At 34.1% G+C, this 121,896-nt stretch overlaps 2 protein-coding genes across 2 annotated transcripts; both read left to right on the top strand.

Annotated features, from left to right (window-relative positions):
• The first annotated feature begins 3,966 nt into the window (after positions 1-3,966).
• LOC123547554 (uncharacterized) lies at positions 3,967-22,309 on the top strand. The gene is made up of 6 exons (XM_045334744.2): positions 3,967-4,379; positions 14,796-14,917; positions 15,292-15,976; positions 17,351-17,596; positions 18,018-18,275; positions 20,049-22,309. The coding sequence occupies exons 1-6, from the start codon at positions 4,187-4,189 to the stop codon at positions 20,417-20,419; spliced, it is 1,875 nt and encodes a 624-aa protein (XP_045190679.2). The 5' UTR covers positions 3,967-4,186; the 3' UTR covers positions 20,420-22,309.
• A 6,537-nt stretch (positions 22,310-28,846) lies between these two features.
• On the top strand, positions 28,847-67,907 carry LOC123547548 (protein FAM184A-like). The gene is given in 18 exon segments (XM_053551822.1): positions 28,847-29,184; positions 40,169-41,020; positions 41,022-41,042; positions 41,417-41,537; positions 41,956-42,137; positions 44,037-44,243; positions 44,976-45,098; positions 45,553-45,714; positions 47,830-47,951; positions 49,783-49,933; positions 50,852-51,064; positions 53,894-54,047; positions 55,484-55,611; positions 56,124-56,308; positions 59,637-59,783; positions 60,666-60,783; positions 61,237-61,344; positions 62,965-67,907. Coding segments are annotated over 18 exon segments (3,282 nt in total). The 5' UTR covers positions 28,847-29,043; the 3' UTR covers positions 63,112-67,907.
• The last annotated feature ends 53,989 nt before the right edge of the window (positions 67,908-121,896 follow it).

Genomic DNA, 121,896 nt, shown 5'->3' with positions numbered 1-121,896 from the left:
ACCACCACAGGCTTCTAGACAAGCATCAGAAGAAAACACTGAATCTGGTTCCAACCAAAAACCAAGTGACAACAATGACACCCCATTATATAATGGTAAATACGTGTCCCACCAAAGAATGTCGTTGTGGACCTCAACCGGAATGTTATAAAAAACTTGACGAGGAGAGCCATGTAAAACTCTTAACCAGTTCAACATACGATTGACGAAAACACGACTAGGTTTAACACATGCACCTACAAAATTCAACTTGTCTAATAAAGACCGCACCTGTTTTATAGTTGCACTTTTCTTTTCTAACCAATGTTTTACCAGCATAGAAATTTCCTGCAGTCTTTCTCCATGGTCATTTTGAAAGTGTTGAACCAAACCCCTAAGAAAGACATTACATGGGAAGGTGGGTAACTCTTGTCTACTGATTCTTCAATGCCACTACATTCCAGGACCTTACCTAGAGTCAAAAAAGCCATTTCAGCTTTATTTGGTTTTTCAACTCCAGCGAAATCATCAAGATAGTTGAGAATAACAATACCAACACTGAATAACATAAAAGCTATGGCGTTAGTCACCCTCTGACAAATGGCAGATGCACTGCGCAATCCCATTGATATAACAGTATCACAAAAAATGTGTTTATTCCACACAAAGGATACTAGATTATATTGGGGTGGACAAATACTTATTTGCCTATATGCCCTTTTTAAATCTCTTTTAAACATCAAGGCAACTTGACCCTTTGCTATAATAAGATTAACAAAATCATCTATTTTGGGAAATGTTAACGATAATTGATCACCTAAGTAAAAATCTTTATCAATGTTATCATTAACTGCACTCGATGTGGAACTACTAAGATCCAAAATGACCCATCTTTCATTTACTGATCTTTTTGGTACAGAATTCAATGGAGATATCAATAAATTATGATCAAACGGGTTGTCCTTAAAAGTCCTATCACTGCTTCATATTTCTTTTCTTTGACCAAATATTTTTCTATTTCTTGTGGAAAATCTGTAGCACCTTTATAGTTTTTATACTGCCAGGATGGTCTAGTTTATGGGGACAAATCTTCATTACCCTCATAACCTATTGGAAAACCAAATTCTAGAAGATCGCACACTACTAAATCTCTGTACTGAAAAAGATTTAACCAAGATCTCATAAATGTAGTGTTGATTTTATTGTTGACCTTGATGCGACAAACTTCAAAATTATATTTTCCTGAATCTTTAACAGTTTTATGTAATTTTACCTTGTCCGAAATATTGAAATACCCCGGTCAACTTTTGATTTCTTTGCATATTTTGCAAGTCCCTTTATGGTTGTATAAGTGTGCGTCTAAAGTTGACACACTTTCTTCAGAACCATTTTCATCTGACGTTAACAGAAAGTTTGGAATAAAGATATCTTCTACCCTTTTCTCATCTGGCCATTTTCAGTTTCAGTTGTCAAGCTAATGTATGAGGGCAAGATGTGGAACTTTCAGGATGTTGCAATTTAACCTTATCTTTGATCCAACAAGTTGCTTAAAATGTCCGGCTAAACGAAGTTTACCTTTAGCTACGATTGTGTGATTACCTTTATGTTCACATCGATTACGTTGATACAAAGAACAGAGCCATATGTTTGAATCTTCTGTTTCTTCGGACTGGGACTGTTTTTCTGTTTGACCAGGATTTAAATTTTTTTGGGTCTGGCACTCTGATGTGAAAAACTCTTGTTAAAAGAGTTGTTTCTATTCAAAAGAACTAATTCTAAATACGTGAAATCGTCTGACCAAGTTTTAGATCCTAATTCAATATTTCTTAAAACTGCCGCATAGTAAGACTTCCAATCTGACTAAAGTACTTGATCTTCTAAACGAAGATCTGAGAACGACCCATTCACATTCGTCTTCTGTACATTTTGGATTTCCAGTATTGCTATTTTTATTTTATCCAATCAGACGACATGTTCGAATGTCAAAGAGTAAGAAAAATGTGCAGTTATTCCAGGGCTCGAACCCAGGACCCCTCGCTTACAAAGCAAGTGGCCTACCAACTGAGCTAACCGGCTATCTGATACATTATGATATAAGAATTGTAAATATCAAAAGTCAAGGCTAGAGGTAGTTTTGCAAGATGTTGTAAGTTAGGCTCTGATTGGCTAGCGAAAGGGTCGTCAGAACGAGGCAATGAATAGGTCGTTCTCAGATCCTATGCGTAGCGTAATAGGATATGTACTTTAGTCAGATTGTAAGACTTCAAAATTTGAAGTTATACGTTGAATTCAGATACATGATTCTTTTTAGCAAGGCTAATCTACCAGTTTGTTCTGTTTGTTTAGTTTTTGAGTCTGTAATACTTTCTAGCTCTCCTGCTGCAAAGAGATTTAAATCTAAATTTTGAAACGAAATTTGACGACTAGCAAATTCATACCGCAGCTGTGAATGCGAATACTTTTGTTTGTTTTTGACTTTGTCCGACGATTTCATTGCTTTTCCTGACTTTTTACTAGATTTTTGTGTTTGTGCTTGTGCTTTTTCTTCTTAGATTTGTTTGAAATACTTTGCGAATTATCTACATAACCCTTATTTTCACTACTACCGTCTTCAGTATCACTGTCCGAAGTACTACTGCTGTCCGAATCTGTGTCAGATTCACTTGAACTAAATAAACCTAAACTTTTGAATTCTTTTTCTGCTCTAGCTTTAAGGGTCTAGGATTTTCTCAGATCATCTATCGTGATTTTAGAAGTGGCTATTTCTGTTAAAATGTCTGATTTGACTGGTTTAGAATTTGATTTTGAAAATTCTGTTTTACCTTTCAGAGCATTGACCTTCGCCCGTTTCTCCCCCAGTTTCTGACGCAATTCTTCCTTCTCTCGAAGTTTGAGTAACCCGGCTTCTTCGTGGCCTAATTGCTTGATTTCTGCCTTTATCGCCTCTATGTCATCTTCGCTTTCTGTCGAAATTTCCTCTATCAAACTCGACGAATTTTTCGGCCTTTGAAGATACATTTGGTAGTGCGATGCCTACTGTACTAGACGACTCTCCCTCAGATTCTGCGCCTCCTTCGTACATCGTTTTGTAATCTTTCTTGATGCCGTCTCGTAATTTCGGCATAACAATCTGTTGTCTTCCGCGATAATTACAGATCTGACTATGGGCTCGGGAAAAACACCAACTGTTTAGTTTCAAAACGGAACAAATGTCTCAGATGGGTAAAACGTATCTGTTCTCGTATCCTCTGATTAACACTTCACTTTAGTTCACATGCGAAACACTGTTTTTTTCTCTTTAATCATAGTTTTTTGTTCCACATTTTTGGAGCGAGTACTCTCAAACACTTCAAAACATAGTCTAATGTTCGAAAATTTTAAAAGCAAGCCCAATGGGCCTACTTGAACAAAAATACCTTCTGCTGTCTCTCTAACTGTGTGCTGTAATAACTATTCAAATCCAAATAATTTTTTCCTCTTTTTTGTTTTAAAACTACTACCAATTTTAGTCTTGTAGACATGTAACACGTAAAGTAGAAATTTCAATAAGTGGCGCCAAAATTGTGTGAGCGTCGTTATATAAACTAGTCAATCAATAATAATAATTTTAACAAAGAACCAATCAGCGAGAGATATTCATGAGGTTGGCTAAACACTTCAAAATAACATGTAACTCGTCTGACACTCATACAGTTGCTTTTACTCAGAATCTGAACACAAATTTGATCACAAGAAACTTATCAAATCTTATGAATAGTGTTACTATCCAAAAAGGATAAATACCCAGATCCAAACAATACCATATTTGTGCACAACAGTCTGCTCTTAAGGTGAAAACTTCCAAAAGACAGCAGAACTCTTATCTGTTAGGAAAAGAGGTACACAAAAAGAAAGTTATAGACCATAGTAAAATCCAATTTCACATAGATTCCGAATATGTTAACAAATTTTCCGATTACTCCCCCTTAGTTCACATACGCCATTGAATTGTTAAGCCTATGCAGAGCTGAGAAGTAATCATAATAAGACGTGGAAAAAGTTGACATTTGCCGTTCAACATTCAATATTCTGACATTTTACGTTTTTACTAATCAATGTTTTTTTTCGACATGACATGGAAAATATGTGAAATATCAATTAAAGTGAACGTATTTATAAAGTGGTATGAGTTACTAAGGACTAAGAAGCAACGTTTAGAGTTGATAAAATGTCATCCTTAGAGACGATTAGTGAAAGGTGTTTAGCTGTTTGCCAAGTTCCTACTGAATTAACCAGAGACATCGTATGCAGTCATGTACAAAGACATTTTAAATATGGGCGGATACTGGATTTGGACCAAGTCTGCGGAATCGAAAGTAGGCCTTTTACGAGAATAGTGCTTTTATGTTCGTCAGCAGAAGGTAACACGTACTTTATTGAATACATTTGAATAAATTGTGCCTGAAAAAATGTGTAGATCTATTCTTTGTTTAGTTCAAAAAAGTCTACTTTCGTTTTGGCCTAGATTTTTATTTTCGGAAAACTGAATGGTGTAATTTTCAAGAAAAAAAAACATCGGATTTTTCAGAAATTCTAATTATTTGTTTTTACACAATTATTATTGCTTCTGTGTGTATTTGGATGGTTATCATTTAGGGAATCACTATTTCTGTCATATACATTTCATATATCAGGTCTAAGAAAGTGTGATATCTAAATCCATCTGTACATCTACAAGGAAGTGGCAATTTAATGTCATGTGCCTGTCCCGAATATTTACAGATTCAGTATAAAAATTGCTGAAATTGAATTACATTCCACTTGGTCTCAAAATCACACCTTAAAATTGATTAATAAAGGTCATTTATATATGGTCCATTACAAGTTCCTTTTTCGTTAATTTGTGTGACACCAAATATGTCAGTTGATAGGGGTAAGTCTACTGAGTAGATCTTTCTACTGAACGGAACATATAACATACAGTTGTTTGACAATGTTTGGGGATACCAGACTTATTTGTTTTAGTAACATGGATTTATTGTATAAACATGCGATCAAATAAAATAATAAATCAGAAAGATCAAATTTCTGTTTAGTAATTTACATGTTTTCAGAGAAATGACACAGTTGGACAACAAAAACCACCATGCTGTCCAACCAATGAAAACAAATATATTACTAGTGATAAACAATAGAATATTTACAAACACCCGTGTTTATAAATACTAAAAGTAGCTCGTTAAAGAAAGATTACGGGTTATGATCAATACTTCTCCAGCACGATAATTTAAACGACAGCATGTTTATATTATTGTTTGATTGTCACGGTTCTTATGCATCGTTGAACTCAAAAAGTTTATAACAACGATAGAAGTTAAGTGCATACTGTTATACAAAAAGTATTTCCTTATTGAAACGTTTTAATGAAAAAAAATCATAATTATCAAACATATTAACGTTTGTGTTATCGTGCGGGATTTATACATGGTAATAACAGTAACAAAAGAAACATAAATAAAGAAGTATTTGACTTGACTTGACTTGTCATAATAACAAAAAATCTGGTATTTTTGAGATGTTATAAAAACCATAACATATTTCAAATAACAAACACCTCGATATGTTATCTGAACTGAATTGCACATACTACATACATCATAGCTGTATCACAAATGTGTAATAAACATTCAGATGAGCTCACTGAATTACAATTGCATATCGTATTACAGCTACACCCCGATATGTTATTCATAACTGAAGTACATTACACACATTTTGATCTGTGTAGTACTGTGTAGTATGTATATATACAATCCAATATGATATCTTCATTCTACTTGTATACGCAAATCCGAATGTACATTCAAACTTGTTATCTTGGTTTATATTGTATCCCATACAAATTTTATGTTCACCTTGAACATTTTATTTCATCTGTATAAACACATCAGGTCTTATGCTATACCGTATTTTAAATACAGAAAACAGCAGTTAAGGTATATTATATAAATATTCGGAATTGAATTAAATTCATATCTTAAGACTAAACATTGAAACCACAATAGCATATATTATTCTGTATCTATTTTATTTATCCAATCGTGAACGTTTGTTTGCAGCACTTGACCGTATAATATACATATGTATAACCATATAGACCTTTTAACACAAACTATTGGTTGCTGCGCTATTTGACGGATGTTTTGATTTTAACGAGTATGCGCTCATTACGTGTGTCATAAGAACGCTCAACGGGAAGAAAACCTACATAAAATTATCATTATATTACGAATTGTTTTGCAACTAAAAAGATTTCAGTCAAGTAATTTATTATACAGTATGCTTTGATTAAAGACATGTATGTTATTAATTATATCTTACCTGAAAAGCCAGCTTTATACTTACTTTCGTCAGAAAAGAACAAACATTTCCAGTCTATTTCATCACATCACAAATATAAAACTTGTTCCCTACATTTAGAAATGTCATATCCGGTATTTTCTTTCATTTTATCTATTTTAAGTATTTTTTCCACAACTTCAAATAGTTGTTGTACATATTTTTCTCCGAGATTTACATACTTAGGGACCGCGGTTAGGTAATATACCGGAAATTATTACGTAACTATTTTGCAAATGAGATGGTAAAACATACGTCACCTAGGTAATCAAGACCCTTACTTAATTTTGATGGTGTCCCCTAATTAGAGCGGATCAAAAAAGTTACTGAAGCATATAAGATGGCCTCTAATGCTTTCGGTTATCAATGTCATAATAAGAACGCACTCTGACTAATATATCACGTGGCGGAGCTGTTTTGTGAATCAAAACTAAACACTTCACATGATATCTAGTACTTTAAAATCTAACAGAATATGCTTTGGAACTTTAATGGACATTTCCTTTTTATAACGATGGAAGTGTAGTTATAAAAAATCTAAATTCGTAAGATATAATCAAATCAAGGACTATAACTACATACTGAAGGGAAATACCTAATATTAATTTTTATTTTATTTTTTATCTCTTATGTTTAGATGCTGGATCATTTTCATATCGAAAATGTATCGTGCGCACTCATTACCAGTAAATTAATAGCAAATTACGATAAACTTGAATTCCGCAAAGAATATAGGAACATCGTTTAACAACAGATAAAGAACACCTCTCCCCGCTAACCGCCGCCCTCTCTATTAAATCTGACCGCTGCATTCACCATCCATCCGAACCACTAACTTTGATATTGCCAAATAAAATAAAAAATCTTCAAATTCAAAGAATCGATAGAAATAGAAAATAACAATTTTAAGATGATTATCATTTTTTGAACACGGAATAAATTGATTTGGATATAGATGGATACAGAATAAGGCTGAATTTTGTTAATTGAACATTTTATTTTGAACTTCCTTAGTTAAAGTTATGAGCTGCGGGTTTGCAAAGATCTACATATAGTTTCCCTTGTCTTGCAGTGGATATTTACTATATAAAACAAAATAATTATTGATCCAATAGCATGAAATGCAATATGACTTAAACGTAATTCGACGCCGCCAGGAGGCGGTGTCGAGTATATGGGATACACTTTTATTTTGGACCCTGTAAAGATGGTAATGAATAGTTTCGGAATGATAAACTGAACACAGTGAATAGTTTGTAAAAGGACCCTCGATATTGCACGATAGATTTTAGTGAATAAACAAAAAAATGGCAAAAAGAAAACATAAGAAATGTACGTAATGCAACTTATTATGTGATATAAAACAATGTTATCTGTCTTTCCTCTCCTTATTTGTAGAGCAGAAAATATTTTTTTATTTACAATTTCGTCAAAATGTTGATCCGATTTATTGATAAGGGAGGTTACTCTGTAAGTCAAGTTTTCTATTTCTGACCTTAGCATGACCTACTTACCTATCTAATTTTCTATAAATAGAACACACCGCAGATATACCATACTGCAACGCGTGAATTGCGGACAAGGGAGCGTTCATGCATTTTACAATAACCTTTCAGTAAACTTCGAAGAGAATATTAAAAAATAAAAATACGGAAAATTACACTTTGCCTGCATAAAATTCCTTGAAAAAACGTATTAACAAATTAAATAAAGGAATCAATAAGCATATATATGTTAACTTATTTTTAATCTTTTGTCTTATTTTCTTTTTTGATTACAGTGATGTAATGTCAGAATGCGCACATTTTTGCAGATTCATTTTACAGTTGTATATTTATATAATTGTTATGGTTACCTTAACTTTGAAGCATAGAGTTTCCCAATTGTGACCACATGTAAACAGGTCAGAATATTTCTAAATATTTTTAAACTCATCTTGATTCTAACCTTTGACTTTTTTTTTTTGCTTATGTGTCATATACTTATTGTTTACAGATATTCACTGTCAACTAAGGTGTGCAATAAATGGCCATCATTTGGATGAATTTGTCAGTGACAAGTTAATACTTCTTTAAAATGTGGTTTGATCGAAATATCTAAAGCCATTGGACCATAACTTATCAAAGCATCAGTGATTTTCAAATAGATTTCCTTGTTGAATTAATATTTTCATTAATTTTATATGACTAGTCAGCTGCTCTGGTTGTATTATATCTTGTTACTTGTTTCTTTTTTTACTTTTATAGATAGTTTGTTTTTGTATCTGTCCATTCCTGTCTAACTTAAAAAAAAGATTTTTATTAAAACATTTTCTACACTTTGGCAGAGGATTATTATGCTTGCTAAATTTCTTGTTATTTTAGATTTGAATCAAGTTTACCGTTGGTAAAAAAAAATCAATTCTATGATATTCCAAAAGTATATAAGAAAGATTTTTGCTTTGTGACTAGGGGCAATTTAGAGATTATTCATGTTATATCATTCTTTTCTTGGACAAAATGTTTGGTTGTTTTGGCAACGGAAATTGTATTCTGAAATCTATAATGTAGGTGACTAAGGACCATGAAATTTCATCAGTGAATAGAAAACACTTATTACATTATATGATAATAAAAATAATGGTTTCTGTGAACCACAACTTTGAAATAATTATCTTTCAACATTTCCTCATTTCCAAACAAACTGCATTTCTGTGAAACTTCATACACATACTCCTGTATATAAGAACTTTTCACAGGTGCTGACCTTAGTTGGTGAAATAATTACTTTAGTTTTGTATGTAAAGGGACCACCTACTCGCAAAGTCGGTGTCATTGCAGGTAGAGGATTTGTATTGCATGGTAATACTTTTCTATCATGCTTGTTTTTCATGCTTTTAACATATATTGTATTATGTGCCAATGTTGTTAATTTGTAACCAGCCGGACTAACAACACTAATAATTAGGTGATTTCTCATATTGCAAAAAGTATACTTCGGACACAACACTTGGCGGCGTCTTTGATGCTTGAATCAATGAATTTCCTTGTTTATATTGTGTGGTCATGTCTTTTTGCACTACGGAGAGTGCGCATGCGCGAAAATTATCTCCCGTTGCTAAGGAAATAGCTCTCTGTAAAAAGGCCTATTAAAAAAACACCTGTATATTTTCCGTTTTACTTTTACCCTACCGCGTTTCAGTATGTATCACTTTGCATTTTATTGAAATCGGCATGCTCGTATCTCATGCTAGGTAAAAATGGCGGCGTAAGAATTTAATGTCTCAAAAAGAGAAATTGAAAGAAGCGAAAAGTAGTAAATTCAGCGGGTTGTATTTAACGAACTGTAGTTATCTTATATAAGAGTTAACACCGCCTTTTCGTTTTGTTTTTTTCTAAAGTAGTGATCTAGTCTTTATGGGAATATAACTCTCTGAAAATCTGATATGCTAGAAAATGCCGAAAAACCGTTATGAAGTAAGTGGATTTCATATGAAAGAAAGAACAGCTGGATTTAGTGGTGTTCAGCCTGAAATGTTCCGAATATAAATCTGGTGAAGTAGGGGCTTTATGTACAGAGTTTGATTATGCGTCTGTATAATATATATTTGCACTCGTAGGTCAAGCTAGAGGCAGAAATACAACATTTAGTGAATCATTTTAAACTAAAATAAAATAGATCTAGAATAAAAAAGTTACTTAACATTGCACTGTACAATACGAGATATATTTGGACTCGTACCCAGCTGGGAAAACCATATTGGACTCGCCTAGCGGCTCGTCCAATGTAGATTTCTCAGCTGGGTACTCGTCCAAATATATCTCAGTATTGTACAGAACAATGTAAAATGACCTAATAGTATACAAATAAATGCAAGCTACGTTAACACACATGTTAGCAGCCTAACACGCACACGCACACGCAAACACACACTCACACACATACACATGTGTCAGGCAACAGTCCTGCTAGTGTACACCCCCTATGTTCAGATGCAATGAATTTTAATTTATAGCACATCAATGCAAATTTCAGTCCCAAGTACATGTGAACATCAGGGTTGGCATGGTATTTACCGGTGCGGTAATTACCGGTGGTAATTCCCGGTAATTCCCGTACCGGGAAATACTCCTAAAAATTGCAAAAGTGGGAAATACTGGGAAATACTCAAATTTTCAGCAAAAAACAGTTTATTTTGACAAAAAACCCCACAAAATATCTGTTAAATAACTAGCATTTGCATGCACACATACACTATGGCAAAAATCATATTATATTCCACTGTCAGACCCCTTGTGACCATGAAAGTTCCTTCATCACCAGTCCAATTCCTCTTTGGACCTTAACATGCGGAAGCAAAACACCAGTTTTGCTGCTTTTTTCACTCCAAGTCTATTTCTAAGTTTTGTTTGAATGACAGCAAAATTAGAAAACACTCTCTCAATGCCACCAGAGCTAGCTGGCATAACCAGAAGTTTTTTTGCTAGTTCACAAAGTTCCAGACACACAGTTTGTGATCGTTCCACAGCACGCCACCACACTACTGGCTTTGTGTTGTTGATAGTGGCTTCATGGAGTAGAGCTTGTGGTATCTCTGAGCTTTGGGTCATGTAGTTCAACAGATCTGGTAGAAGGTTTGGGTTCAGCTGAAGTACAACATCCTGGGCTTTATTCACATGTACTGGAAGTAGCTTTCTCCCTTTATACTTAGGGTGCAATGAAGTACTTTTGAAAAATAAAAAGCAGTTACATGTATTTTGAGAAAGTGAATAAATGCTCAGAGGTTTGACTGATGAATTTCTTTCACTGTTTTGTGAAATCACAATGGTGGGAATTATTTTACAGCAAAGTATTGTTACTTTATTTGCAACAAACATGTGCAGTAGGATAGTTAAATATAGTGCTTGGGGCTATACTGTATATTCTGTATCATTATAGAATCTGCCAATAATCCACCAATTAGCAGTAACACCTCCCCTGTATTTTGGAGTGTATAATTGGACTATTTGAAAGGAGTGTAATCTTGTCTGAAGTTAGTATGATAAAATTTTTGGGTCAAATTTACAACGAATGTAAGGCCTGAAGAGTATTCCCCAGTATTTCCCGGGAAATACCAGTATTTCCCGGGAATTGCCAGTATTTCCCGCCGTCCCGGGAAATACGAGTATTTCCCGTCTTTTTGCCAACCCTGGTGAACATACACACGAATTGTTAAGGTGCTCTTAAATACGTGAAAATATAACTATATCATCTCTTTTCAAAAATTGAATACTGGATCTGTTTGAGAACATCTATTGTTGTGGAATGTATCTTATACATAACCTGTTTTTGACAGAAGGTATCATTAAAGTAACAACACAGGCTCATTTTATATGTAATGATAACGGATGTTTTCTTCGATAATATATTTTTTTTTAAATTGAAGAATTGAAGAACTTTTTGCATTTGCTTTCTTTATTTTGGATTTCTTAGCAGAAGTACCGATGAAATGTTACCACTTTAATTGAATGAAATGAAAAAGTAAGTGTTATAACCTTGTCCATAGTGACTGGCAGTCAGTTATCATCATTTAGGGTTGATGTTTAAGTACTGGATGTCTTGTTTCCTTTTGATCTGTCAATTTCCTTTGACAATGTGGTAAACTTGATTAGTGTGATTTACTTTTTAACATAGTTTTACTTTGTAATGGAAATGTTACAGAAATATAACAAATAGGGGGATCTTTCAAGTAAAACACAAGTTACATATGGATGCCACAGGCAAAATAACAAACATAAGATATTATATGGATCATCAGGTATAGTTGTAAGTGTTAGTTTTAAAACAAAGTTTTACAACCCAGGCAAAATGCAAATAAATTCCATATGAACGGCATAAAGTCCATCTTTGTATAGACAATGCACTGCACAATTATTAAGTTATGCATGTCTATTACGGGCATTATTAGTAACATATCCAACCAAATAACCAGTTAAAAATCGAACATCAAGTTACAATGAAAAATAATTGAATAAATATTAAACATCCTGTCAAGGGCTGTACAAACCGGTCTTTACAATTATAGTCTGCCATTAAAGTGATGCAGAAATATTTCAAGTGGTGAGGTATTACAGACTTGTAAACACAATAATATGTATAAATTGTAGCATTGAATAAATGCGTACATTTATACAACAAATTTACAATCTAGACATATAAAGACAAGCCCAAGATGACTAAGATAATTAATGCTTTTGCATTTTTGGGCATTTCATGTAGATTTCTCCAGCAAGTAACAATATTGTAAAATAGAATTTATTTATTTTGTTGGGTTTAACTAAGATAATTAACGTTATTGCATTTTTAGGCATTTCGTGTAGATTTCTTCACCAGGTAACAATATTGTAAAATAAAATTTATTTATTTTGTTGGGTTTAAGGTTTAGCAGAATATCACAAAACAACAATTTTTTTAGCGAATGAACGGCATCTTGACACACAACTTATATGACCAATATATGTTTTACTAGTCTGTCCCACAGAGTTGGATACTTAAAATATTCTAAATGAGTTGTCCCCCTTTAAATAAGAATGCACTTTGTAAAAAAATAAATGTAAACATTTGTCAATGTTTTACCTACTGTAGTTACGTAAAGTTTGTACACTCGCACGATGTTGCAAATGCAATGTAAAGTAACAAACTTTAACAGTCAAGTGATACACATGTATGTGCCTTTCATTTTCACATGTGTGCAAAATGTGCCTGCTAAGCCGTTAAGTAATGTTCTGGTATTCTTTTAACTGTTTGTTCAAACACAAACTTTGCAAACCCAGGCAGTTTAATGTGGAAATAAGTTTGTAATTAATGCTACCTTTTAAAGATTGATGTTTTATATTACATTGCTACTTTTTTCTGCAATCAAATAATCTGTTTAATGCAAACCAACATTTGGGTATAAATTTACATTTTTTATCAATTCTGTGAATGTCGGTCAAAGTTCCAGTCAAATGAAAACTTATAGATCTTGCTATTTTAGGCACATTTAATTTTTTGAATTTTTTAAATTGAAAAGTAAGAGTTTGTCTTTAGAGAAGAATCTCTATAAAAACAGATTGTAAATTAGTTGTTCTGTTCTTGCTTTTTTTGAAAACAATTCAATTAGATCCTTATATCAATATGACCTCCATCTTTTGAAATAAATTCTAAAAAGAAATGTAAATTAAGTACATCTGTTTAAAGGCCGAAAATTAAATTTACTTATATATTGATAAATGACTTTGCATGAACTTTGAGGTCATTTACTTAGTTCGAGTATTTTGTTGTCAGTTAAATTCAGAGTCACAGATTTGTCAGACGAAGTTTTAGAATATCTTTTATATTCTAGAATAAAACTTTAAGGTTGATGAGAGCCCCTCTGTTGTCACAGACTGTGATTTTTCGAGGAGCGAGTAAAGTCGTTAAAGCTGCAGTTTCAATCTCTTAAGAAATAATAATCCTTGATGAAAATGCATATGTACTAATATTCCTTGTTATGCAAACAGCTGTTGCCCGTGGACATGCTTTATCAGTGTATAAATCATTCTAGTTAAGGAATAGATGCAAATAAAAACACCGTGCTTATATCGGATTTTTAGTTAAACTATTACGTCTTACATCCAAGCTTCGGCACAAACTTTCTTTTTTATTTTGCTTTGCATTCAAGCAGTGGTCCTATAAATAAAACCTGTCATCATATCAGTTACAATACACATTAAAATTAGTATCATGTAATACAAAAATGAATGTTGAAGGTAAAATAAGCAAACATGTACACTTCTATTATTGTTGAATACTCAAGCAACTGATCAAATCTTGCAATAGATAAAGCGACAACCATTTGTAATCAGTCTTAAAGCAATGAATGATATTATCCATAAAATTTAATAATAATAATCAGTCGTCCACTGAGAGCCACACGGGCTCATCAACGTTCTTTATCCATATGCTGATAAGCCCGTCTGGCTCTCAATGGACGTTATAAGATAGAAAATATTAAAATTAAAATGATACAAAATCCAAATCCAAATGAACAAATAAACAAAATATTCAAATTCTTTTTCCGCCAGCGCTTTTTGAATTGCATTCCGGCTTATTTGACCACTGCAGTTCCACTTTATCAGAACTGAATTGAGCTATTTTATTGATTGTACTAGGGTACTGTCTTTTATGATGGTACACAGGGATCAAGAAATTGTTATTTACATCTGGGTAAGTTGGTAATAAACATCTACCCTCTTCCACCTATGAGTGCAGAAATCGTACCTTTTCAGGACATTCTCTGGAACCTTTCTCTACGGACATAATTTTTTTAAATTTTACAAATGTCTTCCTTCAGTACTTTAAAGTCAGAGTAGCACTCGATCTTTTAAGTCTGACTGTATATAATAACAATTAATTCTAGTATTTTGATTTGAACTATGGTGTTTTCTTATTTTTAACAGATGTAGATCATATGTGTAAAGATGTGAGTGAGGAAGAAATCTGCATAGAAAACAGGTCTGTCCTGTTGAAATATCAGAAAGCAATAGTTTGTGAACTTCCGGACCGATGGAAAAATTTTGAGGTAATCGAAACTCCATAGTAGAGTGTTGAAATCAGTTTGATTAGAATGTAAATAGAATGCGTCTATCAATGTTTAAGACTTCACAGTTTCAGATCAGGCGAAATAAATATGTATTATATTTGATCTTGGTACCATCCAATTTCCGTCACATACAATACTTCAAATGACACCCTCTACTGAGGGCCTCTCTGGCCGAGGCATTGAAGTCACCAGCTTACACTCAAATTAAGGGTTTAAATATAATTATGTAGTTGATGCAGGTGTAGATCTCTTTCATGTTCATGAGCGGGTACTTCTGAAATTTATTCAAAAGTAAAACTAATATTTGAGGCTAGTAATACTATTATATGTATAATATTTACTGTCATTGACAGATACCAGAGCCAGATAATAATCAAACTCCTACCCTTGTTGGTTCTAAGCAAAGACACCAGCAGGCAGATACAGGACCAGAACTACCTCGCAGTAGACCAGAGCAACAAGAACCTGCGGGAATATACCAACAACAAATACCACAGTATGCATGGCCTCCAGGAGTCCATGGTGCTATGTCAGGATTTTATCAAAACATACCAAGTCACATGCATGGAGGTGGTGATCAGAACATGAATCGAGGTGGTATGCATCATCAGATGCCAGCGTATGGACATGCACAAGGTCAAGATAATAAAGGATATGGGCGTTCTCCAACAGGATTCTCGGGGCATGACCATGGTAACAGTTTGGGTTCCCAGCAAACAGGTCAAAATCAGAATTTTCCATTTGGACAAATGGGATTACGATTTCCTTATCGGGGTCTCGGACAGTTCCCACCTGATAACTTTCCTGTCTGGGGAATGCCTCGAATGCCACCGAATGTCGATTCTGATCAACAGGATATTCTAGGACAAAATGTACCATTTCAGCCTATGTATATTTGTGCTAAAACAGGTCAGATGCTCCCAGTCCATGGACAAGGATTCCTTGGTATGGCGCACCAGCAAGTAGAAGCAGTAAGTGAACCTCATCGTCAGCAGCCTCCTAGACCATCTCCACCTTACAATGATAAAGAGTTCAAAGGTCAAGTATATTCTACTTAGGTCAAGCTACCGACAGAAATGTCTGGTAAATAACATTTTATACTAAATGCATGTATCATGCAAAATAAGGTCAGTATGGAAAACGAGTTTAGAGGTCGCAAGTTTTATCTTTTAGAGAATCAGATGTTCTCTGATATTTTGACAGAATTTAATGTTAATCCTACATCTCTGGTTCATTTCGAGACGCCCGTCCGCTTAGCACAGTAAGGAGAGCGTTGGTCTACGGATAGCGGGGTTGCGAGTTCGATCCCCGGGCGGGCCTTATGTTCTCCGTGACGATTTGATAAAAGACATTGTGTCTGAAATCATTCGTCCTCCACCTCTTATAATTCATGTGGTGAATTCGGCAGTTACTTGCGGAGAACAGGTTTGTACTGGTACAGAATCCAGGAACACTAGTTAGCTAACTTAGGGTAACTGCCCGTCGTTACATGACTAAAATACTGTTGTAAAACGGCGTTAAACTAAAAAACTAACACAGAAACAAACATTTCGAGGCGTTGTCAGACACGTGCAGGCAGTTAGTCAGGACACGCTGTATATGATAACCAACTGCCATTATAAACATACGGTTTAAATTTTGCAACTCGCCTTTTATGTAGTGCTTATGATTATGCTTTTATTAGATCAAACAAGGCAAAGCATTAAGATGTCATGGTATAGAACTTCATTCTTAAAACGGGATGGGCATGTGTAGGTACGGATACCTCGGCCGGTAGTGCATCGGAACGGTATTCGAGGCCTCGGGTTGGAAGCCCGGTCTCATTTATCTCACCCTGTAATTTAAACATAGTTATCATAAATTTAGCTGACCAGTAGCCAAAGGGTTATAGTGAGTTATTGTAACAATATTTTATATACTGTCCGCCTGGAAACATTTGCTTTAAAAGTCATTTCTGAAGTTTTATGGAGTACATTAGAATTATTTTACAGTCGGTCAGTACGTCGATTGCAAAATAATTGTTGTCTGTATTCCACACTTTTAAAGCAATTCCAGTGAAACTACTTACACATAATAACCATGAGGTGTAGATATGCATGACGTTGGTATATATTTCAGAGTTAAATGTCCTTTGATTTAGATACATGTATGTTTACACTCATTACCTTTTTGAAGTGCTTTTCTGAGCGACATATTTTAGACAGTTTAGAAATGAGTTATTAGGCCCGTTTATACTTAATGTAGTGCAGAGTTAAAATTGTATCTAGGTTGCTTAATTACATTTACATTCATTCAAACTTCACTAATGCATTGAGTGAACTTTTGATATGCGTTTTTTCCACTTTTTTATTCTAACTTTTTAAAAGACAGTGGAATAGCATTAACATTTGGCAATGTTTTTTTTCACATCAGAAGATAAGCGACCGCATGAAACTGTGCATGAGGAACCAGCATATAAAAGACCAGAGGAACCAGAAATGCAAGGTGCTGGAGAGAAATCAACAAAAATTGTGGTCAGCAACCTGCCTGCAACTGCTCATGACGAATATTTGGAAATGTTCTTCGAGAACAAAAAGAAATATGGGGGTGGCACCGTATTGAATGTTGACATTGACGAAGATAATGCTACTGCTGTTGTAGAGTTTGAGGAACTAGAAGGTAAATTATTTAGGATTCCTTAATCCATATATTGACTGTAAGTTATTAATAATTCCATGTAGATGACCTCTTTTGTTTTTGCTAGATAAGTAGGTCCAATGTAGGTTCGAAACTGTCTTAGAGGCTGAAAGCGTTTGATAACGCTTCGGCCTACACTTAATATGATGATTGTCTGTGGTGGGTAAGTAATCCCTATTGTGCTTGGGGTCAGTTTGTCATAGGTCACAGACACTTCGAGACTGAAAACAGTTTGCTATGTATAACAGTTTGCTATATATAAATTAAATTATTTTATTGAAGGTCAAAGTTCAAATCAAAATGGTGTAGAATGTATAGCATGAGAAGGCTAAAGCCTCTGGTAGTCAGACAAAATTGTCTAGGGACAGATGATTGTTTAAATATATATTTTCAACATTTGCAGCTGTCAATATTGTCCTTGGTAAATGTCCATTGATAATGATGGGACAGGAAGTAGAAGTGAGCATATACAAGCCAGAACCACCTGTTCCGCTGTGTACTATTGAAGTAACTGGTCCTTGCAGTGTTGTGTGCCAAGAGCAACTTGAGACTTTGGAAATGTACTTCGAGAGTGAAAAACGTTCAGGTGGTGACGACATAGTTGACTGCAAATTCGACTCTGGAATGAAAATGGCCCTAATATCATTTGAACGTGAAGAAGGTATAGTTTTAAATGTATCGTCTTGTAATATGATTATGACATACATTGGAGAGCCAATGCTTTGTGAGGCTTCTACAAATTAGATAGTAGCAAATAGAATCTACAACGTCCTTTCGAAGCATAGAATGTAACCAAGCAAACTAATAGTTAGACACGGTTTGAAGGAGTCCGTTCATGAGTGGTAATGAAAAGCGCAAAACCTCGCACGCGAACTGACATTGAATGGACTCCATGATCCCAAAATACTAGAAAATACAATTCCAAGTATGGGGTGGAAATGGAGTCAATATTTCAACATTCCTGTTTTATTTATATACTGTAAAAAATAAATAAACGCACGAAATTACGTTTTACTATACTTTGCTTTAAATATGATTTAGAGATCAGAGAAAATCAAACTTACACAAAATTATGCAAAATAAAAACAATATTGGACAGATGAAAACTTTAGTAAACTACTTTGATTATTTTGAAGTATGTTGTTTAAGATTTTGTAAGACTTCTTATTTAGTTTCCACGTGGCCGCTCCTACCTATCACGTCATTTATAAAATGATATCCCCAATTATAACGGTATTACTGTGAGAATAACTGATTTCAATTAAAAAAAAGTTATCAAGTGCATAATGTTTGAATTCAGATCAACTATTTATGCTGAAATTTAAATTTAATATTATTTGTTCCATATCGCATACCATATGCAAAAACAAGAAAAAGGACTTCAGCATTTACCATAAAAATTAAAATTACAATGAAATGACTTATCATTAAGTTTTTAACCATACATTTACTTCGTTGTTTATTTTAATTTGTGTCATACAGGTGTATGGATAAATGCAAGTTTGGATTATTATTACTGTGATTGATTTGTCTCTAGGACCATATCTATACAAAATGATCATGTTTCATTCCACTCGTCCCCTCCGGCAGCAAGCTAGTTGATATAACGTTGTATATATGTTGTCCTAAACGACAATACTACTGCTTATTTATTTTCATACTGCTAAACATGACAAAAACAGCTCTAATACTGTGCAGTACTTATATACGTATGTTTTCAGAAGAAACATAGTAATAAAAAAAGATTAAAGGGTGTTAGAGGTCGCAATCCTTTACTTTGTTCGACTGCCTACACAAGCTTGCATGACCTAGTCGTTAGGATCGCTCACTTCGAATCAATTGTTTCTCACCAATGTGAGTTCAAAACCTTGCTTAGAGTGTAGAATTCTTTCATTTAAGGAATCCATCCAGATAGCTTACGGAAGGCCGGTTCTTCGTCCCAGGTTTCCGCGCTTGCCTGTAATAACCCGCGTGGCCACCTGGTATCTTCCTCCACCATCATAACTGGAAAGTCGCCATTTGACATTACCCTTTTTCAGTGACGTTAAAGAAACTAAATAAATAAAGTACCTGCAGTTAAAGGGTCCTATCCACCGGAACTGCTTTATAAATTATAGTTGTTAACAAGGAACAACACTTGCTTTTATTCGATTGAAACCGTATTTCGTTTTTATATATACATTTGGATTCCGTTTTTCTGCGTCATTTCTGTTTGAGATAATAACTCACTAGCTTTGAGCGGATGAAACTGTTAACGTCATACCGACACATTATTATAAGTCATATGGTGGCTTCCAAGCTCTGATAGTGGAGGAACATTCCAGCATTTCTTGTATTTCCAAACAGATGCTTTCATTGTTCTTTTAGGTGTTTCTCTACAAAACATAGAGCTGCATCACCACAACTAATTTTTTTCTTCATTTTTAATATCTAGTTGCAAAGAGGGTGGAAGAAAGGGGGAATCATGTTGTAAATAAAGAAACACTTACAGTAAAGCTTCATACTCCAAACAATAAGTCAAAAAGGTCAGACAAACCAGAAGAAACGGTAGAAGATAAACCGGAGACTTCAGGAACAATTAAAGTGAAAGGAGTGGACAAGTCCGTATCGAGAGATACGGTGGAGTTATACTTTGAAAACACAAAACGTTCTGGAGGCGGCGATATTGATAACGTCCAAAGTGATGAAGAGGAAGAGGATGTTCTCTATATCACATTTAAAGACAAACATGGTAAATCTATATTGTGTTTAGTTTTAGAAAATCCCCAATTTTTCTTTTTTTTCTATAAATTGAATAACCAATAAACTTGCTTATTATGGCCTCCTTTAAAGTAAGGGTAAGCATAGTATTTAAAGTGGTATGTCCTTCAGCTAGCATATGATCTGGTAATGCGAATTTGATCTGTAACTGAGGTGATTAAGATCGCTGTTGCCCCTAATCTATTTAGGTTTGGTCCCAGCTCTGGTCGTAATGTTTGGAAGTTATCCAGCCGGCTTTCAGAAGGTCGAGGACTCGCGGGGTTCTCCTGTACTGCTTTAAGATGGAAAATACCCGTATGGCATAAACTCTGTCGTCAGTGTAGTTTAAAATCCAAATAAAACAAATTAATATATAGCCATTATACAGCATATGCTAATTTCTACAGTTATATAATATAGTAGTGCCGAATGATTGACATAGGTTCATAACTCGTACTACCATTTTCATGAACTTATGCCCCTTTTTGTAGTTGTGCATACAGGGATGCCCCTGTATGTATTTGTGCGTGCGTTCATGCGCCTGTGTCTATATATTATGTGTCTGCACCGTGCCCTATGGATACATTTCTTGTTAGTAAATAGATGTAAACCTGGTTAGCATACCGATATAGGAGAATTACATGCGGCTAAAAAGGTTCAAATTGAATGTTCCAGTCATGACAGCAGTCAGTTTTATGTAAACAACAAGAAAATCCGAAATATGGAGTAATTATTGCTAAGGAAGTCTCTGTAATGTAAGAACTGTGAAATAAAGTGATATTTCTGTCAAGTATTGACTTGTTCCATCAAAACTACTTCTACTGTACTGTCTGTTTTGAAGATAATTTTCTCCTGATTGAATTTACCATGTGAAAATCGTGAAAAATGTAAATAGAGACCTCCCCTGCCTGAAATATTTTTTCAACTATACTGAGCATAAAAAGATTGAAACCAGTAAATAACACACTAACAATATAATCAGTATGAACTACTTAGACTGTTTCGCGTCTGAAACTCCAATATCGTTAAATATGGAAAGAGAACTATCTACACATATTGATGACACTGAACTTAGACACTGAACTTAGTGTTACAAGCACGTGTAGATCAGCTTGAACAGAAAATAATAATAATAAAATAATAATAATAAAAAAAAAAATAAAAAAAAAAAAGAAAAACAGAAAGCTGAAAACGCTGAGCTATATTGCCATAGGAGCTGTCTGCGAATCAGAGGTGTTCCCGAAAAGGGATTGTCTAACATTAGATTCTATACAAGGGAAACTCGATGTTACCAATGATCAATTGTCATAGGAGAACGGTGATGACTTGAATGTCACAAACAAAGGTGAAAAGAGGTCGACTAATAGCAAAGTCAGACAACTTGTTCTTGAAATTATCGGTCAGATGTCAGATATAGATCGATTCATCAAATCGGTCAAAAGAATCCCGGTAAAACCTAGGAACATATTAGTCACTCCATTCGGAGACCGAGCTAATGAAGATAAAAAGCCCAACGCCTATTACTCAAGACCCAATTGTCAATTAATATAGTTGGGGTCAATAAATATTGACCATTTATTATAACACTGATTTTTGTTGAACAGTATACAGATATACTAAAGTACAGAACATATTGATGTATACAGATACTGTTACGCATGGCGGCATGAATGAACAATGACTTTACCTGTATATCTATTTTTTACTGCATACAACCGGACACAGGTGAACATTACTGCTACTTTGATGTACACAAACATACGGCAAAGCATATTAACAGTTTTTTTTCTATTTTAACAAAATATGTGCAGTCCGCCTAGATTGATAATGAAACCGTATATTATGATCAACATTTATCAATTATCATTGAATTGCGTACTCAATACCTTCTACAGTTTCCATCAAATTCAGTTTAAACTTTGAATACGTCTTCTTCATGAACAGGACATGCTCATAAAGTTGAAACTTTCATGGTCATATTCTTATGTCTAGAATCATGCCCCTCTTGACTTCACAATACTAACAACTACATTTGTACCTTGTATACTTCTGCAGTTTCTATAAAAATTCAGATTAAAGTTAGAATAGTTTACATAATGTATCTGAAGAAGAAATTCGGAGTTTATTGATGGAATTACTTTTTTGTGAGTTATATCCCCTTTTTGACTTTCTGCAATATTTCAGCTATGTATGGATTTCCTTAAACTTGATATACACCGTGAGAATTAAGTGAACATACGCATATTAACGGGACTTTCATGTCCAGTTTTGAGTTTTGCCTGTGTTTAGACTTAAAGAAAGTACATTTGTACTTTTTGTACTCGCCTCTTTCTACAGTTCCCCCTCCCATTTCAAAAGATTCTTGGTAAAAACCATGAGCATAAGGAAGATTTCCATATTCGATTTCTTTTATTTATGGTCTTTTAGTACTTCATTTTAGTACAATTAAATCCTTGTGTACACAACTTCTCATACACTTTCCGCGAATTCAAATCAAAGTTGGTTTACACCAACATTAAGTGAACATGTACATATCGGAACGACTGTCGTGTCACAATACTTTTTATGCTCCCAAAAGGAGGAGGCATTTAGTCGCTTCGTACATTCGTTCGTTCTTCTGTCAGTCTGTCTATCCCGCATTTGCTGTCTGGAGTATTTCTCAGCTGTCAATAGGAAGCTTAACCCAAAAGAGGTGATGCACATATTCTCTTCGTGTGCCAGTCGGATGGTTTTTCAATGTAATTGCCCTTGATGTTTCATCATCAGCACTATAGAACCATTTCTTGTCAGCAGCATTCCTCAGTTTTATTCCTAGGAAGCTTTGGCGATATTCATATCATTTTCATTTTCCGGTCAAATTATTTTTCCTTTGATTATTCAGCATTATAGTATACCATAGCACCATTTCTTGTCCGAAATATTCTTCAGCAACCCTTGGCTAGAATTCGGTTAAACTGCATAGAAAGCTTTACACTCAAAAGGAATTGCGCATATAATCTTCAAGTTTCAGTCAGATGATTTTTCACTGGAGTTACTTTTGAGAAGTAAACCTGTGTATACTATAGTACAATTTTCTGTCCGAAGTAATTTATAGCAACTACTCTTTGGGTTTCATCGAAACTTCATAGAAAGTTTTACTCCCAATAAGAGATTCCGATATCATCTTCATGTTCCGGTCGGACGAATGTTCTTTTAGTATTTGGCCTTTGATTATTCAACATGCCATTTCTTTTTCGGAGTATTTCTCAGCAACTCTAATGAATTCTTTGAAACTGCATAAGAATTTTCATTTTCTCAAAGAGATATCTGCATATTTCTTCATGCTTCGGTCGGAGGAGATGCGCTTTTCTTGCATACCAGACGGGGATTTCCGGTATTTTTACCGGTGCTGGAAAAATCCATCTTACACCCCGGGGTGTAAGATGACTCTCGTGCTTTAAATGACGTATTACGAACTACATATATGTAGAAGATTTATGTAGTTATTTATATTTTATTTCGAAAAACGGAATAAAAATCCAGTACCTTGACAGTTCCTCTTTATTCCTGATAGTATATTTCTCGATTCAAAACACGTTATTTTATCAAAAATCCATAACGTTACTCTGCAACAGATCAAACAAACCAGAACTAAACATTGTTATTTGTCTTTGAAACGTCATGACGTCTTTCCTGTTTACGGACGTTGCTTTCCCGCGCTTTGTTAAAATACGCTGCTATAAGAAATAGTTCTAAAAAGAAAGCCGTTCGACTGATTTTATTTTTATTATTATTTCTTGATATCGGTATGCAAGAAAAAGATTCTGTCACTGGTTATAGGTGCAGATGGGAATATCCGGCTCTCGGGTAACTGTTTAGGCGGTAACTCGGTAGGAACCTCGTTACCGCCTAAACAGTTACCCTCGAGGCCGGAAATTCCCATCTGCACCTACAACCAGTGAAAGAATCCCTATGCCTTTCGCTTTCGACATAGATTTTTCTGTATTAGAATAATTGCTAGGGTTATGCGTAAAACTCAACAGGCCTTATATAATAGATTCCCTATACTTTTCGCTTTCCCACATAGGGTGTCTGTGTAGGGCCATATGTTTAGAGAAAATTGTAAAATAACTGTGAAATTAGTATTATTATTTTTTGTTTATATTTGTGCAGTATGCATGTGTTCTTATTTGTGTTTATATATGTATTTGTTCATGGTATGCAAATCGTATTTATATTTCTCATCTTACGGTGGAATAAAAGTTCGATCGACTGACTGACCGATCGACCGACCGACGGACCTACCGACCTACCTACCTACCTACCTATCTAATGTGTAGGTTGAAGCATATCATAGTTTAAATCACCAATTAGTACACAATTTTCGTATTTATCATACCATTTATCCACAGTACTGCAGAAGTCTTTCTGAAAAAGATCATCACAAAGCGTTGGAGGTATTTGTCCCACATATTAACCATTTTTGTCCTTGAATATTTATCTCGATAGATATTGATTCAGTGTTGTAAAATTCTAGGCCACACTTCCTGTCCCCCGCAATACCTGATTACACCCCCTCCATATTCTGTCCTATCAGTTCTCCCAAAAGATAGATGTCTACCATGAATTGCGCATTTACAAAACTTTCATCTAGTTTTGTTTCTGCAATAAACAGAAGATCTACAATATTTTTACAGAGAAGGTTCTGGATTGAGTCAAATTTATTTCTTATAATTATAGACTTTATAATTATTTAGATAGGCACATACAAATCTGTTTGGATGTTGACTTTTTAATAAAAATAAATCATCAAACAAGAGCTGTCACTAATGGTGACAAATGCCCCCGCAGCGCCTTGGCCTTTGACCTGATGACCTTGACCTTTGACCTGGTGACCCCAAAGTCAGTAGGGGTCGTGCACTCAATAAGTACTATTAGCATGTGAAGTCTGAAGGTCCTGGGTGCAGTGGTTCGCAAGTAAAGTGCATTCATGCAAAAAGTTAACGTTGTGACGAACGAACAAACTAACGAACGGACGGACAGTTGAAAAATAATATGCCTCCCTTCGGGGGTATAAAAAGTTGTGGTCATTTGATTCAAAAGAACTGTTTGCTTCATTTATCTCGCTAAAAAAGGAGTCTGAAAAGAGAAATTTGGAACAGCTTTGGCATATCCATGGCAAGTAAGGCTTAGCAAGTGTGGTGTATTCGCCTGGAGATATATTCGCACATTTGATGTGGTACCAGTAGTAGCACCATTCGCAGTAGACAGCCCAATGTGTCTTGGCTGCCACTTGAAAACAGGAGCCGCATGGGTACTTCCCTGGACCTGGGTTGATTGCAATATCCCCACTCCCTATCAGTAGCAAGTAAACAAAACAGCGGCTATGATACCGGATAGACACGGATGTGGGTAGTTTCCTAGAGTGTTTTATTATTTATTTCATTAGCAGTATAACATATACGTCGTATCTTTTTCCTGTTTGACAAGTCCATTGTGTTGTGTACAGCATGTAGATCTAAGTGATTTTATAAATAAATTTTACTATCACTTTGAAACATATATTCAACCTTCAAATTACGCTTACAAAATAGATTTTGATAAAAGTGGTGAAACATGTTTGCCTTTCATGTAGTTCATGTAATTGTAGAAACTGTACAGCGAGAGCTGTATAAACAGTTGTTTCTTAGGTCCTTTTGGCATGTGTTTTCCCGAAATGGTATTTGGCACTTCCAGTTCATAATATATATATGTGTATATATATGTATTTCTTCTTGTAGTTTACAACATAGTATTTTGTTATTTTCCTTTTATATTATAGTTTCTTTACTTTTATTACATGTGGATCACGTCATACTATTATGTATCTTTTTCATTTATATTATAGTTATAGTTATTATATCAACACAATTCTCAACAGTTTAAAAGTATGTACACTGCTTCATACTGTCTATATTTCTTAAAACAACACTGTTCATATAGTTTAAAACTACTTACGCTGTTACGCTGTCTTATATTGAGGCTTATAGTACCCAGTTAACCCCTTTAACTATAACAGTTAGGCGAAAATTTATTTGCCACAACCCAAAACTGGTTAAGTCTAGACTTAAAGGAATTTAGAGTGGGTGCACTTACCACTTGGTCTGGTAAGTTGTTCCATGTATCAACCACCCTTAGACTGAAACATTTTAACCGAGTTTCTGTACGAGCCCTTTTTTTGTATAATTTCTTATTATGACCTCTAGTATTCTTGGAGACGACTTGAATAAACATTTCATTATTTTCAACATGATCTATTTTATTTAAGATTTTGTACAATTGTATCATATCGGCTCTTACCCTTCTGTACTCTAGTATGGGTAGACCTAAGGTTCGTAATCTTTCGGTGTAATTTTAGCCCACTAATGATTTCACCATTGTACATTTTCCATGCTAGTGATATCCTTTTTCAGTCTTGGGGACCAGACTGGGGAAGCATACTCTAGATGTGGCCGTATGAGTGCTTTATGCAAGTTCATAAACATAACTCGAGACATGTATGTGAAGAATTTCATAATCAAACCTAAATTTCTGTTAGCTATTTTCACTTTGTTATGGATGTGATGATCAATTTCAGATTTTTGTCAAATGTTACATCAAGATCTTTCTCTGTACAGACTGGCTGGATTTTCGTAACTGTACCTTGATTATCTTTCATAAAGAATTCTGTTCTCTGTTCGTTTCCAATTGTTAAGACCTTACATTTTTTAGTATTGAAGACCATCTGCAATTTCTTTGCCCACTCACATGCATTAAAAATGTTATCTTGCAGCACGTTCTCATCTTCAAGACCATTATCAATGAGTATAGTTTTGTATCGTCAGCAAACAGCTTCACCGTACAAGTCATTGCCTCAGGAAGATCGTTGATGTGGATTAGAAAAAGGACAAGACCAAGCACACTACCTTGTGGTACCCCACTATGTACTGGTTTCCACGGCGAACTTTTACCATTCACTATCACTCTCTGTTGTCGGCCACATAAGAAATTGTCAATCCATTTGTATATGTTACCTCTAATACCACAGTTCTAAACTTTTAAAAGAAGTCTTTTGTGAGGCACTTTATCAAACGCAGCTTTAAAATCTAAGTATGTTATATTTACATTCCTTTTTTCATCGATGGCTCTACTCCAATCTTCATTGCACTCCAAGAGTTGTGTGGTACAAGAATTATTTTTCCTAAAACCATGTTGTTGTTTGGTAAGAATCCCATTGTTTTCCAAGTGCTCCACAACAGCGTTTCGGATTATCCTTTCCATAGCCCGACAGCAGATAGAAGTGACGCTAATAGGACGATAATTTTCTGGTTTATTTCTTGACCCAGATTTGAATATGGCAGAGACATTGGCTGTCTTCCACGAAGCTGGTAATTTACCTTCCTGTAGTGATGAATTAAATATCATTTTTAGTGGTTTAATTACAGTCATCTTACATTCATTTAATATTTTGGGGTGAATTCCATCAGGCCCCTGGGCTTTTGTTGGATTTATTTCCTTTAAGGATTTGAGCACCATATATATCAGACAGTGTGTTTTCAATATTTTTTTCTTCCATAACTGACATATCATTTATATTTTCAGTGGTAAAGACACTAATAATGTGGTTATTTAATGTATTTGCTATTTCTTGGTCGTCTGTTGATAAGTTATTATCTTCCTTTATGATACTATTTACTTGGGCACTGGTTTTGGTATTGGATCTAACATATTTCCAGAACATCTTAGTGCTATTGCCAACGTTTTGTGCTATGTTTTTCTCATATTCATACTTAGACCTCCTTAACTCATACACCACTTTATTTCTTGCTAGTTTATATTCATTATATCTATTTTGGTTTTTACAGTTCATATATTTTGTCCATTTCTGTCTTTTTACTTTTATTGCTTCAGCTGCGCCTCTGTCTACATATGGGTTGCGATGATCTGAGTTCGAAATGCGTCTTGGTATATGTTTTTCAATTAATTGGGATATGTTTTCAGCAAATCCTCCCCACAACATCTCAACCCCCGTGTCTCCAGTTGCAGTCCAGTCCAGTCAAGTCAATATTCTTTAAATCTTCATTCATAGCGATATAATCCCCTTTGTGATATAGATATCTTGGTAAGTTATTTACTTTGGTTTGGTAATAACATACAAAGTTGAAGGACAGTAGCACGTGATCGCTTTTGCCTAGACCAGGCAAATAATCTACATTTTCAACCATATTTTCTTCATTTGTGAATATGAGATCTAATACTGATGGTTCATTGCCGTCTCTGTATCTTGTTGGCTTTATAACGTGTTGGAATAAAAACAAGTCCTTGATACCTTCAAGGAAAATACTGTTTATATTCATCATTATTCGTCCATTTTCTTGTAAATAAAAGAATTATTTGAATTTGAAACCTTCATATGTACGGTACGGTACGGAAATTGAGTCGATAACGTTTTTCTGCAACTATTCGTGTTGGGTTTACAAGAGTTAGTGTCCGTCGCGTCAAGGAAACATGTAAACTTACCGAGATTTTTTTGTTATTGACATTTCAAAAATGTGTTTTGAAAAGATTTTGGAGTAGTCATAATATATATTTATCATTTTTATGTCGGTTATGTTGAAATAATATGTATACTATATGGTTTTTTAACTGTACATCTGAAATAACGTGCACCATAAAACAGAACCAAAACAAACATGGCGGCCAGTGCCAAAATGTCATTTAATTATTATCAGAATGGGAAGTATGGTACATTGCCACAGAACCCAAGCAACGACATGGAAGTCACGCAAGATATGCATCTTAAGATGTCAAAGAAGATAGCACAGCTGACAAAGGTATACAAGACCATAGCCTTACTTTTGGCTTATCCAAAGTTATCGGGATGACTTATTTTACAGGCCTCCTAGTGAAACCTTTAAAACCTTTAAAAACCTTTAATTTCAGAGCAAACCTTTAAAACCTTTAAATCTTCTGAAAAAACCTTTAAAACGGCCAAATAGCCTGTAATTTTCACTCAAAACCTATATTTTTGTTCAGACTGCTTGCCGTGCCAGTTGAAAGCAAGTAATAGTTATACTGCTGTATTTCCCTCCCTTTTAAGTGTTGTTATTAGGATACTGCTTGTGTATCTTTCATCTTGAGTTTTTCAGAATGCTGTTGTGTTCACCAGACCACATACATGTAGATGTTTGCAGTAGTGTTCACCAGACCATAGGTGTTCCATGTATTCAGCATAAGGTACCATGGAGCTGAATGCTTGAAATGGTCTGGTGACATGATGTTTACACTATGGTAACACTGGACAAGGTCTGGTGAAGATACAGCATTCTGAGCAAAGTTGATGTAGACACTACAAATTCAGGCTTTCAAGTGGCCCTAAAATTCCTAAAAATTCTTAATTTTTTTTAGGTCTCCCTAAAATCCTAAAACAATGCTCAAAAGGGCCAAATTCCTAAAAAAAAGCCCTTATTTTTTTTTTCAATTGTCCCTAATTTTTTGTAATATCTGTCTGAACTTAAATTTGTCTTTGCACAAAGTCATGCATATAATGATCCAATTAATTTATTGAAGTTTATTTTCTTCAAGCTTCATTTTCAGAGATTGCTTCTATCAGTTTCCATGAGTTCCTAGGCATCTTCATGAAACATAGATTTATTTCATTGAGTGATCAGGCCTAGATCCATGGCTGGGCCCAGGAGGCCTGTGCCCCCATTTGGCTCATCAAAGTTTGTCTCAACTATTTTGGCAAGGAATAAATATTTTCTCAAAATTAGGCCCAAAAACGCACCAGAAGCCACCATTCCATTTCTCTATTACAAAATTTTCCAGGGGGAGGACCCCCTGACCCCCCTTCCAATGAGGGGATTGCCTCTTCAGTACCTCAAAATTTATATAAGTTACCCAGAGGCCACCATTGATATCTACATTTCAAAACATTTCCAGAGGAGGACTCCCTTGACCCTCCTAAAACTACAGGGATACCCTCTACCACACATCCAAAATTAGACCAAAACATGCACTACAATCAAGCATTTTATACCTGTATTTTAAATTTTTTCAGAGGGTGGCAGCATCCTTACCTCCCTAAAATTTGGGGGCTACACCCTCCTATGCCTCAAAATTTAGAACAAAAAATACACAAATTGTCACAAGCACCCACTATTTCATACCTGTATTTTAAAATTTTCCAGGGGAGAGCCCCTAACCCCCTCCCGCCAATTGTGAGAAGTACCCCTCCAGTACCTCAATATGTAAACAAATAAAGGTACCAGTGTCCACCATTTCATACCTGTATATCAAAAACTTATGTTGGAGACACATTTGTTCTAGAATGGTGCACCTGCAAAAAGCAACAATATATAAAAGGACGGGCTTGACATGTTGACCTGTGGGCATTTAGTCCTAATTTAGCCCTTATTTTTTGGCAAAAATAGCCCTAATTTTTGGCAAAAACAGCCCTAATTTTAGCCCTAATGTTTTGCCAAATAGTGTTTGAAAGCCTGTACAATGTATAAAAAACAGGAACCATATACAAAAAAGGTGATATAAATGTGCCGTGAAAGTAGGTATACCCATTAAGTTAGGTATGTATATCAATCATAATGTATAATTCAAACAGTATGAAATAATATCAAACATGCCTATTTCTGATATCTGGTTTTAGAGTGTGGGTTTCCATATATAAATTAACTTTTTTTAGTAAATACCTATAATTATATATTATGTGTTTTCAATGAGAATTCCAACAAAAATAGCCTTTATTTACTCTTTATTTTTTAATATTTTACACTAAAAGGCCTGTATTTCCATAGATTGGAGCCTTTATAAAAACCTTTATTTTTGTTCAGGCCTGCTAGGAGGCCTGATTTTATGATCTGATATTTTACATCTACATCTAATATGTACTGCCCATCAACAATCTATTCTGATTATAACTGGGATGCACTTTGTCTGGGACAGACTGTTAAAAGATGAACAAGCTCATTAGGTGCAAAGTTTAAAAGAACTACGTACAATTAATCTAAGATAAAAACATATCCTCGAGTGTCCATCATTCGTTACCCAAAGCATTTACAGATGAATAGAAAAATGATAATTGAACTTTAAGGTAAATTAAGCACTTACAAGTAGTTAATAGCAGGGATCACTTTTGGCAGATACTATTATGAGATTAATTCCCATTTGCCTTGAGTCAATGAGATTTTTGACAAAATGAATGGGATTTTTTCTTTTTATTGATCAGGTCGGCGTGACGTCACTTCCTAGCAACCGATAAATCCGAGATACAGCAAGGTGAAAGTATCACGTAGCAACCCGTAGCGATTATAGTAGCGGTACGGGTCGCGATGTTGTTTTCGAATAAAATATATCATAATACATTTTTATTTCTTAATTTTTATTTTTCCCTGTCCATTTATAATGTATTCCTGAAAGGTTTTTCTAGTTTTACGGGAAATTATTGATTTATTAGCGTGTCAATAATGGTCTAGTAGAAGTGACATATGTTATGTATTGTCAAGTTTTCGGCGATGTTGTTTTTCAATAAAATAGATCATAATATAGTTTTATTTGTGTTTTTTTTATTCCCTGTTCATTTTTTTCTCTAATTTTACTGGAAATTATCGATTTATTAACGTGTCTAAACTCTGGTGGCAGAAGTGACATGTTGTGTACTGCCAGTTCTTCGGCCCTTCGGATGGCAAGATTCCATTTTGCGTAATATATAAGTTATATCTATGTACATATACATTGTGTGAGAATCCTAAAAATGAATGTGACATTTATATTTTATATCTATTTTCTTTTGTATATATTCCAAAAATATTGTCCCTTTAAAAAAACAGATTCTATTTGAATGAAATATTTTGGAACTCAATTTTTTACATAAAACAATGGATGGATTATACAATTTTTGTATTATGTAATAAGGGGTTTATCACTATGGTGTCATTAATCTCTTTAAGGTATTTTGTTATGCAAATAACAAAAAATGTGCATCCACCTGCCAAGTGTCCAAATAACATAAGTCCCTGGAGGCATAGTGTACATCAAAGGGATAGGAACAGGAAATCAGTCTCTTTGATTAGTGATGGGCATCCAGGATCTGGACAGAACCGGTCAGAACTGGATTTTACCAACCTGCCACATACTTACTACTCGTCTCCATAGTGATCCCTGTGACTTATGATTTTTATACTGTGAATGTCTAATATAATTTGAAAAGTAGATCCCCCGGAAGCACCGAGAACAATGCAAACAGTGAAAATTGCAGACTGGGTTTGATTGAATCTGTTCATGAGCATTAATGGAAAATGCAACACTGCCCGCGCTCCCTAGCACCGGCTTTTAAAGCGGTGTTCAAATTCAAATGAGTTGAAATCAATGATCCCAAATTTAAAGGACCAGAAAATATAACAAAACTGAGATGAAGTCGGAACGACTTTTTCAAGACTCTTCACTTATGAATTAAGACAAACTAGCTGTTCATGTTGTAGAGATATATGTATACTTTATATTTTCATATCTAGATCTATATTTTTTTTTAAGATTGTCACATTGAAAAAAAAAACTGATTTTATAATAAATGAAATTTATATACATAATTGTTTTGTTTTATCCTATGAAATGCTGAAGAAATTATTAGAATAATCCTCTCTCCATTATTCATCACACATTTTTCTGGTTAAATATAGGTGTTAATATTACGATACCTGCTAATTAAATCCCACATTGAAGGTGTTGATAGAATGACAGTTAATGTTAATGAATCAACCTTTACAATTATTATCTAGTAACACATTTCACAAGTCCAAATTAGACCTAGTCCAGAGTTGACAGGGAGTGTTTAGAAATAATTTTATCAAAAATGAATTAAGTGAAAGAAGAAAAATATTGACAAACAATAGGCCTATTTATTAAAAAACAAACATGAAATTGCTGGAAATGTATTTAAGACAAAAAGGTTTATGAAAAAATATTAATTGAGATTTTATAATTGGAGGCCATCTACAGAACGACTGGAATGGAGAGAGAGACCCATTTACCCAGTTTATTTTCACGTCCTTAAACTGTAAGGGGCTCGGATTTCTTGCGATTATTACGGCATGAATTAAATAAATTTATAATAAAAACTACGGAAGTGCTGACTGCAAATGTAAATATACTTTGCAGTTGGTATCCATTCAGAGCCGTCAGGATTTTGTCTGCCGCATGCACGACTCCATTTAAATCGGCGATGCATTGTTCAATTTCACGTCAGGAAACTAAAAGAACGATAGGTTTCTCTCTCACAAATGATTATAGGTGCATTCTGTAACATTGTAAATTTTTGGCATCTTTTTATTTTTCCATTCAATCACTTTAAATTAATAAAAACAATGATCACCCGTGATACACACAATGCTTTCACTTTACAAAATGGCGTCTACTTTCACCTCGCTCTTGTTGCTACGCAACGTTATCGGTGAAGTGCCCGGATATCCGACCTGATCAATAATGGGATTTTACATCGGCGGACAGCTTTTATTACACTCACTTCTCTGAAAAGCAAACATCTGTTCATTTGTAAGAACAATTATCTTGTAAATAAACAAAACAGTTCCTTTCAGAGACACCTTTTACAACTCTAAAATTCAGTGCCAGGAATTGCTGAATAGTTTGATGAAAAGTTGATGAAAGTTGTAACCAAGTCTTGGGTCCACATGCATTTTTCCCCTAATGATTTTACTTCAAAGCTGCTTTGTCAAAGTTGAAGTTCAGTTATGTTTTAATCTTTCTGGACTTGATACACTTCCATTAGGTCAAAACAATTTTAAAGTCAAACTTATTTATAACCCTACCCTCAACCATTTCGTTTGGAAATTCGGGCGTTCAGCGTTTTTTATGAAGGGACTTCACCGGGGGTTTCTCCACCATCTTGTTATTTTCATCGCTATTCATCCGCACGAATGGAGGCAGAAAGTTTGGCCTTCCAAATGCTTAAATTTCTGTTTCAGTGGTATTTTGAAACATCGCGAAAACAGATTATTTTTGTCTGGTAGTCATAATCATCGGACGCTCTATGGTGATAAAAGCGAAATTCAAGCGCCTAAATGAACGTCATACGAAAATTAAGTAACGGCAAGACTGCATTGCAGCGAAAAGTTGCAATTTCGGCAAAAGATCTACGGCCACGCGGATGCGATTTTTAAACGCATTTGAGCAAAATTTATGCGATTTTCACCAAAATAATGCGAGAATATCGCGAAATCGCTGCCAAAAGTGATCCCTGTAATAGCCTTTAATAAATAAATCTAGCAAGTTTTAGCTGCAAACCATCTAAAATAAATTGTCCCCATTCCGTTAAAAAACAACACTCTTCAGAAAATATCTGTCACATTTTGGTCGCAAGGTCGTTACCCCACCACTTCCTGTGACGTCACACCACAGGACTCAGGAGACAGAAATTTTCGGTCACATGGCTTTCTAAATTTGTAAACAAAAGCAGACGAACTGTCAAATTTATTTTTAGGACAAAACTTCCATAAAAATTGGATTTAAATAGAAAAAGCTGTCGGCAGACAGGTAAAATATTACTTTTCTACATTTTCTGAGAAGGTAGAGAAAACTTTACCTGTTATTTGCACATTTTGATGCTGTTGTTTCATTTTACATTTACTTTTACGGTTGTAAAATATTTTCCCATGAATGGTCACGTGTACCTGTAAAATCTCGCGAGACTACATGAAAAACAATGAAGGCCAGTGACGAATGATGGACACTCAACGATATATAATAAATTAGGAGCTAGGTTACAGTTGCCAGCCTCTCAGTGAATATAACCAAACTGGGCCTGGACTGTATGTGTAGGGGGAGATCATTCCAGGAACAAATAATATTGTTCTTGGCAAAAAAGAGTTAGAATGTTATTGCGTGTGTGATCAAGTAGTTCAGGTTCCTTGTAGGTGTGAGGTGGTTATGGTCAACTGCAATAAGACTGTACCTTATTTTAAAAAATATAATAAGCGAATTTTTAATACGGTGTTGTTCAAGGGATTGCAAGTTGAGATCATTTTTTATCCCTCAAAGCCTTACCGGTATCTGTATTTTACTGTTAGGAAAACTAAGACATTAAAAAATCCAAAAAAGTCGTATTTATATACTGGTCAGACTTACTCAACGCATTATAAAATAAATTAAACATTAATATTTATGTAGAAACTTCAAATGGGTTGAATTTAATTCATAATTTTAAATAAGAGACTTAAATCTTCGTAAATATAATTTGACACGGGTGCGAGGAGATATCTACCCTAACACCGGTTTCAATAAACAGCAGACTGCTGATTTCACTTAATTGCAGAAACAAAACACAAAATATACATTCATAAAATGTCAGCAAGGCAAGTTTATGCTTTAATGTCAACATAAATTCATTTTCAGAGATGCAATCATTACAAATACTTTGTACAATACATGTATCAGAAAACGTTCTTAATGGATATCATTTGGGATTTCCTAACAGAAATAAGTTTGGATGGTACAGAGACAGCGACAGTCAAAAGTTATCACTCTGTCCCGAAACATCCTATTATTTGGACTAACAGCAGTCAGTGGTGTAACTGTTTCAAGTTATCGCAGTTTATAACCCATTTGAGTTATTGCTTATACTTTCATAACTTGTTTCAGTTATCATAAATTATCGCATAGTGCGGCAATTTTCCTTTGATCTTTGCAGCATGTTATACATAGTAACACACATTATTACTACAAAACTGTGCTGATAACTTGCAAAACTGTTGCGATATATATCAACACGGAAATCTCTATGGAGTTTCATAAGAAAAAAAGTGTTCCGATATATATCAGCACAGTAAAACTGTTCCGATATATATCGGAACACTTTTTCTCTATTGAGGTCCTATCAAGGGAGTATAATTTTTTCCTTTCAAAGAAAAGATGATTTTAGCTCCAATTTACAGTTCACAGAGAAAGAATTGTCACAAACACCTACATTTATAAAGTAAAAGAATAAATAAACTAGAATATTTCAAAAACTTGATAGTTATTGCCAAATTCAGAAATACATGAAATATATGAAATTCTGAGATTTCTCAAATGTTTCTTTTTCTCTGATCTTTTTTACAAACAAAACAACAAGTTTTACAATATGTCTGGCCAATGAAATGCAATTTTTAAAAACCAATGCAGAAATTTGTTGGGTACTTTTATCTGGGGAACACATTTTCTAAAACAGAAGTTTTAGTGTTTCAGTCAGCGAGGCGCGGAAAGGGAATCAAAATAGTAAAAATAATAATAAACAAATTTAAATGAAAATAATATATAAATTTTAATGATAAACTATGCGATAAAACAGTTATAATATGTAGTGCTCGTGTGTTACCAGGATATATCAGAGCTAGGGGTACATCTCGTTATTTTTCTCTTCACATATCTGTCTCGGCCTACCGGCCTCGACGATATGTGCAGAGAAAAATACCCTCGATGTACCCCTAGCTCTGATATATCCTGGTAACACACTCTCACACATACTATAACTATTACATATTACAAAGCCCTCCTGTGCCAATTCCTCATTTTGAATGAGACTAATGCAATTATTTCCTGAATCCTTGAACTTTTATCTTTCCAGCTATGCAGTAAAAAATTTTACGCAAGGCTGATAAAGTTTTACGCAAAAGTTTTAAAGCTATAAAACTCTTAACATCCCATTATGCTTATCAGGTCATGATCAGATTAAAAGAGAATTGGATTAACCACAGTTTGCTACTAATTTCACTTTAAAGGTCACTTTGTGAGAACAGCAAAAAGACTTTTTTTAATAACTTACCTGAGTTAACTATATTTTATAACTAATACAGGTTATAAAATGCTTGAATTATGTTGAAAAAGTAACTGAAATAGGTTACACCCCTGACTGAACAAGATCAACACTCGTGACTAGTTTTGGCAGTCACACTTTCAAGTGGTCGGTTACCCTATTTTTCTCGAGACAGAATTTAGATGATAAACTTAATGCTTTCTTTTGTATTTAAGACATGAATTGTGCTCATGAATTGTTGAATTCATTTTACTGCTTTTAAAAGTAAATAAATAATGGTGACTAATGGTCCGGAAATCGCTGTTAAAATTTCATATTCAATATAATTATGCCTCAAACCCGAGTGAGTGCTAATAATAAGTAAAATATTTACAAAAAAACCCGCAAAAACAGCAACTTAGGGACAACTATAATCATAACTTTTACCAGCAATTACCTTATACACTGGTATTACAGTACATAATAGTACATGTATATTCATTACCGGACTTTCAGTCTCTTTCTTTGTTTTTTGTTTTTGTTTTTTCTTATTTTTGAATTGTACCACATACTATAAGAATCTGATCCTAGATCTATGGATCAGAACCTCTAGATAAGCCTGTTAGGAATTGTCTAGAAGTACGGACATCCTTTTACCAGGTGTGGGTTACTTACATCTTAAATGTTGTTGGAAATGAAGTATCAAGTAAGATTTAATCAGTATTCATGCACCTTATTGAATTTTAATGGTTCAAAGATACTGTCAGCTCTCACTTGATTGTATTCAGTTCTTGTGAAATCTAAATAATATATCACAAGGAATTGAACTGGCACAAATTGATTACATATTATGTTATGACAAATCTTTTTTTTAGATGATTTTATTTAGGGTTGTATTTTAGACTGAAAGATTGGGGTATTTATGTTTTCCACACAGTAGTTGATTGACCCACGCAAGATGCAACAGAAGATATCACAAACAGTTCCTTCAACTCATGTCTGTTAATTGATTATATAGCAAATTGTTCCGTGCTGATTAGTTTATTGTTCAATATTAACAACATAAAATGAATAAATGGGTGCTGGTGCTGCAATTTTATACAGTAAAGTTTCTTTTTATCAATTTATTTAGGTTTTTGTTTCTTCTACTGTTTACTCTACCTAAGTTTTCAAAACGATTGTGTTCGGATATAATATGGCCGTTTTTGTGTCAATTCGCCGTAAAATCTAACTTACTCACTTGAACTCTACTGAATTGCAGATATATAATTTATTTAAGAGTTTGATACTCGTGTTAATCATTAATTCTATCAATGGTTTATTTTACAGTAAACTAAATCACAGGTGGCAGTAACGTACCTAGGATACAGTATGGGTCCATGAGCCATATGCACTTAAATTTATTACAATTATAATGTTTTCTTTGGAAAAAAATGACAAAAAAGTTATAATGTTTTCCTAAGAAAACATTATAATTGTAATAAATTTAAGTGCATATGGCTCATGGACCCATACTGTGTCCTAGGTACGTTACTGCCACCTGTGAACTAAATGGGCACGGAATAGTATATTTATTTGATGTCACACGTTTTTTTTTACATTTTGAAAGAAAATATAAACAATCGAGTGAATGTTGGTATCTTTGAACCATTAAGATTAAAGTTTCATGTTACTATTTATTAGATCTTATTTGTCATTTCATTTGCAACAAGATTAAATATGCATTAAATACTAAATAACCCACAATATCTGGAAAAATGAGGTTCTTGCTCCTAGACATCGACAATTTCTAACGGGCCTTCTAGAGGTAAAGATCTATGCCTGAAGAATCAGATTCTAAAAATATTGGTCCATACCCCTAGACACATTCTTTGATTTATTAGATTTATCACTTCCATGCATGGACACATGGACAACACACATGCTGGGGGGACTAAATGGACCATGAAAAGGACGATCTATCTAGACCATGTTTTAGGATGACTCAGACCATATTTTAGAAAATTCTATGCCGCAGATTAAATAAAAACATAATTATCTGTATCGTAATCTTGCAATTATTTAAATTCTTAGAATGTTTAAGAATGATCAGTGAGTGTGTAGACAAACTCTTTGAAAATTAAAAACAAATTAAAATGTTTAAAAAGCAGTTTAAGTAACTGTTTGTTTATAAAATTCACTATGAAAAAAAAGAGATGAAAAATCCCCCTCTACCCTCCAAAAATCTTTGTCTTTGGAAGTATATTTTTCAGTTTTGAACCATTTTCAGAAACTTGGTAGAAAAAGTATGATCACACAGATTTCTAATGTATAAAATGACCAGAAAATGTGCCTTGTTTTTTCTAACTTAATTAAATTCACAAATGAATTCCACAAAACATTATAAGTCTTACATGTCCAACTGTAACTTACATGTTTTAAAAGTGTAGACTTAATTGTACCAAGCAATTCAATTAAAAGTTATAGGGCAGTTTTGGCAGACAGTAATAGTTATGTATCTGGATTTACTATGCAAGCACATAAACATATAAAGTTACAACCTCTGTAACTAGCAGTTAAGACACAGTCATGGACTGGTTTAATAAATTGGTGTGTTATTTTTAATAAGTTTTCCTGCCTTAATTTATTGACTATCATAAAATGTAATTAAAGGGACATGTCTCTAGATCAACATTAACATTATCCTTTCTTTTCTTAACTATAGCTGTTGATATTAGATATTGAAATAGACATACCAGTTTTGTTTAAATAGATATTTTAATGTGTATGATGCAATATCACGTTTCAGTTTGAAATTTTTCTAAATATTCTATTGACTAAAATTTTTTTTATTGTAAAATAAAACGTTCATAAAACAAAGAAAAAACACTTTAAATTTCTTTTTATTGCAATTTCAAACTAAAGAAAGACTTAAAAGTTAAATTTAGAAAAAAATGTTTAATTTATAGGTCTCAGGCTTAGTAACTGTATATGAAGTATTTGATAAGAATTTTTAGAAGTTTATTGCTGTTTACTTGCAGGTAATCTATGCACTAAATACTAAAAATGATGAGCACGAAGCAGTGGTCCAACAGATCAAAGAGCAGCATGAGGAGGAGATGCAGCAGCTGCTCAGAGAAACGAAGGAAAAGATCACCCAATATAAGGAAAAGATAAATGCGGAGATGTCACAGAACAACAGGCTAGAGCAGCTAGAGACCAGTTTACGTGAGCATGAATCTCTAAAGAGCAGGCATTTAAACCAGTTTGATTCATTTAAAAGAGAGGCTGAAGAAAGAGAAATGAGACTTAAAGCAGAACATGCTCAAAAAATGCTCGAACTTTCTCAAGATGTCCTTCATACGAAAAAAGATTTTGAGGAAAAATTAAGACAGTTTGAAGCTTGGAAAGATGGTGTAAGTGAAGAAAATGAAAGGAAAATAAGAGAACTTAAAATTAGTCATGAAAGTGAGATTGAAGAAGTCCGAAATCTTAGTAGAGATCAAAGCAACGACTGGTTAAATGAAGTTAAAAAAGTAGAAGACAAATATAAAGCAGAGTTAGAATCATTGCATGCAAAGTTTAAAGAAATGGAAGAGCAAAAAACTCAAATGAAAGAGGAGTATGAAGCCAAGCTAGAAAAGGCTAGGTTATTCTATGAAAAGGAATTAGAAGCAGTTATGAAAATGAATAATATTTCCTCAGAGGAGGCAAACAGAATGTTACAGGCAGAGAAAGAAAAACTTAGCAAAGACTTTGCAGCCCAGGAGGCTGAACTTAAAAAACAAATTAACAGTGTACTTAGTCAGTTAACAGATAAAGAAGATGAAGTAGAAAAATTGAAAGAAACACTTACAGGATTAGAAAGAAATCTACAAGAAAAGGATGGTAGTTTCACATGATTTGTTGAAACAGGTAAGGTTTGTGCACTGTCAACTCTGTTAAATATAGAAAACATGTTTAGCAGCTAATTTTTTACAATGTGGCTAGAGCTATGTTTGTTCTGACTATGTTCAGTGATTCTAATAGTTCTATTTCCTTTATGAAAAATTATTTTAATGCTATTTACCTTTTGACTGTCTGATTAAAAACTTAGTGCATGGAAGTGGATACATTTTTTTTTCTACACGTATCAGAAAATTAAACAGTCTTGGAGAATATATAATGTGGGTACAGTGTTGTCAGTTAGCTGCCTTTTATGATAGTAAATTTTAAACTTAATAAATGTTTGCAATTAAAAGTGATACATATATTCCCTATTTTCACTAACAAGTTGTTTTAATATTCAGTTACAAAGTGCCCAGGATGAAAACAATGCCAATCTTGCTAAACTGAGAAATACCGAGAATGAGCTCTCTGTGATGAAAGAACGCTGTAGTAGACAAGAAGAAGAAATGGTGAAGAAATCTGGTAGGTAGCTTAATTAAACAATAATATGTTTTATATTTCATTTTTGTTAACTGAAATGAAAAGTAGCTAGAATGCTGTCTATCAGTGGAGAGGTTGACCGTATGATATGCTGGTAAGGGGAATGTTTTCTGTGACAAAATGACAAAAAAAAAACAATTTGTTTGAAGTCATTTGTTCTCCACAACAGATTCATGTGGAGAAATTGTCAGTATTTACAGAGACTGGATCAGTAATGGTAGAGAGTTCTGGAACTTTTGTTATCTGTTAACTGGCTGGTACTACATAACTAGAAAATTGTCTGTCTTAATATCTAACTAAAATAATGTTGAAAACTGATGTTAACCAAAATAAAACAAAATAATGAAATTGATACTTATTAACCATATATCAAATGAATTAACAAATGTACCTATTTCAGCAACCATAGGGAATCTTGAAGCAACAAAACTTCAGAATGAATCCACAATACAAGATTTAGAAGGGGAGATTAACAAACTGAAAGACAAACTAGCATGGTTAGAGAAAGAACGAACAAATCTTGAGCGGCAAAAGTCAAGTCTGACTCAGAACCAGATGTCGCAGTTGAAGTCATTAGAAAAGGTATGTTTTATACAGATAGATGGTTGTCAGCATGGCAATAAAATCTGTAAAAAGATCCTTTGGAAGCAAAGAATGCAACCAAGAAGAATAATAGCAGACTCGGTTTCATGTATAATCATGTATTCAAAATGCAAAGTTGTATAAGCCACTATAAATCAGTATAAAGACTTTATATTTCAGTTTCCAAGAGGATCTGTCAGTAGAGAAGCAGATTATAGATTTTATTTCGGTCATTTAGAGAAATAGACTATGAAATGTGTAATATTTAAGTCATAACATGATCTTTTTTAGAGAAACAGTTTATTAAATTTATAATTTTCAATCATAAGATGATCTGTTATTAATAGAGAAACAGACTATAAAATTTGTAATTTTTAGCTCGACTATTCGAAGAATAAGTAGAGCTATCCTACTCACCACGGCGTCGGCGTCGGCGTCGGCGTCACACCTTGGTTAAGTTTTTCGTACCAGTCCACATTTTGACAAAGTCTTTTGAGATAAAGCTTTGAAACTTTCAACACTGGTTTACCATCATCATGGCCAGTTATAGGCAAGAGCACGTAACTCCATCAAGGATTTTGGCTGAATTATGGCCCCTTTTGACTTAGAAATCATGGTTAAGTTTTTCGTACCAGTTCATATTTTGACAAAGTCTTTTGAGATAAAGCTTTGAAACTTTCAACACTTGTTTACCATCATCATGGCCAGTTATAGGCAAGAGTACATAACTCCATCAGGGATTTTGGCTGAATTATGGCCCCTTTCGATTTAGAAATCTTGGTTAATATTTCGTACCAGTTCATATTTTGACAAAGTCTTTTGAGATAAAGCTTTGAAACTTTCAACACCTGTTTACCATCACCATGTCCAGTTATAGGCAGGAGTACATAACTCCATCAGGGATTTTGGCTGAATTATGGCCCCTTTTGACTTAGAAATCTTGGTTAAGTTTTTCGTACCAGTTCATATTTTGACAAAGTCTTTTGAGATAAAGCTTTGAAACTTTCAACACCTGTTTACCATCACCATGTCCAGTTATAGGCAGGAGTACATAACTCCATCAAGGATTTTGGCTGAATTATGGCCCCTTTTGACTTAGAAATCTTGGTTAAGTTTTTCGTACCAGTTTATATTTTTTTGTAAAGTGTTTGACATATGGCTTTGAAACTTTTATCACTTGTTTAGTATAATAGTCTCTATCTGTAGGAAAGAGAAAATAACTCTGTCATCTATTTTGGCTGAATTATGGCCCTTTTTGGACTTTGAAATTAGTTCTGTTTTCATACAAGTCCATGTATTGTCAAAACTATTTGACATATGGCTTTTAAACTTTGAACACTTGTTTATCATTATGATTTCCATCTGTAGGCAACAGTACATAACTATTTTGACTGAATTATGGCCATTTTTGGACTTTGAAATTGGCTCATATATTGCCATTTAGTGCAAGACTTGTCGAAATCATAGTAATACAGGAACATTGTTTGTCTAATCTATTTATTTCTTTTGTCTGAATATCCTTGGAAATATTTTGACCCCATTTCTAAATCAATTCTTCGAATAGTCGAGCGCGCTGTCATCAGACAGCTCTTGTTTCAACAGTATTTCAGTCATGTAACGGCGGGCAGTTAACCTAACCAGTGTTCCTGGATTCTGTACCAGTACAAACCTGTTCTCCGCAAGTAACTGCCAACTTCCCCACATGAATTATCAGAGGTGGAGGACGAATGATTTGAGACACAATGTCTTCAGTCTATCAAATCGTCACGGAAAACATACGCCCCGCCCGAGGATCGAACTCGCGACCCTGCGATCCGTAGACCAACGCTCTCCCTACTGAGCTAAGCGGGCGGGCTTAGTCATATAGAAATACAGGCTATAAAAATATTTTTATTTCAGTCACTAGAGGATCTGTCAATAGAAAAACAGACTATGAAGGAAAGATATGAGCGTGAGCTAGAGTCATTACGCAACAATTCTAGTAAATCAGAGAAGGAACTTCATTCTCAACATTCACAAGAACTGGAGAAATTACGAGAAAAATTACTTTCTGAACTTGCTTCACAGAAGATGCAAGCTGAAGAATTGTTAGAGCAAACTAAACAGGTTTGTTGTGTAATATAGTACTTAATATTAAATATTTTTAATGCAAAATATACTTTACTGTTCTAGAATAAATAAAGTGATGAGTTGAATGGACAAACTAAACAGTTTAAGTGAAGTGCTTATGTGTACACAATGTTTGGGGCCATGCCTTTTATAGCTCGACTTTTCGGAGAAAAAGTAAAGCTATTGCACTCGCCCCAGCGTCATCAGCGTCTCTGTTTGATAAAGTTTTTGGTGCAGTCAAATATCTCTGTTACTATCAAAGCTATTGACTTGAGGCTTTAACTGATTATTTACTATCAAAGTCTACACCAGGAGAAACAATCCCCATAACTCTGTTTGAATTTTGACAGAGTTCTGCCCCTTTTTAACTTTTTGGTTAAAGTTTCGTAAAGTTTTTATTCGTAAAGCTCTAATTCAGAGTCAAGCACTAAGAAAAGTCGAGTGTGCTGTCATCAGACAGTTGTTGTGTGGTAATCAGTTTTAAAGGGATGTAACCCAAGCTTACAGAAATGAATCACTATGAAATGAAGTGACATATTTTGTCCTCATGAGTATAATTTTCTAGTACATAAATATAATATTAAAGCAGTTTCTTAAATGAAATGATTGTGAATTTTGCAATTAATTTCAAAACCTGTATCATATTGGAAATAGGTTTAATGTTTACAGATGATGAAAACTCTTTGTAGTACGATGTATCAGTTTTACTTGAACTTTTTCACTTTTCAGGAATTGAATCAACAGCGTGAAACAGAGGTCACTGACATGACACAGAAACGTGACAATGTTCAGACAGAGTTGGACAATGTAAGGTCAGAATTAGCAAGTCGCCTCAAAGCAGCAGAAGACGAGGTATCATTTTGTCAAGTTTTAGTTCCTAACCTAGACATGTGAATGCGCGATGACTAATATTTTGACATAAAATGTATAAAGGTTTCAATTTTCATAAACTATAAGACTGAACATTCAGTTACTGTAACAGAACAACTTATGATTGTATGTATACAATTTCAAATTAATTAATTGCCTGGCTTGTTAATTAAATTAATCTCTTGTGTCTAGTAACGCATTAGTATGCACATAGTAAATATATTTTCACAAACATTTTTATAAGGTTTGGCTCAACACTAGCAAAATAGCAATAGTGATAGATTTTGACAACTCATAGTCTCAGATACATAATCCATCTCATACCCATAGCTATACTGGTTCAAATGTTTAATCTCAGACTCTTTATGTATAGCATATTTCCCTGCATTTTGTCTACATAAGTTGCAAGTGCATGTAAATGTTTAACTGACTACAGGTAGCAAGGGTAAACGGTATTCTGCAGAACAAGGAGCAGGGTCTGGGTTCGGCCACGGGTATGATAAACAGTCTGAGAGAAGCAAATAATCAACTACAGCAACAGTTAGAGAAATCTAGGTTGGAACACAAGGCCGAGAAAACTAGAGCTAGCACACTTCAGGTACTTGTAGTTAAGTCTTACAGTCTTTGTAATTCATAAGTTTGCATTTCTTAAAACTACTGACCAGACACTCTCTCAAGAAAACTTTATAGCAGAACCTTCTATTGCTAGTCAGGCTAGTAGCTTCAGAGAAGTAAGTACTACTGACATGTACAAATAAAGTCTGAATAATTTCCATCATCATTAAATAACATTGAAAAACATAGTTACAAAGCATATATAATTACTTTTATTTCAGAGTAGTGAAATCACATTAATAGATTCCAAGTTCACAAAAGTGAGTCTTGGAACCAGTCTCCCAAGTGCTTCTTTGTGATTGGTCAATTTTAGGATTATGCTTAGAGAAACCAATGTGATGATGAGGTTTTGAGACTGGTCTCCAAACTTTAGCATATCAAATTACTGTTAGTAAACCTCTACAAGTACACACTGTGTCTTCATTTTCAAAAGTTCACTGCTTTATATGCATTTGTGTTTTGTTGTTGTACTTTTGAAAGGGTTTTAGAATGAATATGTTTAAACTGAATTGAATGATTATATTTTATTAATTATAAATTTATACCACTTTAAAACAATATTAGGATTGTCTGAAATCATTAATAATTTACATTGTAAAAGAATTATTACGAGGAATGGGGTAAAATCAATGTTATTCAGACAATGCATTCCAATGATTTATAAGCACATACATCCTGTAGCTTAGCAGCATGTGTAACGTGACATCACATTGGTTATTATTTTATTTTAAAAGTGGAAGGGCACTGCAATAAAAATTATGTAAAACTGGTGTTGCAAGTGTATGAAAAAACCGGATTTTATCAATTACAGTTTCAGATATCTTGAACTTGAAGGATATTCAGTGGAATCATATAATTTAGTCTATTACAGATGTCAAATATCACAACAAAAATCTCAATGGAGTATGAAACAGAGGATATTACATGAGTGTCTTTTCATATTGAATTTATTAAACGAGTTAAATAAAATAATAAAATGTGAGGCTCTGCCGAGCATTTTATCAATTTTATTCAACGAGTTTAATAAATTCAATGTGGAAAGTCACAAATGTAATATTCTTTTTATTACAAGTTAGACTTTCTTGTCAGACATAAAATAATCAACTTTCTTTTACTATATAAACAAGACAATTTGACTGACGTCGCCTATACTATAAATGACGTCGACGTCAAAGCTTTATTACACTAGTGTATTATCATTTTTATTTAATGGCTTTATTACACTCTCGTGACATCAAACATGTGATAATGTATTTTATTTCACAGGCTTCTGTGTGTAACTGAAACATAATGACAGAAATTACCTGATAAACCTACTGTTTCAGACAGTGACAAATCAAAACATAGTTTTCACTGTCGCAGATCTTTTTTTTTGAAAATGAAAACAAAAGTTATGAAGTATAATTAGACATTTTTATTAAAACATTAGTAAAGTCATATCTGTACATAAAAACCTCCAAAACATTGTATTTTTATATCTAGATTGACTATGTATCTTCTGTTGAAAAAAGAAATATATGTTTAATTTTGAACAGAAGTGCACACTAGAACTGACATCATTTACAAATACATACAACTATGCATTTTGTTTTATTTAAAGATATTTTGAATTAAGATTAGAAACTGTACTTTTATCAGAAGACAAAGTACAATTTAACATGGATTATTCTTTTTGGTTGTTCTGCCTAGATTTTTAAAATGTCAATAGCTTGGCATTTGCTTTGATTTTTTGATACTCATAGAAAGAAAACTCGTTCTATAGAAGCTACTACGAAGATGTAAGTATAAGGATTGAATGTTATTTCTTGTTACATGAGCTGCGCCATGAGAAAACCAACATAGTGGGTTTGCGACCAGCATGGATCCAGACCAGCCTGCGCATCCGTGCAGTCTGGTCAGGATCCATGCTGTTCGCTTTCAAAGCCTATTGGTCCAATTAGAGAAACTGTTAGCGAACAGCATGGATCCTGACCAGACTGCGCGGATGGGCAGGCTGGTCTGGATCCATGCTGGTTGCAAACCCACTATGTTGGTTTTCTCATGGCGCGTCTCATTTCTTGTTACATAATGATTCGTACTTAGCATTTTTATGTTGTAGGCTGAATTAGACAAATTGCGGTTGCAGCATGAGGCTGATATGAAACAGGCAAAGGTAGAATTCCAACAGAAGATGGAACAGACTACAGCAGAACTTGACGTCAAATGGCAGGACTATCTCAGGTATACTTACATTTTACACTTACTAGTTCTCTTTAAGACTTAAATAGTCATATAGTGCGGGAGGTTGTCAGTTCGCTCCCTGGTCATGTATTACCAAAGACATGAAAAATGGAACTAGTAGCTTCCTCTCTTGACACTCAGCATTAATAAGAGGATAGTTATAGGACTGCTTTGTTCAGTGTTGGTGTGTGACTGGCTGGGATATTATGTCAAATGTCAGTAGAAGTCAGCACTATAAAGCTGTACATTAATTGTTGTCACTGGTTCAAGTAGACACCTTCATTTATATAACTTAAAAATTGTTGAAAAGATTCTAAACCTGAACACACAAATGAATATATAGTGTCTGATTTATACTGGACCAAAAATTGCAATTGAAGTTGAAAAATGGAAGCAGCTTCATGAAAATGCAAAAGCGAGTTATGGAATCTTTGCATTGCATGTGGGATCACCACAGTGAACTTCAGATTACTTGATTAAAATTTATTGGGTAAGTAATCTGGTAAATCTTTTTTTGTTTTTTTAGTTCACCTGTCACATAGTGACAAGGTGAGCTTTTGTGATCACCCGTCGTCTGTGCGTCCGTGCATGCGTCAGTGCGTCAATAATTTCTTGTCTGCACAATAGTGCTTTCATTTATGATTTTATTTTAATCAAACTTGCACACAACTTGTATCACTATAAGATCTTAGTTCCTTTCTTGAACTGGCCAGATCCCTTCATGGGTTCCAGAGTTGTGGCCCCTGAAAGGGCCAAAATTAGCTATTTTGACCTTGTCTGCACAATAGCAGCTTCATTTATGATTTTATTTTAACCAAACTTGCACACAACGTGTATCACTACAAGAACTTGGTTCCTTTCTTGAACTGGCCAGATTCCTTTATGGGTTCCAGAGTTATGGCCCCTGATAGAGCCATAATTAGCTATTTTAACCTTGTCTGCACAACAGCAGCTTCATTTATGATTTGAATTTAATCAAACTTGCACAAAACTTGTGTCACCATAAGATCTTGGTTCCTTTCTTGAACCGGCCAGATCCGATAATGGGTTCCAGAGTCATGGCCCCTTGAAAGGGCCAAAATAAGTTATTTTGACATTGTCTGCACAATAGCAGCTTCATTTATGATTTGATTTTAACCAAACCTGCACACAACTTGTATCACCATAAGATCTCGATTCCCTTGCAAAGCGCTTAGCACTGATGTTCTTGGACTTGAGGGGGGAATTTTTTGAAATAGGGGGAAAAAAACATACCATTTTAAGGGGGGAATGGGGCCGATATTCGGCCCCAAATTTTGCCAAACGAGAGCCCTGGTGTATATTGCTCTGCATTTGCGTTGCATTGCAGTGCTCTTGTTTTTATTTGGCAGATCCTTCTTTTGTTCACTTACAATATTTTTTTTTTAATTACTTCCCTTTTACATTACTATAAATAGCTTATTTAGTAACTTTTTTATTATTGGTCGTAGGGAAAAAACGAGACCACTTGTCTGTGGTACAACATGGATGGTATCTCCAATGTTTAGGTGTATTTTGACATATCTGTACCTTGAAAGAATTTTTTTTTCTTTCTGGTTAAATTTCTTCCCTTTGTTGTTTGACCTTCTTGTCCTTCAGTGCAATGATAACAGGTGAGCGATATAGGGCCATTATGGCCCTCTTGTTTTATTTTACATTTTTTTTGCTTTTTTTACTCATAGAAATAACGTAAGATAATTTTGGCTTGTTAAAAAACATTTTTATATTGAAATTTGTTTTTTGTGCAGAGGTTGTTGCTCTGAAGAGTAAATTTTGTTAGAACTTGGTCAGATATGCAGTAACATTTTTGCAGACGTGAATGTGGTAAGCTTCGTGAAGAGATAACGGAGCAGAAAGACAGTGAGATGAGAGCAGCATTAGAACAGCTGTCAAAGATGAAAGACGAAGAAATCATGGCAACACGCTCAGGATGGGAAAATAAAGTTCAGGACCTTATGCAGCAGGTATATACTGCATGATTTCACAGAAATAACAATTTAAGTGGCAGAGTAGTTGTTATTTAATAGATTGAGGTTATGGGCCCTTAATGACTATCAGCAATTTCTGTTTGATTATGGATTCTACAAATATGATTTTGGTATAAATTTCCCAACAGGTACGGAAATTCATATGTTTGTCACTGTCGAGGGAAGATGAATTAGGGAGCGGAGAAAACATACATTTGTAATCACATGAAAATTGCCTAGTGTCATTATAGATCCACAACCTTAAATCTATTATTTCATTTAAAGCAGTGAAAGTATGATTGTGATACCTTTCATGTTACCTAAATATGTAAAGCACGAAACTAAAAACAGAGTTATCTCACTTTTAGCCCCCAGACAATGATCCTTGGAAGAGAATGTGTGAATGGCTACAGTCACTTACTAAATGAGAATAAGTCATTCACTTGTACAGAGCCAAGAAGCTTAAGTTACTGATGGCTGTTAAAATACTGAAATGCTGTTGTAAAATGGTGTTTAACCTGTTAAACGAAATGAAAACCTTTTCAACTGTAGGTATTGATTAACTTGAATAATATCTGTACCCATATCCTGAAAATAGGTAGGTATGCCCCTATTAAATGTAGAAATGCACAATTATGATATTCTTTTTATCACATGTTAGCTTTTCCTGCTGAAGCATCAAACTGTTCTTTCTTTACCTATTATAAACTGAGTCAGTTTGAACATCGTCTCCATTTAATACTTATAACTATATCAGCATCGAAGCTATATTATTGTGAATTTACTGCAGTGTAATACAAAAACTATGTAATGGCTTTATTTCGCTCCTACGATGTCAAACTTGTGATAAATACATGTATATAATGTCTACATCTGCTGTGTCTTCAATGAAGTCTTGACACACTTAATTTGCAGATTGCATCACTCAAAGAAAGTATGGCATCAAATAATTCCAAGGTGTTGGAAGAGCAAGAGAAGATGAGACTAGAAGCAGAAGAGGAACGTAAACGCTTGGAGCAAGATTTACTCAAAGCTGCTGATGAATATATGGCTAAAATTGAGGCCATGGAAGCAATGCATGAAGATAACATGAGGAAATTGAAAGAAGAAAGCCAAAGGGAGCAAGAGGTATTTTTATACGCCCGAAGGGACGTATTATGTTATGACGCTGGTGTCCGTCTGTCCGTCCGTCCATCCGTCTGTCCGTTAGCAATTTCGTGTCCGCTCTGTAACTCTTGAACCCCTTGAAGGATTTCAAGGAAACTTTACACAAATGTTCACCACACCGAGACGATGTGCATAGCGTATGTTTTGGATGTCTTGCTTCAAGGTCAAGGTCACACTTAGGGGTCAAAGGTCATATCACTTTGTTTCGTGTCCGCTCTGTAACTCTTGAACCCCTTGAAGGATTTCAAAGAAACTTGACACAAATGTTCACCACACCAAGACGACGTGCAGAGCGCATGTTCCGGATGACTTGCTTCAAGGTCAAGGTCACACTTAGGGGTCAAATGTCATGTCAGTTTGTTTCGTGTCCGCTCTGTAACTCTTGAACTGCTAGAAGGATTTCAAAGAAACTTGGCAGAAATGTTCACCACATTGTAACGATGTGCAGAGCGCATGTTCCGGATGACTCGCTTTAAGGTCAAGGTCACACTTAAGGGTCAAAGGTCATATATGACTTTGCTTTGTGTATATTGCTCTGCATTGCAGTGCTCTTGTTTTTATTTGGCAGATCCCTTTTTAGCTCATCTGATTTTTTGAAAAAAAAATGATGAGTTATTGTCATCACTTGAGCGGTTGTCAGCGTCGGCGTCTGCGTCGGCGTTGCCTGGTTAAGTTTTATGTTTAGGTCAGCTTTTCTCCTAAACTATCAAAGCTATTGCTTTGAAACTTGGAATACTTGTTCACCATCATAAGCTGACCCTGTATAGCAAGAAACATAACTCCATCTTGCTTTTTGCAAGATTTATGGCCCCTTTTGTACTTAGAAAATATCAGATTTCTTGGTTAAGTTTTATGTTTAGGTCAACTTTTCTCCTAAACTATCAAAGCTATTGCTTTGAAACTTGGAATACTTGTTCACCATCATAAGCAGACCCTGTACATCAAGAAACATAACTCCATCTTGCTTTTTGCAAGAATTATTGCCCCTTTCGGACTTAGAAAATCAGTTTTCTTGGTTAAGTTTTATGTTTAGGTCAGTTTTTATCCTAAACTATCAAAGCTATTGCTTTAAAACTTGCAACTCTTGTTCACCATCATAAGCTGACCCTGTACAGCAAGAAACATAACTCCATCCTGCTTTTTGCAAGATTTATGGCCCCTTTTGGACTTAAAAAATATCAGATTTCTTGGTTAAGTTTTATGTTTAGATCAACTTTTTCTCTTAAACTATCTAAGCTATTGCTTTGAAACTTGCAACACTTGTTCACCATCATAAGCTGACCCTGTACAGCAAGCAACATAACTCCATCCTGCTTTTTGCAATAATTATTGCCCCTTTTGGACTTAGAAAATCATTTTCTTGGTTGAGTATTATGTTTAAGGCAACTTTGCTCATAAACTATCAAAGCTATTGCTTTAAAACTTGCAACAGTTTTTCACCATCATAAGTGGACACTGTACATCAAGAAACATAACTCTATCCTGCTTTTTGCAAGAATGATGGCCCTTTTTAGACTTAGAAAATCATTGGTAGGACAATATTTCTATTATACAAAAAAAATCAGATGAGCGTCAGCACCCGCAAGGCGGTGCTCTTGTTTGTACTTACAATAATTTTTTTTTTGAATTACTTCCCTTTTATGTTACTATAAATAGCTTATTTTGAAACTTTTTTATTATTGGCCGTAGGGAAAAACCGAGACCACTTTTCTGTAGTACAACATGGATGGTACCTCCAATTCTAAGGTGTATTTTTACATACCTGTACCTGATAAGGATTTTTTTGTAGACTTTGAATATTTTTTTTGTGGACTTGTTTGTTTTTTGAAGTTTTCCTTTTGTTGTTCCAGTCCTTTGGGGCTACAACAGTCAAGTTCTTAAAATTTTGCTCCCATCCTATGATGTAAGCCTTCGGGCGTATATTGCCCCACTTGGCGGCGCTCTTGTTTACTTGTTCACTGATAACATAAAATAGCCAGATTTTGACTTTAAGGAGTTACTGATGGTTTCATTTCTACAAGAATTTCACAGAATATACAGCAGGGTCCTTTTACATGCTTCTTTCCATTAAATGTCTATAAATTGTACATTTCCTCTGAAATTGACTTTAAATCAAGTATTTCATTCCCCTTTGACCAAATACCAAGATATTTCCTCTACCCTTTGAGTAGAAAGGAAGGGCCTGCACTAAGCACATGTGTATAGCTCAGTAGGGAGAGTACAGATCTATGGATTTCAGGTTTGTGAGTTTGATTCCCAGGCAAGGATGATATTTTTCATGATTATTTGACATTGAAATCATTTGCCTTCCACCTGTGATTAATGTTGAGGAGTTGGCAGCTGCTAACAGGTTAGAGCTACTAACAGGTTAGTACTAGTACAGTATACATCCAGGAACACTTAGATGAACTGCCCACAATTACATGACAGAAATACTGCTGAAAAATTACACTATTCCCAAAATAGAAAAAGAAAACCTGCACAAACATGCTTGTTACATGTTATGAAGACCACTGTATAGACATAATTACAGTTGTAACATGTAGTCTGAATACTTTGTAGTAAGCACAGTCTTAAGATGCAGTATTACCAGTCTGTGTTGCAGCACCTTAAAAACAACTTAATTTCCTTTACATTAAAATGATTTATATGAGAGCATTGTAGATGGTGAATCTCCTTAAGCCTGATTCCTGGGAAACACCAGTACTGGTGTAATATGAGGAGGTTTTGAAACACATAACCTCCAAAGTGAGTTACTGAAACCTTAACCATTATCCTGAATTTTATCAGGAATTAAAGCAAAAGTTAAAAGACAAGCATATAGAAGACATGCAGGCACAGATGTCAGCACATAAAGCAACTATAGAGAGTCTTAAAGACCAAGCTAATAGAGACAAACAGACAGATTTAGATGCTCTTAGAGCTAAACTGGATAAAGAAAAAGGTAAATTTTAAATATATATAAGTAGAAAATTTAATTACTCTTACAATACCTGTCCTGTTATATTTTAAGCAGCTTATCACTCAAATAGAATGTGTTACTGTAAGCTGTACTAGGTTGTTGTTTTTTTACATCATTTATATTTGTTGATGTGAAAAACAGTTACCATATTGGCATTGTTAAATTCATATGCTACAGTGAAACCCCCTTTAAACCCAAACCTCTAAATACCTGAAACCCCTCCAAACTGAACAGAAGTTTGGCCTTCATATTTCATTAGAAAAATCTCCCTGTAAACCAAAACCCCTCTATTCCAGAAACCAAACAATTTTTTAAGACCAAACTACTGTGTATTAACATAACAGTACCTCTGAAAACAGTTTTGAAGGTAGTCAGAATTTTGGTATGCCTATTATCATGATTACCACAGTTTACTCTGTTTGGTAGCATATATCCATAAAAACTTTAGCTGATCAGGATCTAAAATATAGCAGGTTGCTTGATAATTGTATGACCATTTATACTTTATGGTACACAGTTTACCCACAAAACCCATCTAAACCGAAAACTCTTCCAAACTGAACTTTTACTCTGGTCAAACGGTCGTTCAGTTTAGATTGGTTCCTCTGTACTATGATAAAGCATTTTGTCTTATTATTTGAAGACCCTGTCATGCAGGGAAAAAAATCTATCACTCCTTATAGGCATGGCTAACATTTTTTGCAGTAACTCTGTTACCCTCAAGCTCTTTAATGCATAAACAGTTACCCTTGAGCGTGAAAGATTCTTATCTGCTTAGCAACTGGTTATGCTTTTAAAGTTAATGCTGCTAAATTATTCTCTTGGCTGTTTTGAATTTGCTGTTCAGCTCTGTTTTTGAATCTTAACAACAATATAACAATTGCCACATATTGTCTAAAATGTGGAAACTTGCCACACTTAGTAGTTCAAGATCGGTTTGGACCTTTAGCTTTTTGATAATGTCAGAAAACATTTTTAGTCACTTTTGCCAACAGCTAGACATTTCACTTGTATATCTGTCTCAGTTAAAAATTAATCAGTTATTATTTGTCCATAATTATATGCTTTCTTTAAACAAAGTTCTGAGGATAGACAAAACTAAGACAAATTGTTCTTTTATATTTTCATATTTTGTCATTATATGAGTCAATTTTGTATAAGTGGTCTGTGCTTGCAGACATTTCAGAGTTTTCATTTGTATTGATCAGATGCTTACAGGAAAAGGCAATGTTCATATTTGGAAAGATCCAATAAAAATCACTTCTGTAAAAAAAATCAGAACCGGCTAAGTAATTAAAAGATAATGAAGATTTAAATGTTTTTGTAAAATGTCTGCCATTTTTGTAAAATGTCATGAAATTAAGTTTTTTAGATATTTTGATAGATTTTTGTGTATAAACAAGCGTGATTCATTGTAGATGACCTGCGCAATGACATGTACCAGCGGCACATGGAGGAACTGGAGAGAAAAGCAAAAGAGCATGAGGCCCATATGCAGGCAGCAAGAATGGAGCTAGAACGAGCAGTAGAAATCTCCAGACAAAAAGTAAACTTGCATGAATTTTGTAATTATACACAATGAATTTTGTGATTGTCATACTTTGTGTACCAAATGTTTAAAGCAAAAAAACTGTTAGTTTTCCTTACCTGGCATTAGAATTATAATTTAAAGTTTCTCTACATTAATTGGTATGTACATTTTTGTATTTATTTCAAAACAAATGTTCCACTTTCATAAAGGATAAGTTTCAAGTTTATTTATATAAAATAATTTTGCAGCTTGTGGGGAATGCTTTACCCACTTCAGTTTAATATGTGTAAGTGTATGATGTCAATAGAAAATGCATGGTCTACAGTAAATAAAAAATTTTGTACAGCCATATTGTCGTTGCAGTAGTGGTATACACAGTTATGTATATTGTCAGACAGAAAATATTGATTTTCGGATAACTATACATGAAATTCTTTTCATATGAAGGACAGCACCTAATGTTAAATAACTTGTATATATATTCAGGAAAAGTATGTCATATTTGTAAGTGTTTTTATGCTTTTCAGGAGAAGGATCATGCACTCCGTGTAGAAGATCTTCAAGGGGAGATCACTCAAAGAGAAAGGCATATCACAAATTTGAAAGAAGACTCTACCAAGTTCCAGACAAGTATCAATCATTTAAACAAAGAAATAGACTTTAAGCGTCAAGAAATTCAGAAAATAAAGATGGAAACTCAGAATCAGATGAGGTACAAAATGTTGAAATTTAACGTCAATAAATGCAGTTGTAGTTTTTAGCTTGACTATAATAAGTATATGGAGAGCTATCCTACTCACCTCAGCGTCGGCGTCTTTCCGCGTCCCCACCTTGGTTAAAGTTGTTTTTACTCTTTCTCTTTTTACTCTTTATCTCTGTAATTATGTCTCCCCCAGGAGACATATTGTTTTTGCCCTGTCCGTCCGTCCGTCCATCCGTACGTCACACTTCATTTCCGAGCAATAACTGGAGAACCATTTGACCTAGAACCTTCAAACTTCATAGGGTTGTAGGGCTGCTGGAGTAGACGACCCCTATTGTTTTTGGGGTCACTCCGTCAAAGGTCAAGGTCACAGGGGCCTTAACATTGAAAACCATTTCCGATCAATAACTAGAGAACCACTTGACCCAGAATGTTGAAACTTCATAGGATGATTGGCCATGAAGAGTAGATGACCCCTATTGATTTTGGGGTCACTCTGTCAAAGGTCAAGGTCACGGGGTCCTGAACATTGAAAACCATTTCCGATCGATAACTAGAGAACCACTTGACCCAGAATGTTGAAACTTCATAGGATGATTTGTCATGAAGAGTAGATGAACCCTATTGATTTTGGGGCCACTCCGTCAAAGGTCAAGGTCACAGGGGCCTGAACATTGAAAACCATTTCCGATCAATAGCTAGAGAACCACTTGACCCAGAATGTTGAAACTTCATAGGATGATTGGTCATAAAGAGTAGATGACCCCTATTGATTTTGGGGTCACTCCATCAAAGGTCAAGGTCACAGGGGCCTGAACATGGAAAACCATTTCCGATCAATAACTAGAGAACCACTTGACCCAGAATGTTGAAACTTCATAGGATGATTGTACATGCAAAGTAGATGACCCCTATCGATTTTGGGGTCACTCCATTAAAGGTCACGGTCACAGGGGCCTGACCATTGAAAACCATTTCCGGTCAGTAACTTGAGAACCACTTGACCCAGAATGTTGAAACTTAATAGGATGATTGGTCATGCAGAGTAGATGACCCCTAATGATTTTGGGGTCACTCTGTGAAAGGTCAAGGTCACAGGGACCTGAACATTGAAAACCATTTCCGGTCAGTAACTTGAGAACCACTTGACCCAGAATGATGAAACTTCATAGGATGATTGGTCATGCAGAGTAGATGACCCCTAACGATTTTAGGGTCACTCTGTTAAAGGTCAAGGCCACAGGGGCCTGAACATGGAAAACCGTTTCCAATCAATAACTTGAAAACCTCTCGACCCAGAATGTTGAAACTTCAAAGGATGATTGTTCATGCAGAGTAAATGACCCCTATTGTTTTTGGGGTCACTCCGTTAAAAGTCAAGGTCACAGGGGCCTGAACATTGATAACCAGTTCCGATCAATAACTTGAGAACCACTTGACCCAGAATGTTGAAACTTGAGTAGATGACCCCTATTGATTTTGGGGTCAGTCTATTAAAGGTCAAGGTCACAGTGGCCTGTTCATGTAAAATCATTTTATGGAAATAACTTGAGAACCACTTGACCTACAATGTTGAAACTTAATAGGATGATTGGACATGCAGAGTAGATGACCCCTATTTATTTTGAGGTCACTTGACCAAAGATCAAGGTCACAGGAGCCTGAACAGTGACTTGAGAACCATTAGGCCAAGAGTGTTGAAATTTAGCGGGATGACTGGACATGCCAAGTAAGTAATCCCTATTGCAGCCAACCATCAGTGCCTCTTTGACTTTCGCTCCTGACCCCTATTGACTTCTTGCCTATAGGACTTTGCATTGGGGGAGACATGCGCTTTTTTACAAAAGCATTTTCTAGTTACTTTATGGATTTACTTTAAACTTAAAATAGTTATTCCTCATCATCACCCACATCATATGGCACAAGGGCCATAACTCTCACACCAATATTTCATGAATTATCCCCCCTTTTACTTAGAATTTCAGGTTAAAGTTTTGATGCACTTTCACTCTATCTCAATTATTCCTAAATGGATTTGATTCAAACTGAAATTAGTTGTTCCACATCATCTCCCACATCATATGACACAAGGCCAATAACCCTGGTTCCAATATTTAATGAATTATCCCCCCACCTTTTACTTAGAATTTCAGGTTAAAGTTTTGATGCACTTTCACTATATCTCAGTTATTACTAAATGGATTTAATTCAAACTTAAAATAGTTGTTCAACATCATCACTCACATCATATGACACAAGGGCCATAACTCTTGCACCATTATTTTATGAATTATTCCCCTTTTTACTTAGAATTTCAGGTTAAAGTTTTGATACACTTACACTCTATCTCAGTTATTACTAAATGGATTTGATTCAAACTTAAAAGAGTTGTTTCACCTTATCACCCACATCATATGACACAAGGTGCATAACTCTGGCACCAATTTGTCATGAATTATGCCCCCTTTTACTTAGAATTTAAGGTTAATTTTGATGCATTTTCACTGTATCTCAGTTATCACAAAATGGATTTGATTCAAACTTGAAGTAGTTGTTCCACATCACCACCCACATCATATGACACAAGGTGCATAACTCTTGCACCAATATTTTATGAATTATGCACCCTTTTTGCTTAGAATTATACTTATATAGTGTTTTGATACACTTTATCTTTACCTCTCTTATTACTTAATATTTTTGACACAGACTCAAGCTATTGTGCAATATCTTCATCCACCATTGGAGTCATTAAACACTCCAGTGACAGCTCCAGTTTCCTCAGATGTGCCCAATTTCACTATCCAGCATCAAAATAGTCAAGCGTGCTGTCTCCTGTGACAGCTCTTGTTAGAATATAGTTAAGGACCTACTGCTTCAGTATTTCTGACATTTATGATTTTGCAGATTCGTTAAAAAAATGTTACCTTTTCTTTTTTAGAACAATGTCTTTGTAAGTTTTCTAATTATTCATATGAAGTAAACATGTAGTGAGGACAGCAAATTAAAGTGTGTTCAAGTAAGGATATAAAGGATATTTGAACAGCAGTTCTCAAGAAAATATCTTTGTAGATGGACTGTTTTTGCATGAAAGCAAAGAAGAAAAAGAAAAAACAAATAGGAAAGCAAGTTGTAATATTTTTTGTTGCACCTTGTGAGCAGAAGAAGATAAATTAAAAAAAAACGTGATTTTGATTTTCAAAGAATATATTTTCAATAACTGCAATGATTTTGAATAGTTTTATCTGACAAGAAGATTGCTTCAAAGTTTAGTAAAATTTTCAGTTATGACGATAGATTATGTTTTAGTTTTGAATATGATCTGGTTTCTTTGCAGATTGGTAGAGAAGAAGATGTTGGAGAAGATGGAGAGAAAGATTGAGAACCTGCAGGCTGATCACCTCAGGGAATCTCAGGAGCTTGTTAGACAGTTTAACGAGGCACAGGAAATTCTCAAAGATAAAATCTCTGAACTTCAAATCGCGTAAGCCTACTTCCTCATCTCTCATTTTCTTGTCTGGTTGTGTTTATTTGAGAATTTTCTTTTCCAATATTTGTTTCATTTTTTACACTGTTTATTGTTACGTTTTTTAAGGGGTCATTTTTTGGTTGTTGAGCAGTTGCAGTGATAATGTAGCTTTTTAGCTAAATATTCCAGTTTTTTTTTCATGAATATTGTTTTTATTTTCATTGAATGGTATAAAAATGAAATAGGGTATTTTTTATACCATGAGATGAAAATAAAAATATTTTTAATGAAAAAAAAAAAAGAAAGAATTTTCTGTTTATTATAAATGAAAAATCATTTGTTTACATTTAAAACTTAAGTCTTATTTTCAAAATAAATGAAAAACAAGGCTTTCTTTAGATAGTGATTGCAATAGAAAGAAATTTTAGAAGTGATTCTGTTTTAAGTATTTTTTTCTGCAATAACTCTGTTTTAGTCAGTAATATGTGTAGAAAACTCACAAAAGCCTATTCAAATTTGTTGTGAAATATAAGATAAATTATTTAGCTGTGCTTTATATCATACACATAAAAAAATCTGAATAAACAATACTGGTTTATCATTTTTTATATCTAATATTAGTTGCTCTCTTCTTTAAAACATTAAAAAAAATGTCACTTTAAATGTGTAATATTTAAAAACACAATTGAAACTTAATACCTCAAACTCGCTAATCTCAAAATATCGGCTATCTCGTCCGGGAAACACTTGGACAAATTATCATTTTAGGTTGAATTTTGGTTTTTTCGAAGTAAACGGTTGATGCCTCGAAAAATTGAGATACCCAGATTCAACTGTTTTGTGAAAACTTTGCTTTGTTCAAGATTTTTAAAAAAAAATTCTATATGTTTTGTTTAGGTTACAAGAGGCAGAGGATCGTTATGACAATCGTGACTCCAGACCTGAAGATCTAGAGCTGATCCACCAGCTCAGAGAAAATGTTCGGGAAAAGGAAGAGAAAGTGCTAGCTCTCATAGTATGTACCATAATATTTGATGTACTTTCTATAATGTATTTGCAAGCTTAACTTTGTGAATAGTTGAAATTCAGTTAGAATAGTAATTAAAATATATGCTAATATTTAGCAATTTAAACATGATACGTGCGTCTGCAATTCTTTTAGATTTTGATAATTACAGATTGAAATACAACCCTTTAAAGATAGAAACTGTGAAATATTTCACTTTTAAAATATACATTCTGTATATGTTATATTAATGACAGATTTCATTTTATCATGAATTTGATTTCGTTTCATTGATACAGTTGCATACTGAGTAGTATTGTTTAACCTGTTTGCATCACCTCATATTGATATACTTGGTATGTACATGTACTGAATGCGTGAAAAAGCTAGATTGGCAGCTACATTATAACCATAGTAATCACATTTATTATAGCTGCTTATCCTGTTTGATTTATATTTCAGGAAGAAAAGAAGTTTTTTCAGATGGAGCTTGTTAATAGAGAAACAAACTTTAATAAAGTATTCAGTGCTAGTCCCAATGTTGGAGTCCTGAATCCTCTAGATGCCAAGGTAATTTAAAGTAATCTATATCTGTTAGGAAAGATTGCTGTTGCATGGGTTATTTATGGAGTCTGCCTTTGTCACAGGCTGAGAAAAATGTGCAGCCAGACCGGGACTCGAACACGGGGCCGGGACTCGAACACGGGGCCTCGAAATACCGTTCCGATGCTCTACCGACTGAGCTACCCGACCGCCTACACATTTTCTCCCCATTTTAATATTCAAGTTCTATACCGTGACACATTTCGCCACCGTTTTGAAATTCGTCCTCGAATTTCAGCGGGTACCTTATATATAAGCAATTACAGGCGTCGGAGACTAACCAGTGTAATGCCGTCACGGTCCCATGTTGGGCACCAAATGTCACAGGGTGAGAAAAATGTGCAGCCAGACCGGGACTCGAACCCGGGGCCTCGAAATACCGTTCCGATGCTCTACTGACTGAGCTACCTGACCGCCTACACACTTTCTCCCCATTTTAATATTCAAGTTCTATACCGTGACACCTTCCTGGATAGCTCAGTAGGTAGAGCACAAGAATATGAATCGAGGGGTCTTGCATTCCATCCCGGGCAAGGTTAATGTCATATGGACAACTTTTAATGAAAATGTGTGATATCATTCATCCTCAACCACTGATTCATATTGGGTAGTTGTAAGTTACTTGTGGAGATCAAGACAGTATTGGTTCAGAATCCAGGACACTGCTTTTATAGGTTAACTCACAGTTGTAACATAACAGAAATACTAAAAATTACTGTAAATCAAAAGAACATCGAGTTCAGTAGTATAACCAACACATTTTTCTTCCACAAAGTTTCTCTTGATATATGGTGTTCCATTTCAAAATGATTTAGTAGGAAAATTGTGTTGGTCACATTTACTCTCATGTCTTGGGAGGGGAGCCCTAGGTTGAGGAAAATATTAAGTCTTTAAGAAAGATTATTTGATGATTGATTCTCCTAATCTATAATAAAATTATTTTAGTGAATTTCTATTTGATTATACATCATTTTAAAAGGGTTATAGCTGGATTTTTTTAAATTTCAAAGATATTTTGAATAGTGTCAATTTTACAGCAAAAAAAATGCATTTTTCCCTGTGTAAAGTGGACCAACAGCATTTTGAAAGTTTGTAGAATATTTACTTTGAAATGTTTCTTTTATGCTAACCAAGATATCCGTTTTTTATCAATCTGTCAACAAATAAAGCCTAAATTCAAGTTTTAGAACATAACAAAAATATTAATGTCTGAACTTTACAATGGGAAATACTATACCAAGTTCTATTGAATGATGAAGAAAGCTTATGAAAATATTTTGATAATTTAAAAATCCCCTATTACCACCTTCAAAGAATGATGTACATTGTGTAATTTAAATGGTATTGTTTTGTTTTTGTAAAGAAGTTGAAGAAAAACCTTGATATGGAAAAGGTGGCTCAAACAGTAACCATTGTTTATGGGTATTTCTGATAGTTAATTATAAAACAAGCAATATATATTCATTTAAGAAAAATATTTTAAAAATCTTAGAAATGTCGTAAATCTGACTAACTTCACGTACAGTGGTCCAGAATTTAGCAAGCTTTTAAAATCTTAAACTATACAACAGCTTATTATGTTTTCAGAAACGAAGGGATTCTAAAGGGAAGGGGAACAACTCTGCACCAAACTTAACTGGGAGACTTGACCCTTTGCCAAACTCACCTATCCATCATGGTCAGCTGAACCCTTCAAGACCGTTGCCATCCTTCACCAAAAAGTTTGTGAAATGATGAAAAACTTACCTTTAGTCACTGAACTATTTGATGCTCAGGAATTCAGAATGCAGTACAACCTCTGTAGAACAAACACCTCTGGAAGGACTTGAGATTAATGTATTGTTTGGAAGTTATTATGAAATCATTAATATTTGTAGTGGACAAATTTTCGTGGATTTTATGGTTTTGTGAATTCATGAAACAAAATTCCAATGAACACATACATTTCCATTCATTTCATCTTCAAAAGTTGAAATCTACAAATTCATAGCCCTACAAACTATCCATTTTGGGGACAGAACCACAAAATATTATGCCCTCGAATTTTAATGATTTCACTGTAATTTAATGAAATGGTGTGTTTGGCAAGAAGAGTTGAAAGATCTGCCATATTAGGTATTTTTACTCTTATATAACCAAAAGGGTATGCTGTATGTGTTACTGAGGAGTCAGTCTTCAGTACATTCAGTATTTACAATTTCACAAGCTCTTATGCCATATGTGTGTTTGTGAACTGTGTATTCAAACAAGAAGACTGATAGAGCGTTATTGTCCATAAGTGCTGTTATTACAGATATTGAATTATATGCAGACTTTTTATGGATTTAATATGCATTATGTTCTTCTTTAAATGCTATACTTAAAATCATTTAAATAGTCAGAGAAGATTGAACTGTATGTCTGCAGTATTTATAATAAACTTTAGTCTCATATAAAGTCATGGTTAATGCTATTTACTGAAATACCACCTATGATCATGATTTAAGTTTTAATACTGTAGAAGATGAAATGGATGAAAGTTTGGCCTTTTGTTTCCTACTAAATTTATAAAATGGTCATATTCTCTGAATTTCCATGGGAATAGGCCACCTGCAGACTGTACAACACAATCATTTAGAAAAACAAACTGTTTTGTTTTGCATTATAGAGCTTGCACACATTTATTTAGGGTTTGACATAAGATGTGGGAGTTAAGTGAAACTGTATTTTTAAAAAAATAATGGGTTCTGGATTTAGTATGTCAAAAGAAGCTAGTAAATTTACTCATTGAAATGTTCTCAAATTAACTAAATTTCTGTAATATGTCATGTTATCACTTTATTTGTGTGACAAATTATACATATCTTACTTTTCATGTTTTTGCTACACTGGTTTCCAGTAGGAAAAAACTTTTTACACACCCTTTATATCATCAAAAAAGTTTGGAGGCAACATTAAGTTTTGTTGCATCAAGCACCCAGGCATGCATTTATGTCAGTTTTATAATGGTGTAATGTAATCTCATATACATATTTATCACTAGGCTTCGAGGTTTAACATTCAGTTTGGAGACCAGTCTTGGTATCTAAAGCTGTCATTGGTCAGTTTAAAGATCTTTCTTGGAAACAACTAATCAATTGCTGAAAATTTTAGACTGGTCCGCAGACTTACTTTTAGAACCCCAAACACTGTTTAATCACTCAAATCAAGGACTCCAGTAAGAAATGAGAAGAGTTGGATAAAATTTAAGTCTAAAATACTTATGACACATCCTCATTCAGAAACTAAGTGTTTTATTTTACGTCTAATGCAAGATACCACAATCACTTTTTTTTTTTTTAAATGAAACAGAGATTGCTGAAAGTTTATTCAAAAGAACACCCATTTCTCATCATTAAGGTAGCTCTGCACATTTGAAAAAAATACTGTTCTACAATGTAGAATTTTATTCAGCCATATTTTTTCAAAGCATCAGTGTATCCCAGTTAAAAAGATTGGGTCATCTACTAGTGTTTTTTTTTTGTTAGACTGGTTTGAAAACATTTGTTCTCTGGTCAATTTTCACAGTGGGCTTCTATGGGAAGTTTGCACTTCTGATGACACTTCCATGTATAGGAAAAGTTCCAAAATGTATATTTAATAAGACTTCTCATAGTTGTTGGTTTGACTATTTTTGATCATAATTAATAGCCAAATGAAATATGTAGGCCAGTGTGCTTTTTTTTTAATGGATCGCCAGATATGAATTTAAACCCTTATATTGCTGCTTATTATGTTTTTACTTGAAAATATTTTACATCTAAACCCATCTATTTTCAAAATTAACTTTAATAAAGATAGTAGTACTAACTGCTGAACACTTTATACAGAGTATATAATAGATTCTTTAGCAACATTTATACTACCCTGAAAATGGCTGCCAGACATTATTTAAGGTTTTCTGGATAAATAATGTTACGCCCATCTCTTCTGGGAAATCAGATGTGCAGAACTCCCTTAATTGTTTTACAACATTTGATTTGATGTATTTTTATCTGTGTTTGAAATAATGGTCTAAATAGAAGTTCTATGTTTGGCTACATTTCATTTATAATGAAAGTTATTCAAATTTTGTTCTAGTAGACAAAATATAGAAATTGTAGGACTGATACAAAGTTTTCTGTTTTAGAGTTTATAAAACAGCAATGTGTTAATGTTACAGCTGATTTGTATTTATGTTTTTCCAAAAAATGAATATTATTTTCATAAATGATGAAACCTAAGGTTGTTAAAATTGTTTTTTTTTTTACCTTCAGATATTTTGGTTACATTTTATAAAAAGTAATGAAAGACGGATTAAAAGTTGACTTTTTAATTTCTGTAGATAGATTTCATGAATATTTTCCTGTTGCAGTGTCATGCTTATGTTATCTTTGCAACTAGCCAAAATTCTGTGACACATAAACACAGCATTTAGAATTCAGTTTTCCGAAGACAGATTTGAAAAACTTGAGTTAAGTGAGTACTTAAATGTGTTTTGGTATGTATATTTTTCTATGATTGTCTGAGTAAATTTTTGTTTCTGCTGTGAGAGAGAGATATCAGTTAGAGCATTTAAATATTATTTACTTGTTTTTGGATTTACTAATTTAATTAATGTGAAAATTTACCATGATTGTCTTTATTTTAACATTTTGTATATGAAAATGTTTAGCATTACTGTGATAAAACTAAACGTTATTAATATGTTAAAATGCTTTAACAGATGAAAGTTTAACTTTTTAAAATGGGGAATTTTAATTCTTGATAATAAGGTATGGTGCAATCACTTTATAGTCTTTCCACCTAAAGAGAAAAGTTTGGGCACAGTCCCCTTTGTTTGAAACTAAGTTTCGAGATCAGTCTTGGAATACAGCTTTGCCATTGGTCAGTTTATGATAGTATGAAATAACAACCATTCACATGCCAGAATTTTAGACTGGTCTCCAAACGTGGGCCTGACAACAATAAACCATATTGGTAAATTGTTAAACACACTGTTTGTTTTTTTTTGTCCCATGTGGTTCTGGGACAACTTGTGTATGAAAAGATTTGAAACCACTATCTTACACTTGCATAATCATAAGAGGTGACATATGGTTTGAACACTTGGTTTTGGTGTATCTGTGTGATTCAAGTAGGTATAAAAGTTCTGATTCCATACCTTATATTTTTATTTAGGTGTAAGTGAGATGTGAAACCAAATATTTTTAGACCTGTGCAGCACCATGCAGCCTGACCTGTATTGGTGTACCATAAGACCCAGCTCAGTGACAAATTGTAATTGAAAGCAATCACATGATCAGATTTTAAATACTTCACATAATGACACTAAAACATTCTTTAAAAACTAGAAACTGTGATGGAACAGTGTATTTTATCCACCGCAAGCTTAAATGTACATAGATCTATCTGGAGAGTAAGCTTGATTCAGTACAGAAGCTTTTTCCTAAATAGTGTAATGATTTTAAAATGGACAGGGGTGGGGGGGGGGGGCGGGGGTGAGAGTGGGGTTATACAAATACTGCTGAGATTTAGGAATGTAAAGTATTATGAAACTGCTGAACAAACTTTATGCCTGCATTACTGTTGAATTATTGTTCTTAATTTTAAGTTTGGTTTATATTACGTTAAGTATTATACATTGTTTATTGTACTCGCATGAGTTGTGTATGTACAAAGCTACAGCAGTACCAAAACTTTTCTAGAAATATATTGATTAAGATGTCGTAGTTTTAACCCTTATCATGCTGGTCAAGATTGATTCTGCCTTTGCGACCAGTGTAGATTATAATCAGCATACACATCCATGCAGTCTGATCAAGATCTGCACTGTTCGCCATTCAGTCAGTATCTTTTTGGTAAGCACCCCTTTTAACAGGTAATGGTATGGTCCAAATTACAGAAAAAGTGTTAATACATCAAGTATGACTTTAATTTAGCTTTAGGTAATATGAAAAGATAATGCAACTGATCTTCTTAAGTGTTTAAAGGGGCAGAACTCCAGATTTGTGCTATTTTTTACTTCCAAAAATTAATAAAGTTCTGCTGTCTTAGTGACTATAATATGTGTTCCAGTAAAACAAGGTGACAGAGCAGTTTTTTCATCTTGTGTGGTTTTTAAGATGTGTATGCTATCAATTGTGCTAGCTATCCAGTAACTATTTGATGTAAGATAGGTGGATGATTTATGATTTTGATATTTTATAGAATTTCTGTATTTTTAAAAGCGATATTGTGATATACAATGGCAGATTGGCCTCTATAAGATACTTATTTGCAGATATAATGGTCACCTACATGCATATATAAGGATAGACCCCTTAAATCATTGATCGTAAGCAACTAATTAAGATTTCAAACTACTAGTAAGCATAGTTTCATAAAATGAATAACTTTGCCTTGTTTATAGTTGCTGAATGTATGTTGAAATATTACATAATATGTAAGGTATTATGTTTTAAGTTTTGTTCTGTGATAATTAGCTGCTAGACACTGCTGATTTTATTATTGAAATAAATATTTAAAATATTCGCTGTTGTTACTGTAATTATATGATGTTTTAGCTCACCTGAGCACGAAGTGCTCAAGCTGAGCTATTTTGACTGGTCAGTGTCCGGCGGCGTCCTGCGTGCGTCATCCGTTACGCGTTGCCTCGTTAAACTCTAGAGGCCACAGTTTTGACCCAATCTTATGAAACTTGGACAGAATGTTTGTCTTGATAATTTATAGATCAAGTTTAAAACTTGATCCTGTGTAGTCAAAAACTAGGTCAGTAGCCCAGATCAAAGGAAAATCTTGTTAACACTCTCCACAGTTTAAGTTTGAAACTCATGAGAATTAGTCAGAATGTTTGGCTTGATGACCTCTAGGTAAAGTTCAAATCTTGGTCATGTGGGGTAAAAAACTAGGTCACTAGGCCAGATCAAAGGAAATCTTGTTAACACTCTAGAGACCACATTTTAAGTTTGAAACTCATGTTCCATACCTCGTTTTTATTTCTATGTAAATGAGATGTGAAACCAAAATTTGTAGTCCTGTTTGGTGCCATATAACCTATACTATGTTGGTGCGCTGTAAAACCCAAATAAATAAATAAATTGAAACTCATGAGAATTAGTCAGAATTTGTCTTGATGACCTCTAGGTCAGGTTCAAATCTGGGTCGTGTGGGGTCAAAAACTAGGTCACCCAATCAAACATCAAAGAAAATCCTTGTGTATGCAATAGGGGCTGCATTTTCACTGAATCTTCATGAAATTTGATCAGAATGTTGTCTTGATGAAATCTAGGTAAAGTTTGAATATGGGTCATCTGTGGTCAAAAACTAGGTCACCTGGTCAAATTAAAGAAAAACCTTGACTATGCAATATTGGCTGCATTTTTCACTGGATATTCATGGAATTTGAACAGATTGATTGTCTTGATCAAATCTGGACCAAGTCTGAATATAGGTCATCTGGGGTCAAAATCTAGGTCATTGTCAAATCAAAGAAAAAGCTTTGTGTGTGCAATAAGGGCTGCATTTTTCATCTGATGTGAATGAAACTTGGTCAGAATATTTGCCTCCATGAAATCTTGGATGAATTTTTGTCTGGGTCGCGTGATTTGAAAAATTAGGTCACCAGTTCAAATAAAAGAAAAAGCTTGTTTGCACTGTAGGGGCCACACATTTTTTATTCAATCTTCATAAAACTTGGCCAGAATGTTTTTTATCACGAAATCTTGGATGATTTTGAATCTGGGTAATGTGAGGTAAAAAACTAGGTGACTAGGTCAAATCAAAGGAAAAGCTTGTTTACACTCTAGAGGCCACGTTTTTGCTCTAATCTTACTGAAAATTGGTCAGAATATTTGTCTCCATGAAATCTCAGACAGGTTAAGAATCGGGTCAGGTTGGGTCAGAAACTAGGTCACTAGGCCAGATCGAAGAAAAATGTTGTTTACACGCTAGATGCCACATTTTTGCTCCAATCTTCATGAAACTTGGTCAGAATATTTATCTCTTAGAAAACTCGGACAAGTTTGAAACTGGGTCATGTGGTGTCTAAAATTGGGTCACTAGGTCAAAGATGTTTACACTGTTATGGTGTGTTACTCAGGTGAGCGACCTAGGGCCATTTTGGCCCTCTTGATTTATTTTATTTTTGTATTGCCTTAGAGCCATTTTTAACAAAGTTTCAGTTATGTTACGACATTCAACCAGCCTTCGAAATGAAGGGGACGGGCCCGTGATTAAAGTAGAACTTTACTTTTATTTTAGAGTCAAAGAAACAGTTTTGGAGTCAAAGAAACAATTTTGAGAAAAGTAGCAAAGATCTGTACTAAAATTATTTTTTAAAACAAGGCCAGTTTTACAATTTACTGAATATAAAAATGATCGAGGACTGGTAAAATGTAGGAAGGTCAAGGTACGCTATTTACTTTATTGTTCAGGAATGGAAATATTTTGTACTAGCCTTTTTGTCATGATCATCTGTCAAAAACATTTATAGTTAATGGAACGATCTCCGGTTTAAAAGGCAGTAACTGTTTCTATAAAATAGCACGGAAATGCCTACGAAAAAATTGAAAATACATGAATTCTTGAAATAACACTGCCGTGGGGGCGATTTCAAGGTTGTTAATGAGGCTTATATTCGAAAACCAAAAACTAGTCCTTATAAATAGACATCATATAAAATGTCTTCTCAAACAGACCCTTATTTTCGTGTAAAAATCAAATTTTTTACTAAAAGTTAAGAGGCGGTGGGGGAGTGGCCAATGCGTATGCAGGATCCTAGCTATCGAAGTTTAGGAGGCCGGTCTCCCAGCAACCCCGCATCACCTATTTGCTCCTACGCCTATGGATAAAGATTTGTTGCACAAGTTGTGGCATATTTTATACTAATGATTAAATATTATGAACACTGAATTCAGCAAAAACATTTTACGCGTCATAAAGAACGTGATAATAGATAAATTAACCATTGCAAAATTGCTAAAATTGAAGAAAAAGAGGCATGAAGGTGATGGAAATTACACATTAAATGCTTTATAATAGTTATTCCATTGCAGGCTCAAAAATTAAATTAATAGTGATTTTCATTTGTAACAAAATACTTCCTTTTGCATTTTTTTCTGTAAAAGCCTATGGAAGGGTTCATCGTAATCTATGGCATGAATTTTCTTGAAAGTGTAGAAATGTTCAAGGATATAGTGTCTCAAAATATAAAATGAAATCATAAGGAACTATTTTCTGCATGTTTACAAGTGTATTAGTCTGGAGTTTATTAACCAACATATATTAATTGAACATGCAAATGAATAACAAACAGTAACAACGTTGACGCGTAGGAGCAATTTCAAAGCCGGGGTGGAGGGCAGCGGGTAGCCGGCCAGCTTAACCTACCATATTTTCCTTGAAATTTGTTTGACAACCACCCAAAAAATAACACTAAAATTGACAATAGACATCACATTAATTCCTTAACGGCATATATAAATGCTCTCTCAAATTGGCATTTTTTTCCTTTTTAAACTTTTCTTTCTGATAAAAAAAAGCTTTAGAATCAAGTTAGGTGCCCCCCCCCCCTCTATGAACAAGGTTAAGCTATATAATTTTTAGGTGTATAATCAATGTATATATGCATACACTACACATACACTTATTTTTTACAATGTAACCATTTACACATTTACAGGTTGGAAAAACTCAGTAACGCGGTTCATGTTACATTCTGTAAGTAGCTATTAATCTAGCCTTAAAGATCTTAAACCTGACGCTTTTTAGCTCGACTATTCATAGAATAGTAGAGCTATTGGACTCGCCCATGCGTCCGCGTCCGCGTCCCGATTTTGGTTAAGGTTTTGTATGTAAGCTGGTATCTCAGTAACCACTTGTGGGAATGGATTGAAACTTCACACACTTATTCACTGTGACAAACTGACTTACATTGCACAGGTTCCATAACTCTATTTTGCTTTTTTACAAAATTATGCCCCTTTTTCGACTTAGAAATTTTTGGTTAAGGTTTTGTATGTAAGCTGGTAACTCAGTATCCACTAATTGGAATGGATTGAAACTTCACACACTTGTTCACTATCATGATCTAACATGCACTGTGAAGGTCCCATAACTCTACTTGGCATTTTTACATAATTAGGCCCCTTTGACTTATCAGTTTTTGGTTAAGTTTTGGTATGTAAGCTGGTATCTCAGTATCCACAAATTGGAAAGGATTGAAACTTCACACACTTGTTCACTGTCATGATATGACATGCAGTACAGAGGTTCAATACCTCTACTTTGCATTTTACAAAATTATGCCCCTTTTTCAACTTTTGTATTCATTCAATTGACAAGGCTGTTGAATAGTCGAGCGTTGCTGTCCTCCGACAGCTCTTGTTTAGATATCGGTGTACAGATTTATCGATTAAAATAGGAATATAAGATTTCTGTTGCCAAGACAATAGAATGTTGATTAACAGCTAATTTTAACTGCAGGAAGACACTTGGCACCAGCACACAACCGTTTGATTTTGCTTATGAACAAAACAATATTTTAGTGAATTTGTGGACGAATAACTATAACTTGGTTAATGCACAAAGATAAATCTGTTCACGTCTGGAGATGGCGTTTTTCCCTGTCCGTAAGCTTATTTGTTACATCTTTGTATTCATTAAATAATCTTAACTGCAAAGCAGTTAGCGGTTCCTCCAGCAGAATGACATTTCGAGTTTAAAAAATCTGTACGTTTTTATAACGTGATTAGTGACTGCATTTGTCCATATCAAATGTCAGAGTGCTAGAAGCGGAATGAAGTGGCTTTTCATTATGACTATAATTGTTTTCGAGACGGCGTCATTTGGTACACATATTTTCTCAGGTTTGAAAGCCATTAGTGAGGTTGTAACTCTATTATATACGGGTACGCACACGCCTACGCTTCATGTGATTTCAAAGTTCAGTAAAGGCACTGACCTACAGGTCGTACGATAACAAACAAAAATTTGGATATCAGGAAAACGTTGCTATATTTCTTAAGAAGGCTATGGAACTTAGTTACTGACATTATATGTAATGGAAACACAAGAAAATTATTTGTTTTTACTAATTTCTCCATTCAAAATCGAAAAGCGTTTGTAACGGGGTACGGAGGTAAACTGCTTTAACATACATCTTTTTATCTATTTTTGCTTTATTGTTAAGTACGTATTCCTCCGTGGTGTATTGGTCAAGAACAAGGGAAAGTTTTGTTGTTTTTTTGCAGAGGCGGCCAGGGTTCGACTCAAGACTCGGGCATGTTTTTCTTTATTTGACATTATTAAGATAGTTTAGAAACAAAAACTAATGTTTTAATGTTTATAATATGACCGAACTTCAATTTGAAAGAAAAATCAGTTTTAGCCCAAATCTGGAGGTCAGTGCCTTAAACATAATTTAGCTTTACACGTTCAAACTTCAATTTAAAGTATTAGGTAAACGTGTAGATTTGCACATAGTACCGGGGTAGGCAACTCGATGAAATGTAATGGTAAAATTTTAGCATACGCTAGTCACTAAAACAGAGATTTAAAGTTAGTACACTACACGTACGCGTACATGTTTATGTATGAAATCGCAACCTCTCTAATATCCATCTGTCACGTACAAGATAAATTTGAGTTCGTTCAGCAACGGAAGAAGATGTCTTGCAGAATTCATTTCATTTAGAATACTAGAGTCTACATATAAAATCATTCGTATCCATTTCACGTATATAATTATGTCTTGATGTTTTGTCATCAGGTATGCCCAGTTAAAGGCCTTTGCCTTTGCCACATTTTCAGTTATATTTGTCAAACAATGTCAGCAATGAAAATTTCATCCAAAAGGAGTCAAGGTCAAACATGATGTTAAATGTTAAATGTCGAATTTGAGTAAATATTGCAAAACGAAAAAATCCTACGATATTTAATTGTTCAGAATCTCTGTACAACAAATACATTTCTGTCTCGCTTTACAGACGTTGAACACTTAAAACAGAGAGAGAGAAAAAACTGTGCGGGAATGATCGTTTTCATATTTTCTGAGGTTGCATCAAATAAGAACTTTTGTATGTTAACGTGTAAATAAGTAATTGATGGTAACTACATTTCACGAAATGGTTTGACAGTTTGTCATCTGCCTTTGATAAACAACTAATGAATTACGAAAATTTAGTAGGCCCCATTTCAAAAAATGAGCCATGTCATGGGAAAACCAACATAGTGGCTTTGCGACAGCCTGTGCATCCGCGCAGTCTGGTCAGGATCCATGCTGTTCGCTAACGGTTTTTCTAATTGCAGTAGACTTTAAAAGCGAACAGCATGGATCCTGACCAGACTGCGCGGATGCGCAGGCTGGTCTGGATCCTTGCTGGTCGCAACCCACTATGTTGGTTTTCTCATGGCGCGGCTCAAATATTATATAAGTTCAGGTTACACTACACATTTAACTCCTTTTATACAGCAGTATTTATCATAGACTGACTGCCACATGTTTTTCTCCAAAACAGACTTTGTTAAATAACTATTGCATTTAAACTCACAATTTTTGCCAGAAAAAAAAAGAAAGTTGGCAAATTATATGAAGATTGACATATTATATGAAACAGCGAAGCCGTGTTAGTGAATTGTCTTTACACAGTCCAACGCAATTTCAGCGGAATATCTAACCCCGTCTTGTATATTTCAGGCTAAACTATGTTAAGACAATGATATTCTGAACCTTGAAATCTCAAACGCTTTTTGATATAATTAAAGAATAAAGTTCTACTCGAAGGTGAGTTCGTACGCGTCTATAAAATAGAGTATATAACCTCGCTAATGGTTTTCAATTCGTCTCGAAAATAATAGAAGTCATAATGAAATCATTCCGCTTCTAGCACTCTGACATTTGATATGGACAAATGCAGCCACTAATCACGTTATAAAACGTACAGATTTTTTAAACTCGAAATGTCATTCTGCTGGAGGAACCGCATTAAGATTCTTTGATGAATACAAATATGTAACAAATAAGCTATTTTAGCGGATGAAGGAAATATGAATTATCACTCTGTATATCAGCATGAGAGGATATCAAAATTTGATTTCCATATATGGTACAGCTAATGAGGTATATTTAGAATGCTGTTACAGGTCGATGTTTTAAAGGTAGTGAACCCGTATTGACAATCGGCTATTTTCGTGCGATTACGTATCACCTTATCCCATTTCCGATTCCTTCGGCTATAACAGATAACAACCGGGGAATGCCGAAATCGCGTGTGGTGAATACGTAATCGAACGGAAAATGACGAATGACATTATGGATCTACTACCTTAAACACTTACTTTTGTCAATCCCTTTTATTATTTTCCAGCTTTATTAAAAGGACCAGCAATAATAAGTACGACACTCAAAAACATCTCCCAAAAGCCTTGAAATATTAACGTTACTCTAACCCTTACGAAAATATCAGGCTTCCGGCGAACGTTGCGGCAAATTTGCCGCAAACGTTTTGGTGAATTTGCCGCAAACTTTCTTTTGGCAAACTTTTACCATGCAAATTAGTTTGCGGTAAATTTGCCGCAAACAATTTATGCAAATGAAGTTTGCAGCAAATTTGCGGCAAACCTAATTTGCATGGTAAAAGTTTGCCGCAAATTCGCCAAAACCTTTCTGGCGAACTTCTGGCAATGTTCTGGCGAGCTTTTGGCAAACTATTTATGCAAATTTGTTTGTCGCAAATTTGCTGCAAACGTTTGGCGCAAAAGTAACAGACCTTTTGTTTTTGAAGAACAAATGATATGTTTTTAAGAAAGGTAAGAAAGGTCTATTCAATTAGCAAAATATCATCTGCTAATAATGATTTATCTTTTCTAAATAATTATAACGAAAAGATACAAACGCACGAGATCAGTATGATAAAGTATGTCGTTAGTAAATATATTTTATGCTTACATGGGTTTGAGACTCTTTAAATATTTTAAAGGAACCGTTGTGAAAGCTGATAACTGATTATAAAATCATTCTGTTTTTGCATGAGTATTAATGTGAAAACTAATCTTATATCGCAACATTTATCCACGGAATTAAACACAGTATACTTCGGTGATTTATCCATCTTTTTGTGGAAGTTTTTGTTTAGTAAAGAAACATAAATATTTCATGTTAATACATCGATGTTCAACTACTGTTTGGCAGTTTGAAAATGGAGCCGAACTGTATGCAGCCAATAAAAACAAAGAAGAAGTCATGTGATACTGTTCTGGCAATCCTCTGGCGAAATTTCACATCTGGTCAGATAATTAAAAGATCATATGGCGAATGTTTTGGAGTAGAAAATATAGATAAAAGATTCTGGTGACGTTTTGGTGAACACAATGATGTGATAAAGTTTCTGGCGATGTTATGGCAAACTCTTAATTCAGTAAAGTCTGTGGTGAGTTTGCAGCAAAGTCACCGAAACGTTTGCCGAAAGATCGCCGCTACCGGCGAACTCCTGCAAACATTTATTACTCTGTTCTGGTGAACTAAAATGTTTGCGGCACCGCAACTTTGCGGCAAATTTGCCGCAAACTTTTCATTTTGGTAAGGGAAGATACACAATTCAATCGTTGACATTATTTGTTTATTCGTAATCTAATATTCTTTGACCTTGTCTGTGAATGTACTTTTAACTGCCAAAGTTGCATGCACATCCTGTGTATAATTGCATATTGTTGCATGGAAACAATGAGGACATGAAAAGCTATTGTGTTTACTCCTATAATCAATTCACATTAGAAGATTATGGCGTATCATTAAAGTAATTACAGGAACAGCTTGTCTCTGGTAAATTTCAGCAAAATGATTATCACCAGAAATGGTGGAGTTGTCGGATGTAAAGCTGCTGGTTTGTCAAACCGGACGGGGTTCGTCATATAAGAAGCTCAACTATTGTTTAATCCCTCTGCTATGATTTGTGTTTTTTTTTCATGTAGAATCTTTATCATTATGTAACACATATAAATGGGTATTAAAATTAATTTCTCATGCCTCTCTGTTGACAACGTACTTTTCTATATTATACTCAAGCATATAGAGGGTGATTGGTTGATCGAAATATTTTTCACCGAGAGAACCGAGAGAACCGAGAGAGATTAAGCATTCATGAACCAAATGATCCACCGACTGACAGACAGACAGACATAAGAAAAATAATATACTCACTCCTTCTTCGAGGGGAACACAATAACTTTAAATGATACTATTCACACTTAAACAGGAAAATTTAAGTTAACTGCTCACCAAGCAGTAGTGTAAACTAAGAAACATACAAGGATATAGCAAGTTAGCAGAGAAGATTATATGACGTAGCGGAAGTTATCATTACTGATGAGTTTGATAAGAGACCTGAAACAACTACTTAACGATAGATCGGCTGATTAATTGCGAAACGATCATTTTTGGGTTTGGCGGTGAGCAAAAGAAAAAATAGAAACATGGAAAAGGTTTTAAACATTTTTACTTAGAAAAGCCTGTACATTGAGTTTAGTAGAGAAAAATATATTGTCAATGGTGAAGTATACTTTGCAGCAGTAAAAACTCATTTATATTTCATACATTATTAAACTTCTATATGAATTACTATGCGCATCAGGTGATACAGTTTAGCTTAGTTTAGTTTATTGTTTATTTCAGTCTCATCCATTTACATGTTTACAGTATAAAAACATGACATATACATAATAAAACACAAGTAAATGGCCACTCAAATTTGAATTACAAGAGACTATATATATATAAAATTTCTACATATCACATATTTCACATTATTCAATATATGTTTCTAATGATAATATAATGAGTATCACCGTGTGACAGCCAATGCAAGTGGTCCAACAAGCGATATAGCCAGCAAATCCAAGCCATCAGAACCACAGCATCCTCCCATCCACCACACCGCAATTGTTGTAGTTGATAAGAGAACACTGCAGTCCCCTAACTGGCCATACAGAGACACCAGACGACCAAATCCACATCACCCACCACACGGCATTACTCTTTAATTTATCACCATATTTATCAATTTAATCAATTCTCATAAATTACAGTAAAAAGCAAGACATGTCTGCTAATCATAACACAAAGATGTGTCCTAAAATTTAATTAAAAAAGGGTTATAAGACACTGAACCAGATTAGACAGGTGCACTAAACGTGCGCTAGTAAAAAACGGCTTAAAAAATCAAGTATCCCCACCAATCAGATTGGTAGAGAACAGATTAGCAGATATCTCTTACTTAACACTAAAATACTGTAATTATTTAAAAGAATCTACATACAATTTAGTAAAAAAATTATAAATAAATAAAAGCCTATCTATACAGGTGCATTAAACTGTATTTATGTTATATAAAGTATTACCTCTTTTTTAAGTATATCATAACAGGTTTTTGCAACTATTCTTATCAAATTTGGATGTGTGAATAACAGAACCAGTTTATCATTGTCATTTAGACTCTCAAAGTTTACAAATATAGAAGTAACCTTTTCTAATAGAAGTCTTCGTTCAACAGTATAAAGCGGACAGCATAGAATAACATGTATCTCTGATTCTACAGCATTACAACCAAATGGGCGCAATCGTTGATTTTCTGTTAAACATTCGTAACGACCCGTTTCGATTCTTATGGGTGCAACACCTCACCTGAATCTAGACAATGCAGATCTATGAGAGAAAGGCATAGGTAACTTACAATAAGGTTCTACATTACAATCATTCTTAAACATTCTGTAGGTTCGTAACTTATTTTGACCAGCACCACATGTATTAACAGTGGGTGAGCTGTGTAATTATATATTTCATTATTGATAATGAAACAGCCGTTCCGACATCTGTAAATACGCCTTAGGGGTGTTGGAGTAAATTCAGTTGTACTATTATATAAATTCCGCCTAAGCCGGTGTAAGGAGGCCTGAGGGGTATCTAATATTTCATTACCTCTCATGAACAGGAACAGAGTCAATGAATAATAAAATGTGTAGATAAGAAGATACCTTGGAAGCATAGAATGCAACCAAGCAAAATAACAGCAGACTTGGTTTGATTGAGTTTGTTCATGAGAGGTTAAAGTGGTAAGTGCAACACCCCTCATGCCCTCTATCACCGGCTTAAGCGGAACTCTATTACCCATGAACATTGGGTGGACTCCATGATCCCAAAGAACCAGAATATATAACTAAATTTACACTGGGCTTTTCATCTAGTTATTATTTTTTACTTTGAAAAGAAAAATAATCAGTGACAAACGCCAATGATATTGCAACAGTCTATTAACCCTCCACCCCACTTCCGCCCCAACCCTCACGTTTTACATGTATACATGTTCCTCTGGTAAAATCATAGTTCATTCAAAAATAATAGAATGATAATTTGTATTTCCTATTGCTGCTGTTTGAAAATAGCAAATTGGATTGGTAATTGTATTTATCTGAATATATATAACACACCTGCTGGTGGTATGACATTTCGATGTAAAATCTTCGCTTTTTATAATGTAATTAGTGGCTGATTTCGTCACAATATGTATCAAATTGCTAAGAGCGAAAAAACACATTTATTCCATTATTGTCACAATTATATTCGAGGCGACCCTCTTAGATGTAGAGTTTCAGTGTAAGATCGAAATAGTTTTCACTGAATGAACCCAAGATACAATATTTTCATGAGTGACACAGCCACGAATAAAAATGTAAACTATAATGTTATATTGTGAATGATATTCAATCTTACATGAAAAGTAAACCAATGTTCCTTTTACTTAACACATGTATTTTCAACAATGGTTTTTTAAGCAAAATGACATGCATTTTCAACAATGTTTTTTAGGCAAAATATACTCATCTTACCCGCGCAACGTCCCGTGCAGAAGAAATATTTCATAACAATACAAAAACGATACTGAGACGAGGAGTGCAATATTTTTCCATATGAAACAAAACTGCATTTTAAACGTTGACATAAATGCAGTCAAAAATAGGAGTGGAGTGGAGAAAAATGAGATTTATTTTAATTTGTGCCGAGAATTTAGATAAATATGATCGTGTATCATATGCTAAAACCACCAATTGTACCATAAGCAACATGTCCCGTTTAAGTCAGGTGAAACCCATAGAGTCATCAAGACACTTTAGGTTTTAAAACAGTCCTAAATATATTGACTTTTGTGTTAATACATAGTTTACGATGACTATATTAACCTTTGTATGTTTCAGATTAAAATTTGATACAAACAGTAGCATGCATTCTGTGCTTAATTTCACTTTTGCCTGATTGAAGGAAACAAGCAGGACATGAAGAGCAATTATGTTACAATTTCGCTTCTAAAATCCATGTCTTTACTAATGAATGTATCTCATTAAAGTAATTACAAGTCTATTTTTTATTTTTCTAATTTTGCAGCAAAAAGAATATCACACAAACGCTGTGATACCAATACTTGTAGACAGTTAAACAAGGGTGAAACGGTTTGGAATACGAAAAATACGAAAAGGAGGCACGCGAACGAATAGGTTTATGGTCGTATTTTTTTGTCTTAATATGTATATTTTTTTCGTTACGTAAACAGTCACTTGGTATGAAATCAAAAGAGAACAACATAATCAAACACTCGAAATCCGAGAGCAACCAACCAATACATACAGAATACCTTCAGAACTTAAGGAAGTGAAATATTTCAATTAAAGGCATGTTATTCATGCTATTAATAAAATAATCAGAATTGCTTAACAATTCTCAAGGCTTGTAATGACAAAGGTTTGTTGAGAATTGAACGAAGAAAGGTGTTTTATAAGATTAATGTGTTCAGTAACAAGTTAAAATGATTTCTGGTTTTCGATTTTTCGACTTCAGAAAGAAATCATAATGACTTTTGCAAACATTAAGACAGTTTTTTTGTGATTTTCATTGTGTAAAGGATGTAATCAGATAGTCGGTTATTAATTTGCTTGGTGGCCTGCTATGCTGCAAAACGATCTTTTTCTCTACATTTTAGAATCACAACTGCAGTATTTAATTAAGTGTCATGTGGAGAGCGCAAAATGTCTCCCCATACTTTCACTCAGTTTTGTAATATTTTAAGTCATTCAGGATAATGGTGTGCATTCAGTTTATCTGTCTTAATCTGTGGCTAGAGGGAATGAGAGACTTTGCATATTTCATTACCTCTCATAAACGGACTCGTCCATTATATCTTATATGATTTTCAGTACTTGTGCGAAGGTAGACTGTTAAATGCATAAGGTACAACCAAGCAGACATATAGTAGACACGGTTTGACTGAGTTTGTCCATGAGAAATAATGACACGCACAAACCCATCAAGCCCTTAGCACCGTTCTTTAATATCTATCAATATTGAATCAGTCCTTGATCCCAAACGACTAGAAAAATAACCACAGCGAGTCCAAATCCAAAACCATTTTTTATTATCCAATGTTTCAACTTTTATGACATTTTTGCTTCGTACCAATTTTTTTCATGTTTAGGTCTTTTTGTACAGGCTTTAAGCATCGACAGCAGTATGACTAAAACAGTCAAATCGCAGAATAGCAGAAAACAAGAAAACAATTAACTAGGTCATTGCACACATTAATTTTATTTTCCTTTCTGACATACCTCTTAACAAGCAAACAACAGCGTTTGAAAGGTCTATCGATATTGACACATGAAGTTGCATTTTTACTAAAGTTGGTATTGACTGTAAGCGTGAAAGAAAGAAGAAATTTTGAAATTACATAATATTACATTTGTGTCTTTCAACAGTGAATTTATTAAACGCGTTAAACAAAATTAATAAAATGCTCAGAAGAACCTCGCATTTGAATATATCAAATTCAAATTTTGAGGTATCCTCTACATTACCAAAAATTTCTTTCTACAAATAGGCCGAAAAAATTGTAAGACGTTTAACTAGGATCTGTTTGTTTAGATATACGGAAGAGGTGTGGTAATATGATCAGAAGAAATAAAAGCATACAGACTTTGCTCCGATGAAATAAATGTTTGTATATAAAACAATATGATTCATTTTTATATATTTCTCTCCCTCCTTCGAAGGATAATGTATTATTGTTTCCTGTGAAATATACCCCAGTGAACAGACACCATTTACATGAAATAAAAACGATCTTGCAAATAATTACAAAGTTGTCTTATTAATCCATTTTGGGGCATTAACTGACATGTAAATAGATTTTGGGAGAAGAATCCTGTTATCCGTTGAAAATGGTCTTATTTAGACCAATAATATCAATTTGACCTGTAAACATGTATACAAATTTCATAGGAAAATAACCTGAAACTTTAGTATCATTTTATCATTGTTTATTTAACAGTGCAGTTTGTTCTGTTAATAAGAATTAGCCTGCTTTGATTACTACTTAAAGTACAACAAAAATGCTGTTGCGATTGAACTACAGTTCCCCATTTCACTTGAAATCAAAATGAACTAGTTATGAAATATGAAATGCAAACTATGCAAAGAGATTTTAGTTGGGTTGTATAAAAATACTGAATATTTGAACTTATTACATGTATCCGACGTTTATCAAATGTTGAAATTAACGACAGTTTTGAAAACAATGAACCATTTCGAATGTCATGCCAGACAAAAAAAATGTACATTAAAGTTGTCTTTTAAGACCTATACTTATTTTACTTTATTTCTGAGCATACTGTTTATGTAGTTTCGTGTAAATACACTAGAAGGTTTGCAAAATAAAAATAGGTGCTGTGTCTATGTGAGGGTCCGGAGAGGTATACTCCTTTATTATATAATGGCTATTTTATATTTAGATTTTTCTGGGCAGAGTTTTGAATGTGACACAGTATTTTCAGAAACCTGAATTTCGCGACTTCTATAAGATGACATTGCTTCGGCATAAGAGAAGTGCGTACAAAAAGTAAAATGTCTCTAAGTGGGTAAAACTTCTTAGATATGAGGTGGGGTTGCAATGTCAAGAAAACACGCCTTTTATTTTATGATCTACTGTGAAATACTGAAATTTATCGGTGAAATAAAATTGATATTTTCACTGTTTCAAACAGTGAAAATATCAATTTTATTTTTCACTGGCCTACGGAACTACATTTGAATGTGAAATGATATGAATTAAAAATGATAGGAATTTCCTTGCGAAATATTCTTCAGTAAAAGTAAAGATGTATAAAAATAATAAAAGGATCATAAATATTTACATTTTATCATAATGAAATGTAAAATAAATCAGCTAACGTAATAGAACTATTTATAGTTTTTTCTACAAGACCATCCTGACGTCACCACATTATGACGTTATGATGCGATGCACGTGACGTTGCGCGGACAAACTGAATATAATTTAGTTAAAAACATTAAAAATGCATAAAATAAATTAAAAAAATTGTGTGTTTCAGTGTAAGATCGAAATATATTTCACTCGTGAACACAATACTGAAAATTAGCAGTGGAATAAAATTGATGTTTTCACTGTTTCAAACAGTGAAAATATCATTTTTATTTTTCACTGGTACGGAACTACATTTGAATGCGAAATGATATGAATTATAAATGATAGGAAATTCCTTGCAAAATATACTTCAATAAAGGTAATGATGTATAGGAATTATAAAAGAATCATAAATATTTACATTTTATCATAATAAAATGTAAAAGAAATGAAACGTAATAGAACTATTTATAGTTTTTCTACAAAGACATCCTGACGTCACGACATTATGATGCGATGCACGTGACGTTGCGCGGAGAAACTGAATATAATTTGGTTAAAACCTTTTTAAATGCATAAAATAAAAAGAAAATTTATTTGTTTCAGTGTAAGATCGAAATATATTTCACTCGTGAACACCATAATTTACATTTTCACTCGTGGCTGCGCCACTCGTGAAAATATTGCATTATAGTGTTCACTCGGTGAAATATATTTCGATCTTACACTAAAACAAACAAATATCCTCTATGTATATGCTTGCTTTGAACGTCACAGCAGTTAAATAACCATTGAAGAGTCGCTATAATTGCAGAAAATAAATTTAAATCAAAGGCCTGAAGGGCATGAGAGTCGGCTAATGATTGATGTACTGGTAGTATAGTCTACCAGTTTCAGTTTGGTTTTAGTTTTTTTCCCCAACTGAACAGAGATTTTGTTACAATAGATGAAATGGACATTCAATCGATGCCTAGTAAAACTTTGATTGACATTATACAAGTATTTAAACCCAATATATTTCTCTAAAATTGAAGAGTGGTTCGCAAAAATAAAAATGTTGAAAGTACAAACTACAATTTGACAGGTGACACTAAGATACTGCCCATGACTATAAATATTTTTCCAGTAAACATTTGCCTCCGGCATTACCAAAACAGGCAATTATCGGCTGGTATATATTCGCACAGGATAAAATTTGAATATGAAAATTTATATATTGAAATTTTATAGCGCGGATTGCCACATACAATTTGTAACGGATGGACGAAAGAACTGTTCAGATATTTTACAGATAAGGGGCCTGGCAATAACCGTGTCACACGCTAGGTATTGTTCAATCATATTATAAGGGATGTGAATTTAAAGTATACTTACTTTTGCGTTTAAAGATATGTAAATGTTGCTGAGTGTCAATATATAGTGTCATGAATGTTTACACTGACAGGAAAATTGCGCATTCGAAACTAAGAGAAGTTACTCGGACTAGCTACCAATTTCGGAAAAGATAACCAATATTAATAAATGCAGTTCTGTTCTTTTTTAGTTAAAACCATCATTTATTCTATTTCAGACCTGTTAACCCCTTCAAAACCATGTAAGTAGTCCCCAAGTCTATGTACTTTCAATTATCCGTTTTGATTCTTGTAGACAGACAGGCCCAGACTGGGCTGAAAAAATGTTTGAGCCATTTTTACGTGGTCGGTAGCAGGGTGGGTTTGGGGAGGGGTGTTCCTTCCCGCTTTGAACTGCAGTCAGATTTTGAAATGGGCATTGTGGCAGGTGGTAAAAGGGCAAATGTATCAAACTGTAAAGTGGCAATATGGGGGGAGGGTGTGGGAGGATACCCCCTGCTGCAATTAGGGTTTGGGTATCACCACAAGGAAATTTTGAAAATGTAGACCCTTGATAGCCTTTGGTGCGATTTCAAACTGAAAATTTTATGTTTCAATTTCTAAATATTACCTCTAGATTCTTTTTAGTATTACAATATTCAAAGTATGAATGACTGTCACTTCATATTTTTACTTTCAGGTCATGCCTCAGCACTAGAATATAAGTCTGATATTGATTCTATGTATGTATTATAAAAATAAATTCTAGAATCATTTCTGTTACAATAATATCTATCATGTCTGTTACTTTAATGTTTAAATTTCATAACACAGCTCGATATTTACCCAAAATATTATATCCGGATATGATTACACTTTCTTTTATACCGCCAAAATCTCCAGTTTCAACAATATGTTTTACAAATTGTGATGATATGAAGACAGTTTAGCAGCAATTGGCAGTATCTGACATTGAAGTTTACGGTGAAATTATTTAAATCATTTCATAAAAAAATTGTTTCGTTTCGTCAAAGCACTCTAACATAGACGATCTACTTTCGATTTCAAAAACTACAAGAAAATACAATTTAATGTTTCGCCGATTTGTTTATTTCTCGAAAAATAAGAAATAAAATCATTTTTAAAATCAATAGTAATTAAACAAATCAGTAAGAGCTCTTTCTCGGGATAATTTATCCGCTTACTGACTGCAAAAAATCAAGCCATGTGTCATCATGAAAAGCAGAATGGATGACGGTTTCTTTTTTTTGCGAACCTGAATCGTAAGCAAATTATCCAAACCAGTCAAAATTCCAGAAAGGTTACGATCTAGATTCTTTCTAGTATTACAATATCCAAAGTATGACTGTCACTTCATCTTTTTACTTTCAGATCATGCCTCAGGACTAGAATACCAGTCTGACATAGATTATATGTAGGTGTAATAACAATAAATTCTAGAATCATTTCTGTTACAATAATATCTATCATGTATGTTACATGAATGTTAAAATTTCATAACACAGCTCGATATTTACCCAAAATATTATATCCGGATACGATTACACTTTTATTCCATTTTCAACAATATATTTTACAAATTGTGATGATACGAAGACATTTAGCAGCAATTGGCAGTATCTGACATTGAAGTTTACGGTTAAATTACCTCTTATTTAAATCTTTTCATAAAAAAGTTGTTTCGTTTCGTGAAAGCAGCCAAACATAGACGATCTACTTTCGATTTCAAAAACTACAAGAAAATACAATTTAATGTTTCGCCGATTTGTTTATTTCTCGAAAAATAAGAATTAAAATCATTTTTAATATCTGTAGTAACTAAACAAACCAGTAAGAGCTTCTTCTTCCGATAATTTATCCGTTTACTGACTGCAAAATTCATGTGTGTGTGTAGAAACCCACGCAAAGTTTATAGAAATCATACGATGCGTGTATACGTTCAATGTGGGAGACTTAAGGCTGATCGGGATCGGCTATGTTACCTAACGCATCCAAACGATTCAGATTTTGTTTTTAAAAAAGCATGGTGTGCATTTCTGTAATTTTATATACATTTTTATACGCTTAGAAATTATTAGACATGCGTATTTGCATTATTTCTATACGTAATTTACGCTAATACGCATCTTATCTGGAGCCCTGTGGAACTATTTTTGTCTTTCGCTGGATGTTACGCAAGCTTTGTAAGCCTGCGCAATTCATAAAATGCACATTTATGCTTAATGAGTTACATTCGAGTATTGCACAATTACAAGTGATAAATATGACAGATTACATCGTATATTGGTCATAGCAAAGGGAATTCACACAATTTAACTTCATTCATGCAGTGAACTGTTTGAAGTTTGAGAAATCTAATGGAACTACATCCCTTCACTGTGTTATTTGGTCCATTTAGACTTAGAGAATCGCTGGATAGCAAGGACTCGTCAAAACGATTTCATCGTTTAGCCGACTCAAAAATACACTTCAGATGCATTTTAGTCGGAGATAATTGCTACAATTGTAGAAAATAAAAAGGATGAAATTCTGGATTGATGATAATTACACTTCTGATGCATTTTTAACGAAATTAAAATGCTTATTTTGCTTTTTGGTTACATTTTTTTAAGACACACAATGCAGTTGTGAACAAAAAGCAGTTCCGCCTCTTACACAACAGCAATAATTTATAGAAAGTACTTCCTTTTTAAGTTTAATCTTCGCGGTTAAGATGCATTTACTCAGTAAGGACATTAAGAAGAGTTCCTCAAAAACTGACGTGCTTTATTGAAATCAGAACACTAAATCAAATGTAATAGCTATCAACACGTTATTTAGGTTGCACTTTATTATTGAAACTACTGTATCCATACTCCAAAGCTCTAATTTTGTTTGTTTGTTTGTTTTGTGTTTAACGTTTCCAGCAGTATTTCAGTTAAGTAACGGCTGGCAGTTTACCTAACAGTGGTCTAGGGTTCTGTACCAGTACAAACCTGTTCTCCACAAGTAACCGCCAACTTCCCCATCAGAGGTTGAGGAAGAATGATTTTACTGACAGACACAATTTCTTTTATCAAAACGTCATGGAGAACATGCGCCCCGCCTGAGGATCGAACTCACGACCCCGTGGTCCGTAAATCTGCGCTCTTCTTATTGAGCTAAGCGGGTGGACTCCAAATAGTAAGTTGTAACCACTGATAACGACACATCCAAAAGCAAACACAAACTGAAAGCAAACATAAACCGAATTCAAACACAAAGATAGATATTTTCTTTGGTTTTATAACTTTCTGATCAAATTTTAGATCACAGGGCAAAAAGTTTTGCTCAACACTCCTGTGAAGTGTTCACCCTACAGAAGTTATATTATAGCTAAGAAAGAAAAAGTACGTCAACAAGTAATATATCCTTTCTGACTGATTTCATATTTTCTTAGTTGCATTACGTTAGGACGCATTAATACATAATAAAAACATAAATAATACATTTTTTTTTGTAACATAATTGAATTGAATCTTTTTACGCTGAGCAACCGCAGCATAAATTATAAAATCCTTTAATTTTCACCATTTTATGACTATTAATGCCAGTCATAACAAAATATATTTTAGACTGACTTCTATACTTTTTTTCGCGATGATATAAAGATTTGGTTTGAAAATGGAATATAAGATTCCTTTTGGTTGGACACGTACGCACCAAATCTAGCAAGTAAACTGAGCGAAATATACTGTGGGTTATTTGTGCATTTCCGGTGTGGTACTTCCTGAAGCATCTGATAATTTTACAGAATCTCACAGTCTGAGAGCTTTTCTTTGAAAATTATTAAAGATGATAATATCACGTAAGTAAAGTTTCTTGTATTTGCAGACGAGTTTTTAACAGAGGAAGAAACATAACTTATACCTTGCTGTTTTAGGTGCAGGATTACACAACCTGTCCTAATTAGCGTCGCTACTACACTTCCTTGGGAGATCGATAGCTTTCGCGACATGGTTACAATATTAACGGTTAGCGATACATGCACGTTTGGTTTTATCAAATAAAAGGATATTTGTCTCTTTTCGAGCTAAATGTTTAGTCATGTTTACTACATATTTGAGTTAAGTGCAGCAGGTTTCTCGTTTCTCGAATATGGTCAAGCTGTGTTTCAATAGGTTTTCCCAACAGGTTGTGAATAGGCCGCTCCAACTGTAAGTTATTATGGATACATTTCGCTACTATTCGAATTATAGCATTTTGGAAATAATCTTTTCGCTGAAAGGGGATAATCTTTTTGTTACAATTGCAATTGTTTGAATGACATGTGCTAACCAGTAGGAAAATGGATTTTTGAATCTGTTATACCACATAAATTTATATGTATTCTTTGTCTATTTCTCAAAGCTGTTTGTCAGTTAAACGTGAAAAAAAGACAAGTTCGATGAACTCCTAATGATTCGCAAACAATAATGTCAACGGCTGACTTTTTTGTCTAAGGACTAATTTAAATAACACTGTAAGGCTTTTACTATCAGAGCAAAAATGCCAAGTCAGAGGACAATAGTTGAAGTTTGAAAGGACAAATGAGTAATAGATATTTAATTTTCCTAATTTACAAAGATATTTACCTATTCTCTTAAATACATTCAGTTGTCTAGAAGCTTTTTTTACATATATTTGCTACTTGTATATCAAATTTCAGCTTAAAGTCAATAGTCACACCTAGAAGTTTTACATTATCTTCACAGTCTATCTTATTACCATCTTAATTAAAGCTTATATTCTTTTGTTTACACTTTTTACCTATTGCTATAGCCTGGAACTTGTCAGGGTTTGCTTTCATTTCATTGTCAGAAATCCAGTTAATTAAGGATGTGCTGTCTTTTTCCAAATTATCTGTTATATTCTGAATGTCATCATCTATACAGGAGAGAGTATTGTCATCAGCATACTCTCTTTTGTATAGATGATGATATTCCAGATTAGAATCCCTGCCTGGTGTAATTCAAACGTTAGAATGGAAAGAGATTTTAGTTTTGCCTGCTTTGTTGGCAAATAAAACACGGTTTTTTCGTTCGTTCGGCCTGCGTGATTAGATTATTATGCATCTTAACTCAAAACCATGTTTTATTTGCCAACAAAGCACGCAAAACTAAAATCTATTTCCTAAATATTGCATTAGCTTAAATTAGTCTCATTAGTCACGCCTTTTATAGTACATTATGATGTTACAATGTGACCAGTTTCAAGATATGTGTGCCGATAATTTAAAAGTACTCACCTAAAATTAAGTTCAAAGTTTTCTTAAAGTTCATTCCTACTACGTTTAGCGCTGTAAAAGTAGATATTCGATTTGATACTCTTGTTATAACAGTAATGACATGCATTAACAGTAGAAAACTTGATTATGAAAGAGGTTATAGCACATTAACTGTTCATCTTTTCTTATTTTGGCAGTAAAAGTACATGGATACAGCCGCGTTTGAACAAATCGTCAAAAAAATCAACGGTTTGATTTTTTATCTGACGACTAAATTTACACTGAACTTTAATGTTTTTAACACTTTTCATTTAGTTATCATTTTTACTTTGAAGAAAAAAAAACGAAAAATAAAATCAATTTAATCAGTGACAAACAACTATAATACTGCAGCAGTCTAAATTTGTCACCTTAACGCTCTACCCGCCCCTACATTTGACATTTAAGATAATAATAGACTGGTAATTTCAATTTCCTATGGCTCCTGTTTGAAAATAGCAAAATGGATTAATAATTGTATTTCCTAAGACATCTAAACATATAATCTTCGCATTTTTATAATGTTATTAGTGGCTAATTTCGTCATAAGACGTATCAAATTGCTAAGAGCGAAACAACACATTTATTTCATTATTGTCACAATTATATTCGAGACGACCTTCTTAGATATAGAGATGATGTTTGTTTGTTTCAGTGTAAGATTTTTCACTGAAGAAACCCAAGATGCAGTATTTTCATGTGTGACACAGCCACGAATAAAAATGTAAACTATGGTGTTATGATATTGTGAATGATATTTTCTTTTCACATATAAAGTAAACATTTTTTCTTTTTATTTCAAAGACATGTGTTTCCAACAATGATTTTAAACAAATTATAATAATTTTACCCGCGAAACGGCATGTGCATTGACTCATGACGTCACATTGTCAGGACGCCACACTATATATGATGCAATAATATCAATTCTAATATGCTTTTCTCTGTTAAAACACTCAAACGCTAGAATGACGTCATGTTAACGTGCGGTGACGTCAATGTTTTCGTTGCGACCAAGAAAGAACGCTACTATATTTGATTTACTGTTTTAGATTAAGGACATATTAGAATCGAAATCATTTATAACAAAACCGTGTTATAACACTAGTTATACACTCGGGCGGTAATACGTCGTACAAGTAATTTCACTCGTGCTTCGCCCTCGTGAAATTATTACGCCCGACGTATAACCGCCCATCGTGCATAAATAGTGTTAAAACACTCTTTTGCTATAAATTATTTCTTAAATAGTTCTACGAAATTCTTTAAATTTGAATACGATAGAGAAATTCATTTATGTTTTTGAGGTATTTATATATGAAGTATACTCCAGTTATATATCATTCATACTCTTTCGCTTTAAAGTGTAGTTTCATACCAGTGAAAAATAAAAATGGTACTTTTTTTGCTTTAGCATAGTGAATATATCACTCTAGTTTACTGATGTATTCCAACATTTTACCAAAAAGGTATAAAATGAAATAATTTATTTGACATAACTTGATTCCCCGAATAAGGGCTCAGCACCAAACGTTAAATTCCATGTTTAAGTCATGTGCTTGAGTCCTTTTCAGAAGAACAAAAGACAAGAATACATTATCCAACCGGAAAAGAAACATTTCACAACAACCCAAAAACAATTCTGCGATAAGGAGGGCGATATCTTCACATGCAGGGGAAAACTGAAAAAACTGCATTCTAAACACTGACATAAATGTAGGTCAATGAAAAGGAGAGGGCTTCACAGAGTGGAGTGGGGAAAAATCATCTCAAATTGATTTTAATTTGCGCCGAGAGTTTAGACTAATACGATATGTTCGTCGCATCTTGTGTCGTGTGGTTTTATATCAATTGCTTTAAACAGCACAAAATAACTTGTTAGGATTTAGTCTTATTAGTCAACACATTGTTTCGATCTGCCTTAGATACAGTACTTTAATTTCATGTAAAGCCAGTGTTACGGTATCGAATGTGCGAGAAATTGTGCTAGAAACACCGATATTGATATGTGAAAGATTTGTTGTTTTATCTGAAAACAATGAATAACAAATGTATAACAAATTAATGTGATGAAAAGATAGTTGCTTCTAAAACAACGTATAGGAGAAATTATTTGCATCACGCGCTTCTATGTAATTGTACCTGTTTAGAAATGACCTGAGTACGAAGTAGTGGGGATGAGATGGCAACGGAACGGAAATTCTGTAAATAATATATGCTCAGAAATGTGTATGTGTGTATGTGGGGGCGGGACCGTGAATATTTTTGTTAGAAACTGCTTGCCCAATTTTAAAATAACTTCGCACGAATGTTCCTTGTTTGACCTTCTACCAAGATTGTTATTTGTTTCCGATTGATCGAAAACATTGCCACTAGGGGCATAGTCTGTTTTATATAGATTATAGGAAAATCTGTCAGAAACTACTGGCTCGAGTTTGGAATGCTTTCATGCAAACGCACCTTTGGTAAACCACTACCAAGTGTGTTCAAGTTATTTTAAGTAGTCAAAAACATGGAATGTCAGAGGACGAAGAAGTTCTTTTTGTCTAAAACCTGAAGCCCCTTGAGCTTCGATATTAGGCATGTAGCATTATATAGTGGCTTTCTACCAAGTTTGTTCAAATCTTGCCACTGGAGTCAATTTTGGACCCGACTACTGGTCACTTTTTCTACAAGAAAAACTTGAACGATTTGTGTGATTACTTTCTCAAATACAGTTTAATTAGCAATATACAGTGTGATTTATTACGCACTTCCCCTCTTATTATAAGCTGTAACATATTTATTCCTAATTTTGCTGACATGCACCCTACACTGAAACATGCAAATATGATCATATGTGACGTACTTTTACACCTTGGAATCATTAATGTTCGCCTTTCATTTATCATATGCTGAAACTACCAGCTGGACCATAAGCAACATGTATGACCGATATAGAGCCATGTTGACCCTCTTCTTTTTTAAAGTACAGCAAAAGTAACCATTGACGTTTGTGTAAATAAATAATCTGCGATTACTGTAGCCAATAGTTGTTTCAGATTAAAATTTAATACAAACAGTAGCATGCATTCTGTGCGTAATTTCACTTTGGCCTAATTAAAGTTCGCTTCTAAAAGCTATTTACTTTACTAGAGAGTACAAGTCATTAAAGTAATTACAAATCCAATTTGTCTTTTTATATTTTTGCGGCAAAAAGTATTTCCCTAAAACGCTGTGATACCAATAGTTGTACACTGTAAAACAACATTAAAAATTTAGAACACGAAAAGGAAGCATGAATAGTGTCATGGTTGTATTTAGCATTTTCGTAACGTAAACAGTCACTTGGTATAAATTCAGTTCAATGTAATAAAACACTTGAAATTCGAAGGCAAGCAACCAATACCTACAGTATACGCCATATTATTTGTAGTTTAGAACAGAAAGAAGTAAAACAAATTCAATTAAAGTCATGCTATTCATACTATACGTGAAATAAACGGAATTTTTAAGAAGGAAGGTTTGTACGCCGCTTTTCATGGAATTGCACTCTTGAAGGTTCCATGTGCACCGCCGTATGAATACATCTGCGGATGTTTCTAAATTAAATTCTGGTACTTATAACATGTGTAAATGTTGAGTTCTGTTTAACCCGGGGCTAGAGGGCGTGGGCGGTAGCTTGCACTCCCACTACCATCCATGAACAGGCTCAATCAACCGAGCCTGCAACGTTTTCGTTTATGTCGTGTTTTGCTACCTGTGGTTTTCCACATTTTTATTAGGTCGGTGTTTTATAAGATTACTTCGCTTCTGTAACAAGTAAAAATGTTTGTTGGTTTTCGATTTTGCGACTGCAGAAAGAAATCTTAATGACTTTTGTAAACATTAAGACGGTGTTTTGTGTGATTATCATCGCGTAAAGAATGTAATCAAGCAGAGTCGTGTAGTGAGCGTAATATGTTGCCCCATACTTGCACTCAGGTTTGTTATATTTTATGTCATTTTAGGAAAATGGAGTACATTCACTTTATCTGTATAGTTATTTGAACTTAAGCTGGTGCAAGGTGAATTGAGGGATATTGCATATTTCATTACCTCTCTTAAACTGACCCATCCATGCTCATATGTAGCATAAGAAAGGAAGAAACATTTTTGGAAGCATGGGATACAACCAAGCAGACATAGCAGACACGGTTTGATTGAGTTTGTCAATGAGAGTAATGAAATGAGGAACACCGATCAAGCCCCTTAGCACCGTCTTTATCCATCATATGACCTAAAATCCTTGACCTCAAACGACTAGAAAAAATAACCACATGGCGTCCAAATTCAAAATCATTTTTATATTCATAAGCCATTTTTATTACAGCTGTTATACCTTTGCTTCGTACCAAATAAACTTTTACAGTTTTAGGCCTCTCATACAGGCTTTTAGCATCGACAGCAGTATGAATAAAACAGCCAAATCGCAGATTAGCAGAAAACAGTAAAAAAAAAAACAAAAAAAAAAACATTGCACATATTCATTTAATTTTCTTTTCTAACAAACCTCTTAACAAGAAAACAGTAAATGTTGAAAGGTCTTGCAATACTGATACATTAAGGTACATTCTTTTTATTATTTTCTCCTTCTATAGCTAGTAAATTACATATTATATTTTCATTGACGTCTAGGGACAGTGAAATAAATCGATTACATAATTTTGATTTAAACCTAGTAAAATAACACTGTAACTTTTGTGTTGTTTTCATGCTTGGAAACATCGGTCAAGTTGACCTTGACCGTAAGCGGTAAAGGAGAAGAAATCTTGACGTTTTAGCAAGAAAACTTATATTTGATAAGACACAATATTACATTTGTGTCTTTCAACAATGAATTTATTACACGTGATGAACAAAATTAGTAAAATGCTCAGAAGATCCCCGCATTTGAAATCATATTCAACTTAAATTCAATATGAAAAGTATTTTTGTACGAAACAATTTCTTCCTACAAATAAGCCGAAAAAAGACCATCAATCAAAATTTGATTTGTTTAGGTATACGAAAGAGTTCTGGCAATATGATGAACAAATTCATATGTGGCCGAGTGGTTGACGCTGACTTCAAATCACTTGCCCCTCAACGATGTGGGTTCGAGCCTCGCTCGGGGCGTTGAATTCTTCATGTGAGGAAGCCATCCAGCTCGCTTACGGAAGGTTGGAGGTTCTACCCAGGTGCCCGCTCGTGATGAAATAATACACGGAGGGGCACATGGGATCTTCCTCCACCATCAAAGCTGGAAAGTCGCCATATGACTTAAAATTTTGTCGTTGCGACGTTAAACCCAACAAAATAGATAATCAAAATAATTGAAACCCAGTTGTATACATTAGAGGTGCAGTGCGTTTGTGAGGGTCCAGAGACGTGTACTCCTTTACTTTGTATTGGATACATTATATTTAGATTTTTCTGAGTAGAGTTTTGAATCTGACACAGAATATTAGAAACCGGAATTTAGCAACATACATAATCTGATATTGCTTCGGCAAAAGAGAAGTGCTTACGAAAAGTAAAATGTTTCTATGTGTGCAAAACTTTTTAGATGCGAGGCGGGTTGCAATGTCAAGAAAACACGCCTTATATATGTGTGCCATAAACGTCATATATTAATGTAGCAGATAAAATAACTATTGAAGAGCCGCTATTATTGTAGAAAATCAATAAAAAAATACACATTAGATGCATTTTAATCGGAAATAATCGCTACAATTGTAGAAAATAAAAAGGATGAAATTCTAGGTTGATAATAATTACACCTCTAATGCATTTAATACCCCAGTCACACATACGGCGCGGATAGCTACGTTTAGCCACGGATAGAAACGTAGTAATTCGTATCGATCCGTACCTGTGCCGTACCTCAAAGTAGTAATCCGTATCAATCCGTATTAACACTTGGTCAAAACGTATTCAAGACGTACTCCAAACTTGCACGTTTCTCCAATTTTTGAACATGCACAAAAGTTTGAGCGATCCGTGGCCATTTGATCGTGACTTAGTCCAACTTGGTCGAAACTTATTCATCCGTAGTTCAACGTATTAAACGTAGATATCCGTACTGAAACGTACCTTGTCGTAATTTGACATGATGTAAAAGATAATCGTAATGAAAACGCTGGCTACACGTGGCCTATTTATATGAAACTTAGCGACCCGTTGCTAAACCTTAATGCGAACGTAGTCATGCGTATTGATCCGTAGCTTAACGTAGTTATCCGAGGCTGTCCGTATTTAAACGTAGTTCAACGTAGTTAACCGTAGATCCGTCAACGCGCTGGGCAAGTTGTCAGGCGCAGTAAAACGTAGTTCAACGTAGTACGCCGTACCTATCCGTACTTAGTCGCGTCCTGTATCTTTTTGTTCTCCGTTTCTCACCATTATTACCGTACTAAGACATACTGCTCCGTTCTTATCCGTGTCTACTCCCCCACAGATCAATCCGATCCGCACCGTACCTCAACGCACGGACACATCCGTATGTGTGACTGTAGCTTTAACGAAATTATTCTTTCTGGTAACTTTTTTTTTCAGACACACAATGCAGTTTAGAACTAAAAACACTTCCTCTTCTAACACAACCGTAATAATTTATATAAAGTACTTTCTATTTAAGTTTTATTATCACGGTTAAGATGCATTTATTGAGTAAGGACAATAATCAGAGCTCCTATTTAACTAGGTCATGCTTTTAAATACCGAATAATTGAACTTGAATTCAATGGCTATCAATATGTGGTTTACTTTGCACTTGAATGAAACTATCGGATCAATACTCCAAAACTCTAAAATAGTTAGTCAAACCACTGTTAACGCCTCCTCAAAAAGCAAACATAAACCGAATTCAAACATAAAGATAGATATTTTCTTTGGCTTTATTACTTTTAGATCCAATTTTAGATCACGAAGCAACAATTTTTGGTCAACAAATCCATTTCAGTCTCCCATGATGTGCTCACTTTACAGATGTTATATTGTAGCTGATAAAGAAATAGTAGTTCAACAAATAATATACCCCTTCTGAATGATTTCATGTTTTCTTAGTTTGCATTACATTAGGACGTTTACATGAACATTTATATAAAGAATTGACTGTCGCAACATTACACGAACTGGTTTAAATCTTTCTCAGCTGAGAAACCACAGCACAAATTACAAAATCTTTGCATTTAATTTTCCCCATTTTATGACTATTTAGGCCAGTCATAACAGACTATATTTTAGACTTTATTTTCGCGATAATATAAAAATGTCATATAACTTTTGGATTAAGAGTGGAATATAAGTTTCATTTTGGTTGGGCACGTACGCACCAAATATAGAAAGTAAACTGAGCGACACAGACAGTGGGTTATTACTGCATTTCCGGTGTAGTACTTCCTGAAGCTTATGATAACTTTAGAAAATCTGACAGAAGTTTTTGTTAGAAAGTTATTAAAGGTGACAATATCACGCAAGATAATGGCATTTTACTGCATTTTGTGAATTTGCAGACGATTTAATTACGAGAAACATAACTTATACCTTGCTGTTGTAGGTGCAGTACTTTCAGTAACTCTTAAACAATTTATTGGATATTATACCTTGCTGTTGTAGGTGCAGTACTTTCAGTAACTCTTAAACAACTGTTGGATATTCTTCCTTGTTTTTTTTGTCCTAATCTACGTCGCTACTACCCTTCCTTTGGAAAATGATAGCTTTGGCGACAAGCCACAATAATAGTAGAAGCATGGAAAATGTTACAAAGATTATTACTTTATCGGTACACGTGTTGGTATTAGAAATGAAAGGATATTTGTCTCTTGTTAGGCTTAATGTTTGTTCAAATTTGCAACCTAATTGAGAAGATCACAGTGAAATATCAAGCGAAGCAGGTTTCTCCTTTCTCGAACTTGGTTAGGCTGTGTTAAGCTGGTTGTTGCATTGTTGCATTCTACAGAATATATTATTTGCTTATGGTACAATAGTAATTGTTTTAATGGCATGTATTTAGCAGTAGGGAAATGGATTTTAGAAGTGATATTATAGCACATAGTTTTTTTTATGTTTTCATAGTGTCTTCAAAGTTTTGTCAGTTAAACATGAAACCAGGCAAGTTCTAAGAACTCGACGTAATGGTTTGCAAACAATAATGTCAACGGCTGACTTGTTTGTCTGAGAACTAATTTACGACAGGACTCTAAATAACATTTTAAGCTTTTACTTTTATTATTTCCCACTTTGTTTACAGTGATGGGAAGGACCTCATTAGTCTTATCTAGATTAAAACGGTGACCTCCAACAGCATAGATATTGCATTAGCTTAGAGTCAATCCTTTTATTGTACATTATGATGTTAAAATGGTCCCCTGTTTTTAGGTATAAGTACAGTAATTTAAAGGTACTCACCAAAAGTTAAATTGAAAGTTTTCCTCAAATTCATTTCTACTAAGTTTAGCAAATACACACTCACAATAAGTGTTTAGTGTAAGTGTTTGACGTTGATTCAAATGTAAGTAGAATTTTGACTGTTTCTGTTATTTTAAAAGCGTAACAACGGTTTACTCCCTTCTGTGCAATACTTTTGGTAATTCAACAGGATATAGTTGGCAAAATGACATTTCTTTATTTGTTTTTCATAATGAAATGTCCACCTTGTATGTCGATACAAACTGTTAATAATGTATTCGACACGGCGTTAACAAATATACGCATTTCTTTAGACTTTAACATTAGTGAAAATTAGTTAGACATTATCACTGAATTAGGAATTAGAGACAAACGCCCAAGCCTACATGCAAAGGAAGGGGAAATATGGCAAGCTTTTCACAAAAATGGCTAAACTAGATTTTTTAGTCCTTAAAATATATACTTGACGCGGTATATGTCGTGATATATGTCCATGTTTCTGTTCTTTGACAAATTGTATAAGTGTTTACAGTGGAAAGATAAAATGATTTCTGCAGCAAGCATATGAATTTAATTTATCACTTTTTTCTATCATTTAGAATAAATAACCTGCCAATAAGACATAAATTATTTTTGCATGAATCTAAGTGAATAGAATTTACCTATTTGCATGAAGGGTGCGTTTTCAGACATGGGAAAATCTTCTACTTAAAGAAATCGGAGAACAGGCAGATAAATCTATTTGCAATATGATTTGAAATAGTCATACGTTTCATATAGTTTCTAGAATGCAATCTGCTTGCTTTTAATGTCCCCGAAGGTGGGCATATTAAAATCGCACTGTCCGTTCGTCCGTCCGTCCGTATAAATTCTTGTCCGGGCTGTATCTCTGCCATCTATAAATGCATTTTAAAATAACTTGGCAAAAATGTTAACCATTATGAGACGACATGCGCAAGACCCAGAACCCTAGCTCCAAGGTAAATGTCACACTTAGAGGTAGAAGGTTAACAGTGTATGTATCATGTCCGGTCCATAACTCCTTGAAGGGATTTTGAAATAACTTGGCATAAGTGTTTACCATAATGAGTCGATGTGTCATGCGCAAGACGCAAACCCCTAACTCAAAGGTCAATGTCACACTTAGAGGTCAAAGTTTAACAGGGTCTGTTTCGTGTCCGGTTCATAACTCTGCTATTCATCAAGGGATTTCGAAATTACTTGGCATAAATGCACACCATAATGAGACAACGGGTCAGGCGCACGATCCAGAGCCCTAGCTTTAAGGTCAAGGTCACGCTTTGAGGTTAAATGTTAACGTGGTCTGTTTATTTGCCCGGTCAATAACTCTCCCATCGATGAAGGGATTTTAAGATTACTTGGCATAAATGCTCGGGGGTATTTGTCACTAATAGTGACAGCTCTTGTTAATTGTTTTTTTTTTTTTTCACGCTATTCGTGTAAATAATCATATATTATCGGAAAGTTTTAATTGATTATTTCTTTAAAAACATTTAACAGCTCCTTATTATAGAAACGGTAAACACATTTTAGCATAATATTTGGAAGGAGACGAATTAAGGTCCATTTCATTAATCAAAACAACACGCTTAACGAATGTATTTCCAAAAATATTGATACAATTTTTCATTAAACATTTTAACACCTTAACATTACATGTAATTTTCATCGACTTATTATTTTATTCATCAGAGTTTGCTTTAAAGTGGCATTATGCGCATCTTACTGCACAAAGTGTGTTTTGGTGAATGTTTTATAAAAGCAATTTTCGGATGCTGTGCATTTAAATGTGTTAAATAAACGATAATTCCGCATAAGTATTTGAAGTTTATACTTTAGAAAAAAAGAAATCGAACTAATAAAGTAATAGTTCTTTTCTTCAAACTTCTACAAAGTGATCTCATTTACCTATAGGTAGAGATTTCTGAAGTTGAAGGAAGCAACTCCTGCACGCTGTTTGACTTTTCTTAAAAAGACTGCCCCAGTCAAAATAAGAAAAGTCATATTTGGAAACTTATTATTACGCACTGGTAACAGGAAGAGTTTGGTATACTGGGTTAAAGGCTATAATTTCCTCCACCCTTTTTACTCACACATCTATTTCAGCTGAACTTTTACATGTACTTGAAAATGCTCATAATTCCACTTTAAATTCAAGTGATTTTGCAACTGTTCATTTCAGAGCGTACGTCAATGTATCTTGAGCCCATGTATGTACCAAATACATTTTGTATGTGTGTATATTTTATACAGGCATATTAAATAGAATATCTATGCAGGTGTGAACAGACCTTAGAGAAAGACTACGAAAAACTTTGAATAAAGTCTTTACACCTGCAAATACACCCAGCTTTGTGCAAAACAGCTTTCCTTTAATGTAAAAATGAAAACACCATTAACAATGTAAACGCCGATAGAACTTATGCAATTAACATCGTTAAAATTGTTTTCATTGATTTTCCCATTGCCTGTATTCTTGTTTCATACTAGATATATATGCAGCAGAAAGTTCCATCAGAAGCTTTATCAGCATGCTTCATTTTGTGACATTCCATCAGAAGCTTTATCAACATGCTTCATTTTGTGACATTCTGTGGGTTTTAATTAATTCACTAATTACTGACCGATATGGTGTCTACTCAAATATGTATGTAGCCATTAATCATGCCTTTTCCATGCCAATAGGTAGAAGCAGGATATGAAAAATACCTAATCGCCTAAGCCTACAGTAAAGTTTCAGCGGACTTGACTCTATTTATTATTCCAGGATTTTTTTCAGCTCTAATAACTTTTCTTTCAGAAACTGAATTTTAGTATTTTTTTTGTTTCAGATTTTGAGCCTTGATGCAATTAACTACACATTTATCTAACAGTGTGTCTCTTCAGTGTAGAACAAATGATACATGGTGTCATTTAAGAGTGTTTGGTTGAAAAATTGATATAGTTGAACATGTAGGCGCTCTAAGAACCTTTGTACAGCCTCACAAGATACCAAACGGCAGGTCTTACGTAATTTGCAAAACAATAAAATCTGGACGAGGCTAAATGCCACCTAGATTTTTTATTTTTCATTTCAGGATCTATCAACATATTTCATTGGGTTTCACGTCACGGACACAAGTGCTAGGTCGCACTGCGATTTTCCAGCTTTTCCTGGTGGAGGAAGTCCCCATGCAGGTGAAAATAAATGTCATATTTGTTGCTCAGGAATGATTGAGATGCAGACATAAGAGTAAAACACCGAAAGCAATAATTCTTGTTCTCGATAGTCACTCCTAACATGGTAATATGCTGGAGGGAAGGCACTACGAACAGTTTCAAGATGTTTTAGTGGTATATTTTCATTTTCTCTATCCTTTTATTTCTAAAAACAGTTCATTCGCTTCACCATCGTTGTTCCCTAAGGTATCTAAATGCGTTAGCACTGATCATTGCCTTTAAGAAAATAACATTTCGATTTAGTTACTGAATTCGTCCACAACATATGTCAACTTGCTAAGAGCGGTACAAACTTGTATTTCATTATTGTCACAATTATGTTCGAGACGACGTTAATAGATACTCGCTTTTTATGGGGGTTTAACGCCGAGGAATTAGAATTGATTATTTCAGTTCTGACTGGCTTTAGTGATCAGAAACGAAACGAGATGATCATTGCATGATATTATTTCTTTTTCATAAGTACAAGATATGGATTCTTTAAATAACTATTAGGTAAAGGTTTCAAGCAAAACTGAGTTTTCTCTTGTAGATTTTAAGGAGAAAAGTTGAAACGTATGCCGCGATCTGCATTTCACGCACACTAGTAGATTAAGCTATTGTACCTGATTGCAGACTCTTCGTACTAGCTACTAACATAAATTAGAAAGTTTGCTGTAGTCATTGAATTTCTGCGACTACATTAAAAACGAATTTCACAGATAACTTTGCAAAATTCCTTCACTGGATGAAGGTGCGGATTGAAATATCTTGCTGGAGGGTAACTGTACGTTTAGGCGGTAACGAGGCTTTGCTAAGTGCCCGTAAAACCTGTACCCGAGAGTCAGATATTTCCATCAACTCCTTCTACCAGTGACATACTTTTTTCTTGCATACCTGTTTTTTTTTCAAATAAGAGAAGAAATAAAATGAATGTTTTTCTATTACGCACTATTTAAAGTAGAGTACGAAATTATGCATTCATTGTAAAAGTCATGAATGGCATGCAGGGAATAAGATTTCTGTGCAACAAACATTTATACAAAATACATCTAATAAAAGGTACATAAATCTTCCTACTTGTAGACTTTCAATAAAAAGAGAGATATTTTACATTTTCCGTCAATACATTTTAACTTTTTCGTACTGTGACACGATTTGTTTTGACAGTGAAAACTAAACGAAATAATAACTTGGTGTGATTGCTAGTAGAACAAATCAGAAAACAAAGTAATAATTTATATAGGGCTCAAAACGATATATTTTAATTTTGTTTTTACAACAGACGATTTCCTAACCAGACATTTTCAATCCATTATTGCTAAAACGGCAATCATCGGCTCTGCGTTATTCAAAATAACTACTCCGTGTCTTTACGTGAGTTTTATGTAAAGTGTTTTTAAATCATTTATAATTAAAACTTAAGTTTTACTTTATATTTGAAAGGCAGTAACTTAGAAAATACGACTAATAAGCCGAGCAAGAGAAGTATATAGACTCTGATATATTTTGTAGAATTGAAAAACTTGAAAAGAGGAGTACCGAGGTGTGTAAAGTATTCGAGGACTGATTGGTTAAAATTGACGAAAGAGGTGCTTGTCAGAAACGGGAAGGCTTATAAGTAAATAATAAAATAGAAAAAGTGGAAAACAAAAGGTCGCCCAACACGACATAAATGTCAATGTCAATAAGTATGACAAGGTTCTGTTATCTGCCCATCGTTACCCATCTTAAGGATATGTAAAATTTGATTGAATAGATTTGATTGAAAAAAGACATATTTAACAGCTTAATATCTGGTGCAGATGAAGAGAAATGAGTTAAGTATTGCTTGTATTTTCTCTTGAGAATGACTCTTTGGATTTGTAAAAAAAATATTCGTCGGCCCCTTTACTATGGTAAAATTCAATGCACTTCTCATTCTAGGAGATGGGAAGAGAGGAGAAGCAGGTTGGAACGTCATTTCTTACAGAATTTTGCGTTTCTCTCGGATAGCTTTCTAAAGGGAACATATTTGCTTTTGCTTTATGTAAAGACTCCATTCAGCGAATTATACGTCCTTTTGAATTATGACTTCATCTTGTTTATGTATTTGCAAACTCAAAAGCAAAACAACACTAAAACGTTTTTTTTTTCAAAAGTTTTAGTCTTTATTCAAGATGACAGTCATTTTTAATTTGCACTAAAATGCTGTTGAAGTACAGTTCTAAAAGTATTCAGATAAATAAGTTAGCCGTTGACATTTTACGTAAATAAATAGGTTATGATCCCAATTGTTGTTGCCTTCTTTCTTGTTTACGACTGCGTGTTTAATTTCAATATCGCATGGTTTCAGTTATGTCGCTATGAGTTTTCATCAATATTCTATTTTTCTATCCGTGTCTCCAAAGTATGATTTTAACTCTCAGCAAAATGATTATTGCAGATTCGGCTACTGCAAACACAAATCGATGGACTATTGTAGAGATTGCACTCTAACATTTTACTCCTGCAACCTTTAAACGTTACCGAATATTGCCTGTCATAAAAGTGCATTTTTTATTCTAAATAAAAAACGATTATCCGTGGAAAGTTATAACACACGCACTATTAGGTTAGTTGCTCGTTAAGACAATTAATTATATTACACTTGATATAATTTGCCGGTCCATATTTTGTGTGTTTTTGACCCGTCTGTAATTCGACTCTAGATTTTGTTTGGCTAAAGTTTAAACTAGAAGAAAACGTCATTGTCATTTAACCAAACTTTTATAGAATGGCTTGCCGGTCGATTGTCAAAGATATTGACCATCGGTCAGTCTCATTGTAGCTTTTAAAAGATAACTATAACGCTCGGCGATTTACATTTCTTGAACAAATGCTCCTTTAAGTTAAGGAATCAAAGTCATTTTGATTTGTTCGTATAAGCAATGTTTTGCGACCCTAATAATAAGAAGATGCTATAGTTATTTGTTTATTGACTTAACGAACTTGAAAAAAAAAATGTGCAACTTTTAAATTAATAAAAGTATAAAAAAAATAGTGCAAGTCATTACACCCGGACACAATCAAATGCGATGCTTTTTGTCTGAAGTTAGCGTGCACACCGCAACATAAATTAGAAAAAACTCCTGTCAAAGTCAGAATTTCTTTTCCGTAATATATTTACGTAACAATGTAATTGTTTTCAAACATGCATTGTTTAAACCTATCTAAAACGTTCCCAAGTGGGAAATTGGCTTCTACAATATTTCGTATTAGTAAATAAAGAATTCCTGCATAAAATAATTCTTTTTGCCTCTTTTAGGCATGCGGAAACGGGAAGAAAAATGTGTACAAACAAGAAAATTCTCATGTGCACGGGAATGGCTTCAGTGCTAGGTTACATCAACCGGATGTGTACGGAGGCCGGAATTAGCTTAATATTTTGCGTGTATTTATTTCTGGGGAGTAGCTCATTTGTATAGTGTGAAAACTTTATAAATTGCTTGCACGGAGGTATCACTATCTGTGTACTGAAATGTATGATGAAGTAGTTGTGATATCTGGAAAACCTGATAAAATATGTTAGTAAATGAGAGGTGACCAACTAGAAATCTTACTGTGTGTATATGAGGACACTTGTAACTCTCGAACACTTGACATATTTATAGAAAAAAGTGTATATGTGTTCTATAACAAACCATACAATTTGATAAAAAATTTTGTTGGTACAAACAAACCGTCGAAGTAATCCTCAATTCCTTACGGAAATGTAAACCTGGGAAAGTATCAATATAGTAATCAACATGTTCATTTAGCTGCTGAAACCAGGGCAACGGTCCGACAATTCCTCTTTCATGTATGGGAAATACGATGTGTAAATAAGCTGCAAGACTGAAGAATTTCAAGGTACTGCTTTACCGCTGTGATCTTTTGAGAAGTTGCATTATTACGTTGAATTACGTCTAGAAAACAGTCGCTGTAAATAATTAGACAGTGCAACTGACCGCTGTCGGTGAAATGTCATTGAATCAAAGGTCTGCTGGAACTGAAGGCTATAGAATACATTTCCATCTGTAAACAAAATTAGTGATATTGTTGGCCTTTTCTATCCATTGTTATCCATTTCTATTCCGACGTTCTTGAATAAAATAAATTGTCCAGTGTCCTCCATAGAAAGCAATTGACCATTCTGATTGACTTTACACTTTTGATATTTGTATTTTGAGGTCGCTAGATATGAGATCGAAACTGAAGTAACTACCTAGCACGAAAATAAAATAAAAGAAGAATCCCTGAAAACTCTAACACACCAAACGCAACCAAACCACAAAGTAACGTACCAAATGCAAACAAAGTCACACATTTACCTACCAAAGGAAACCAAATCCACACACTTACCTACTAATAGTGACCAAAGCCACATACAAGCGTATTAAATGCGACCAAAGCCACACTTATATAATAAATGCATACAAAGGCACTTACCGACACACCAAATGCAACCAAAGCAACAAACTTAGTTAACAAATGCGACAAAAGCCACACACTCACAAACCTAAACCACACTTAGTCTAACATACAACATGCAACCAAGGCTAGACAATATAAATCGATCGAATGACAAATTGGCAACAAAATGGAAAGACATATGAAGACGCAATGCTTTAAGACAAATTTTGATTTAATGAATGTTTGTCTTTTGACTTAATACACATTATTTAGATTAACAGAACATAATTCCTAAACTGTAAGCAATCTAAAAAAATGATATTGTTGAAAATTTCGACATGGATACAATTATCTGAACAAATTTTAGAAAATTGCAGGATGAACATGAACTCGACGTACAGTATTCAAATTACGTGAACCTCTTTCTCTATCAATTATGTGGAAGGGCGTCTCTTGAAATCATACGCGTTTTGGCATTTGTCTTTAATGTCTGTGCCAGGCAACAAAGACGAGTTTTGCGCATTACACATTACACGTTCGTAAACCGGAGGATTTTGTTATTTTGTCAGCCAAACTCTGAAAATAAGTGTAATAATTTTTTCTAGGACTTTTAATTTACAGAGGATCCATACACGTATGTTTTATGATAAAACAAAAGTTTGGCATGAATAACATGCAAAGAAATATGAAAAATGATAATTACTCCAACGATAAAACGTAAAGATATATCACCGTGTGTAACGTCATGCATTAGTTTTGGCCTACTATTACCCAACAATTATTTATTTTTGCACTATACATATATGTTTATATTATACACTTTATGTCTTTTTGTCTTGTTTATTCACAGCGAACGACGCTAATCGGAACCGTTTCTTGTTTGTCACACTTTTCGGTATTAAAAGGTAAATTGACCGAGAAAAGTCACACCATTGCCGATGTAACGAATGGTTTCCTGTCTGTCAAAAAGATTGACACTTGATGGGTATAAAACGGCAAACTGACCGAGAAAAGACATATTGCCGATGTAAGAAATATTTAGAACGAAAAATATTGCGTTTTCAGTCCATTTACTACGTCTTAGTTGGAATTGAAAAGTTAGCATTCCATTTACTTTGACAAAACCGGATGTTTCTACAAAATGTATTAAGTTGGTGATGTTGATAGTGGTATACATAAGACGTTTGTGGAGTAATGAACCGAAAGGGATTTGACTATATTAATCGTTAGATAAAATGACCGACATCTTTCTCTCTGTGCAATCCAAGTGTTTTATATCATGCTCGTGCGACATAATTAGGTTTAGCTAATAAGCTAACAATCAAGCCCATTTAAGGAATAAAGATCTCCCTCGGACTGCAGAACAGACATGCAGTTCTGGCGGACTGAGGTATAGAAATACAAAAAGTACAAGGTTGTAATTTCATACTTTAATGGGTCTGGATTTAATAGTAATTTAGTGTAATCGTGGAATGCATAATTACATCGATGCAAATATACAAAAGCGTTGTGTCAGAAGTTATAACAACATAGGGGCCTGTCCTGAAATGATTAACCTTCAGCCTGCTAGCGGCAAGTTTTTTGCTTTTTCGACAAATGCAGACCAAGACCAGCCTGCACGTGCAGGCTAATCATGGTCTGCACTGTTCGCTATACAATCTGTAAGTTTGCAGTGAACACCCCTTCAAATAATTAATGGTACTGCCCAAATCAAATTACAGACCAGTCCAGTTTAGAAATTTAGCAGGGTAAAGGTTAAGGGAACCTGTAGGATTTCATTGTGTGGTTCAATATGCAATAAGTCAGAATTGTAGATTTTGTAACTTTATAAATGAACGTAGTTGAAATTGCCAAACCAGTATTATTGCAGTCCTAAGGCAATAGCTACGTAATTGACAGTTTTTTGTTCTTTCATGATAAAATGCAAAGAAGATACTAGTTCAAGTTGTATTGACTGTTTGAAGTGATTTTTTCAGTTTTCATCGTGTACATTCTTAAAAATGGATATCTGACTCATCATTGTTAAGCAGTGCTAAGTATAAGTATTTGCCTTTAATTAGCGAGGAACTTTGAACATATTTTATCTCAATTTACTAAAAGTGGAGCACACTTACAGTTCATAATTGCCATGATTATATCTGAAAATAGATGCACTTTCCTGAGTTTGAACACTGAAGAAAATAATATTTTACCAAGATAAGACAGAAATCTAAAGTCAATAACTATAAAATCTGAGTCAGTTCCTGTGATATGCAGGCTCCATAACCTCAGATCCCCTTTCTAAATTCCAGTTTGTTTAGTTATGCCCATTGTTTTCTCGTTTGGGGCAAATCCATTACTTTATCGGGGGATCAAACGCCGATTTTCATGGAATTACACGCCACAACCCGTGTATCATTGAGGGTTCCATGTTCACCGCCGTTTGAATACATCTGCTGATGTCTCTGAATAGCTTTTTGTACTTTTAGCATGTGTAAATGTTGTGTTCTGCTCAACCCGGGGCTAGAGGGCGTGGACGGTAGCATACATTTCCACTACCGTCCATGAACAGGCTCAATCAAACCGCGCCTGCAACATTTTCGTTTTTGTCGTGTTGAGCGACCTGTGAAGTTTCCACTTTTTTATTTTATTCCTGTTTTTACCATTTGATATTTTATTTTCCCAGTTAGCATTATTATCAATATCGCTTGTTGTATCTCGACGTTGTTCTATGGAAGGAAAAAGACAGTTTACTCGTGCGATTCTGTGTCCGCGGTACTAAAACTGATAGAGTAGAAGCAAGACATGCATTTGTACTGCTAATTTACGTGTAATCTATGCAAAATGTTACTTAAAAAAAAACAATACACATTTAAGTACTTCATTCATTTTATAGAATTCCTGTTTCTTGTAAATATGACTTTAACCTTTGCGAAGTGAGTTAATTCTAGTTTTCTCGGTATGCCATGGTACATGACTTTCTGAGAAAGTGTAACGGATCCAGGTTAGGTATTTTTTGGCCTCATGATGGATGCATTCAAATTTATTACAATGAAAGTATTAAGGAATTTCCAAATGACACTGTCAAATATACTGGCAATACTTAAATTATAATTTTTACAATGTTCTGTCTTCAATAACAATAGCCTTGACGCCTACAATACGTGTCTCTTCTTTTCGAAATTTATATATCAGAGTGTTGTCATAAATTTGTCACCTTGAAATTCCAATGTGCACACCTATATTTGTAATAAAAGCTACGTAAAAGTTTTTTACGCCAATAGTTTGTTGAAATAACAATACAATGAACTGAAAATCAGAAATGCCGTAAAAGCTCTTAATATAACCGCGACTGTAACAGAGGTATTCATTTTGCCTTTCCTTCGAAAGAACAAGCTTTTACAGAAAAACAAAATCTTGCATCGTATTAGGACAAATTGATCATGAAAAACATAACGACTCTAAAAATGAGATTTCTGATAAAAATGTATGTATCAAGAAAATCAAATGTTGAGATTTTAGTCTGTTATTTGTCATATTACTTATTTATTCATGCATAGACAAAGTTAGATTTTCAGGAATTTCAAATACAATGTGTATATATACATAAAAGAGTTATATTTTAAATCCTTTAATACGTAATACTAAATATGTGACTGACTTTAACATTTTCGTTTTTGTTGTGTTGAGCGACCTGTGGAGTTTCCACTTTTTCTATTTTATGTATTTTAGATATTCCACTGAAGAAGGTATTTCATTTTTAAAACGGTTGCGTAAAACATGTTTGTTTAAGCACAGTCAGTGTAACATATACATAGTCAAATAAAATTCACTATAGTCTTAGTTAAATATCTAGATAGTAATACGATATATAAAGTAGGTATTTCCAAATTCTTAAGACCTTTCCATTTAACTTTACTCCAAAAATGTTTTAATACGCATAGAAAAGCAAAAAATAAAACACTTAATAATGGGGAGATAATTTTGTACTGAACCAAACGTACTAGGAAACTATATTTCTTGAGCACCGTGTCAGTTGAAAAAGCTTGTGAAAGTCACTGCTGATTGATGGAACATGTTAATAGAGATTGTAAGAGTAAACACTCTTTACATGAAAAGTAACATTGTAACATTTCTTTCTGTAATATTCATAGCATTTCAATGAAAATGCTCAGAAAAGAGCAAAAATGTGAATGTGCCTCATCCTGTGATTCTCTTCAACTTTTGACTCGTTTGATCATTCACGGACAAAAATGTTGCCAACGCTCTTTTACTACTGCTAATTATGTACTTCATTCTACATCACAAAAAAAAACAAACAACATACACTAATCCGCATTTCATGTGTCGTTCTCCAGAAATGAAACAAATGTTTTAAATCATACTATCAGCATTCAAATTTCTTTATCTATTATGATAGCACTTCATCAGCCGATGTGCCGACGCACTGTATTTACCAGCAGGTGTCTGATACACCGAAAACCAAATTCGTCCTACTGTTATTTATTATTGACGTATACTGTTTTATCCCATTCAAACTGTTTTATCCAGTTCAAACTGTTTTATCCAAATCAAATTAGTATAGATTTGCCAACGACTGCATTAAGATGGAAAAAAAGTGTTTTCCATGATGTGGAGATACAGAATGGCCATGCGGATAATATTCAGTTTCATTTGAGACAATGTTGAAACGCATGTAGAGATACAATGTACTTGTATCCATTTCCTCATTCCACATTCAGCTTGAAAAAAGGCAAAAGTTAAATAATCAGCAAATAAGGGCTGAATTCGGAATGGCAACGAGTGTTGGTGTTAGAGAAATTAATTCTTGGTAATTTTTTACTGTCTGTGTGACAAAATGCCTCTGATCCTCTTATTAGATCGTTCCTTAAAATTGCTGCCTTTTAAGAAAACAGCTGTCGATAGGTGCTACGCAGTTCTTTCCTCTTTATTATGCTGTTCATTCACTTACCGTACGTATTTGGAGTAAATTAAAGCATTGATTGCATTCATATTTCGTTAAATCATTTATTATTTTTCTTTTCATGATGCACTTTTGCTGTTGAAAGCTTTATTTTAATAGGTATCAATAAATGCTTATTGTTTACGTATATACGTACATGTATAATCAATCATTGTCAGGACGGCGTTCATTAGAAATGAAAGTAAGTATTTTTATCCAATCAGAGGACGTTTTACATAGTTATGTTCAGTAGCACTACGCATTTCCTTGAAGAACTTCCATTGGATAAGTATGTTGGCGCATGCGCAGATCAAGAAGCAAGTCAAAGGACTTGGCTTCACTTTAGTTCGCTGTTGGAATTCGAAGGAGATACATCGAAAATAATTAATTAATTATTTGTTGCACTAGTCAAGCTGGGACTTTGGGACGACATTGCCAAGTAGACGATTTTATAGCAAAAGAAAGGCATTATATGCCCGGGTCGTAGTACTCTAGTGGCATTTTAAGAGTCTTTTGCGGCTTATTATACCAGTTGCACCAGGACGTTAGGCTGATATTCCTACAAAGAACAGATAAGGGCATTCTGTGTCTTTATTGGTCATAGAAGCCTGTGTCGTAGCATTCTGGTGATTATTTCAGTAAGGCATTTTGCTGTAAGCTAAGGGTTATCTTTTTATATACATTTGTATTGTAGTTCTTGGCATTTTAAGTATCTTTAATAATTCTTCTGATTCTTTTATAAGCTAATCATTTTCGAATCATTTCTTTTAAATCACTAAGCAGATAGCTTGAGGAATAATTATATAATATGCATTTCGCTACAAAAATCAGTTTGACAAGCAGTCATTAGAAAAATTATATATACGGTATTCTAAGTATTTTCATTTTAGTGTTATTGCATTCTGATACTTTTTCTTGTCTTTTTATGATATTAGTATATTTTTTTCCAGACCGCTTGGATAAACAATAGCGCCCACCGAAATTTGTTACATCTGTAAGGAGGCCCTTGTCTAACCAGGCTTTTCCTTGACGACAAATATATTACTTAGCGCACAACACCTTCTCATTATTTTTATCACCTAAAGACTTTTTGAGTGATAATAGAATATATACCCATGATAAAGTGTAAACATTTCTTACATCGGTACAGTATGTCTATTAAGGGGAACTTCAGATCATTAAAACTAATGCGACGAGGAGAAATCAACAAATCAGCAATACAAACTTTTGGGATTACATCGTTTTATCCTTGTACTGCTGTTGACAATCACGATGTCTTTGAATATAGTTGCTGTCTTGCAGCATTAATTTATCCGAGACATCAGGCAGACATACTTGTTTGAAAATGTCACGCACGGGAAATAGTCTATAAGGTATCTCCTTACATTTGGATGAATAATTTCAATAATGTAGAATTTGTTTAAATCCTGACTCTTCAAAGCGCCATTTTATACTAAAACAATTTAGCCCGTATAAAAGATAACGTCGTATGCTTGATTTTCTTCTAGACTTATTTGAAACACTTCGATCTACAGCTATGAGTTTTCATAATGAGAGTCCACGGGAATTTCAGCATTTGGATAAAGTTTTGGCGTAAAGAAAGCTTTGAACAACGACATATTTCACAATAGCGAATTCATATATCATCTATCATACGATCAAATAAAATGCATAGGTCCATTAGATTTGCATATCTAAAGCTGATTTGTTCCATTATATATATATATTTCATATGTCAACATATATGGTATGGTATGATAATATATTTTTAGAAAGATAATAAGGGTTTTCATTTTATTTATGTACACACTTATTCGAAGGATGATTAACATTTCCGTATGCCATATCAAGGCTTTAATCTATGTTTTCCGGATTAATGACGTTGTGTATATCTTCCGATTTAGCATATAATGTGTCCTACCGTAATTAATGTCTTACGAAAGGATATTGAACGCCTGTTCTATCAAGATAATAGATAGTAACATATATCTTGTTAATGACCTATCATTAACACATTTCTTGGTTCTCCAAAATTTAGAAATTCAGCAAACGACAGTAATCTCATTTCTAGGTTAAAAGGCAACATGCCATAGCACAAAAGTCCCTGTTTTGCTTGATTATCTAATGTCACACGTAACTCCTCCGACACCACCAAGTGGATTTACACCAAATATCCCACCAGTGATCATTGCCAAGAAGAGTTATATCATCTATTATCTGGTTCGGTGATTTGCAGTAGAGTTATGGCCTTTGGTTCGTCTATTTCTATGATGTTTTGGCCACCTCTCTATTATTCTTGAGCGAATATTTCCTCTAAACCGTACTGTAATGAACAGTGAGAAGCCACATTTTTGGTATTGTCGGCATGTTTGGGTTCAGTAATTTTCAGTTGAGTTATGACCCTTGATTTGTCGTATTTTACCTTGTCCGCGCAACTGCTACTATACCACCAGAAGGAATTACACCAAACTTCATAAAAGTGAGGGATTTCCAAGCCTACCACTGGGCTGAATTTCACCAAACCTTGCGCGTTAATACTGTGAAGCGTAGTTGTGCATATTATCGTCATGTTCTGATTTAATGATTTTCAGCGGAGTCATGACCCTTGATTTGTCAAATTCTTTGATATCAGTGCTACTTCTCCTATATCACTGGTTGGAATTCTACCGTACTTGACAGGAGTTACCACTGCCAAGCCTAGTTGTATATATAGGGTATGTTATGGTTCAGTGCTTTCCCCTCTAGTTACTGTAACTTACGGTCCTAAACGTGCGGCTTTTACTATTATTTCTTCTTGTTAAATGTTGGGAGACATACGTTTTTCGCAAAAAAAAACAAAACAATCTTTACTTCTGTATTCTTTTAGTTACAAAAGTAGCAAGTACTTCAAATATAATGCGTAAGGCAAAGTACTTGATATATCGGCAAAAGCTAGCATTGCTTTGAAATGTCAATCTAGACATATAACTGCCTTAAGGTCAGACCGCAGTTTCCGCAGCGACAGATTGTCAGTCCTGATGATTATTTATTTTCTTACATTCTTAACAAAGGATTAAGTAGCGCGTAAAGTGCATTTATTAATTATTAAAGTACGTACATTTCTATACCCTAATCATGCTTGGAAAATATTTGTTTTCAATACAGAATCGATTGAACTACATAAACCTAACCGTCTGAACGGAACAGAATTGTTTATACTCGAAACCTTTCAATAACAAAATATCAAAACTGAAATTATTGAAGTTTTTTTAAAAATATGTTTTACTAATTAAACTCTTTAAATCTTTACAAATTTCCAATTCGTTTTTCATAGGCGATGGCTTGGATTTATCAGTTGTGGATAGGCATGTATTTTTGTCCTTACAGGAATTAACAAATTTGCACTATTGGCTCGTGTCGGTTCAATTTCATAATAGTGAGACATTTTGGTACAATTAAACTGCATTTATCATTACAACGTGCTCTTCGTTTCATTTTCGTCGTTTAGATTGTAGACATACGACGTAGATACAGTAGATTATCTTAATACATGATGCCACTGTTAAATCTTTTGTATATATCTGACAGTATGTCTGAAAATTTTGTAAAATCAACATTAAAGATGTACTAACTTTACAACCAAATAAGTAAAATTACAATTTGGTACTAAGATATTTCTTTCGGCAATGAATAACTTTTCATAATATTTTAGATATCGGTTTGTATACATGCAACTGGAATTTAATTTGTAGACTTTACTTTTCGAGTAAAATTGTATACCAGAAGAACGATTTCAAAACTGTAAAACAGGCTCGCAATACTAGTTTTTATCTTATTAACTCTTCAAACTCCACAATTTTTGAAACAATTTAATCTCCTTTTTTGAATCCATTTGTATTGCAGATGGTTGCAGTCAAAGTCATTAAGAACTTTGCAATCTCTAAAATGTTTCTGCTAAATAAGCTAATTTAGATATGTCTTGCATTTTAAGAGATCAAAAATGAAATGGATTCGCATCTGTTGATATAATCTTTACATCGGAAATATCTCTTTAGAATAAATGTTTGTTATAAAGTTAAAAACTCAAAATGATGAGATTTATATTAAGTTTCAGTTTTACAGAATTATGTTTAATATTTATAATTATCACATGTTTGACGTCGCTGGAGTGAAATAAAGCCATTACATAAAATTGATAATACACAAGTGTAATAAGCTTTGACGTCCACGTCGTTTAAAGTATAGGAGACGTTGGTCAAATTGACTTGTTTATAATAGTAAAAGAAAGAAGAATTTCTGATGTTTCGGCAGGAAAACTTAACACGTGTCAAAAAGAATATTACATTTGTGACTTTTGAATTTATTAAACTCGTTAAATAAAATTGAAAAAAATGCTCGGCCGAGCCTCGCATTTTATTCAACTTGTTTGATAAATTCAGTATGAAAAGACACTCATGTAATATCCTCTATTTACTTTGAGTATGCAATACAAAACTTTTAAAGATACTGATACTAGGAGATTGATCTCCAAAAGTAATGTCACTGGAGGTAGAAAATAGGTTCAATTAAAAGAAAACAACAACAATAGCTACCCAAGTACCTTAACCTATTTGCAATCATATTTGAAAATATCATAACAAATGTAGCTTAGTTATGGAAACAGCGACATGCATAGAAAACACTGTAACGAAGATCGCTGCACGTAAATGACGTTATTGACGTCAGAAATTGAAATGTCTGTCGATACGGAATTACAAGCCGTAGCACTATATAATGAACTTTCATCCGCGAGGAGGCCAGCATAGTTTGCTCGTTTGACTATAAAAAGACGTGACTACACATCATTATAATTTCATATAATTAGGTATCAATTGGTGACTGTCTTTTGTTGTTTGTTTTTACTGTTCATGAATGAAAGGCTATTTTTGCGTACAGCGAAATGTCGTCATGGGTTAACTTTGAAGTTTTACAAATTTAAAACAAAACAACCATTGAAAATAATATTTATCCATGTTATTAAAATAGACTTAGCTTACATCTTGATCTAATTTCTATAATAATACGACGAATAAATGCGCAATTGACGAACTGACATTACTTCTGGATCAACCCTCGTACATACATGTTTTTAACCTTGGAACACAGCTTTCCAATATCCATAAATGAATTATAACCTTGAAGCTCAGGACTCTTCTAATCCTTGTTCTACAATAATTACCTGCAATTTTCACTATTTGCCTTGTTCTCGGTGCTTCCGTGGGATCTACTTTCCAGATTTTATTTACTTCACAACAGCGGGTGTTAAGTGCTGTGTGGCGGCCGTAAAAAGTCGCCCCGACTTCATTTCAGTGTTGTTATATTTTCTGGTCCTTCGGGATCATTGATTTCAATTCATTTAGATTTGAAGATTGAATACTGCTTAAGCCGGTGCTAGGGGGTGTGGGCAGTGCTGCATTTTCCATTACGGCCCATGAACAGACTCAATCAAACCGAGTCTGCAATTTTCACTATTTGCCTTGTTCTCGGTGCTTCCGTGGGATCTACTTTCCAGATTTTATTTACTGATATCAAAGTAACATAATGCACCTCTAAATTGATTATACATATTTATTAATCTAACCAATAAGAAGACTAATATGTTTTCACTTAGATATCATAGTTTTTACATAATTGTAATTGAAGATTAAGGGCAATTCAGACCTTTTAGATAATGATTTAAACTAGTGAGATTAGTAAAACAAAACTGAATCTCACTCAACTCATGAAGACGCGGTGACCACCTGTTAAGTAAACGTTGATTAAGATCTCTATCCACAGGAGAAATTTATTGCAGGATCATGGTTCCCGGTAATAAATCTTCCTAACGTACTGGAGCAGATTAATTCGAAAACCAGTCTGTATAGTCTTGCATTCCTACAGGTATTTTTGTTAAAGAGAAAGAATTTCAATCGCTAATTTTGCGCAAAGAAGATCATTTCAAATATTCTATTACCTTATAAATATATTAACATTTTTCACTAAAGTTAGTTTATGATGTAAAAATATGCGAATTCACAGAAATAACTATCAAATAAATCAAATAAAGTATTTAAGAAGAGGACCATTGACAAGTCTACAAAAATGGGGAAAAGTTCTTTTACGATTGTTGCTGACAATTTAATGTTATAATTATGATTATATACCTGCATCAAAAATAACTTGAATGATATAAATAAAATCAATTTGATTTTATACTTTCAAATTTTATTAAATCATTTAGTGTTATGTACAATTTTTACAATCTATACATAACAGGTAATACAACAACTGATCCTAAATCATCTCCACAGGACAAATTTTTAAGCGTACCTGCTGGAAGCCGCCTCCTGGGCGGCTGGTTTACAAACTTCGTAAGATCTTGGGTCATGGTAATTTTCCAAATGTATTTGGTAAAATTATAAAACGTTTTATTAAAAGAGGTTACGACCCAACTGTTTTGAGACATACCGCATGTTTAGTGTTCAACCCGTTTACAGTTGGACACTACGCTTCCCTCTTTGATTGCGTCTGACGGAAGAGGGGGAGGACTCTATGAGAAGCAGTTTTTAACCAGGTTTTCAAGAAAACCTGAGTTATTAGATTGGGGTATGTCGTTGGTCGGGCGGGCGGCGGCGGCGGAGGCGGCGTCAAACTGGTGTTTCCGGTCAATAACTTTTGTTTCGGTAAAGATATTTGAATAAAACTTGGTATGTATGTAGCTTATATCAAGACAAAGGCTGGGATTGATTTTGGGGTTTCTGGGGTCAAGGTCAAGGTCACTATTACTTAAAATAGAAAAAGGGTTTCCGGTCAATAACTTAACTAAGGAATGAGCTATCATGATGAAACTTGGTGTATAGAAAACTTATATAAAGTTGTAGCTTGGGATTGATTTTGGGGTTTCTGGGATCAAGGTCAAGGTCACTGTTACTAAAAATAGGGTTAGGGTTAGGTTAGGGTTAGGGTTAGGGCTAGGGTTGTGCTTTAAAGTGGTGCACTGTGATTCAGTATACTTTTTTATTCTTATGAAAAGTGTTGAAAACCTGGTTTCGTGGCATTGCCGCGTTTCTTGTTAACATCTAGCTACCAGGACTGAACTGTTTTGATATTTGTCTTCTGGCCTGTTTCGTTGGGCCCTTAAGGGTGTTTCTCTTGTTGCTCTGTCTTCTGAAAAGGCATTGAGTACATACGTTTTTGGTTCTTAAGGTTTGCTTTTTATATATTTATACATGAGCATTTTTGTGTTTTACATGCCATGCCTTTTTGTTTCCTTTACGTGTGTAAGAGATTCACCTGGAGGGGATTACTTTTATTTACACTGTCCCGTGTCTTTGGAACATGGTGGGGGTAACAGTGAGGTTGGGTGCGCACCATAAACCGGTTTAAGCTCCCCGGTGGTGTTTTTGCCACTGACCGTTCCAAGGCGGTGCCCCACTGTGTTCCATTGTTTGTTTGTTTTGTCTTTATGTGTTGGCTTTGTGTGTGTGTGTGTGTGTGTGTGGTGCACGCGTCTGCGTGTTCCGTTGTTTGTTCGTTTTGTCCTTGTGTGTTGGCTTTGTGTGTGTGTGTGTGTGTGTGTGGTGCACGCGTCTGCGTGCTGGGGGTTTCGTTTTGAGGAGGCTGCGTTTTTGGTGCGTGGCATTCCCTGTTTGATATTTGACTTTGTTTTTTTTTCCAATATACAACACAAATTTCCAAATAGTTTAATATCAGCACCGTAAGAATGAAGCACGTATTATGTTTAAAAAGTGGATTGCTGAATTTTACATTCGTTCCTGTTGCGTGACTGATAAAGTGCATTTATAACACAGTGCATAATAAGATAAGAAGTCAATTACCGTTCATTTTGATCCATGTGGAAGAACATAATCAGTAAATATATTCAACAATGTATCCTCAGCAGAAAGTATTACAAGTATTGCAAAAATATTTGTTTTTATATAAAAGAATGATATTTAAGAATAATATTAAACAGATATTGAATGGTGTTGAGTTAAAGTTGGACATAAGCAGAATGAATATTTTAACAATGGATTCAGATTTAGAAAAGGGATGAATGTTTAACAATATAAAGTGTTAAGACGTAATTAAGGCATAATTAAAAGGAAATAATGTTTTTCTTTTTTCTTTCTTTATATATATATATATATATATATATATATATATATATATATATATATATATATATATTAAGATAGTTTAGAAACGAAAACTCATTTTCTAACGTTCATAATAAGACCAAGCCGAAATCTGTAGATCAATACCTTTACTTTGCAAAATTTGGATTCAAAGTTATTGTGATAACTTTGATTTAAATGAAGAATAATTTTCTTTGTGTTGGAGTGAAAGAAGTATGTGTGTGACTTGCAAAATAGGCACCAATTTATCAGATTTTAATGGCAATTTTTAACTCTGCGTGTATGACAAATTATAGAGATGTGAAGCCCTAATTAATGACCGCCCTAACGCTTTTGGTCGAAATTAGCAGAAGTTGGTATTAATGATTCAAAACCTTAAATCGAGAAGATGTTCGACCCGTGTAAAAATTATAATCAAGTTATATTTCACATTCCGTGACGTCTGCTAACTGGATAAAAACCCTTTTTACATAACAGTTATAATAGTTACTGTTTCTTTTCAGTGATGCAGTGGTATAAATTTACATTTTGGCACATGATGTTTTTTGTTGCTAGCAGCTACTGTGCCGGTGTGCACATGGGTTCAAAACATAACTCGGGTTAACATATTTTTAAGACAGAAAGATTTACATGGAACTAAATTTCTTTACAGAGACCCCTACCTCAAAGTCATACTTAGTGGTCAAAGGTCAAACTTGGTGCTGTTAGTCCTTTTGACACCTGTCGAGCTTGACATGTTGTCCAAGATCATCTAGTTTCAGTGTAAAACAATTCCTAAGCTGTTGTATGGCATGCAGAAGAATAATTGTCTGATATTTCACCTGTCCTAAATAAATGACGTATAAATCTGAAGTATTGATGATACGGAATCTTAACATCACCGTGCACCAAGCATAATTTTACGTGGTGCAATTTTGTAATCATTTATTCTACTAAATATTTTACTTCATAGACAACTTCCATATTTCTATGCCTAAGACATTTTAAGGAACAAAGAAATTGCGGCCATGCAACTAAAATTCGTCTTGTTATTTCATCTGGGGGTATCAATCTGTCCGGGCAATGACACGTACTGTTTACTTTAAAGTCGCTTTATAAAAAGTGTGTACCGCTTTGGGGAAAACATTACAGACATTTTTGTTTGACTGGCACTCGATACTGCTACTACATTGTACCAGTTCATATATTATAGTATTGTAAGTGATTAAGGGGATATTTGATTGTTTGTGTATGTTCGAAATGTCTTAAACCTAGTGAACACTGTGAAGTTGCAATATTTTCAGTATAAGAAATGTGAGTTTTAGTGTTCAGATGTAACATATGTATTATATGTTTGTTCTTACATGTATATCAAACAAATTTTCTTTTCGTTTCGCGTTTTAGTTTATTTGACAATGTCTTATCAGTAAAAATAATATTTATTCACTATTTGTTAAAATTCCAGAGATATTTCACTCTTTATTGTGAAATGTGTAGTAAAGATCTCTTTAGTAATTAAGATCATAATTGTTTATTAGTATTTTGTCAGTCATATCGCTTCACGGAGAATAAGTTTTCTCCGCCATTTCTACAAATACAGGAAAAGTAAATGCACTTACGTGCTTGGTAATGTATGCTCGGTTGCACTGCATCGCGATATTTTGGCAAAATAATTTCATTTTCACAAAATTCACTCATAAATAAAAATTTATGTTTTTCTGTGTAATGTTTACCACATATGTACTACCGGAAGCACAACATATGATTTTAAGCGGAACCCATTTAGGAATACATATGTTGGTTCTCCCTCCGTGATACCGCATTTTTGAAATAACAGAAAAATAAAATGAATGCTTTCATATTACGCACTATTTATAGTAGCGCAGGAATTTATGCATTCATTGAGAAATTCATGTTTAGCATGTAAGGAATAAGATTTCTGTGCAACAAATCTTTATACAAAAGACATCTAATAAAATGTACATAAATCTTTCTTTTAGACTGTCAATAAAAAGGGAGATATTTCACATTTTCCGGCAATACATTTTATCTTTTTCGTATTGTGACATGATTTGCTTTGACAGTGAAAACTTAAACGAAATAATGATTTAGTGTTATTCCTAGAAGAACAAATCAGAAAACAGAAGTATAAATTTATATAGGGCTCAAAACAATGCTCAAAACAATATGTTTAAATTTTGTTTTTACAACAGACGATCTCCTAACCAGATATTTTCATATTGCTAAAAAGGCAATCATAGACTTTGCGTTATTCAAAATAACTGTATCTTTACGAGTGCTTTTAATCATTCATAATTGATACTTAAGTTTTTTATATATATATTTGAAAAGCAGTAACCTAGAAAAACGACTGATGAGCCGAGCAAGAGAAGTATATAGTCCCTGATATCTTTTATAGAATTGAAAAACAAAGAGGAATACCGAGGTGTGTAAAGTATTCGAGGACTTATTGGTTAAAATTGACGAAAGAGGTGCTTGTCGGAAACGCGAAGGCTTAAAAGTAAATAATAAAATAGAAAAAGTGAAAAACAAAAGATCGCCCAACACGACATAAATGTCAATGTCAGTAAGTGTGATAAGGTTCTCTTATCTGCCCATCGTTACCCATCTTAAGGATATGTAAAATTTGATTGAATAGATTTGATTGAAAAAAGACATACTGAATAGCTGAACTGGTGCGGGTGAAGAGAAATGAGTCAAGTATTGCTTGAAAATTATCATTTCCCTTGAGAATGACTCTTTGGATTCGTTGGTCCCTTTACTGTGGTAAAATTAAATGCACTTCCCATTCTAGAAGATGTGAGGAGTGGAGAAACAGGTCAGAAAGTCATTTGTTACAGAATTTTGCGTTTCTCTCGGATAGCTTTCTAAAGGGAACATATTTGCTTTTGCCTTATGAACACTGTGTCAAGGCATGGTATCCTTTGTAGGTGTATCTGTTGTTAAGAATCCTTTCATCGAATTATGCTGTTTACATCCTTTTGAATTATGACTTTATCTTGTTTATTTATCTGCAAACTCAAAAGCAATCCAACACTAAAACGTTTCTTTTTTAAAAGTATTAGTCTTTATTCAAAATGACCGCCATTTGTAACTTGCACTAAAATGCTGTTGAAGTACAGTTCTAAAACATTCAGATAAATAAGTTAGCCTTTATCATTTTACGCAAATAAATAGGTTATGATCCCAAATGCTGTTGCCTTCTTTCTTATTTACGATTGCGTGTTTAATTTCAATATCGCATGGTTTCAGTTATGCCGCTATGAGTTTTCATCAATATTCTATTTTTCTATCAGTGTCTCCAAACTATGATTTTAACTCCCTCAGCAAAATGATTATTGCAGATGCGGCCAATGCAGACTATTATAGAGATTTTACTCTCACATTTTACTCCCACAAACTTTTAACGTTACTAAAGATTACGTGACATAAAATTGGATTTTCAATTTTTGTCAAAAACTATTACCTTCGGAACGTTGAAACACACGCACTACTAGTATAGTTACTGGTTAACAAAACAATTAATTACATTAAACTTGATACTATTTGC

This window comes from Mercenaria mercenaria, chromosome 9 (genome assembly GCF_021730395.1).
Source record: "Mercenaria mercenaria strain notata chromosome 9, MADL_Memer_1, whole genome shotgun sequence".
NCBI classification, from domain to species: domain Eukaryota; kingdom Metazoa; phylum Mollusca; class Bivalvia; order Venerida; family Veneridae; genus Mercenaria; species Mercenaria mercenaria.
Note: the sequence above shows the minus strand (reverse complement) of the source record. Positions and strands in the feature narration are given on the sequence as shown.

Bases quoted from the DNA above. Each gene is read 5' to 3' on its own strand.
- LOC123547554 (XM_045334744.2), top strand. From the start codon at position 4,187: ATGTCATCCTTAGAGACGATTAGTGAAAGGTGTTTAGCTGTTTGCCAA. The intron at 15,977-17,350 runs GTCAAGTATATT...TTTTCACATCAG, and splicing joins CAATGATAAAGAGTTCAAAG to AAGATAAGCGACCGCATGAA. The intron at 18,276-20,048 runs GTATAGTTTTAA...TTTAATATCTAG, and splicing joins ATCATTTGAACGTGAAGAAG to TTGCAAAGAGGGTGGAAGAA.